Below are 128,255 nucleotides of genomic sequence, written 5' to 3' on the forward strand. Positions count from 1 at the left end.
ATTTAGGTGCGAAGTTCTGGTTTTTGTCTTGTTATAGAATGTTTTTCTCTGCTACTTTCTGGTTTACTGTCCTCTGATTCAGCGATCAGTCAATGTGAGAACTCAAACAAAAAAAAGACTTTTCGTTGTGTCTGAGCAGATCCTGTAGAGCGGATGTAGACATGAATCTAATCCCAACTTCAGTTTTGACTCCAGATTGGTTTCTCCCCAGAAAAATATCTAGTTGTTAAATCCAACTCGAGCTGGGTTCAGTCGTTTCGGTCATGAATATGTAGATCCTGTTCCACGTTTTGATACTGAACAACACAAATTAGTTTCTTCAGATTCTCGAAAGTCTGTTGCAGAGAATCCGATCATGGGGATCAGATTCATTGACCCAGATTTCTTCTTCTTCTCCTTCTTCGCATTCTCGGCTGTTTCAATCGTCCTCTTCGCCGGCGGAGTTTCATCAGATCCTCAAATAAAACTACTCAATAAAGGCTGCAGCCAGTACAACGTCACGAACCCGTCCGAATTCTTCTCCAATCTCAACGCCACCTTCTCTGACATTCGCGGCGACGTCGTGTCTTCCTCCCACTTCGCCGTCGTGGATCGAGCGCGCGCCACCGATCCTCTCTACGTCCTCTTCCAGTGCCGAAACTACCTCTCCTCCGCAGACTGCCTTTCTTGCTTCTCCGCCGCCGCAGCCCAAATCCGCAACTGCTCCGCAGCCAATGGCGCGCGTGTCATCTATGACGGCTGCTTCCTCAGGTACGAGAGCAACGTGTTCTACGACCAGACGACGCTGCCTGGCAATGGGATACTATGCGGCAACGAGACGGCGCAGGAGACCGGCAGCTTCAACGCCTCCGCTCAGGGATTGCTGCAGGATTTGGTGGCGGCGACGCCGAGGATTAATAGGTATTTCGCGGCGGTGAGGAGGGACAGCTTGTACGCCGTGGCCCAGTGCGTGGAGATGGTGACACAGAGCGGCTGCGGGGATTGTTTGAAGGTTGCTTACAGTAATATGCAGAGGTGCCTGCCCGAGAAACAGGGGATGGCATTCGACGCCGGCTGCTTTTTGAGGTACTCCAGCACGGCCTTCTTTGGGGCCAACCAGACGATCGATCTCGCGCCTTTCTTGCGGAAAGGTAGGAATCTTCAACCTTGAAGTACTGATCAAACTGCAAATTCGAGGAAAAAAAATTGAATTTTGGTTCTGAATAAAGAACCTAGTTGTATATGCAGGAGGATCAAGTAAGAAGAACGCCATTATCGGAGGTGTAGCAGGGGGAGCCGGCTTTCTTCTACTTCTTGTTTTTCTTTTCTACCTTCTCAAGCGATTAACGAGGGTGGAGAAGACGAGGAATGATAGAGGTCTGAACTTTTTGCTGCTTTCTGATTCTGAACTTTCCAAAGTGGGATTACATCCATTAACTTCTCTGTTTCTGCAATCTAATTCTCTCTTAGCAGATATATTAGGAGCGACAGAGCTCCGTGGCCCTGTAAATTTCCATTATAAGGACCTAAAATCTGCCACCAATAATTTTTCCGAAGAAAACAAACTGGGAGAAGGAGGCTTCGGAGGCGTATACATGGTTCGTTCTTCACTCTGAAAATATAGTAACGAAACGATTACAGGAAACGCATAGAAATTTTGAAACGCCCTTAATCGAATTCTCTATCAGGGTCTTCTGAAGAACGGGAATAAAGTAGCAGTGAAGAAGCTAGCAATCACTCAGGACCACAGAGTGCAGGCCAATTTCAAAAGCGAAGTGAAGCTTATAAGCAACGTTCATCATCGAAACCTGGTTCGTCTCCTCGGATGTTGCAGCAAAGGGCCAGAACTTCTGCTGGTTTACGAATTCATGGCCAACAAAAGTCTCGACAAATTCTTATTTGGTAATCCCACTCCCCGTCTCTTGTTTCAGTTGATTTAACCTCTCTCTTGATTGATAATTCATTCCGATCGATGATCATCTTCACCAGGTGATAGAAGTGGATCTCTCAACTGGAAACAGAGATTCGATATAATCGTGGGTATTGCTCGTGGACTCGCATACCTGCACGACGAATTCCATGTCTGTATCATTCATCGAGACATCAAATCCAGTAACATTCTCCTCGATGACGACCTTCAGGCCAAAATCGCAGATTTTGGGCTAGCAAGGCTTCTTCCTGAGAATCAGAGTCATCTCAGCACCAAATTCGCAGGAACATTGTAATCACAGCATAACCCAACTTTTCCTTCACCTCCTTCTTCACAGTTTATTAATTCTCAAACACTCGACTGTTGCAGAGGATACACAGCACCAGAATACGCAATCCATGGCCAGCTCTCAGAGAAGGTTGACACTTACAGCTTCGGCGTGGTCGTCCTGGAAATCATAGGCGGCCGGAAGAGCAACGACATAAAGCTCGAACCTGTCACTCAATACCTTCTTGAATGGGTGAATATATTCTCGCATGCAACTGATACAAATTCTATTAACAGATTCTTCGTTCTAATTCTAAAGACATATGGTTACTGTAATCAGGCCTGGAAATTGTACGAGACTGATTCCTTGATGAGACTGGTAGATGAAAAGCTGGACAAGAACGAGTACCGGGAAGATGAGATGAAGAAGGTGATAGAAGTAGCTCTGCTCTGCACTCAGTCGACAGTGTCTTCAAGGCCGACCATGTCTGAAGTTGTGGTGATGCTTCTGAGCAGAGAGGGGACTTCCAGGGCTCCGACCAGACCCACCTTCATCGAAGCGACGAACAGAGCTCGAGGAGACAGTTCCACCTCAACTGGGTCGTCTTCCGCTTCTAATGCTACCATCTCGATTTCTCGGTTCTCTGCTAGATGACCTCTGTCATCTCGCAATTAGTCCATAAAAAGGAAATAATTATAAACCCTTTTCTCCACCTCTACTAAGATCGTCTTCCACATTTAGTACTACAGTCTGTAATTTTCCAATAAATTGACCAAGAGGAAACAAAACTACTGTTTGGATTACAAAATAATGGCTGAATATCAGTTTGCACTCTATGAAATTGGGTTGTGAAATTTGGACTACCTAAACAAACCTGTAACCACACTTTAGTTGGGACTGTGACTAACGAGAAGAAGACGAGGAAGCAGTTATCTATTTCCTCTCTTCTTCTATAATTCGCCCAGCTTTTTGTTTTCTCTGAGTTTGTCAGTTGCAGAGAATTTGTTTATGGATAGCAGATTCAGAGACCCAACGGAGTACCATCGGTTTCTGGGATACTCAAGAAAGGCTGTAACCAGTACAACGGCACGAACCAGTACATTTTTTCTCCCATTTCAATGCCACCTTCTCTGACCTCCATGCCGCCGTCGTATCTTTCTCCCGGTTCGCGTCCGCAGAGCGAGCGCGCGCCTCCGTTCCCGTCTAAGCTCTCTTCCAGTGCTGCTACTATCTCTCCGCCGCCGACGTCCTCTCCTTCATCCCCGCCGCTGTCTCCCAAATTTAAATTAGTTTATTTTTTTAAATTTAATTGGAATTCTGTTTTTAATCAAAATATTTGATTTTTTATCTATTTAAAATTAATATATATTTTTAAACAAATTAATTTACCTGGACTGGGTTTTTATTGAGAAAATATGGGTTGTCTTTTACCAGCCCATTATGGGTTAGAAGTCCATATCCACGACAACTATTAATTTAAATAAAATGGATCATAAATAATTAAACCCAAGAGATCCACCAAAATGTTTTTGAAGCCCAAGAATAAAACCCATGATCCCAACAAGGTTGGATTGGTCTTGTTGATGTCACCAAGATTCTAAACAAATATAAAGGACACTATCCAACCCCTCAATACAAAAGCCATTAAGTCATTATCACTCTCATTTTCCTCCAAATTTTGCAGAATCCAGCCAAACCACCCTTGCCCACCCAGTCCTAATTGAATAATAATTTAGAGATGCTAGTTGAGTTTAGCTGCTGATGGCTGCAGATCTCCCAAGCAGCAACCTTAAGACTGAGGCGAATTACCAAATCTGATCCCAAATCCTGTTTTTATTAATTTTTGACATCTGTAACTGGTCCAATTTTTCTACTTTCAGAGCCCCCCGAGGAAGACGAAGACCAGGAAAATGAATAATTTTCATTCTGATCAAAATGGTACAGATCAGGCTGCATAGATCTGGTAAGAGATCTGGTAAGAATGCATAGATACGGTTTGAGATTTGAAGGGAAGACTCAATCTTTTCTTGGAAAAGATTGATTAAGATGTGTAGACTGTAGAGTATTAGATGGTCTTTAATCCTGTAATTGGTTCAGTAATGGCTTTGTCAGGTATGGCATTTGAAATTGCTTCAAAGTTAGAACAACCAATTTTGAAAAGACTAATAGGGCTTCAATCATCTCTTATTTTAGTGGTGAAGGATGCAAAGAACCCTCGAGAGATTCTTCATCATCTGGAAGATTGGAATCGGGCAGGTGTTATCATGGGGGAGAAAAACAGAAGCTTCAGGCTACCAACCAAGGAAAATAGCCAAAGGGGAGAGAGAAGACAAATGGAGGCAATCTGGACAACTAAGCTTGGGAATAAAATATTCATACCAGACATGCAAGACAGATTATAAACCTCCAAATACAGTACACGAGAAAAAATGGCAGCAACATGCATTGGGATTGTTATAGAGAGAGTTATTCTGTCCTTTCATGGGGAGTTAAGGACAGTTCTGAGTGGATGGTCCAGTCTGAGGGGGGGGAAAATGAGCAAACCCAAGAATTTAATAATGAAGAAGAAGACATGGCCAGAGTGCATTTTGGAGGAATTCTGCTTCCCATCTTACTCAGACCAAGTAAAGACATGGGTTGTCTTAGTGACAGCAGAAATGATCATTCTTCACTGTTTTTATGATTCTTATATGATATAGATTACAAGAGAAAAGCCAACACCATTCCCCAATATTGGGGTTGAAACAAACACCTTGCCTCTGAAGTGACTATAAAAACAGAGAAAGAGCAAAGAGAGAGAAGGGGGAGGGAGTAATAATCAAATGCAAGTAGAAGATAATATAAGCTATTTCAGACAGGGAAATGGGACAGGGAGGAGAGAAGAAAAAGAAAACATCACCCATGTTGATGGTGCCTTCCTCTTTGGGAGCAGCAGAGGGTTGCATGATCCAAACCAGAAGAAAATTATCAATTGTTGATGCTTCTGGAGAGACAAAGCACCCTCTTCTCATATGCATAGCTATCATCCCTTGGAAATTTTAAGCTCCCATGACTTAAAAAACTCTTTTCCCTGCCCTTATTTTCTAACTCATAATCAAATGCTACAGCCTTGCCTTTAAAGCAGGGGGCACCTTACTAAATCAACCTAAGATCTCCACCATAGTTGTTTGGCTATTGAAACCCTAACTTGAAGCTCATTTACTCTATTAAGACTCAACTGCCACAGTAAAACCCTAAGCATGAATTCCCTTTATTTTTAGTGTACCGGAGGATATACTTTGTTGTGATGAAATCCAGGTTGGTTTGCCTTGAACTGAATTTTCTAAATCGAAAAACTAGACTTTGGAGTAGTGGATACGATTCCGAACCCCTAACTCCACTAGTTCCTCCCAACTTTGGGTCAACCTGGTTAAGTGGTGTGGAGAGGAGGAATTGCCTTCAATTGTAATGTACCGGCTTGATATAGATCGGATTTTTGAAAGTCAATGAGGGTGTATTGGTTAATATTAGTCCATACTATTGAATTATGACTCGAAATTGAGAACCGACTTAATGAGTTGGAAAAATAGGAGAGGCGAGTCCAAACCCCTAACTCAAGGGAATTTTTTTGTTTTTTATAGTTTGGGAAGGGAATATGGGATTGTAGAAAGGATTTGGTTGATGAGATGAGGTTGATAATTAGTTGAGTAAGTGAGGCCAGTTGGAAGAGAAAAAGAGCAGCTTGACTTGAGTTTGGTAGAAAAGAAGAGGCAATAGAAGTGTAGGAGGTGGCTTGGACCACCATGTGAAACTTGTTTGCAATGAGTCCTCTCTGCTTTTCCAACTGAGAATCTCTGTGGACACAACAACAAAGGTTTTGGTCTCTCCAAAGCCCCTTTTTGAGCTGTGACAAGAGAATTGAAAAGGAAGTCCCCCTTCAGCATGTTTGAGGTTCCCTGTTGTCACAAGAGAAAAGGAAGTCCTTTCAGTTGTGGCTTTCTAGAGCTAGAAGAAAAGTAGAAAACCTACTTGTGGTGTCACTGTTGAGCACCTTTGCTGGTACTGTTCATGGCAGAACATGAGGACCCTCCAAAACTTTAAAATGATCCAATTAGGTGGATAATTATCAAGTAGGTGTCTTCTCAATGCTCTAAGAGATCAGATTTTGTAGTGATAAGGATGGCACCACCACCATAACCTAGTATTTTGAAGGTGGGGGCACCCTTCTTTGGTGCCGACATGTCCTATGTGAGCTACTTGGTTTTATTTTATATTTTTATTTTTTCATAATTCGTTCTACTGTCTCGACCGGGCTGATCGTATCTGTAGCAGATATCATATTGAAACCCTTAAAATATGTCGCGATATATATTTTTTTGTTTGTGCATTGGTATAATTCGGGGATTGTGTTAAGTAAAAAATAAAATAAAAAATAACAATTAAATTATTCTATTGTGAAACAAGAAATTTTTGCTATTATCCAATGTATTTGCAAATTTCAATATGATCTATTAAATCAATTTTTTTTACTCATAATAGATTGTTTTCCTACTAAGCAAATCCTTCAAAAGGATGTAAATAAATTAGCATTTAAGTAAATCTTTACAAGATAGTAGGCGGAATTAAGCGTATTTGATTTTGAGATTGAACATATTAAAGGGGAAAATAACTCCCTTCCTGGTTGAGAGGAATGAAGCCCTAATGGGGTTACTCATAATTTTGAGAACCCTATAGAAATTTACGGGTTAAAATTAAGTTATGACTATAAATAATATCATATTGCCTATATCAAAATCTCATGTGTCATTCGATACTTAAAACACTTGGCTACTCTACGAGCAGTCAAATTTGACTCTCCTCTGATCTTAAGGGAATTTTGAGTAGGGCCCTTGAATGAAACTCATTTACGTGAAAAAAGTCTATGCTGATGATAGGGCCAAGATTTGAGCCCTTTCAAGTTGTCGGGTCCGCTCCTGTTCTTTTCTCCTTTTTGGCACAATCTAACACAAGAAAAAGTTGTTACCTTGGGAAAAAGTAATTTTTGGTCTTCTTCTTCCTCATCCTTGTGGTTGCCGTTACTCTAATTCATTTCGTCTTCCTCTTATTTTGCTGTAAACAGAAGCAACTCAATCTGTTTTTTCTTTTCTTTTTTCTGCATTTCTTTTGGTCCAGTGGGTCATGCCTCTCTTTTAAGGACAATTCTTTAACCACTTTAACGTTCTTTGAGGTGTTTCTGATGGATTTGATGTACTAAAAACAATTTAAAAGCAGTTCACCAGTGTTCTTGAGCGATTGAGACCAGCTGGATTCAAGAAAAATGCTCTGGAAATCCCACTCGAATTCAATAAGAAACCCATGAAAAACATAAAACTATTTGAAAACAAAAAGAAACAAATCGAAACACTTATTTTCAACCTTGGAAAGTAAGATCGGGATGATTTGTCTTCAGGGAGCTTGACAAGTACACGATCTTCCAGTACAGCTCAAATGGATTCAGCTTTTACTGGGTGTCAATTTGAAAATATGTCCTTTGTTTTGCCTGCTCATGTTGTATGATTCAAGAATCATGGATCATGACTTGAGTTTTTGTTTTTTTCTCCTTCTTAAAAAGCAGTCTCTTTTGTTTTCTCCCCCCCCCCCCCCCCCATAAAGTTGCCCAAGTTGCTGATATGATAATTACCCAAGTTCTATGAAAATCTCTTGAAATGAAGATAATCAACATTCCATTTGAAATAAAAAGCTTAATCCAAAGGGGCCTGGCACCAGAATCTGATCATCTGGGGCTGTTATATATATTATTTCACAAATCCAAGGTTGATAGCAATGAGAAAGAGTGAAGAAATGGCAAGCATTCCAAATCCCAAGATGTATATTATATTAATACCTTCTTAATCTTAAAAAACCCAAAGACCAATGGAAATTAATTACCATCTAGGGTTATTCGGTTGCTCATCTTCCAGTTCCAGAACTTCAGGTTGAGTTAAAACTTTGAACCCCCCATCTGCTTGTCTGTATTGTACTCATGGAGATGACATCAGGGATGAGTTTGATAGTATAAAAAGTAATTCCCTACCTGGGTTTTGAAAAAATAAATCCACAAAAGGGAGCAGTTCTTTTCTGCAGATCTTGGTCTATCATGGCTAGATATATTCCATGCCATTAAATAATGGAGGAATTATGTGAAACAGGAGAAAGAAAATCTAATAAAGGGAAGATGAAAGCTCATACTCATCTTTCTGTCTGGATTGGGGTCCCCTAGGATTCGAACCGGAGCCAGAAAATTCTCTCACCCATGTCTCTATAAATACAACACAGTAGCAGCAGAAATGAGATCCATCTTTGCGGTTGCCCTGTATTCTTCTCTTCCACCTCTCTGCTTTTATCTTCGTAGATGTTTTGCTTTATTGTTATTAAAGTCTCTGTTCGTCTGTTTTTATCCGAATGAGTCTGGGAGGAGAGAAATCAGGAGTTGTATTCAAGGCAAGAAACAGAGGAAGCCATCAGAGATAATCCGGAAGGAGTAGAGGGCTCACATGGGTACTTTTTCTCCGTGACAGCTTCTCCTTTTGGGATATTAATGCTGCCTCTTCTCTCTGCCTCTCAAATTTGCAGAAAACCCATCAGAGCGTTCCGGTTTCTCTGATTTTCATTTTTTAGTTTTTTTTGTGGGCTTTTCGGTTTCTTCGAAGTCAGAGGAGTTCTCATCTGACAAGAGTTTTTTTTTTAAAAAAAAACTGCTAATCGTTCTTCCTGGTCCAACTGTTCTTGTGGTATCCTTCTGGTTCGAGTGATTTTCTTTCCCGTCTTTTTGCTAGTCGAAAGACGCACCATTTCAATCTCTCCTCTTTGATATCGGTTTTGGAGTTTCTTTCCTGGTTTTTTGTTTGTGACGACGACGAATGACCCACCTTGAACGTTTCTTGATGTTTTAGTTTTCTGTTGAACTGAGAAGGTTCGTCAATCGAGCTCTCAATGCTTCTTTGGAGGGATTTGCTGTAGTTCTCTGTAGTTGCGGAAGCTGTTCTCGTCTGCAGCGAGAAATCGCTGGAAGGATCTTTCTGCTTGTATTACTGGATTATCTTCTTCCTTGAAGCTCGAACAATAAGATAATATAAACCTCTAATGGAGTTTTCTGTTTTCTTTACTACTGTTAACGTCTTTCTTGTTCTTTTAGTCCTCTCTTCTCCCTTCAAATTCATCCAGAGCCCAACTGATTTTGGTCCCTTGAACTTCCTCCAAAGAACGAACGGGGCCTCTCAAGACTTCGGTAGGATCGTCTTCAACTCTCCTTCCGCAGTTCTCAGGCCTCGATCTCCCAGAGAAATCTCTCAACTGTTAAAGTTCCTTTCTGCTTCTTCTTTTAGCATGGTCACCGTTGCAGCAAAAGGAGAAGGCCACTCTATCCATGGCCAGGCTCAAGCTCTCAATGGCATTGTTATTGAGATGGATTCTCTTCCTTCTACGATTAAAATCCACAAAAAGGGAGCAGGGGACTCGGGTTCTTCTTACGCGGACGTGAGTGGAGGCACTCTCTGGGTGGAGCTCCTGGAAGAGAGCCTGACACATGGCCTGGCTCCAAAATCATGGACTGATTATCTTTACCTCACCATCGGTGGGACTCTCTCTAATGCCGGAATCAGTGGGCAGACTTTCAAACATGGTCCTCAGATCAGTAACGTCCTTCAGCTCGATGTCGTGACTGGTAATTCGATGGAACAGCGAATACCATTAATGAATTACCAAGCTCTGTTGTTCACAAAAAATTAACATTTTTTCTGTTTGTTCTTTTTTTTTTTTTTCAGGGAAAGGAGACCTTGTGACCTGCTCCCCCACTCAAAGCTCTGAGCTCTTTAATGCAGTTCTGGGTGGGCTTGGCCAATTCGGCATAATAACAAGTGCCAGAATCCTGCTACAAGATGCTCCTGAGAAAGTAAGCTGACTGCTGCTCTTTTTTTTGTTTCAGATTCTGTAATCTGTTTCTTTCTTTTTCCGAATTCCACACTGGGTTCTTTCCATCGAGTCTCAGGGATTTGTCGTTAATCCTTTGTTTAGGTGAAATGGGTCAGAGCCTTCTACGACGACTTCGATAATTTCACCAAAGACCAGGAGCTTCTGGTTTCAATAGCAGACAAGGTTGATTATGTAGAAGGATTTATGGTGCTGAGCGAGCAATCTCTGCACAGTTCTTTCGTAGCCTTCCCCTCCCATTTAGATTTCACTCCAGATTTCCATGCAGGGGGCAGCCCAGCTGTCTACTACTGCATTGAATTCGTAGTTCATAACCAGCCGGCAGAGGAATCCGATGCAGACCAAGTAATTGTTTGGCTCAAATCTGCTTTAATCTCGAGTGAATCATCCTTTCTTTAATGTCATCTTTAATGGGTCCCAGAATTTGAATTCCTCCTTTTCTTCTTCTCCCTCAAGGTTGTGGAAGACATAGCAAAACATCTGAATTTCATGCCTTCAAGGATCTACAGTGTCGAAGTATCCTATTTTGATTTCCTGAATAGGGTGAGAATGGAGGAGTTGAGCCTGAAGAGCAGAGGGTTATGGGATGTTTCACACCCATGGCTGAACATGTTTGTGCCGCGGTCAGGAATCAAAAGATTCACAGAGCTGCTGCTCGACACCATCTCCCCAGATACCTTCGGGGGACCAATCCTCCTATATCCCATTCTCAGAGACAAGTAAGGAAGTAAATCTCATCTCTGCCACACTGCTCCTGCTTATTTCAAGTTACAGAGAGATAAAAACTTAAAAAAGTTAAAAGGAGATCATAAATATTTTCAGCCAAAAGTTCCATCTTGGCTTTCGGTTTTGCATCTTCCACTTTGTCTCTTGATTGGGCGCATAATTGAATCTTCTTATCTAATCTGAATCAGAACATGAACTAAAAAACCCGTTTTTTACAATGGAAAGCAAAACTTCTTTTCCTTTTAAATGCATCTCTGCTTCCTCCGACCTGCCATCAGAACAGACAGTTCAACAATGTCTCATCCTTATCGCATCAGCCACAAGATCCTGCTTTTTTTCCACTTTTGTTAGCTTAGCTCCAGAGACACTCCAGAAAGGAGAATTGATTGAGGTTGACATATTGGCCTTTTCTTTGCAACCTTAAACCCGAGTGATCGAAAGCTTGCCCTAAATACAACTCAGTGGCCTGTATGTGCTTTCTTGTTTTCTCTCTCCTCATACGGAAAGGAAATAAAAGTCTGATGTAGACGAGATCTTTGTACTGGTTTGTTTCAGGAAACACTCTTCTCTAGGTGGGTTTTCTTCTTTCGCTTGATTCATCTTTTTCACCTCCGCTGCAACCTGCAGATACAAAATCTCTGCACCCCATGCTCCTTGTCGGCCTCTTCCAATTCTAATGCATAAACACACCATTAACAACTGATTCCTGCATTCTCATTTAAAAAGGAAAAAAAAAACTGATTCTTGAATCCATCGCAGGTGGAATTCAAACACGTCAGCGTTACTACCGACGACCAGGGGCCATGGGGAGAAGAAGAAAGAAAAGGAAGAAGAAGAAGGGGAGAAGGTAGTATACATAGTGGGCATGCTGAGGTCGGCAAACCCGAGCGACTGCTCGAGGGAATGCTTGGAGGAGATACTGCAGCAGAACCGGTACATAGCGGAGACGGCGGGAGGGCCGGCCATGGGAGCCAAACAGTACCTCCCCCACTACACCCAAGAGCAGCAATGGCGGGCGCACTTTGGTGGGAAATGGGATCGATTTTTGGCGCGAAAACTGGAATTCGATCCTTCGTGTATCTTGGCCCCCGGGCAAGGAATCTTCCAGAGAAAATACAGCATCAATGGTCTCACCTCCCAGTGAGTGAACAGAGAAAAAGTGGGAATCAGGAAGAAAGACAGGATTCAGTTTTCGATTTGGGGGAGAATCAACTTTAGAGAATAAGTTTTTTTTTTTTTTTTTTTGGGGGGGGGAAAGGAGGGGGTTTGTACAGGGAGAAGGGGCTCAGATGTTTTATTTTTAGAAATAAAAACAAAATCATAAATTTTAAATTTTTGATTCGTCCTCATAATTATTTTATTTTTATCATCAAATTATTTGAATTTATTTATAAATAATCATTTTATATTATTTTATTATATGCGGCTTCACCATAAAAATAAATAAATAAATTTTATTATTTGTTTATTTATTTTTAAAAATTATTTATTTTTAAAAATTATTTATTTATGAGAGTCTCGTAGGCACTTAGACAAATTGGGTGGTCCCTCCCATTTAAAAAATATTATTAAAAAAACTATTTAAAAAAGGATAGATGTGAGCATAAAGGGTGGTCTGGTGGACCACCAGACAAGGTATCGAAACTCATTAATTGGGAATGCGGGAGTGCGCCCTTAAGAGCCAGCAAAGGACCCTCTCCCCGCAATTTGCATCATCCACCCGTCCCCTTCCTGCCTGTACCTCGAGGGCTACGTTTACAACCAAGGTCCTTGCTTTTCGAGCCGGTTTCATAAGCCGGCCAGCCGGCGGGCCGGTTCGGATCTTCCTACGGAATCGTAGCCGTTGACTTGTAGATAATTGGATTCTACTCGATTAAAGAGATGGCTTTGACATTGAAAAGCACGCCGCCTTGAAGTAAACGCCGGATTTAATGACGCAATTAAATTTTGATTCCTTCATTGTTCGGCTGCTCTTATTTGCTTATTTTAATATTTTTTGGGAAATAAAAAATGGTTGACAAATTCAGATAAATATTATTTATTTTAAATATTATGGTCAAATATAAATAGTCAGCTATTATTGAGATAATAATATTTTAAAAATAATTGACTATTTGATGCAAAAGTTAGGCCCTTAAAATTTTAAGCTAATATGTCTCTGTTATGGTCTTAAGGTTAATTACATATGTCTTTAGTTCCTAACATGTTGGTCTTTTGAATAGTATTGGTTAGGTTCTTAACACTTTTTTTTTTCTTTCTATTTATCTATATATATATATATATATATAACTATTAATCGATGCGGCTATAAATCTAAGATTATATATTATAAACATCAAAAGAGTATGGTAATATTACATGGCCAAGTTCATACCCCCTGAGATTTCTCGAGTTTTTATATTAATAAAATACCGATTTAAGTCAACTTAAATGTGTATGAAAGCCCAAGTGTAAGATAATATCTAATATTATATATTATAAACATGGAAAGATTATGTTATATTACATGGCCAAGTTCATACCCCCTCAGATGTCCCGATTTAAGTCAACTTAAATGTGTATAAATGGGTGGACTTATTTCTATGATGTGGAGAACAATTAGAAAAATTCCAAAATGAGTTTATACTCCACGTATCGAATGAAATGTACTAAAAATATATTATAATTTTTTTATAAAAAAAATAGTTAATAAAAGGGATTGCCAAATATCGATATAAGTAACAGATCGGTTGACTAAACTTGAAGTGGTAACTAAATTATTCGTAATAATCGATTAATTGAATAGTAAACACTTAAGTTACATTTCATGCCAATAGTTAACTTTGATATAACATTTGTGTACAATTAGTTTTTTTATTTAAAACTTAATTATTTCTATCAATAATTATCTTATTTTAAGATTTAATATACTTGAATATAATTTAATTTATTAAAAAATAAAAATAATGTATAATAGTTATTTTCCCAACCCATTTATATATAAAAATATAAAAATTCTATAAAAATAATGGAGGCTAATTTTAATAAAATGTTAGGGACCTTTATGCAAAATTTTCAAACATAAGTGCTTAAATAATATAAAAAATATATTTATTTTCTAAGCCAAACAAGTGAAAATATTTATTTTTGACGTGAATATTATTATTATTATTATTTAACGAGAAAGTGATGCGAGTCGTCATGGATCTTCCACAATTATTACGTAATCTAACTTTTTCCTGGACCGTCGCTGTCAACCGGATCTTCCCGAATCGTTTCCACCAATAAGATTCCAGAATTTCACGTGCGTACACAACCATATTATTTTCCGCTTTTAGCCCCAGTCATCAGAATCTTTACCCGAAATTTATTGGTAATAAAAAAGAGCACCTGGGGGTATTATAGTAACACAGTGCTAATAACTCTTTAATAATTTTTAGGTGAAAAGACGCAGAAGTCTCGTTTGATGGTCCCCACCCCATGTGTAGCACGATTGGTGGTCCCGGGTAGATAAATGTACAACCTCAACTATTAAAGGTGTGTTGGTGCATTGCTGTGGTAGTGTTCACATTTTACTTGCACAACCTTGAGTTTGTCACAGGTCACACGTGTACATCTCTTATCATAATAATAAGTAACGGCCCAGAAGACTTTAAAGTCCTCCATCGGCTTATCTCGACTAATTATCCATGGGCCATCTATGGTTTATTGGGCTTATCTTTCTTCCTCATCGCATGGGTTTTTAAGGTGGAGAAAATAAAAAATAACTGTTGATTGCACAGCAGGAAACTGATATAGTTCTCCGGAGTAAGAAATTCCCAGTCAGGGTCTTCCGTCGATTCTCTCTCCGCCTGTCCCTGCAAGAAAAGTTCTCCTATGGCGTCCTCCGGTCAATCTCTCCCCCTCCTCCTCTCTCTCATGTGTCTTCTCGCCATTGGAGCCAGCGCAAGGCCATGCAAAACCCTCTTCATTTCCTACACCATCTCCTCTTTCAGGCCGTCCCTCAAATTCTCCGACTCCGCGACCCAAAACCCATCCGAGCTTTTCGTCTTCGCCGAGTTCAACGACGTTGACCCCAAGCCCTCTCGCTATTTCCCCACTAACTTCATTCCGGAGTTCCGTCAATCCGCCCGATTCCTGGACAAAACCGAGGTCGCCCGTCCTAACCCCTTAGGCTTCAGCTCTCTCCGTGATCGGACTAAGGATATTCTGAGCGTCGTCGTTGCGTTGCTCTTTGGTGTTGGGTGCGGTGCGCTCACATCGGCGGCTATGTACTTGGTCTGGTCCCTTGTGACGAACAGCCATGACGGGGAATCGGACGATGAGGATGCGGTTCAGGACGATACCGGATACGCGAAGCTTCCACCGTCCCCCGTTAAAAAAGGGTACGAGGGGAATTAGGGTTAGGTTTTTCGATTGGGGATTTTAGAAATTGTACCGTGTTCGTGGACCGAGTGGTTTATGCATTGTGGGTTGTAGGCCTGCTTTAAATATGATATTACACATTAACTTGGTGAAATTCTGTGTGTGGTTTGATGAAACTCGAGCTGGTTCGTGTCTGTTGATTTCTCAGCTTCGTGAATTTGGGATTGTTGGTTGCGACCGATTTGGGGATAGAAATATATCTGTACTTCCTTGCGAATTTATTCTGTACTGTTTCTGTATTGGGCGTTTTCTTTGCTTCGCTTCTTAATTGATCTCAAATTTGATTGTCACTTCATGCATTTGGCCTTCTTTTGGATGAAATTTTACATGAAAATTTTATTAGTCTTTGTATTATTTTTCTTTATTCTGAAGCTTTTCTTAAAAAGCTGTAATTGCAATAGCTTAATAATGGGCTATACAATTGTTCCACCTGAAAGTCTTACGCAATTCATTGAGAACCATTGGCGTTTATAGGAATTTATTTAGAGATTCCCTGGGATACAATTGTCCTTGTTCTAACTGATTAACTGAATGATAAGCTAATGTAAACTGAAAATTTGGGGATATACTTATGGGAGATCTATGTGGTGTCTATGTTGCGTTCAGTTCTTGTAAAAGGGGATTATAGTGTAAAACAGACAATGGGAAAGGCAACTCAAAATGTTGCTTGATGAGGACTGCAAGGTTGCCAAAGGAGATTATAGTGTAAAACAGACAATGGGAAAGGCAACTCAAATGTGGCTTGATGAGGAGTGCAAGGTTGCCAAAGGAGATGGAATGGATTCAAGGATGTTTTTTTTTTTTTAAGTAATTAGGGAGAGGCGTGTACTTATATGTGATTGAGGAAGATTATGGTAGAAGGTCATAATATATCGGTAGAGGGCTGTTTTTGCATGTTGGAATTGAGTGAAATGGTAAAGTCTTAGGTGAAGATGTTATTTGGAAGCATCATTATCAGCAGTCTGAACTCGGAGGGAAGAAGGGTGAAATTTCACCACTGAGATGTAAAAGATGCTAATCACTTGCATTTCAGGAGCTTCTGACCACGCTAATGGTGACCTGCAGCAAGGACGTGACCCTGTGAAGGAGCAGAGTAATTACAGAAATTCCCAAAGGAATGAATAACACATACATAAAAGAAGCACAAAACCTGTAGAAAAAATACAAGGAGCCCAAGCTGGACTTGATTATGATACTATGGCCAATTTGAAACAATGTCTTCACAAGCCTACCTACTGGACATTGATATGGAATAATGGCTAGCTTCAATTGGACCAGCTCAACCAGGTTGAACTGGTGCTTGTACTGAGATGACATCATAAACAGAATTTGTTGAGAATTACTATGAGAGGTTTGGGGTACATGATGTAATTATATTATGAAGTTAGCGACATTTTTAATCAGATAACTAGTGTTAGATATAGTTAGTTGTAGTGAATATATTATGGTAATTTGTTATAATATGTTTATTGAGAGAGGGGTCATCAGTTAAGATCTTTATTTTCTCTTTTTGGTGAAAATACACGAAGAGTGCTGGTTCTTCTTCCTCTTCTCATCTCTTATCCAAAACCTCAATTCTTTCATTGATTGTTGTCTTCAGAGGTTTAAAAACCCATAATAATTAATTTTTTATTTTTGAAAAAACATAATTAAATTTTAAAATATGTAACGCATATGGGCAGAACCTCTGCCATCTCTGCAACAAGGAAAGTTGGCCCCTTTCCCATGCATTCAAAAATTTCTTTCTGCAATGATGGAGCAGGAAGGCCCCTGCCCTCCCTCTTTTGGACAATGAAGGTGCCAGTTTAGTCCACTGGTATGGTGGTTGAACCACTCAATTGACTTCTTCAGTTGTTTTGTTATGTCACTCCACGTTTTGTAATTTCAAAATTGATGAGGGGACTACTTCTGGTTGAAGCTCATGTAACAAAACTGTTGAAGGGACTAGTTCTGGTTGAACCCCATCTAACCTCCTGGTTTGGTCTGATTTTGACGTCAATGGTTTTAACTTCAATTGAGACAATGGATGACAGTGTTAAGAGTGTAGTAAGTTGTTTACTCTTCGTGTTGAAAACTTTCTGGTCTCTCTTACTTTCAATTGTAGTGAGTTCTTAGGCCATCACTCACAAAAAGATAGTTCTCAGGTCAGGCATAGTTAACTTATAATGAAGAAATTAATAGAAGTGGTCTTTTTCAGGAACCAATGCTAACTATACTCTAAGGGATTAGATGTACTTTAGTTGTAAGAGGAAGTACAATGTGGGTGCTAATATAAGGTACTCGGGAAGATACTTTTAGTGTTTAAGCATAGGTACATAATGAGAAATACAGTTAGAAAAAGTCATGGGACTTGTAAAACTAAGAACTAAAGGGGAACTTCTCTGAAATTTTGTGAAGCAGTAAGAAATAATAATAAACATTTTTATATATGCTGTGATAAAGGATTTAAAAAAATAATTTAAGTGCTTCTCCTTCCCCTCAAATGAGGGGTTCTCAGATAGGGAGTGACATTTAAAAAAAAATATATATATATATAAGAAAAGAGGGTGCGACTTATTTTGTATAAGAAGGCTAAAATATTGGGTTTCTTTGATTAGGGCTTGCTGTCAAAGTTGTGAAGAATGAAAAGAGAAGATAAATTGGGGAGGAAATAAAGAAAATAGAGAGAACAGAGCAGAAGAAGGTTGACATACAGCCTGCTGGATGGGTGAAAAGTAGATCCCCATCAGCCTTTTATTTCTCACTTAAGTGGGTTTACAAAAAGTCTAAAAAGCCCCCTCTTAAGGGCTTAAACATAAGTATGTAAAACACCCTTCTAAAGTTACTAGATTTACACAATAACCACATCTCTTTAAACACTCTATCTGGACCCTTTTTATTAACAATTACAGATCTACCAACATGATAAATTACTAAAATACTTCTGACTTTTAAAAATAGTTTGTCTAGTGGAGTTATGTAGAGCCAGTAGAAGGAACTTTAAATGATGATTTCTCTTTTATTTTTGAATCTTGGTTTTAGAAATAACAAAAAATATATTGGTTTAATTTGCAAAACTATAGTGAAGTAGAATTGTGGTTATAAGTAAAGACATTTAAAGACATTATTTTAAAAAAATGGTGACTAGCTTTTAGCAAAGAAAGCTTAAAGTACACCATAGGGCATAACATAAAATACAGCCTGGACCAAATCAATTTAGAGGGATAAGATGGCCTACAGGAAAAGGAAACTTTGAATACACCAGCTTTAGCAAGAAGTTTAACTGCTGAATTGGCTGATCTGGGGTGCTCCAACCAATGTGCCATTCTGAACCGAGGTGTGAAATCTAATCAAGATTTTGTTACTTGTATTCATTGATTTACCTCTACTATTGGCTATTGAACTAACGAATATTCATTTCTTTAGGATTCTTTCTCTTTTTGAAGTGGGCTGTGTGTTTATCTTCTTCTGGAATTCTTATAAAATGGAAGCCATGAGATTCTTTTAAACTTTTGGAATTCTTTTAGAAGTAGGCCATATGTCTTTTTTGGATTTCTTCAACCAATTACATCAGCATGATACACATAAATTATGCCTGAGTAAAGTCAAGAATGCATCAAGAATATTCCCTGAAACTGGGGGTTGAACATGGCCACGCAAGCCATTGTATAAATTCTTCCGTTTTTGTTGTTATTGGTAAGTGGTGGAGATGGGGTTTCTGGATTTCATTAATCAGGGATAGCAATGGTGTCTTATATTATTATGTTAAAAAAAATAGTGTCTTATATTCACTATCATTCACAAATTTCAATTCTGTACTGCCAATGTTCTGTTCCCCATTTAGCACATCAGTATTGAGTGGAAAGAACAGAATGTTAGAGTTGGAGAAAACAACTTTGTTGATGCTTTACTGAGTGCTGTTTAGCCATTGGCAGTATTAGATAGAAGCAGCCCGTATTGCACATTGTATCCTTATAGCACTACTTAGCTTGGTTAATCAGTAAGAATTGGAAGAAGGATACAAGTGAATGATTTTATTTGGCATTGTGAAGCAACTAAAGGCCAGTGCCTATTGCAGGTTTTGAAGTTTTGTGCATTGTCTAATCTATGCATCTGACTTTTGATACCAATTTTCTGAATCAATGCAACTGTTTCTTACCTAACCCTACTTCGAATGATCAGGTCTAATGTTATTCTTGCCTCTTTTGTTATCTTTAGAGCCTTGTTGTCTGTGCAACCTTGTATCAACCTAAGCAGTTCTGCAGTCACAATACAGTCAAACATAGCTATGAACTTAAAAAGGAATTTCTTTGGCCAGAATTAACTTTGAGATTTTTGATTTATTAGTATGAGAGCTTTTGGCATAGAGTTAACTTAGAATTTTTTTTTGATTAGTTAGTGAGAGAGGTTTCTGCATAGAGTTAACTTTGATATTTTCGAGTAATTAGTGGGATAGGCTCTGGGACAATGTGTGTGTGTGTGTGTGAACTAATTAGTGTTTGTATTAAAGAATGAAAAAGTACTATTAGGGAGGGAGAAGCAGAGCCTTAGGCTTCAGCAGGAAGAGAACGAATTTCCCATTGTTGCAGATTGATGGAAGTATTTGTTATAATGTATGACTTTCTGGATGGAAGCTTTATCAGAGTGCCTTGTGCTTAGGTTTAAATCCTACTGGTTATGCCCCCTCCCTTATGGGTCTGTTTGGAATCCCATGGAAAAAAAAAAGAAAAAAAAAGAAAATGAGAAATTGAGTTTTATTATTTTCAAAAATAGTTAGTGAAAAGGAGAATTTATTTTTGGGCATAATTATGGTCAAATTCTCATTTTATTTTCTTTTATAAGGGTTCCAAACAGACCATATAGGCTGCGAGGTCCTGGATTTTTGAAATAATAACCATACCTTTAATAAGCTTACCTGGTGAAGGAAAGGAAGAATTTCTGTAGCAATAGAGGAAAAGGATGAATAAGAAAATAAACTTCATCGATGTAGTCATAGATGTGGACATTGCTTTTCTTATTATTTTTTTTTTTTTTTACTTCTTGGAGCCACTAGTACCTTGTTCTTAGCCATATAAACAGATTAGCTTGGTTGATTATCATTTCAATGAAGGAGAAGGACCAAAAACTTACTTCTTCTGAGACAGCTCATCTTACCTGTCAAGTCTCCACGATGACTATGCTCCATAATATCATTATTAGTATGCTGTTGGATAAATGTTAGATTCAAATAACACATGATTAGGCAAGTATAAGTAGGTAAAGATGCTTACTGACAGCAAGAAAGCTGCTGAGCATCTCAACTCCCAACTAATATCTGATAGTCTCTGGCATCTCCCTGTTGGTGTTTTGCTTTGATCATGAAGTCATGGAGCCTGGATCAGCTGCAGCAGGAAATTGAGCTGATATGAAACTAACAAAATTCAAGTGGTGTGGTCAATGGGCTGAAGCTTGGATCCCCACCAAAATGAAGATTTTCCTGGGATTGGAATTTGGAACAGCTGACTTGTCAGATATTCAAGGGAGGGATGATGGTAGTTAGGATGACAACTGAGGTTCCTCTAACCTAGACAGACTTGTTGGGTGCTTTTGACTCTCTTTTTTTTTAATTTGGTAAGGAATTGGTCTTTGATTTGAACTAGGAAAACTTATGATCAATTGACAGAAATCTCAAAAATGGATTTTGCCCAGTATGGATTCAATGCACAGAGTGGTTCAGCTGTAATACCATCACTGAATTTTCTGCTGAGAATAATGAACTCCACAAGAGCAGTCACATCGGCCCATCTGCCTTCATTATTTGCCGAGCTTTGGTGGTTCCTTTGACATTTATTACCCTGCCTATGTTTATCTTCAACATAGCAGTTAGAGTGGTGGGCCCTTTATGGGTCCCAATTAAGGTCCACTTAATTTATATATCGTATAAATCGGTATTCATTACTTTTACATTCTATTAATCGAATATTATATAAATTTATTAATTTAATTATTTTATATTATTTTACATATTATAATTGAAGTAATTAATATTATATAAATATATAATATTTGAATTTTGAGGAGTCGGCGGCAAATCGGAGGTTCCGAATTCGAATGTACTTGTGAGTGAGTGAGTGAGATCGGTTTCTGTAAAAAATATGGGATCCGAGTCTGAGAGTAGGAAATCTGAGGCAGGCATCGCTGCGACGCGAATCTTCCGGAGATGGGAGAGCTTTGGATCGCCGAACGAGCCTTCAAATTTCAATCAATTCCTCTCTGTCAGTCGGTCAGTCTCGCGTCATGGCTTCTTGTGAGTTGTGGGAATCGGGACGTAGAAACAGCTGCCGAAGCAGAAGCAGAGATGATCGCTGAATCACTGTTCCAGATTCTCCCTTTCTCTCTCATTCGTAGTCCGTATCTGCTTCCTCCCCCTTTCTTCGAGATGAGATTTCGGATTTCGATTCTCCAAACTGCAGCTACAAGATATGTTTCGCAATTTGCAAGCTGAATTTATTGATGATTATTATTATCTCGAAATAGCAGATTTGTCGTAGTAGTTAACTCTTTGTTACTAAAATTATGTAGATGTATCAAGTATTTAATTGAAGTAATCGTCATGAAGATTTCAGGTAATCTTCCGAAATGAAAAACAGAGGAGATGGCGGGAGTTGCAGAGCAGAGATAGTATCTCTACAACAAATGGGACCCAGAGCTTTTATTCTCCATGAAAATTGATAGCACGCTGTGACTCATCGTCCAAGATTGACACCCAGCTTCGATATCAGAGAGAAGATCTTCCCTTGGTACCGTGACAGCCTCTCACTTACGTCAGTCAAATCGTTGACTTTCTTCTTTTCTTTTCACTTTAAGAAGTCCCTCGCCGATTCTCTGAGCTTGCATAGAGTTGCGCGAAATTTGACAAAATCTCTGCTTTTGGGGCTTTCGACCGCCGGCCGGTATCTGGAGATCCTTCCCCCGCTGAAATATCTGTTGGCAGTATCGGGGAGATCTGGTTTCCATTTCTCGATTTTCGAGTTCGTGATCTTGGTTTTGATCCGTTCTGGGATTGCTTTAAATCCCCAGCGGATTCTTCTTACAAAGAGCCCAGTTGTCGAGGATTTCCAACTTCGCTTCTGGTCGTGGTTGTTGTGGTGGAGAGAATGTCTGCTTTGGGGTCTTCGTCTCTCCGGGTTGTTGGCGAAAATGGGTCGGGGTCGGAGCTGCTGCATGTTCTGGCTGTGGATGATAGTTCGCTTGACCGGAAGTTGATTGAGAGATTGTTGAAGAGCTCTGCTTACAGAGGTACAAACAAGCTTCTTTTTTCTTCTCTTCTCTTATTTTTTTTCCTAGTTATGATCAAACTTCTGTGAAAGATTCACTGGGGATGTCACGATTTATTTGATCAGAGAAATATTTGGTTCTGTGTAGTGACGACAGTGGATAGTGGGAAGAGAGCTCTGGAATTGTTGGGATTGGGGAATGAGAACAATTACGAGGTACAGAGTCTTCTATCTTCTTCTTTTTCTTCATAGTTTTGTAGTTTCCGGGTTGTAATTAGTTTTCTAAAAGAATTTCTAATTTTTTGTTTTGTTTTTGCAGAAGCCAGAGGTGAACATGATTATTACTGATTACTGTATGCCAGAGATGACAGGATACGATCTTCTGAAAAGAGTAAAGGTGCGTAGAATGCCTCAAAGAATAAAAAATTGTCATGTTCTAAGTCATCAAAAACCCAGTTCATAAGTATTAAAGTTTCTTTCCGCAGGAATCATCCTCCCTCCGAGAAATTCCTGTCGTGATCGTCTCCTCAGAAAATATTCCCACCAGAATCAGCAGGTAAATAAGAAACATAAAAAAAAAACCGAACCTTGGAGCCGATTATTTGTAGAAAGGAATGATTAAAAAAAACTTAACTAGCAGAAACTATGCTTTGGATGATATGCAGATGCTTGGAAGAAGGAGCAGAAGAGTTTCTTTTGAAGCCTCTGCGTGCGTCTGACGTCTCCCGATTACACAGCTGCATGATACGGATGAACACCTTCAGAAGCATCAGCTGATACCGATCGTAAAGACGACTAGAACGAAGAAGAAACTGAATTTTTGTTCTTCATCTGAGACCTTACTTCTTAATAAAAAATTAATCAGATACATTCTCTTGGATTCTATTTTTTGGTGTTCTTTCGAAATATCAGGGATTGTGTCGGAAGCTGACTATGAACTATCCATTTTTTCTTTTTTTTTTTTACTAAACGTGAGCACTGCTGCAGCGAGTAGGAATCGGTGGAAATCTCATTAAAAAATATCAGATGAAGGAGGAAGGAACAAGGAACAAGGACGGAGACTCAATTGACTTACAAAAGTCAATTTTTTTTTTTTCCTTCTGTTTCTGGCAATCGAAGTTCCTCCCCTTGATTCGAATTCCCAGTTGACGTTCACAATGACAATTTAATTCTCTCTGGGTCTCTCCTTGGTGACTTGGTCCATGCTATGTAAAGTCCTTGTAATATTTATGACCGAAAAGCTTCGGAAATCCCTGATATCCATTCCTAGTTAATGCTTAGAAAGTGGGTCAAAAGGGATTCAGGCCATTGCTCCCTTAACGAAGCCCCCGACAGATCGATGTGTTCTTCGTTTGCTTTTTCTTCTTGATCTCCAAACTTTAAAGAAAACCCTTTAAAGGGTAGCTGCATTGACAAAAAAATATTAACTAGTTTCCGACTTCGATTCAGTTCCTCAAAACCTGGATTCCTCCTCGCCAGAAGAGAATTGGTCAAGCTAAGAGGTGAGACTCGCCACTCCAATTCACAGTAGTAATTCCATGCAAATAAGTATCTCTGTATAAAGAATTCAAAGACAATTCATTTCTTAAAACTTAACAGTTGAAAATCGATTTACGATTCACCTTGTTATAATAAAAACTTATTTCCTGAATCTGTTTACAGATCAAAGACGAGCAAAATGAATCTATCATTCATCCAAAAGGGAGTTGAATAATTGAAGCCCAGAGTCGTTGGCATGATTTGTAAGTTGCAACTCTGATAACTTTGTTTAAGATCACAAAAAGATTATGTTACAACAACAGTCACATGAGCCAGCACAATCTCGCCTCCCCCCTGATAAGCGCCATTTGCTCGTCTGGGGACTCGAAGAAGAATGACGTAAAACCATTTGCTGCGAGAGATATGACATACAGTTAAAAGAGAAACTGTGGCTGCTAACAAGATTGAGATAGAGGTGGAGGAATTCATGGTGAAACTATTAACAGCACTTGAGATTGGGCTATGGCTACTGAGAAAGTTATTAGATACTGAAATTGGTAATTTCCAAGAGTAAATGTTTCGATTTACCTGAAGCAAGATGACACACAGGTTCCATTCTCAGTCATTGCCAGCAAGCAATACGAAAAGTTGCTCATCAGTGATTGCTCCAACTATCTCCATCTCCCTCTCCAGGGGAGTTTGGCCTCCAGCATCTCTAATTGTTGGACGTGCACCTCTGTGTGATCAAGCCATTAACAAATGTGAAGGACATAGAATACTAAAAAGAAAAATAAAATGAAAAAAAGAGAAATATCAGAATGATTGATTATCAAGAGTCTTTTAATGGATCAGGCCAATGCAAATCCATCAGTTTTGTATACTACAACTTTGGGCACTAGGGACATGTTCCATACCAGCCCAGTGCATTTATCCAGTTAATTTTTATTTTTTTTGTCATCCAGGCAGTAATAATTCGGTCAGAACTCAACAAATAAAACTGAAGAGTTTTCCAGTCAGAAAGCATTTGGGAACATGGATAACTTGCACTAGTAGATTACAATTTTCAGAAACCTAGAACATCAAGGTAAAAGCTGATGAATGCTTTCACTGCAGGACAGCTTCCTCACCTTCTAAGCAGATACTTGGTCAAAGACTCATTCCTCAAGGCAATACAATGGTGGACTGGAGTCCTCCCATGGAAATCCTGCTTATTTACGTCTGCACCAAATTGTAGAAGCAGTTCTACCATAACAAAATCTCCTCCATGACATGCCAAATGAAGCAAGGACCAACCTTGGAGACAGCTCGATGGATTCCCCGAATCCTTAATTCTTGAACAACTCATGGGATCATACAGCTTATCTTTGCGGCGATTATTCTGCTGATCTGGCTCTTCAGCTGGGTGAGACAAATCATCCGCATTCACCACATCATAACTTGTGTTTGGTTTTGCATCAGACATCACAAGGAGGCGATATGCAGCTCTTATATCACCAGTCCTCACTGCTTCCCAGACGGCGGTGGCATGGGAGGTAGTATCAGATTCTGGTGCTCTTTTGACAATTAGCAATTTATCCACATACTGCAAACATTGTAAATGAAAATGCTCAAAAAATAAAGAACAGGCAACTAAGAAAACAGTCACCAATCATATAAAGAAAATGTTTTTTTTTTTTTTTTTTGACAAATCTAGCAAGAAATGTGCCTAAGCAAGTACTGTACCTTGGACTGAATGTATTTTTCCTTCCTTGAGAAAGCGTCTTTTGGACCAGGTTTTATGACAGATATACTATTTGATTCATCCTTCCTGTTCAAAAATAGGAAGATGAAAAATAAAAAAATGAAAAAAATTGCATGAAGTGTAAGTCACGAATTCGACATAAATACTCAATTCACATTCTACAATGAGCACAAACCATGACAATAATATAATACTTTGCAATATGAGGCACTCTACAAGGAAGGTGCAACAATTTTATGTAGGATAAATTTTGTGCAGTGACACAAATTTCCTCAAGAGAAGTGAATGTACAAGAAGCAAAAGAGGCAACTTGTACTGGGGGGAATACATTTACATAAAAGACCACCTAAGGAAATTACAAAACAAATTGTTGCCCTGAAACTCCACTTCTTGCCATGGGAGCCGGCTTCCATAGGTGCATGGTCCAAAACAATCTGAGTTTTAACACTAACATCTACACCTCACTAATACATACAACATATCTGAAAACCCCCAGTTTCACTTTGACACCTAAGCTGCCTAAAAAAAAATCATTAGAATCAAAGATCAGAACTGGTTGAAAGCCGAGCCGAGCCGAGCCAAGCCACACCACAATGGCTGTATGGGATCCACAAGTTACAATAAAATGGATTATCTGAGACTCATACCTTTTTGTCTTAATGTTGACTAAACACACATATTAGACACTACCTGCCTGAGACTTGAACCCAAAACCCTCAGGATAGCAATCTCTACCCCCTCCGCCACAACCCCCCCACAAAAAAATAAAATAAAATGCCATTGAGCACTCATACATGTACAATATATTGAACGCAAAGAAGTGTTTGGGTAGCTCTGGAGTAAAAATAGTCTTCAAAATACTTGAGAAGCTAGATCTTCAGTATAAGAAGAACAGTTAACATAATTTAGTCCACAAGAAGACAAATTACCCTTGATCCTGAGCTTCAAGCAGGTCCTCCCACACAGAATTACAAAAGTCATTACCCAAGATACGAAACAAGTCCAAGATGGTGGGTTCCCAAACCTTGACATCTAATGTAAGAGATCTTACCTGCATTTGAAGAGGAAAATTTAGATAATATTTTGATTAGAGGTTGACAATAATGATACAAATTATTAGTGAAAATAGTTTCATATATGTGTAAGAAAATTGTCCAATGAGTTTGTACCCATTATCTATATTTTCCATGTCTCAAACCCATTAGTTCTATAAATAAGTATTAAGACAATTGTTGGTGTATCTCCTTAGTGACTAGTTATTTTGAAATGGAACCAAACCCAATCTTAACATAATTAATTAGCTATTACTTGAAATTATTACTGTTTCTGCCACCGCCACTAATATCAATATCGTGAGAATTAGAACAGTCATTGCACTGGTAGCATAGGTGGCTCAAGTTGAATCTGATTCAATTAGGTCAAAAACTGGTTGAATAGGAACAACATCCTAATATATACCAAAGGAAAGTAAGTGGAGGGAAAGGGCCTGGGGTCAAGAGAGGACAGTGCCCCCACATCCAAAGAAGGGAGGACCCACTTGAAGTGAGCCGTTCAACACTTACTGTTATTTTAAATCTCACTACCTCATTACCATTATCACTCACTGTAAGCCAACTAAGTAAATATTGATGACAGGAAGCTGTATTGAACATGTTAGATGGTAATCAAGGTGTACCTACTTTTGAGATATGAACTCCAAGATTCCGGTGCACACCAGAGCACTCAATACACATCAGAATTCCAAGATTTAATGAGGCCCAATCAGGTTCGGGAGAACTACATTCAGCGCATATATTATTTCCAGGAATTTCCCTGAGCATTCTGGAAACATTATCATGTGTTTTCCGTTGACTTTCATCCTCTGATCTCTCACTACAGTTATTACCATCAGATAGTAAAGATTCAGTGCCACCAGCTTCTGCAGACCCATTATTATCACCGTCTGCTCGCACAGTAAGCTGCTATATTATCCACCTGAACTCTTGTTAGTAAACACTTGCATTTATATGAACATTTAGATAAGTGCAATCACTCAACTTCAACAAGGGTGGCAAATAAAAGCTCAACCTGCTCTTGAAGAGGAGAAGTTATAAGGGATGCAATAACTCCAGTGATTTTATCAACCCAATCTTTCCTCTCAGCTCCATTCTCAGCCTGTAAAAATAAGATACCAAGAAAACATTCAAATATTTCCCACAGGATCCACCAAGTGAAAAATGGCCGACCTTATTGGCAAGTCAAAATGGGACATGCACCATCAGCAAGTGCCCATATATCACTTCATGCCCATGACCCATCACTATTCTGCTAATCAAGTTAGCTGTTTTTCTGTCTGGAATCATGACACATATTGCCTGGTAATGTAGGGTAAGACCCCTGAAAGAGTTTAATAGCTAGAAACAGAAATGAGTATGTCACCTGCAAAGTTATGATCTTCAGAGGGGATATTATTCTAAAACAAAACCGAAGATCACTCTGTTCTGCATCCATCTTTATTGTAGAGGTACGAAGATCAACTGTATGGCACCCAAGGGTTTCCTCACCCTGAGATGCTGCCCTGTTGTGGTTGAATCTGAATCTACCAAACATGCCACTACTATGCTCAGGTGCACCGGTCGAATGGAGAGAATTAGCTACCTAAAGAAAATTTAAAAAATACAATAACTTGTCAATAAAGAATGTTTAATTTCTCACAAAAAAAAAAAAATCCATATTCTAGTTAAAAACTAGGCCTTTTTTTTTTTTTGTTTACTCATAAATCTCCTTTTACTAGAATAGTTTACAGTCATTGTAAAATGAACAGTGTAAACAGCAAAAAATATTGTCCGATAATTTTTTATATAGTCACAAATGTCATTTGGCATATCCATTTATCCCATAAATAAGTAGAGTTACTTTCAAAATTAGTCCTCTTAGTTGTAAATAAACTTATTTATTCTAGTCCAGGTAAATTTAGTTATTAATAGTTAGGCACAATGAATTTGACCATAACCAAATCAATATAATTAGTTGTTGAGAAGAAGCAGCATGTGTGGAAGCTGACAGTTCCTTGAAATGAATATTGCAAGCAGAGAAGGACAATGGCCAATAAATTTATAAAACCAAAAATGTCATTAGGCACATTCATTTATCCACAAATATGGGGAGTTTCTTCACAATTAGTACCCTATAGTTGTAATAAGATTATTTATTGTAAGTACAGGTAAATTAAGTTATTAATTAATTGGTACAATATATTTGACAATAACCAAATGAATATGCTGTAACGAGTTATAGAGAAGAAGCAGTATGTGCAGAAGCTGATTGTATCTGCATCTTCTCACTATAAGCAGTTAAATTTTTGGCAGTATCCATGACTTCCCTCTTTACACAAACTAAATTATCTACTTGAAACAGATATATTCTTGTCACCGTTTAACAATCAGCATTTTGCATATTAATTTAAATTTAAATTATTATTAATACATCATTATAGATCATTCTTGCCACAGGCATGCTTGCAAGTCTTAAAAGAAGTACAAAAAAATTAATCATAAACTACAAAGCATACCGAAGTCTTGCTCCACTTAGTTCTATAATAGTTCAAACTGCCATGACTGTCAAGTACAAAGAACCTTCTTCTCCAATCTCCCCTCAGACCTGAAGATCTCTTCAGGAGATATCCTTCCTTGATAGTTTCAACCTTCAAAAAGATGAATTCACACATACGTAAGTAGACATTTGCAAAACAGCAATTAAAAAGTGTAACAACCTGATTGGTTTAAAGCAAGTCAATAGAAAAGTAGACACCCTTACATTTCAATAAAAAAAAAAACCTTGTATTATAAAACCTCCTAGCACAGCAGCATGAATTGCATAAGATTGGTTAGTCCATAATGCCTTTTTTTCAAAGTTTTATAAAGATTCTACCAATAAAATCTAAGCAACTAGTCTGCCAAACAAGATTTACCTTTCCATTTGCAGTAGACTGCATCAACGCTTCAATGTCTTTGTAAGAACTCATACCAACAAAATGGATACCGTCTCCACTAGTTGAAGACTCCGCAGCGCTGAATTTATTCAAATTTTCCAGCTCCACTTGGGTTCTGTACTCCTGAATTCTCTTTGCAAGTTTATCTTGCTCATCAACGGCCATCTCTTTTGATTGTTGTACAAATGTCAACACCTGACAACAGATAGACAAGTGCTGTTTAATTCAGAGAGGACATAAGACTGGTGGTAGGACTGAATGTATCCCCAAAAAGGTTTTCATTTAAATTTATAACGCAGACAAGTGGTAAGACTGAAGGTATCTCCCATAATATGCATTCAAATATTGCTGGTCTTTTCTCAGCAATAAAAAGACAACGACAATTAAAAAAAAAAACTGCTGCATGGAATTCAGAGAGGATGTATCAACCTGGTGAATGTAAGGTTCCATCTGGCTCAGCATTTCATATCCCTGAAGAGCACCATAAATAAATGAACGGACAAAAGACTATGAATGTTTTAGCCAAACAGATAAGGCAATTTTGAAACATACCAGCTTAAAATATCTCAAATGAGCATCCATGACAGCACTAATTGACTCCAAAAATAAAAATTTCTTCTTTGCTTCAATGTTTGTGAGAGAAGTAACCTGCATTCCTAAGAATCTGAGATTAAGAGTTGTAAAGACTGATAAATTTAAGTTCGCTGAAGAGACAATGAAACAACAAAGGTATAGCACATACTAAATGAAAGCGGCACCGCTCAAATGATGACTTTGAATTATGAAGATCCTGCACCAAAGAAAAAAACACCAAATAGAATAAAAATAACCTTAAAAAACACCCAAACTAAAGGCTAATATGGACCATCCTAATTGTAAAAGCAAAAAAAACAGAACAAAACCTTGCCTCTTCTAGTCCAGCAACAACTTCTGCACGTGTCCCCTTCTTTATTGACATGAATTTTTCTCGTGCCTATGCATAATGTTCTAAAGATTAAAGTTTTAAGCCTTAAAATGAATAAAAAGAAGGAAGACACACAGAAAAATGTTCACATAAATCAGAATCTACTGATGACAGCCTCTCAGAAAACATGTGATTAATTTTTTAAAAGGTTAGCAGATAACCTAATTATAACTGTTTTATTCCATAAAAGTATCTTTCTAAAGGCAAGACATCAAATGCTTACTACCATCAGATGAGATAATAGAGGATCACAGCAAAGTCATATAATTGGAAAAAAGATAATTGTGCTGTCAAATAAAAAATCTTCAACATTCCTTGTGTCCTTTCAAAGAGCAGTAAGTAGAACCTATTAAGACTACCTGATCATATGCAAGTGAAGCTTTGTCAAAGCGCCTACGCGAATCCTACAAATTTCAAAGTTAATAAGCATTTTTAGTTCAAAAATAATAAAGACATTTCTAGGTGATGAAAGATAGTAAAATAAGGGTATTTCTGTAATTAAGCTAAGAGTTTTAGTCATGCATACATGAGGGGCAGCTTAGCAATTTGTTTTCATGTTCTGTTTCATAGAGTTGTTGAGGGCATAATTGTCCATTGTTTTGCAATTAGACCGAAAGGAAGTTAGGTCGTGAGTTGACCACAACTCATGCAATTAGGGATACAAGAAGCTGCTTCTCTCATATTCTCTCTTCACATCTTCTCTCAAAATCATATTTTTATCCCTTTACATTAAGTAACTTGGGACAGCCTCCTCTTGACTTCTTTTTTTTTAAATGCTACAATGATACAGTTCGTGGTTCAGTGAAGTTTACAGAGTCCGAAAATTACATCATGGGATGTGAAAGTGGACAACTGTAAAAACACTGGTGCCATCTGAACATTTGATAATTACCGGGCAATATGGCCAGTTTGTATCTCTGTATCAGCCTGTATGGCTGATGCAGGACCGAGTCAGGACCATTGGAAACCGGTATATCTGATACATGATAAATGATGAACTTGATCATTTTGAAATTCCATACAAAAGAAAGATAGAATCACCTTTGCATCTTGTAATTCAATATTCATGAATAGTGCCAATCGATCAATTAACATATGCTCCACCTGTTATATGAGAGGCTCACATTTAGGGACCATTTAACCCTAGGTTGTGGCAGACAGACGTGAACTTCAAGGCACTTACTTGTGAACGGAGAAGTTCCTTATGAGAAGCAAGCTCACGAAATGCAGTAGTGAATTTAGACATAACAGGGCCTGATAAAAGCATATCATATAAAGTCAAACAACAGGAACAACAATAATGATAACAATAAAAACGAAGAAGAAGATAAAATTATGATAATGAGGGAGCTTTTCTGTTTATAACACATTGAGAAAGAGATTTCATTAAGAGGTAAAGCTACAACATTCTCCCACAGGAGAAACAAAAAATTAGATTTAAATCATAGAAGACAATACACTATACAATGAAACACACACACAAAAAAAAAAAAAAAAAAGCTAAGCATGCAGTAAGGTATTTTTGAAAACAAGTTGTTGATGGCCATTCCTAGCGAAGGAATCAGCCAGACAATTTGCACTTCAAAGAGATTAAAGAAAAGAGATGGAAGTGGATCTACATAGACCCACCATCTCATCAAATAAACGCAAAAGACCCTAAGCAGATTTCTTCCCAGAAACCAAACTGAAAAAAACTACAGCCTAAAACCCAATAGAAGGGCCAGAAACTCTACTTCCAGGAAGTCACACTGACCAAAGTGCAGAAAAACAAGAATAATCCTAGTAGATTCCCCTAAACATCAGCAAACAAGTATTCTCTTGTTAATATAAATACATCTTTATAAAAAAAATAAAAAAATAGATTCCCGAAAACAGCACGATTGGCAGGATTACCCTTGAAGCAGCGGGTAGCAAGTTAAACTTTGGTATTTCCTAGACTAAAACAAAAAGGGAAGAAAATGCTTTCCCCAACAAACCCACCAACTGAAGACTGAGCTTTAACCCTAAAAAAGATTACCAATTAATGTGTTTCACGCATTATTTGTGAAAAAAGGTGTTTTATCAAATAAATTATTTTTATCAGCTCTTAGTTGGGGTTAGGTCAACCCCCTCTTCCTGTGAATGCATTAGTTCATAAGCAGATCTTTAACCTCCTCTTGAATCATGTCAGAATTATCAATTTACCTTGTTTTAAACTTTTTCTTCTGAAATATAGAGAGATTATATCAATAGAGAAAGAAAGAGTACATTTACAAAACGGCAATGCACAGAAGAGAGATAGAAAGAGAGAGAGGCTGCTCAATCAAGTGAATAATTTAAAGATGTTTTCGTTTATTATCATTCTTAGAACATTGAAACTGTCATGACTCTCCAATCAATCCTGGCACACTACACACAATTATAACCAGTTATCTGGCTTTTTTCCCCTTTCAACTTTTGATTTTTCTCTATGTTTTTATTGGCCAGAAAAAGAAAACAAAATATTGATACCTATTTTCAAACACTTCAACTAGAGATGGTTCAAGCAAAGTTTGCAAAAGATACCCCAGCCCACAAGACAACACCCTGCCCCCCAAAACAAAACCCTGACCCCCACATGGTGGAATTTTAACCCTAAACCCTTCCTACACCTGCATAACAAAAAAATACCATTCCATTTGGCCCCTCTTGTTTCAACCTAATATTTTCTGAATTTTCTTTTATAAATTGATTTTTTTTTTAAATGTGATAATATTTAAAAAACATTTGGTGATAAATTTATCAAAAAAAAAGCTAGAAAAGGCTAAGAGGGTGCACAATGCTCACAATAAGGTGTTGGAGAAAAGAACCCTCTTTAGCTAAGCTATCTGCCAAGTCGTTGGCAGACAGTACATGAGTCCAAGAAATCAGAAGAAAACCACAAAGATCAAGAATCCACTCTTGTAAAGAACTAAACTGCCAGGGGACACTGCTAGTCTTTTTCCCACCACCCAATCACCAACACAGATACTACTTCAACCACAGTCGCTGCTCTTGAAATGCTACAGGAAAACCTTAATTTTCATGAGAACTTCGAGTCAACCACACTCAAAGAACCAGAGAAAGTGCCCCAGACTTCTCCCATACTGTTCCTGAACACACCTCTACAAACCCCCGGCCCAGGGCTGCCCCAAGAACTGCTGTCAGGGTTAAATTTGATTACGCCAAGAGGAGGCAGCTGTGAAGGGGCCACTCTCACATGATGAGGAAGGGAAAGGCCAGTATAATTGCCCAATCTCTTAGAATGATGGCAGGCGAGGTATCCAGAAAATCAGCTTCCATATGAAGCCCAGAGATGACATTGGAGATCATCTTTTCAACAAGATCCTTGTAGGAAGAACACTTCCTGGAGATGACTCTAGAGTCCTTTCTTTCCAAATGATCCAGAAAATGAAGAGGCAGCAAGATTTCCACATAAGCTTGTCGGGACAGGGAAGGGGAAAGGCAAGGGCTTGGGAGATGAAATCTTGAAATGCCGTGGGCATGCAAAAGCTCATAATGAATAGGCCGAGAATATAAGACCAGAGGCTAGTGGCAGTAGGATAATGCAGAAGAATGGGCTCTATGAATTCCTGGCAGTGGCCACAGAGCTTGCAAAGGGGATTCAGACTGGGCATACCTTGTCTCATCAAACCGTCCACTCTTGAAATTTTACTGCTGAGCACACTCCAGAGAAAAAATAAATCATAAAACATATTTAAGAAACAGTATGTCATTAGATAGTTAAACTCTATCAAATCATGTTGTATTAAAATTTGAAATATTTTTGAAGAGTGAGGAATATAAACGCAGCCAATACTTGATCCAGCCTCCTTTTTCTGTATATGACTTCTTTTTCCATAATTTACATGGGAAGATTTGCAAAACCATATCAGTGACCTCAAGAGAGTAAACCAGAACTTGTCACTTCTAAAAAGGATATTGTTTTCCTGCCCCATGCTATCCCTAATTTCAATTGCACTTAGCTCCAGTCGTGAAAGGACAATTTACAATTTTGAGCTACTTATCAACAAGACACAAACGTGCGTGCATGCATGAGCAACTATTGGGACCCCAAGAAGAATATAAAACAGATAAGAAGAAACGCTGAACCACCTCCTATAGACACACTGAGAGGATCCTCATGATCACTTCCAAACGCTTCCAAGGAATCTGCAAAGAAATAGTCTCCATCAAAACCCTCTCCAAGTGCTCCCCTGCATGGATGAAAGGAAAAAATGTTATAACCTTCTATAAACAACTTAAGCATTTAATGGGACAATGTTCCCCTACATGCACCAATGTCAATGAAATGTTATCATAGATTAATGAGCTTCTGAGTGGCATGAATATAAGTCAAGTTTAAGAACTTGTATGCACCGTGCTTTGAACATGGTAATAACTCTTAAGAAAATCACTCCAAGATCTGCAAATTCGGCAGCAGATGTGCTTGCCAAGCAGGGAGCGTTCCTTCAATCTCTTGTTGTTAGGGTTCTGCTGCCTCTTCCTTTGTAATTTTTCTCTTGTTAATATAATACATCTTTATCAAAAAAAAAAAAAAAATACTCCTACGAAAATCATGATGCAAACAGGTAGACAAAGTGAAACAATCAAAGCACTGCTTCATGCAATTGAAATTCAAAGATTAGACTCTTTACCTGCCATATTAGTTAAATTACAACCAAATCAAAAAAAGTATTAGATATGGCTTAAAATAATGCATAATCAAGATAAAGTTTAACAGTTGCATCTAAATTTAAAATGCACGCGACTGAAGATCCATGCAAACTTCATCCCAAATACTCAGCTAGTTATAGCAAATACTAAAGATCAAAAAGTATACAACCGAAGGCCACAACAACATCTAAAAACCAAACTAAAAGTTTCATTATCCTGTTTCTTTTCTTCCCTTTATTTTCCAAGTAAAAAAATAGTGATTGATCAACTTCTAGCAGAAACTGCAAACCCAGAAACTGTTGATTGATCGACTTCAAATGCAAATTTAAGAAACTGAAATTAGCGAATTTTTTTCTAGAATCACCGAATACAGTAAGAATGAAAGAGGTCAGACTTACATTAATTTTTTACATCCTTTGCTGAACTTTTGGCACCGTTCTTTCAATTCCTCCATGGAATGCTCTAGTGTGTATAACTGCTACATGCAATATAAAAGACATAATATTGGAACTCAAATTATGCTAATGAAATCTACATCAGCAATATCTACATAAATCCAATCAAATAAATAGAAAAGAAAACCAATCCACTTTTGTAAACCAAAATTACCACCCTCTTGTTAAAAAGGGATCAGTAAGTTCAATAAAGTAGACTGAAGCCGACCATCAATCCTTTAAAAGCAAGTGGTAAAAGGTAATTTTATTGAAGTAGTAAAAACTATTCCAACTTGTGAACTAGAGAGTGCTAGAACCAGTAAAATATACTAGGGGAGCAACACTATTTCATGCTTTACGCTAGTTACTGCAACAAAGTCCAGCCAACTTGTTGTCTTCTATCAGCATATGATAGAAAGAAAGAGCATCAGTCATACTACTGATACAGAGAAATTGACACCAGACCTGTGGGAGATTTATTTTTTTGTTGGAAAATGAACTTGTTTGTGCAATGTGTACGCAATATGAATGCTTGAAATTTTGGATACGAAAGAAAGTCAAAGACCCATAAATCTTAATGTTGGATTTCATTTTTTCTCACTGTTCATAGTGTTATCACAGTCCGCGCTTCACAACAGAATTTCCCATTTAAAATAAATTGGAAAAGCAGACAGTTCTGAAAACCACCAATCCGAGATGCTAATTACCAGTTAATGGCGTCGTCACAACTCCATAACTTTCCATCAAAATAAGCAATTTATACGTATAATGTAAAATTGGAAGTCCAAATAAACATGAACGATCAGAGCAATTTAACGTCTGAAGGTTGCAAATTCGAGAAACGAAGTAAGGGAAGACAAGGAAAGACCACGCGATTGAGTCCCCATGCTGCCACGTAGGAGCCCCAAAATGTTTTCATCGAAACGGGTCGAGGCAAACATCTCGATTTCGATTTGGGATTTTCCCACCTACCTGTTTCCGGAACATAGGCGAATCTTCGAGCTTGGCGAAGGCCGCCATTTTTGCTGTGCACAGGGGGGAAAGCGAATCTCTTTGCCAAGCCCTGTTTCCTTACTCTGAGATGACTGGGTCGCTGAAAATTAAATGCGTCGTCGCACGTAAGACTTGATGAAGCTGTTTTTAAGGGAGATCTGGAAAGGAGCAGAGGAAGGTAAAAAAGGGCAGTGGCAAGGGGCAGGGCGAAGAAGAAAAAAAACACATTCGCCTTGTCCTAATTTGAGATGGCACTAGGCGAGAGACAACCGTGCCGCAAATGACAAGGCCCCCCAGTGCGCTGCGCTGACCATCGTCTGTATTTATATTCTCCAACATTAAACCAATAACAACTGAGTAAGCCAGTTCATGAAGATATGAATAAATTATCAATCTTTCTCTTGGATTTCGTCAAGGTATCAATACTCAATGAGCAATGATAATGACCAAAAGAAAGATCAATGATAATGATATTACATCAAGAGGGCCAATAATTTGGGTGTCTAATGATGTCGCATTATTTATACGTATAGTCACCATTGACCACAGTAGAAAAAACAAAAAATGCGGTAAGAGAGATCGGAAGAAACGTCGAGAATGATAATTTGAAATTTTAGTTAGCTCTAGAAAATAATCGAAAAAGGTTTGATTTTGATTTCTAAATCCAGTTTTGAGAGAGAACACATCCGTCTTTGCATTAGAAAGTTACCATCTTTGTATATTTTAGGTGGCAGCTAGCAGGTTATGGATCGGATTTACCTTTCTGAACTAGGAAAAACCAATCCAACTCCGGCAACGTAATCAAAATTTCACAGGGGGGGTCAAGAAGTGATCATCTTGAATTACATCAGTCGTACAATACATCCAGTAATTTAGAGTTAAGCATACCACAAAATAGAGACTATAGGCATAGGCCGTCCAGTACATAAGCCAACAGATAATAAGCATTAGAGAGCAAAAGAAACTTTTACAAATTTACAGCGAGGAAGCTCTCACAAAATATTAACAAGAGGAAGAGCGACTACCAGTGCCAGGATGATCATCACTTTGAACAACCAAATGAGACTAATCAAAGGCCCCAGTCTATGGGCAAAGTCCCCATTTTCTCCAGGATCTGGTTTGTCTTTGAAAAGTGCCTGCTTCCAAAAACAACTATGAGCAGAAGGTTGGTAATATTAAGAGAAGATTCTGCATTTTAACATGCTATAACGACTGGCACAGACACTAAATTTCAGAAAAAGACTTTTAAGGTGGAAGATAAAGAGAACCAAAATAGCAAGCCTTCACTGGGCAGCTATTTGCCTGTTCTTTGTGGTCAGTGCAAAATTACAAAGAGAGACACTCAGGTAAAATAACATTGTGGCGAACCAAGGACTTCCCATCTCATAAATCTCATCGAGAAATCCTAATATACACCAAAAAGAAGCCATGGGTATTATGTGGATTGACGATAGCATAATAGTTGGTGGGAAGCTTTTTTCGCAACAGAACTTTCATAACCATCTCATTCCTTGTTCCATTGTGATCCACTATTCCTTGGTCCATTATGAACTCTTACACCTTGGTTAATTATGATCCATCAGGATTATGAGCTTTGGACAAATCAACTATAAATATTTAATGCATCAACATCAAACAAGTAAGAGAATAATCTAGCTATATCAAAAGCCAAAAACTGTATAAGCTAACAAAAATCTGGGTATCATTCTAAAAATTCCAACTAGAGAATGAAGACTGCACTGAGATGATTAAAACCACTGGATGATTCAACACATTTCCAATAACAAGGTGTGATATGGTAGGTTCAGGTTTGTCAGAAGCAGTCATTCAAGCAAAGCCGGAAGAGATCACTAAGTACAGTTTGGGTACATCGCTTGACAATTCAACGTAATAACTGATGATATTTGTATCCTAAATAAATAAAAGAGGTCCCAAATGACAAAAGCAGAGGACATGCATAAGATAAATTTGTAAGGAAATTTAGAAAGCAATGTAAATGTTAACATTCTGCAAATATTTCCTGAAAAACACAAGATCAGTAATGCACTAGGTACAAACATATTAGTTACTTCAAAATCATAAAAGCTGCAAGACAGTTATATTCTTTTGTTTTTGTTTTTTGTTTTCCCAAATTTTGATTCATATTACCAAAATATTATAAAAAAACATCAACACCAATTGGAGAAGTAAGGCTATTAAAGTGTACAAGCCTAGATTAAATCAAAGAAGAAACACTTATGAACATCACAAACCTGCACCCAAAGAAACCCCTATGTGCAGATAAACCAGAAGGATGAGCTGCTTTAAGTATGTGGTGCTTTGATTCATCAATCAACCTGCAGTTCGAGTTTTTTCTTTTAAGTAAATTCTCTGGCAAACACTGACACTGGACCTCCTATTATAGAATCATTTTCTGAATTTCTAATAGACACAACATATGAACTTACTTTGCCTTTTCTTGTGCAAAGTTACCCCACAATAAGAACACAACTCCAGTTTTCTTTTGTGAAATTGTTCGAATAGTGGCATCTGTGAACATCTCCCATCCCTTTTTAGTATGGGAATTTGGTTGATGATGTCTCACTGTAAGAGTCGAAAAGAGAAAAAATAAATAAATAAACCTTTAGATAAAGAGCATCTTCTCCTGATTAACTTGCATGAAAAGGAAGTGACACATGTTAGATTTAATAATTTGTCTGCTACTGCTACTTTTAGAAAGGCATGTGGTAGACTATACTTCATGGCTTTGGTTGCATTTGAAAAATTATCTGCCCTTACAAAAATTAGCTACATTAGAATGTTATTGGGTGGATATTGTGAAGTTGGGTCCAAGGCCCAACTTCACGTGGTATCAGAGCGGGCACTCATATGTGGACCTACACCTAAATTATCCACTTGTAGAGTCACAAAAGAAAGAGATTTCCTAAGTTGGCTAATTCTTTTGGGATATGCCTTGGACCTAATTTAACAGATACGAAATTACAGATTTAATGATTTGATTGCTACTGCTTTTAGAAAGGAATGTGATAGAATATAATTCATTCTCTAGTGACATTTGAAGAATTATCCACCGTACCAAAAATTAGCTATGTAAGAATGTTGTTGAGTATACCTGAAATTGATGTATCTCAATCTTTAACTATTTGGAGCATGAAGCATTTAATGCAAATTTATTATACAGAAGAACTAAAGTAATTATTTATACAGAAACTAAGATAACTCTTCCATAAGATTATATCGGAAAATCAATGACCCACAGCTAAATCTTTGAGTGTCATACAATGTAATAAAAGACATGCTTTGCAATTACAAAATGAGTTGCATACCAGTCAGTACCGTGTTGAGAAGAAGAACGCCCTGCACAAGGAAGAATCATATATCAAGTAATTTTGTTGAAAGTGGCTGGAAACAAGTTCGACAGAGAAACAGCTTCTACAGGGATTAGAGGCATAATCAGTTTTGATTGGAGTAAGCTTCTAACACGACAGGAGAAATCTTGAGGAGGCAAAAAACAACAAAGGACATCAAAACTATACCCCTCTGTCATAGTGGCTTCAAAGCACCAATAATAGATCGAACCGATAAATTACCTACCCTAATTCATGCATGCACTGCTGAAGTAAATTGTCATGATTAGGGAAAAGTACATAAAAAAAAAATAACAAAGTGAAGGTTGTGTAAAAACATACTATAATTATATTGCAAAAATCATGAAATTGGAATGGACACTAATAAAAGTAGCAGAAGACATTATTGTACATCAAGTCAAAGCCGTTTTCAAGCACATGGCATTACGACAGATCGGCTACATGAAATATCAGAGGCAGCTCAAGCAAAGTTGAAGACAGAGAGCAAAACGTTGGCCTTAATTTCAAAGGAAGAAAATGTAAAATGACGTGCTTCAAGCTAAAACTGGTATGTAATAAGACATTAAGGTATTATAAAAAGCTTACTCTTCCACAATGGAAGAGGACTAAAAGGATGTCACTGAACTAGAAAGAGCTCCTTAAACTAGAAGTTGTTTACTAAAAGATAGGAACTTGTCAACCAAGTTCTGAAGCACACATTTACAATCACAAATTGTGCTGAAACAAATGAGAATAAACTGTGTACAATTTAGGACCGTAATTAACTACCTGCACAGCCCACCGCTCTAAATTCCCATGAGATGGGATAGAGCAGCCCACATCCTTTTGAATCTCCTTAAATATGTTAAGCAGACTAGAAGGAATCTTGACTCCTTCTGGTACAGAGAAGGAAAGGCCCATTGCTTGACCAGGTCCATGGTACGGATCCTGTAAGAAAAGTTGATCCAACAAATGACGTTTTCACAGCAGTCGTTTCTAAATTCCCAAGTCATTATTATTATATACAATAAAAATGTAACTAGTATAGATCAGAGAAACAACAGCTTAAGTTTTGGCAGCTTAGATATACCTGACCAATAATGACCACCTTCACACTGTGGAACGGCGTCGAATTAAATGCGTTAAATATCAGAAACTGCGGCGGATAAATATTGACACTCCCATGCATCTCTCTTTCAACAAACTGGCACAGATTCCTCGCATATGACTTCTGAAGCTCCCCTGGAAGCAATTCCAACCACGTATTCTCCACTAAAAGCTCCTCCAGTTTGACATAGTTCAGTCCTTCCGCTGAGCCATCATCCACCCAAAAATTAAAAAAAAAAATAAAAAAAATCCGTTCACTCATATTCCCAAGTCCAATGCTCCAACGGGAAGAGAATAAGACATTTGATCCAAACATAACAAAAACAGAAATGCAAATAGCATAAAGACCAGGTACCTCTGGACTTCGACACCTTTTCGGTGCATATTCTGAGATTTCTCTTGGCAATAGCAAGCGTCTTATTGAACTCCGCTCTCCGTTTCTGCTCAGCGGTGATACTTGACTCGACTCCTTTGCTGTCATGGCCAGAATAGGCCGTCGAGGACCTGCGGGGAGACGGAATCAAGGGTTTCGTGCTCAAGCTTTCCGAGGCTGCAATGGATTTCAATCTCTTCGCGGGTTGGAAGAATTCGTTTAGGGTTCTCGATGAGGCCATTTTTTTGCTGGTTAAAATGCCAAAAAGTGGACAGGCGAGCGTATTTTAATACGAATCAAATGGCGCGAAGGAGGTATTAAGGCGGGGAAAAAAGACGAGCAGACAAAGCAGCAAAGCCTAACGGTGGTTTACGAAATGGCAAACAAAATTCTTGAAAATCAATATATTATGTAGCCATTGCATGGCACAGTTTTATGAACTCAACCTCTGTTCTCTTTGTGAGGTTGCTTGTACACCGAATCAAGGTTTTGCGACTCGGGATCGAGACTCAACTAGGTGTCTCCCAATCCACTCACCTGACCCATATATGCTCAGACTCTCGTCCCCCTTTCCATGTCAATGGGTGGCATCGAGTCAAGCCGAGTTTAATTTAAATATTTTAAATTTGAGCTCGAGTCCAATAATTTTAACTGAGTTCGAGCCGAGCTGGAACTTCAACAATCATTTAAAATTTTTTAAAAAATACATGTCTCGAGTTCGAGCTCTAGCATACATTTAAAACTTTTAAAAAAATACATGTCAAATAAATTGTATATAAAAATATGCATATATTTTACATAAAATTAAGCATGACCTCTACTTAAAATTGGGCATAATTGTGGCATCAAATCCAACTGAGTCTGAACCTTCCTATGTTCGAGCTCGAGTCGTCCCTAACCTCAAACCTAAAATTGTAATCGAGCCCGAGCCTAATAATTTTAATCGAGTTCGAGCTTAACCTACATTTAATATTCTTGATAAAATATATGTCAAATAAATTATATATAAAATTATGCATACATTTAAAAAAAAAGAATGATAGGGAGGTTCAGGATTGAATCTCGATAATGGATTAAAACGCACCAATATTAAGTTTTTTTACCCAAAATGTTGTTTAGCTTATTTTGTAATTTTTTTATTTGGCCATAAAATTACTATGACCTCCTTAATGCCACTAGTTGAAAATTTATATTCTAAGAAAAACTAAAAATGTTTTCTTATGTTACATATTTCCAAAAAGTCCTTTAAAATTTTATTACTATTAGTGACTTACTAGAAAATTACAAGAAATATTTTAAAATTTTCTTAGGAAAGTTAAATGGACCTCTTATTGCCTCTTTTAGGAAAATAATAAAAATTAATAATCAATATAATATATTACTATACTTATTGATAAATTTTTAATCAACTGAAACGTCAAACACAAAATTGTTATGAAAATTGTCTCATGCTAAAAGTATTACAACATCAACTGTCAAATACTTATTCAAAAAATTTCTATACGGTTTTCTAGCCCATCTTGGCAGAAAAATCTTACTTAAAAATTTATATGATTTTTTTAATAAAAATTTTCAATTAGAAAAATGTTTCCAAAAAACATGATGCACTAATAGTCTTTAGAAACATATTTCTACTAAAAATGTATTTTTAACATCTTTTGAAAAAACCCACTAATAGTCCCTAGAAAGGTATTTCTACTAAAATGTCTTTTCAATTTCTTCAAAAACCATGAGGAAGGGACAATCGGAGTTTAAGAAAGAGTATTTTTTCACTTGTTTATGATCTCGCACGTGCAAAATAATCTTCACACACGCGCACACGATGAGGTGGGGAAGAGGGGGGAGGAGATTATTTCTCCCTTTTAACTTAGGTCTCTGGTTTTTGGCTTTTTCGGCCGAGATGACGCTGAGGGAAGGGGTCTAGCGGCGTAGGACCTATCGTCGAGGATGATAGCGGTGATGAAAACAAAGGCGAAGGCAAACAAGGGGAGGAAGAAATCGAAGGAAAAAAATGGAACCAAGCGGCGAAGGCGGTTGGTGAGCAGCTGTCGACGGCGACCGCAACGGACGGAGGGGCTCGACGTTGACGAGGGGAGGAAGAATTTTCCCCCTCTCTTGCTCTCGTTCCTGAGTCCCTGATTCTCGAGCTCGTTAACAAGTTGGCTTGCGAGCTTTCGAACCGAATCATGACTCGGTCGAGCTCAACTCGTTAACACAAATGAGCTTTATCTGGATCTTGAACTCAGTTTAAGATCCAAGTATACCAAATCGAATCGAGCCGAGCTTGAACCGCTTACGAACCGGCTTGATTTGAAGCCACCCCTATCCATTACCATGACTTTTTTATGTTAGTGTAACATTATAAGTGCATATGGAATTCATTAATAAAATAATCAAGAAAATGGGTTATTCATGTTAATTATAAGTCATTATATTTATAAATTATAAATATTTATAATCAATTGATATAAATTTGGTATTGATTATTGTAGTTATAAAATAAATTTCTAATTCGATAACATAAATTTAAATCTTAAAGATAATTTAGAATTCAATTCCCATTTACGTTATTTTATTTAAAGTGATAATATGATTTTTAATTCAATAGCAATCATTTTATTTTGATTATGAATTAAATTAAAATGCATTTTAAAAATAATAATAATAAATAATCATATAATTTTAAAATAATCTATATAAAATTATAGAATAATAAAAAATATTTTAACAGATAACCATAATTTAAAATTAGATTATAATAAATTTGTATATATTTAGTACTCCCAACTTGTTACAAAATATCTCAAATTCAGTCATGCCCAAGGTTTTAGTGACGACATCGTCAATTTAATCACCCTATTGAAAAAAAGGAGTTTTTTATTTCATCTCGAACAAAATGACATTACACCTTAATGTGCTAGTCCTTACATGAAACATTGGGTTGCTAGCAATAAATATAGCGACTTGATTATCGCATTATATAGTCATCAATACATCAACCTGTAAATTCCACTGTTGTAACACCGATCTCACCCATTTCATCTCATTTACTCTATGAGCCATAACCTTGTACTCAATTTCAGCACTAGACCAGACCACTACATTTTGTTTATTGATTTTCTAGCTTACTAGGTTTCATCCTACAAATACAGTACCTAATAGTAGACTTCCTCTTTAGTTTCTAACCAACATAGTCGGCCTTTAAGAAAACTTCTATTTTCGCATCGTTGTGAGATTTAAAGAATAATGCCTTTCCAAGTGACCCCTTCAAATATATTTGTATTCTTTGAGCAACTTCTAAATGGATCTTACGTGGGTGTTTAATGAACTGACTTACGACACTAACTGATAATGATATATCTAGTCTTGTGATATTAACATAGATCAGTTTTCTAACAAATCTACAAAATACAGTTTTTGTCCTTTGAGTTTTTTACCGTGCTCATCATGAAGGTCATTTCCAACTTCCATGGGTGTCTCTACAGGTTTTGTACCTAATACACCATACTCCTATTTGTCCCAATATCGATTCAAGCATCTAAGCATCTCTCTCTCTTTCTCCATCTTTTTAACCCGTTAGTATTTTATTTATCGGTACCTAGATATTATTTCAAGGGACCCAGGATCATGGCTTATGGTCTAGATTCGAATAAATTAGGTGCACCTAAATTCTAAACCCTAAACCGTAAGTCTACTTGAATTCATAATAGGGGAGATTTTTTTGTGGGAGACAGGAAGAATTCCTTCCCTTAAATTCTGTTTCCTTCGTTCCCATAAGGACCAAACACTTTAATGCCATAAATTCCACTATTTTTTTCATCACATGAACATTTTCCATTCTTAGATTTGGTAAGATGTCGTGATTAGAGGCTTTTTCCACTGTAAATGAAACAATGACATGATTTTTCTTTCCGTTTTATGCAATTTTTCACTTGGATTTCACCCATTACATGTAAAATATATGGAATTGTGGTGTTACTGTCCATATATATATTTTTCCATGCCGGATTAAAAAAAATCCAGAAAGATGGTTGTCCCTATTCAGAATCAGGAATGCAGACGATGCTCCTGTCAGTAATTTGGGTTCTATGTGATTGTAAAAGAAGGAATAATTACGTTTCTTGGACGCAATAATGGTATGGTTCTATATTCTGAAGAAGGTACCTAGATGCTCTTGTTTTTAAATCGATCAGAAAGTTTTTGCGGAGAGTTCTGGTTCAATCGCAGAGCTTTTACTACTCTTTTAGCCCACTTCGCTGTTGTTAGAATTAAAAGAGATCAGCGACTTTCACGGGTTCTGAACTTTGATGCTAACGTTTCCTCTCTCCCCGTCAATTTTCCAACTGTCTTGTCTTCATCTTTTCCAGAAACTGCAAAAATGCTTTGATTTCAATGTAGATGCAGCTTCATCCTGTTTGTTCACAAGGGGTTTGATGGTTTCGGCTGGAGGTTTGATAATGGAGAGGGGAAACTTTTTTGCAAATCCTGGATTTATATCCAAAAGGGTTTAAAAATCTAGACAGATCACGTTCTCTTTTGCTGTAAAGTTTGCTGATTTTATTTGTTGCGCTTCGGAAGTCCCACACAGTGACAAGTTGGAATACTCCAATCTGCGATTCTGAAAATACATTCTCTGTGTTCTTAATGAACACCGTGTGTAATTTTTATCTTCTCTCTCACATGGAGAGGAAGCATCAGTCCATGTAAGTCTCCAGTCATTGAAGACAAGAACTGTGTATGTGACAAAGAACTACAAAAAGCTGTATGGAGGATTCTTGACTTTCAGGGTTTGTCAGCTACGTAGATAAATTTACATGGAAAAGCTTAGAAAAAAAGAGGAAAATGACACAGATAAAGCCAGAGAGCTGATTGGGTAAATAATCATCGATTGCCCGATCGAGGGATATATAAAAGCATTCATGTCTTGATGCCATTGGCATCAATCTGCCTCTGTCTGTGTCTCTCCCTCACACGCACGACAATGCAAGAGCCCTGTGATCTGAAAGTTCTTGTCGATGGGCAGCACACGTTTTTCGTCAATCAGGTGAACAAGACCTCCATTGCTGATATCTGATTGTTAATGGGTGTACTTTGTTCTGTTCTTTAATGGGTTTTTTGTTTTCTGGCAGATAGTTGTTTCAGCTTTCTCGGGGAGGATGAGGAAGATGATAAAACAAGAAAAGAAGACGACCCAGAATGGAGATTTGGGAATCAGGATCAATGGGTTTCCGGGTGGCTCAATTGGGTTTGAGCTGGTGGTGAGATTCTGTTACAGTAATGGGAAAATCGCGTTGAGCCCGGCGAATGTTTCGCTTCTCCATTGTGTTGCAGCTTTTCTTGAAATGACTGAAGAGATGTCGAGCTGCAACCTCCTGCATCAGACAGAGACGTTTCTTGAAGGCCTCTTCTATTGGACTTGGAACGAAATCCTAATGGCAATAAAGGCCTGTGAACCTTTCCTTGTTCATGCGGAATCGTCTGATTTGCTTCAGAAGCTCATCTTCGCTCTTCTTGATAAAATTCGTGCCAATTCTGATGTACCCCTGACGCCCTCATTGTCCTCTTCCTCGTCTTCACCTGAGACAAACTCTACCTTCCGATTCTCTTCCTCGACAAAGACGCCAGATAGCGCAAAAAGTTCGCCCATCAAAGCTTGGTGGTTTGAAGACTTGACTCTCTTTCCACCAAAGATCATCGAGAGAGTCCTAAAGACCATGGGAGCTTACGGTACACAGAACAATAGGCTCGATGTGACCAGATTTCTCCTTCTGTATCTCAAAACAACAGGCCAAAAACAAATTACTGCCATTCCAAGAGACGAATACGGCAGTCTTGCAGACACTGCTGTTCATGGAGTGATTTCAATTGGTGAAGCAGCTTTCACTTGCAGAGCTCTCTTCCAGGTCCTGATGGTGGTCTCTGGTTTCGGTCTCAGCAAAGATTGCAGGGCGCAGTTGGAGAGATTGATTGGTGTAATGCTTGATCAGGCTACCTTGGATGATTTGCTTGTCTCAGGGCATGATGGGTCTGTGTTTGATGTTAATCTGGTGCTAAGATTGTTAAGGGTGTTCGTTAATGAACTTGTCAGCATGTCTTCTCAGAGACTGAAGAAGGTTGGTAGGCTGATTGACAAATACATGGGAGAAATCTCTCCTGATCCAAGTCTCAAGGTTTCTAAGTTTCTTGCTGTAGCAGAATGCCTGCCAGATTCTGCCAGAGATTGTTGTGACGGGATCTACAGAGCCATAGACATTTATCTGGAGGTAAATATAACAAATCCCTTTTCCTTCCGATTCTTCTTTCGAGTCTTACTGGTTAAACTCTGTTCTCTATCACAGCATGAAATAGATATATAATCGATTGTTAATCAGTCCTAATGGTGTTAAACTGAACTGGTATAGAAACAGTTTATCTTTCCAAACTAGACTCTCCTCTCCGAGTTTAGACAAGATATGGAAGATGTTGGAAAAGCAGGATGAAGATGTTCACAATATTAATCTTGTTTCTCTCCATGTTTCAGTCTCACCCCCGCTTGAGTTTTGATGAAAGATCAAGGCTGTGCAGATGTCTAAACTACGAGAAGCTCACACTTGAATCCTGTAAAGATTTAGCCAAGAACCCCAGAATCCCACCCAGAATAGCCATTCAGGCGTTGGCTTCTCAGCGGTCCAAGGTCCAACCGGCCATGCCAATGCCCCATCACGCCACTGATGAAAGGGAGATGCCACAATTGAACGAAAAAGAAGAGATGAGAAAGAATTTGGAGAGGATGCAATCAAGGGTGATGGAACTGGAGAAGATGTGTAGACAGATGAAGGGCCAGATGTCCAAGATGATCAAGAACAATGTCATCAGCAGCCCTGACAATCACAAGCCCCTACCCCGCCTATGCTAGCTGATTCAATCTTCTCTTCTATACAGAAGATTGTATTTTCCTTCTTTGGAAATTTGGGATTTCTGTAATTTTTCTGGATGTAAATAGAGGCATTGATTCAGAAGATAAGAGAAGGTGAGGTTGGTGACAGAGTACTCATCACAAGAGAAAAAGCATGGATCTTCATCTCCTTCCACCTCTTAGTAGGTCTCTTAAATCTGATGGGACCAAATGTTCCCCATTAAATAATGGACAGGTAAATAACCCAGGTCAAGTAACTCATATTTCTGCTATAAAACTCCATTGTAGTACCTCAATAACTTGATTATGGCCAATGAGGAACTGGGTTCATTTCTTCACCCGACTGAAAGAAACGGTACAGCAGCATTGACCTACCCCATGTTCTTGCAGGCAGCAGTTTCCTTTTAGAGATTCATTTTGAGTTAATGTGATTGGTTAATATAATATAAACTGATTGATTCTTGTCGCAATTTGAGGGTTCAGTTCGGCTGCGATTCTCGTTTCCACTTGTGAAATATAACTGTTTGAAATTCATCAGTTCAGCCGATTCGTAATAACAGAAGCAGTAACTAAAAAGCCCGTCAGAAACAGAGGATGGAAGTTTGCTTTCTACATCTTATTCTTTTACTGCTGCAGGTTTGTGGGAGCCTCGAGCAGAAGGCTCCTCACTTTGTACGAATCGTCCCGTTCTCTACTACCCAGATGCAAAACCATCGATCATGTCAAGCAAATCGATGCCTGCTCATCACAAGGATATGCTTTCCGAGGCACTCATGGTTTTTCAAGCTTTACCTATGAAGGATGTGTTCCCCTGGACTGCCATGGGAAAGTGGCGATGTGGTTGTAGGCAACTGTCCCGGTCCATAGCTTCCCTTCTACCTCCTTCACCTCACTGACTAGTTTTATAACATTGCCATTCCGATCTTCGAGTGCCTCCAAAACCTTGCCCTTCTCGTTAAAGAGAGAGATTACTGTGTACATCTTCATTCCCGTTGTAGTCTTGCTAAAAAACTCATTCTCAGCGGCAACCTGAAGTAGATGTTTTTCATCCATGGATTGTTGGAGAGGATCTCTTGCGCAGGGGTGCGGCAGCAGTTCATAGCAACCCAAAACTGATCCCTGTCATTCGCAAAAACCCTGGCAAATTCGCAAAAACCTCCACTTCTTCAGTCCGGGGACCTTTCTAGCCAGACCCTCATAAGCCTGAACCATATTGCAAACAATGAAATCAGATGATCCATTCTGGGAATGAATAATGAATTCCAGAGTAAATAGGCCTCTCATCTGCAATTGGTGGTCTCTGTAAAGAGAAGGAACGTTTGATCTCTTGAGGGATAAACTCCATTTGCAAATGCCAAATCATCTAGAACAACATGGATAGTTCTGGAAGAAGGATCGTATCTTAGTAGTCTTCCTGTTGCTTCTCCTTCCTGCAATATAAAGAAATGATCCCTGGTGCAGAATTCCCATCAGTAAACACAAACATCTGAAGACCTCATTAACTCTAAAATGAGGAGGATGAGAAGACGAAAAATTTAAAACCTACAATCTGTTGTGCTAGTATCAGTGAAGAATATGGGGCCATTGCTATGAATGTCCAGGTCATTTGCAAAGAGTATAGGCCTGCCTCCTGCATGAGTGGCCAGGCGGGTGGCAGTTCCCCCCTTCGAACCCACCACCAAGAGACCATAGTAGGCATCTGCAATGTAAAGATCTCCTGTCGCTCTGTCGAACCCGCACTGCTGCTCTTGCTTGGATTGCTTGTACGTTGTGGAGTCAACTCCATTAGAACAGAGTGTCTCCGACCTCGCAGTTGGTAAAAACCCATCACGTTAGTTTCATTAGAAGAAGAACAGAGATGGTTTTAGCTGTTGTGAAGGATGAGGACTTTCTGAGAATCATCTCTTCTTTTCTGTTCTTTGTTGAATGTTTTTTCTTTTCTTTTTTGTCATCTGAACTTACTGTATTAACTCACCAGTTAGCAGTGACAATGGCGAACGTCTCCCATCCGATACTCTCACCCATCCATCTCACAACACGTCCGTCAGCCATCCCTGTGTATGGTCCTCTTCCTTCGAGATCAAACTCGATTGACTCTGGTCCAAAGACCTCATCAACAAACTCCAGATTCCCCATCTTCAACCGACTCTGTATGGTCCATGAAGACGAGACACAGAACCAGCACGAACAGAAACGGAATTCTGTTCTGCTGTATTTGGCCGTCCCTCCTGAGGCTGTCATTCTCCATGTGGCGTTAGAGCATGCAAGAGACTGAGGCGAGGAAGGAGAAGATTCGCTTCTCGCTCGTCCATATTTTTACTCCTATAAACTAACACTGACATACGGTTCGTGTTATGGAGTGCTGGTAAGAGTTGGTTCACTTCTAGTTTGGCTGCGATTCTGGTATTCTTGAACAACAGAAACGCCACTTCCATTAAAAGACAAGGAAAATCAGTTACCTCTTCCATTCTACCCAGAGGGAGAGTTGCCATCAAGCGAAACCTCCGTAAACAGGAAAAGTAAGTTTGATGAAGCTTTTCTCGACACCCAACAAAACCCAAATTCCAAACCATTTTCCAAAACGAAGAAAAGACTCCCACAATTCCACCCAACATGTGGTGCAGAAGCGATTCCCATCTGACACGGTTAAGCCACAGCCAAGCAACTCCATCCGACCAAGAAATTCCTTCAAAAATACTTCTAAAAAACCCGAAGAAATTAATGATCACGCGGGACAACAGAAAGATCCCAGAATGACTCGAGAGAATCAAAGCCGTGCGGAGCAGAGAGATCCGGCGAGGACAACGGTCAACCGAACCGTCTCGAAACCGGATCTTTTTTCCTTAAAAAGACGGGTTGGTCGGATCAGTTAGAAAAAATGTCTCCTTATTTTGCCGTAAAACGATGTGGACCCTTGCGATATTTCGTGCAGTCTGGCTTTCTTATGCGGCCCGGTTCATACATTAACAACGACCGGTTTCCAGACCGGAACAGACGTGTTATTGAAGGAAGTATAAAGCGACAAAAAACAACCCTTGTACAGAAGACAAGCGTGAGGACTATACGATTCTCTTGCCCCGAGTTATCTTCTACCCGTCTTTTTAGCCTTTATTTACCAAACTACCACTATTTTCCGGTGGTATAACCGTAATAAAATGAATAAAAAGATACTTTTGATGACGAACGCATCATCATCATCGTCAGTTGTTTTGCCGTTACACGCCATTTCCATCTCTGTTTCCTCCTTTAAATCCATGCACACGCTTATCCTCCTCCTTCCGTACTAGCCGTTTCAGAGTTCACACGCAGAGAGCCATCTTTCTCCTCCGATGTTGCGCACCGAAGCTTCCCATTTCACTCCTCTCTCGGTCTTCAGATCCGTCGGAAAGAAGAAGTCCCCCTCGTCTCGTAAGGCCTTCTCTCTCCTCTCCCGCTCTTTCGAGGACAATCTTCTCCGGCGGCTTAAAACGCTCAATCCGCCCTCCTTCTCCTTCTTGTGGTTCTCTCGCGCCGTTCATTTACTCGCCGAGACCCAAGCCGACGCGGTGGAGCTGATTGGCAACCAGTTAAGAGTGCTTCCCGGGTCGGAGAAATCCCAGGCTTGGTATCTCGACGGCAGCGTCAAGGTGTTGGACGTCTGCAACTCCGTCTTTTCCGATATTGAGAACTTGATGCAGGGTCGTCTTTTGGTTCATTTCGTTATCCGGGTACTCGAGGGAAGTCGGTTCCACTCGCCGGAGGATCTCCGCCGGGCGAGGGAGTGTATTGTCGACTGCAGAGAGTGCTTCGTCGGCCGGAGCGAGAAGAGGACGAGGCAAGCAAACGCGGCGGGATTGGTTTGTGAGCTGACACGTGGCCTCGACAACCCCTCCAGTGGGAAGATCACGTCGGTGGAGAAAGTCGTCCGGCGGACGTTGTACGCGGTTCAGGCTGTGACCGTGTTCTTGCTGGGAGTTATTGTGGCAGTTCTAGAGGGGTTGCCCAACCAGGTGGCGGCACCGGTTCCTAAGGATTGCTTCTTGTGGGCGGCAGAATTTAATAGTTTGCAGTCAGCAGTTCAGGGTGAGATCCAGAGGCGGCTCGCCGGCGATAAAAGGCTGTTTCTTGATGAAATGGAGGCGCTGGAAGACAGTTTAAGGTCGGTTTCCGATGAACTTGTCAGGGAAGACGACGGTGGAGTGGTGGCTGAGAGAGCACGTGACGCCGTCAGGGAGCTGGAGCGGACGACGGAGGAGTTGTCCGACGGGCTTGATCGATTGTTGCACGAAGTCAACGGATTCTTCCGGCGCGTGTTATCGACGAGAAGCGTCTTGTTGGAGCGAATTCGGGAAGAATGATGACATGAAAATTGACTCTTCTTTGAAATTTTATGGAAATCAATTTCTACAAGAAAGTTGTGGAAAATTCTTTCTACACTGAAGTCCTGACCCAACCCGTTATAAGAAAACCCAATTTTCAACCTGTGTAAGAAACGGGTTTGGTTTGGGTTTTCTTAAAAAACCACTTATTTACCTTTTTTTTTTTTTTGCCAATATAAATAGTGAAAAGGTTCAAAACCGGTAGAATCCTCTTGAGCCCTCATTAGGGATGGAATTGCAAACGAAGAAACTCGTCAAAATAGAAAGTCTTTTCCCAATTAATAAGCAAAAGATCTTTCTTATTATCAATCTATGTGCGAGTATAGTTCATAATATGCTCATTCAAAGTGCGAACCCTCATTTTATGGCTCATATTATACATCTACTGCTCTGATACTATGTTAAAGTTGGATGCAATTCTATCCCAAAAATCATTATCGTGGATCTACGAACTATTCTTAACAATATGAGAATGAGTTTGCCATTTCACCCTTCAGAGTCAAAATGATTAGGGCGAAATAGATTGAGCCTAGAAAATCTACTTAGGGTTAGGTTGCGGACATAGTCGATTTGTCCACAGTTAATTATACGATTAAGAAGTCGTGTCAATGGCTAATTGAAGAAGATAAAGATAGAGGTGGAATAGGGAATGATAGTTTGTCTCCCTCATACATGTGACTCCAAATAATGAAAATAAAGTAACATTTAATCCCTATAATCAAAATTAAAAAAACAACAATTAGCTAATAAAGCTGAAATTACAACTAAATACATATCAAATGTATCAAACATTAGGGTGAAGCATATATTTGGGTTTTCAGTTACACCCATCATATATATTTTGTTCAATACAATAGGTTTTCATACATAAAATTGGAAAGAAAAGATAAAGTGTGAGTATTTAGGGAATTTCGGTTTTTGCCCTAAATTAGTGAAATATTATTTTTAAGCACTCAATTAGATAAGCTATGTAAACTAACCATGAATTTCTAATTACCGCATGAAATTCATTGAATAAAATTTAAACCGAATCCCAAAATCTTACCTCCCTCCATACGATCAGATTCCGTAAAATTCACCCGCGATATTTGATCATTCTCAGTGATGGTGTAAGCTGAAGGTTTGAATGAGTAAACGAGATTAGGGACCAAACACTGTATTTATAAGCCAAACTTTTATCGGCTTCGTGCAACTTCGGATGAGTGGGATGTGGGTCATAATTTCCGAAACAGTTCCACATTCTCCATGAGAGAAGCTGGACCATTGCTTCCGAAACTGAAACGAAGTTGGACCAACCAGTACTTCCGAACTGAAAGAAGCAGCCGTTAACAAGCTCAACAATGGCAGAGAAGATCTTTTCTAAGCAAAAATGGTGCGAAAATCGTCTTCTAAATAGGAGCCATTTTTAGACAAAATCGTCAGCGTGGAGTCTTAATTGGCAAAATTTAAATGAGTTCTCCTTCGGCTCCATTAAAGCTCTGATTTGCAGCTAATCTTACCTCTGTTGTCAATAGATGCCTCTGAATCTCCAACAAAATGCCTTCATTACAATTACTATTTCTTTGCTGGCTTCGCCCATCAGTTATCTATATAAGGATAGCCACTCCACCTGCTTAAACATAAGTTCTAAGTTTCCATCTTCTCTGTTCACTCGGCGCCCCAAAATATTTCTCCATTCTTCTCTCAGGTGATCCTCTCTTTTCATAATTTAGTGGGAAACACGATAGTTATGGGTGATATGATCGCTCCTGCTCTTTTCTTTTCTTTTCATCGATGAAAACATCCATTAGAGTCATTAGATAAGTGTTTTTCCTTGGCCGTTGGTAGAAAGTTTCCTTGAACTGTTCATGACCATTTTGTGAAGAGTTTCCTGGAACAGTCCTGTCCGCCATTGAAGATGATCAGTTACCATGAAATAGTATTTTGTTCGTAACAGATTCATGCTGTAAATTTCGATTCTATCTCGTAGGTTCATTTTCGTTATCATTAACTGTTTTGAATTTTTTATCTCTGTGCGTCTCTTGCATTCATTCAATTTTTCTCGGATTAATCTCGCCGAGTTTTTTTAGATAGCAATGGGGCACATCGATCAACTCGGCGACGACATGACGAAGAGCATCCTCTCCACACTTCAACTCGAACTTTTGATCAAATGCAAGTGCGTTTCGAAGAGATGGAAGGATCTGGTCACAGAGATCATCAAAGAGAAGAAAGAGAAGATGAAGGGAGTGATTCTCGTAAACTTTGTCCATACCGACCTTCCTGGCATGTATATTCCTCAATATTCATACGCATCGCCGCACGCAAACGTCTACAATCTGGACTTGGCTATGGATTATCTCCCTTTCCGTCATTTCACCGTCCGTGACAGCTGCAACGGAAACCTCCTCTGCATCGGAGGCAATGAGCCCGGTGGGAGTTACTATATCTGCAACCCCGTCACAAGGAAATGGGTTGTTTTACCTGATTCACCGCCCACGACTCCTAACCAGCACGACGTGCTGGCCTTTGATCCCTCCTCCCCTCACTACAAGGTCCTCCGATGGTTCCAGCCTAATTCACCGAGGTATCAGTTTGCAGAACTGGACGTGTACAGTTCCAGAACTCGAACCTGGTCGCGCATTGGGATCCCCAACCTTCGGAGGATCAACACTTACCCGAGAGATGACATGTGGACTTCTTCAGTCTTCATCAAAGGGGTCGTCTTCATCCTCGCAGACCCGAATGTCGTCGTCGCCCTCCTCGTCTCCGAAGACGTGTTCCCTCCCTCGCCGGTGATCAAACTTCCATACCAGGACTTGGATGAAACAATTCACAGACGTCTGGGGAAGTGGGGGGGCTTGCTCTGCTACATGGATTACAACAAGACGAGGATCAAGATATGGGTTCTGGAGGACTTATCGAGGAGGAAATGGGTATTGAAGCAGGTGATAAGCGTGCAGACGCTGCTGAATTTGATCCCTGAGGCTTCCAGGATCGACCACCCTTTTCTTCCGGTGGCGTTTCACGCGGAGAAGGAAGAGATCATTCTGGAGGTACCAGAAGGCGTTGTCTGCTACGGACTGACAACGTCCAAGTTCGTGGGGATGTACTCCATCAATTACCTGCAACGTGGAAATATTCCTTTCCGCGACGTGACCGTATACCCGTTCTCCGCCAGTTTCCATTGTCCTTGAAAAAATGGTTTTGAGCGGAAGAAAGATGAAAAATGATGGAACGATCCTTTTTAACCTTTTAAAATCGTTATGGTCTCATCTCTATAAAATTAGGTTCAAAGTCGATTCTCAAATATAAATGGAATTTTACTATATTACCCCTTTTTTTTTAATGTCTAATTTTACCAAAATATCCGTTTGAAAAAACTTATTTATGAAAATAACAACAATCTCAACTTATTTACAAAACTACCAAACTTTGACCGCTCCACTATACGTGTGGACATTCAAAGGTGACAACATAGGCTTTGACCACTTACGTGTTAAACACATAGGCTGCCAAGTCATTACATGATAAAATTTTAAATAAATTTTAAAAAATAAATACACTTTGTATTACCTTATATCTAAACTAATAAATTATTTAAAATTTTTAATAAACAATTAAAAAATTAACTCTTACTTATTTAATACCATTTAATATCAATTAAATTATTTATTAATTAAAAAATTATCGTTACACTTTTTATTTTTTTATATTAATAAAATAAAATAAAATAAGTAAATTAATTAGATTTAAAATATTTATAAAATGAAAAAATACAAAAAAAATATTTCAGAGTTTAAAAATACAATTTATTTGTATACTTTTTATCACCTTATTTACAAAATAATAATATTTACAAATTTTAAATATTTATAAATAGAAAAAATCTAACTCTTACCCATTTATTATGGATTTAAAATATTTAAAAATTTAAAAAATATTACTCTTAAGTCTTACCCATATATTATCGATTTAAATTTTTAAAAATTTAAAAAAATATACAAAAAAGTTATTTGAGTTTAAAAATAAAATTTATTTGTATAATTTTTATCACCTTATTTACAAAATAATAATATTTATAAATTTAAAATATTTATAAATAGAAATAATCTAACTCTTACCCATTTACTATGGATTTAAAATATTTATAAATTAAAAAAATATACAAAAAAGTTGTTTTAGTGATTAAAAATATAATTTATTTGTATACTTTTTATCACCTTATTTACAAAATAATAAATTATTAAAAAATATATTATTTAATTAACAATCTTACAAAACTTTACAATAATTTTAATTTGGCAGAAATTTCATTAACATAAAAATAGAAATTAAAAAAGTAAATCACAAAAAAATCAATACAATAATTAAATACCTAAATTCAAATCAACATTATAATTAAATACAATAATTAGATTCAACTAACAAAAACCCTAAAAAATCACCCTCCTAAATCTAAATCGGCTTCTGAAATTCAAATTTGGGTTTGGAGGGTAAGTAGGGTGGGGGGGGGGAATCTTTTTTTTTTATTATTGAAGCGTGTTTATTCATAAGGGAAGGGGCGGCGAGAGGATGAATAAAGGGGAACGGAGAAGAAGAACGAGAGATGAAGCTAAGACGAAGAGAGCGGTTGAAAGGGGGGCGTCGAGGGTGAGGCCAAGCGACAGCAGCCGTGGCCGAGTGGCGGCAGCAGGAGCGAGGGCGAGAGGAGAGGAAAGGTGAGGAGAAAGAACAAGGAAAAAACATTAGAACGAAAAAAATATAACGGATGGCTTACGTGGAGTGAGTTGACGTGGCAAGAGATGACAGGGCAAAGAAGGAAATTGATAATGACGTGTCTGATGAAGTGTAATGCTGCCCATGTGTTCAACTACCATACCGCACTGATGAGGTGTCAACACGTAAGCGATCAAAACTTACGTATCTTCGTTGTTTTAATAAATAAGTTTTTTTAAACTTGTATTTTGGTAAAATTCCCTTTTTTTAAATGTGTAATTTAATAAAATTCCCAACATTCAAACGATTAATTAGGTAAGTGTTTATCCTATTGTAAGATTTGAGTTTATCTAAAATCCTAGTTTTTTGTTTTTAAAATTTGATCACCCGTTCATATCGTTTAGATTGCAACTGTTGCGCGCAATGGAGGGTGGCAGTAACCAGTAAGTTTCTGATACCAATGGCGGCCATCGATCAACTCGGCGACGACGTGACGAACAGCATCCTCTCCACGCTTCAACTCGAAGTTTTGATCAAATGTAAGTGCGTTTCGAAGAGATGGAAGGATCTGGTCACAAAGATCATCCAGGAGAGGGAAGAGAAGACGAAGGGAGTGATTCTCTTAAACTACGACCAATTCGACTTTCGTGGCATGTATTTGCCTCGATATTCATACGCATCACCGCACGCGGACGTTTACAATCTCGACTTGTCTCTGGATTACCTCCCTTGCCGTCATTTCACCCTCCGTGATTGCTGCAACGGAAACCTCCTCTGCGTTAATCCGGTGGGGAATTACTATATCTGCAACCCCGTCACAAGGAAATGGGTTGTTTTGCCTGATTCACCGCCGATGCATCCCGACCAGCACGACGTGCTGGCCTTTGATCCCTCCTCCCCTCACTACAAGGTCCTCCGATGGTTCCGGCCCAGTTTGCGGAGGCAGCAGTACGCAGAACTGGACTTGTACAGTTCCAGAACTCGAACCTGGTCGCGCAGGCAGATCCCCCACCTTCCGAGGAATATCACTTACCCGAGAGCAGTCTTCTCGATTTCTTCAGCCTTCATCAAAGGGGTCGTCTTCCGCCTCGCAGACCCAAATGTCGTCGTCGCCCTCGACGTCTCCGACCACATCATCCCTCCCGCGCAGGTGATCAAACTTCCATACCAGGACTCTGATAAACCAACTCACAGATGTCTCGGGAAGTGGGGGGACTTGCTCTGCTACATGGATTACAACAGGACGAGGATCATGATATGGGTTCTGGACTTACCGAGAAGGAAATGGGTATTGAAGCAGGTGATAAGCGTGCAGAGGCTGCTTAATTTGATCCCTCGGGCTTCCAGGATCGACAACCCTTTTCTTCCAATGGCGTTTCACACGGAAAAGGAAGAGATCATTCTGGAGGTACCTGAAGGCGTTGTCTGCTACGGACTGAAAACGTCGATGTTCGTGGGGATATATTCCGTCGATTACCTGCAGAGCAGAGATTTTCCTTTCTGCGACGTTATCGTATACCCGTTCTCAGCCAGTTTCCATTGTCCGTGAAATAATCGTTTGACGAAGAAGGAAAGACTTCCGAACTGGGGTAAGATTGTGCCCCCCTCCCCCTGCCTATTTTGAATAATTTACTGCAAAATCCTCGCCTGAAATATCGAAAATACAAGAAGTAATTTTTAGAAGAAAAAGACCTTCATCAGATACATCAAATTTTTACACCACATGAACCAATTAGAAATTTCTAATCGGTCAGAGAAAACCAAAAGTTCAGTATAATAATGCATTATTTACAGTGAAATCTATTCTAATACAGTATGTATTCTACACGGAGTACCCGGCTACCCTCCATCAGCCTTGTTTTGCGCGTGATCGTGCCCTGACCTATGCGTGTGCTATTGTCGAAAATTCCGCAGAAACGCGTTTCTCGTCGACAAAACCGAGTGGAAAAATTCGTTAACGCCGTTTAATAAATGGTCCGATTTGTCGGAAAAGTGTTCCGTTACCGTTTCCAACGTGTTAACGGCGTCAACGAATTTCCGTGAGTTAACGGTGAACTCCTCCGATGCCGCATCAATTACGTCACTGACTGACCGTAGGCCTTTCTCCATCACCTCCGCCTCATCGGCCGATCGCCGCGTTTGGCCGCCGAGCGCAGTGCTTAATCTGTTCAGAATCTCCACCCATGGGTAGTCGCCGTGGACCTCCGCAGTGGAGATCGGTCCTGGCGATGCGTCCAGAACGGCTAAGGTAGCTCTGAGGACGAAGATCGTCACGGTACCGACAGCATAGAGGGTGCGGCGCAGGAGCTTCTCCTCCGAGGAGATCTTCCCTTTGGGAGGAGATTCGAGCCCCAGCGCCAGATCACGGACCACGACCTCCGATTTCTCGAAACTGCCTCTGTTTCCGTTCCCCGCGCGGGATGTCCAATACTCAGCGATCGAATCACGAGCCCGGGCAAGATCCGCGTCCGCCTCGCCGGATCTCCTCAGGAGATGAACCACGAAATTAACCAAAAGCCGACCCTGTCGAAGCCTCTCGATCTCCGCCGAGACAGAGTTACACACGTCCAACACCTTCACGCTGTCATCCAAATAAGCCGCAAGGGACTTCTCCGACCCGACCAGCTTCAGATCGGAAATCAGAGCCTCCGCATCAGCGACGGTCGAAACAAGCACATCCAAGGCTCTGACAAGCCAAGCGAAGGAGACGGCAGGCGGATCGAGCGTTTTGAGACGGCGGAGGAGATTGTCATCGAAGGAGCGAAGGAGGACGGCGAGGGCTTTGGAAGACGCCGGGGAACGCTTCCTAGCGGGAAGAAACACCGACGGAGGAACAAGGAAGGGCGACTGTGTCCGAAACATTGCAGATGAAACCTGTCGGAAAGGTAGAAGAAAAAGATAAGCTTGCTTGTTTCTGATTCTCCTGTGGAAGGGACTGGAAATGTACAACGAAGAGTGCACGGAGAGGGGACAATATATTGAACGGAGGAGGAAAAGGCAAGGAAGCAGCCAAACGGGATTTCGTCTTCTAGAAACGCCGTTCGCTATTCTCGAATATTTACGGAAGTGACAGGAGAAATTTCAACCCAGCCCATAAGATTTGACCAGAAAAGCAGTGAATTGCAATCTGTGGATCGCTGATTACACGCAATATGCTTGGTAGAGACTCAACTCAACACCATTGTTACAACTCGGATCAGGGACTCAGTCCACGTTTGGTAAGACCCGTACTCAACGCTACAATGTTACAACTCGGAAGCCGGATTCAATCCAGTCTCACATTCCCACTGATTTGACCAGACCGCGGAAGGGTCCAATCCACGCGCCAAGGGTTTTTCTGCTGTTTTTTTCACTAAACTCGTGTTACGATCAAATTAACGCTTTACGGATGTGGAGGAATATACCCCAAATGGCCAAAATAGATGAGATGAGTTTATAAACAAAATACCCCTTAAATATTTACGACCAAATTAACTAGATTAGCAAAACGACCCAAGACTGGCCCACATGCTTCCTCTCCTGTCACTACCCGCCACTTACACTAGCTTCCACTCTTGCTTGGGCCCACACGGAACCAACAAATCGGCCCTTCGGATCCGGACCCACCACCTGGACATCCTCCATCCTCTCTCCTTCGCCTTCGATGCTGCTTCCTTCAGCTTCGCGTTCTCCGTCTTGAGCTTCTCCACCTCGGAGAAGAACTCCCTCGCCACCTCTTTCTTCTCCTCCTCTCTCCTCGCCATCTGCTCGTAGCAGTCCCTGTTCCTCTTCTCCAATCCGTGGATCTGCCCCTGCAGGTCCTCGATCTTCCTGCTCAGCAAACAGACTCGGTGATCGTCCCGCATCTTCACAACGCACCGCGCCAGCTCTGTCGCCTTCCGCTTCATGAACGCCGCCTCCGACGCCAGACCTTTGTTCTCCTCTGCCAGAGCCGCGGCTCGGAAACCCAATCGCGCGTTCTCGCTCAGTAGCACCATCCGTTCCGACTCCAGGACCTCGAGTAAGCTCTGCTGCAGGTCGGTCTTTTTGCAGGACTCGGTCACCTGCCGACCCAGGATCTCGATCTCGTTCAGGAGGAGGTCGTTCTCGACGCTGCGAGAGACGAGCTCGGCGACGACGGAGTCGGAGGAAAGATGGAAAGAAGGCTTGGGGTGGAGGAGGGACGAGAGCTGTTGGTAGGAGAGGGAGCTCTCGGCGTCAGAGTCTTGATCGCGGCTTTCGTCATCGGCATAGGAGACGATGGTTGGGATGTGTGAGACGGAGTGTTGTTTGTGGAGGGTTTGGCCGTAGCGGTCGGCCAAGGAGAGGTAGCTATTGTAGAGATCCTGCAGGAGAGCGTGTAGCTGGGGGCGCTTTTGGTAGTAGATTTCGGCGCGCTCGGCGAAGGTGTCTGAGTTGTCTTCTTCAGGGTCGCTGACAGAAAGCGCTTGAATCCTGTGCTCGAGATCTGCATCGTGGGAGGGAGATAAAGAGATAAACCATATTCTATTAGAATAACAAAGCATTCTGTTTGCCATATTTTGTACAGAACATCTGAATTTAAGAAAGAGGTCGGATCCCGTATTATGAATTAAACAAAACCAACGGCAAGAACGGTCCTTTTTTCAGTTCATCACTCAAGAACTAACGATAAACAAGAAGCATTTTAATTAGGGAAACGCAGTAATAACAACAATGTAAATCCGCAAATAGTTCGAGATTACAGCTTCCGAGAACTACCAGACAAATGAAGCCACCCCATTGAAGCAGACATCATAAAGGCATAAACCAATCAATTATCCTCCCTCCTACATCCGGTAAACTTCCATTAAAAGGTGCAACTAGTGTAGTCTATTACAAGGAGAAGCTGCGGAAACGTTGAAGAACGTGGTGGTTGCTAGTGTACCACAGAGGTGACGACAGGTTACTAACACAATGGAGCACCATTTTCAATGCTCTGTTCAGCTACTCTGTACAATAATTACTATGTAAGACCAAGAAAGAGAACCAGACAGAGGCATAGAGACTAATTCCAACGGCCTCTGCTTCCCATTGAAGTACAATAATGGTTCCATTCGTCCTCTCGCAATGTCACAAGGACGACTGATTCTCCACGGGAGTCAAAAAAATAAAAAAAATCGCCGATAAATGAGACTTCCAGTAAATTCGACCAGATAAAAAAGATTTTTTGACGAAAGGAAATGGGCTTGCTTCGTTGATTCTGAGACAGCCGTTCCGTCTCTCTCCGTCTCACCAGAGCCTCTTTCCAGGTTTGAATAAAAAACCAACGGAGATTGAGCTCCCCGATAAAAAAAACTGCTGCGCACACGTCTCTGGTCTTTTGGCTATACACGTATTTGAATTTCAAAATTCAAAATAGCAAAAAAAAGAGGACCAGGAAAACAACTGACAGAAGCCCAAGTAGCTTTCCGTCGTCTTTCCAAAAGCGCAAAATTACAGATTGTACAAAGACAAAACGGATGCGGAATCGGATAGAGCTCCTCTGAAGTCTGAATCGCTGTCATGGCTCTTTTTACAAATATCGACTGTTAACAAACATACGGAACAAAAAATGGCGAAGAAATACGGAGCGTAGCCCCAGATTTTGAGTCACCGGCAATGGTTGGATGATCATTAATGGAGATGACAGGAGAGAAACAAGCGGGGTAGAGTGGAGAGATAAAAGAGTCTAGCATCATAAATGAGGAGATTTAATTCACCTGCAAGCGTAGCTTGGAGCCAGGACGGCCTGCTGCCAGAAGGTCGACATGACTGAATTCCCGTCATTCTGAGCTGCTCTGAAACGCGCAGAGATATTACCAGGTTAAATCAGAAGAGCAAATGACATATACAGTCAAAATTTTACATTCATTCCGTAAAGCGCGTACAAGACGCGAAATTTTACACTGGAAAGCTCCGATCTCGAGGAATGTGTCAGACAGGCGTCAAGAACACGACATTACAGGCATTAAATTCCAAATAATAATATTTTTTTCACGCAAAAAAGATTCGGATAAAATTTTCGAAGAAGTCGACCGACGATTTGCATCACAGTCATACGCGAAGACTACGGAATCAATTTCGGACTGGATGGAATGCACAATGACTACTTGAGCATCTCCTTTTTTAAATTCTAACAAGACAGTTTCAGATTTCTCCACGAAATCCCCAGAAAGTGATCACTACGGATTTGAGTTTTGGATGCCGAAGAATATGGAAGTATATTCATCGATTTGTCTTTAATCTTAAAGAGGATTGCTTTCAAAGAGTTCGCTAACGAAAACGCCCTTGCAACCACCGCTTCTTACATTCGCCATTACGGAGCTCACGGCTTTGCTGTATGCAACCAAAACTACAAGACATTACGCAGTGACTGCAAATTTTCTCGGAGACTACGGAGGACATCAATAGATTCCAGTTTCTCCATTCAACCAGAGCACTTAATAATTAGATGTGATAATAGACAATGATGTGCCGTCTAAGAAGCAGACTAAAATCTCCAAGTTTACTCAACCATTACACACCATCTGAAGAATCGAAAAGGCCTAATGGACCAGTTTACTCGACCAGACTCCCACTAATCCGAAATCTTAACCAAAAACGAAAAAAAAAAAAAAACTGCGCAAACCTCACGACGGAGAAAGATGATAAATTAACAACATTTCACAATTTCAACAACAGATAGGAAAAGCTGAAAATCCGCCATAGTAGTAGCAGACAACAGTACCAGAAAACAAAAAAAAATAGAAAACTACTAACCTCGCCTTTCAAAGACGAACAATCCTTCTCCTACTTCAAAAACCTGGCTCGTCGATATCTCTCTTCTGCACCGCCGGGAAATTCCCCGGTGACGGACTGGTGTCGAGGAACGAAATAGAGATGGAAGTAATTTTAATAGCCTTATATGGACCTCCGGAGTTAATTTCGTTGTACGAATCACTGAGCCCAATGCGGATATGACACGTCATTTTCTCGTTTCAAATGCCGTCAGAGTTTAGTACGAATCGTTCAGAGATTTACGGAGCTGCCATCGCAATCCGACGTGGAAAGGGTGGGGATGTGGCGGTGGGACCATGCTCATTTAAACAGATAGAACGGCCACGATTTAGATTAAGGTTAACACGATCATGATCGCAATGCAAGTGACAATAATAAGACCATTGGATTGACCAAGCAATAAATGGTCACCACACCTGATATATGTATCATGGACACATTTTGTTTACTAAAGTGACAATTAATCTTATGAGAAAGTAATGGGAAAACTTTAAAAATCTATAAAAAATATTAAAATGATTAATAAAAATTCAAATGCAATAAATAATTAAAATATATATTTTATGCCATTTTTAAAGGGGATTTTTATCATGTTTAAAATGAACCATTTTGTAAATGAATTGGTATATAATTTTTGTATAATTGATTTAGCCTTATTTATTACATGGTGAATTAATCTAATCCAATACGAAGTTTATTTGGAGCTTTTATTTTTTTATTTAAATTAATTATTATTTAAAAATTGTACGAAATGAAATAAAAACGATGAAAATCAATAATATAGAGAACCGACTCACAAAAATCATAATTTAATTTGTTTTATTGATAAATAAAATATTTCACTGCACTTAATTTTGGGTGAAATAAATTAATAATTATTGATAAATGATTTATTTTTTAAAGTGATTTTTAATAGATCAAATTTAGGGTAGGATAAATTAATCAAATATTTTTAATATAACCCTTTTATGAACAAGATTATTTGGATAAATTATTTTCCAATAAGGTCAAAAATTAAATGCAACCTTTGTGAATTCGATAGAATAAAATTATATATATATATATTTAAATATTTTTGTGATCATACTCGTTAATCATAAATTAATATTTAAAAATAGTGCGTAATATATATTTTTATTAAATAATGCTAAATTTAAAAATGTCGTAATTTAATTCCTGATTTTTTTAAATTTTTTTTGTGTACGTAATTTTATCGTCTCAGGTGAAACGGAGACACTCGGGGCTCTGCAACTACAGCTTCTTTCTCCCATTTCTATAAATATTTTGTCTCCTCCAAAACCTTTAAACCCTAAACTCGTATTCCTCTAAATTCGCGGGTTCGCTTCAGTTTTCGCAATTAAAGCGCGATTCCCTGCCTTGTTTCACTCGCAAAATTTTGGGAAATTTCTAAATACTCCATGCTTTCAATGGTCTTTGTTTTTAATTCTTTTTAATGGTTGCCCGCGTTGGAACTCTCTGAGCTCCATATTGTTGAAGCTCCATATCCCCTCGAAATCGTAGATGCGAGTGAGATATTGCTGAGCATGATTGGGAACCGGTGTTTTGATGGAAAATTTCTCTCGGAGTCATAATTTCCTGCATTCTGAAGCTCGTACCCTTGTTCAAGCGTTGGAAGGGGAAGAATCAGAGTTTGAGAATGATTGATGATTGGGTTCGGGATGCAGATGTCTGCCATGGCTCCTACTCCCTTAACGGCGCCCCCGTCGAATCCACCTCCGTCTTCGTCGTCCATGCGTTCCCCGCCTACTCCGTTTCAGTCTCTGTCACTGGGCCTGCTTTCTCTTCCTCCGTCGTCTTCAGCCGCTGCTCATCGTGCTTCTCAACCAGTGGATCATCACGGGGCGGCAACCGAGCCAATTGCTTCTGCACAGCCTATTGTAGATCCCGTGGTGGCGAGAGTGCGGCTGTCCGACATTGCGCCTTATGATGGCGCCCCTTGTGGAGCCTATGCGAGGGCAGTGGAGGCACTTTCGGGATCGTTGACGAGGCATAATGCGGTGGTTATTGAGCTCGGGAGTGACGACTCTGCGCTTATAAGGTGTGCATTTGAGGCCACCAAGATGTATTTTAAGACGAGGGCGCAGGGAAATGGCGGGAGTTTGGGAAAATCGGGCAGAGGAATTTATATTTACCGGGCTGGAAGGTAGGAGCTGAAGACTTAAAATTTCCCCACTTAGTGTAAAGGATTCCTTGTTTTCTTGTTTTGGCTGCTAGAGTCCACTATTATAGTGCACTGGATCCAACTAGAACGGAATGTCGCAGAGTCATGGCGTTGTTTATTTAATTTTTTTCCCCCTTCAGAATTTAGTGAAGAATCCGTTAAAGTGCACAATAGTCACTTAACAAGTGAAAAAGAACAGTTGGGGCGTTACTGTTAGCTGTTGTCTTACTCAGCTGGTTAGTTCTATTAATCAATTTATTGTTTCATTTCTTCACATTTCACTGATTGTGAGCATCGAAAGGAATGGCTCAACACAAGGGTGAGTAGTAGATGTGGCTTTTGAACTTGGGAGCGTCGTGCAAATGGTGATACGTGAATGATGGTTTATTACAAGTGACAGGCAATTTAAATGTGATACTCAAGTAGGAGTAGAACATTGAGTGGGCATTTCCTCTTCTTCTCTCCAAAAGCATGTATATATCATTTTAGTGGGTTTCTTGGTAGTTGTGAACTTGCAGCAAGTAGGGTGTAAATTTAGCTCTTTAGAAACTGAAGTTTTTGGCAGCAAACTATGACAAAGCCATTTGCTTGTATGGAGCAATTTTGTGACAAAAAACATGGGCTTTTTCTTCAGCAGTGACTGAATTGTCTGTATCTGTCATTCTTATCTGGAGGCATTCGTTTTTACCTCTGTTGGCATGTGTCCTGTCAATACCTTATTGATTAGACACCTCAATGGTTTTGCTTAAAATTTTCTTGAATCTAACCATAATTCTTTATATGTAGGCCTTTGGATGATGATTCATCACCTCCATGCATGAGTGATGCTTTTAGATGTTTGGGGAAGGCTGCCCGTGCTGCATTGTTTGCAATAGCGAGGCATCTTCGGCTTCGCAGCGAGTAAACTTTGATATTGCCTACTAATTTTTGTTCAAATAAGTATTTCTAAACCTGATGATGACCTTCCTTTTCTGTATTTTGTTCATAAATCTTCATTGACAGTGTTTTCAACCATTTGCTCGATGATCATCCACTACCCATGAATGAAGTGTCTTCATCAGTGCTTGTTGCTTCTTATTCTCTTCCATTTCTACAGAATGGAAAAACTTCCATTGCAGGAGGAAAATCAGTAATGAACAGTGAAATTGAAAAGGGATTGCTAACAGTAATTGCTTCTGATTATCCTGGGATACAGGTGTTTTTCCTGTGCATTTTTTCTATCAACAATCTCTTCTGCTCCCTGTCAATGTATTTGCAATAGCAAAATAATTTTGTTCTTTGTTTATGGTCTTTGTCGGTGGATCTGAAAGTTGATTAGTTTGATCTTCAAATCATGCTTTTCAGTTGTTTCTTGAATAGGTTTGTGACCCAAATGGTCGTTGGTACCTAGCAGACATTGGGTCTGGTCCTGGTGATCTTTTGCTGCTTACAGGCAAGGCACTCAGCCATGCAACTGCTGGCCTTCGTCCTGCGCCATCATATAGACTAGCTTCTGACTATTCTTCAGGTGCTATTTCTGGTGGAAGGTCTGTGATTTTGTCCTATCTGTTTTCCCTTTGTATTCTACAGTTAATACTGTAAATTATGGAACTTGTGGTCTGGTGTGCCATTGGTATTGCTGGAGTTTGCCATTCAGTTAAAACAAAATTGATTGGAGCTGTCTTTGTTGTTATAGGACATCTTTTGCATTTAGGCTCATTCCACAGGGCAATGCCATATTAGACTGTTCCCCCATTGCAGCAGCTGGTCATGTCATTCCCCAGAGTTATGTGCCTATATCTGTTAGCCAATTTATGGATGACCTTTCTACTGAGGAGGATGCAGTTTGCAACCGTTCTGATAGTACTTATGTGAGTTTTTTCTCCTTTATTTTTTTATTTTCTTTTGTTCGTTGCACTACATGAGGCAAACTCATTCACTGATGAATGCAACTATGCCTTTTTTTTTAATAGTTTTTTTTTTTTTTTTTTGAAATTGAACTATGCCTTTTTTTTAATAGAAAGAAAAAAACATAGTCCACATTCTTTAGTGATGCAATTATGCTTGTCATACTTCTTTTCTTTTGAATATTTAAGTGACCATGGTTACAGTAAGTCTGGATAACGGTATGGTAAATTTCTTTTTCTGCTTCTTTCCGTCATCCTAAATTTATGCTTGTCAGTGAAAAACATCTAGTTTGACTAGAAAATCCATTTTGCAAAAAAGCTTGGACAGCTACAAATCTTCTTTCTTGTTTTTTTTTTTTTTGTTTCTCTTTGTTTCTTTATTTTTTTAAATGATGAGGGTTTTAGTACTTCTAAGACTGTTTACAGAGTAGAGGAACTGTGAGGAATTATAAAGGGGACGAAATTACCTTAAAACAAGAAGTCAACAACGAGCAGAATCCAAGCTAAAAAAATCATTTGGGTAGGTGGATGAGCGGGGGTGAATCCAAATCATAATTGGAAGTAGAACATCTTGGAGGCAGAATTTCAAAACTTTCCAAAGATTGTACACTCTGGGAGGATGTAATCAGCTAATTTATCTTTTTCATGTAAAGTGTACTCATGGTTGCCATGTTTGGCATTCCTTTCCTGCACAGCAAAGTAAAGTTTTTTTTCTGTTGAAATGAATTTGATTCAGATTCAGATAGGTAAAATCAATTTGAGTGGTCCAAATCAGATTCTATGGAACTTTTAAACATCTCTTAATTTTTTGCTGTTGGAATTAATCCTAGATGCGTCTGTCAGTTATTGCCCCTTGAATTCTCCCCCAGCATCAGTAATTATGCATTTTTTATCCAGGAACCTCGAAACAGTTTCAAGAAAGAACCATCATTGAGAAGTGTCCTGTCAGACTCCATATCGTAAGTTTGAAGTGTACTTGATTTCATATTACTGTTTTTATTTTTGTTCTACTTTTCTTGTTAGTTAATTTATGTGTTTATGAATGGATTGAAAAGGGAAATCTGTGTCCTGAATGAGACAGACCTTTAACCAGTTATAATTTAAATTTTTATTGATCTGCAGTGGAACATTCCTTGAAGATGCTGTGGTTGTGTCTTGTGGACATTCTTTTGGTGGTCTTATGCTACGAAAAGTACTTGAAATGGTATGGCAGATTATCTCATTAGCATTTATAGCTTTTGCTGAACTGTCTAGCTTATTTTGGGTTTCTACTTATCCAAACAAAATGAAAAAAATCTCTCCATGCTTTATTGTCTACTACTTATTTAGTTTTAAGCTTGTCTGGCACCATGTCTTTAGAAACTTGCTTTATTAGGCATCTTCATTGAGTATAGTAGATTCTAATATTAGAATATTGTCCTTCCAACACCAAGAATGGTGTAGCTTCCAAGGTAACAAAAAAGAAAGCACAAAGGTAAAACCCTTTCAGAGATATGCAAGTTTACAGTAAGAGAAAACTCAATTTATAAGGAAACTCTGATTCACTATCTTGTATTGTTTGGAGCCATCCTAAGACACGGTAGTTTCTATCCCAAAAGATAATTTATGTTTCTGAAGATGATATATTAAAATAATATGTAACATATCTATGCCTGCATCATATATCTTTTCCAAATGGGAGCTGTTGATTTTAGTAACAATGAAAAAAAAAACTGCTACTTAGATGAAGCAACTACCTATTTCAGTCTGCTAAGTCAACTATCTCACTTCATGTTCACGGAAAAGAGAACTTTAGTGAAGGGGTATCATTCTGTGATGTAATGTGCTTTGCAGCATCCACACCTAGTTTGTCATTTTCTTGGTTCTGTTTAAACCATTTTAGTGGTTTATGTATGATAAGAGAAAAAACTGAGCTCGATGTTTTTCAATTGCTACAGTTAAGATGCACCCTATGCAATGCTGAGATTCAGTCAGGGAATTTAATCCCTAATCATGGTATATGCTGTTACTTGCTATTATGATTCTGTTATTTTGGAAAGATGGCTTGGTTTATGAAGTTTTTTATTGATATTCTCTGTTCAGCTTTGAGGGCTGCAGCTACAGCTATAAAGCAGGAAGATGATCGAAGACTGTTCCACAATGCAGCTTTGAGGAAGCGAAGGAAAGAAGTTGGCGAACAGATAGATGCAGTTAAGAGGTTAAATAAGGTATCTACAAGAACTTGTGACAATAAAAATAGGCAAATATACATTAGATTTACTTATTCTCTATCTACAAGAACTTGTGTTGTTAAATGTATTTGCTGCTCAACCTATAACGCACCTTCTGTGTGGTGTTTCCATCTGTTATTTTAAGTTTAGTCATCTTAGGGGTGCCTGTTGAAAGTATCTATGAATATTGAAAACCAATCGAATGAGAGAGGAGTGGGTGAATTGGCTTGATCTGTGTATGGGGGTTTTGTCGCAAAAAAGAGTAAAATTCCTTATATATCAAAGTATTTGGATTTCCTGGATGTCCACTACTTTGTGTTTTGTTGAAGGCACTATGTTTAACTGAATAGGTGCTCTGTTCACATCAATAATGCTTGCCGAACTCCTACATAAACATTTTGTCACATTTTCAGGAAAATGGAGATGTGGCTGCTGATGGTGACAGTCCAAGGCAACAAAAGGGGGTTCAGTATCCATTTGCAGTGAACGAGAAAGTTGTGATTAAAGTAAGTCATGAATGCATCTTACTGACCACTTCCTTGACAGGAGACTAATGTAGATGCTATGATCAAATGAACCATATCTCAAGAGGAAAAATGATTTGTGCAGGGAAACCGGAGGACTCCTGACAAATTTGTTGGAAGGCAGGCTGTTATTACTTCTCAGTGCCTCAATGGCTGGTAACTTTCTTCTCCTTGTCTGCAGACAAAGTTTGTGAAAAACGGAAGTGGGAAACTCTAGCTCTCTCTTAGTTACTATTAACTGTTTCCTTACAAGTAAATAGAGTATGTTGGGTTTCTTCAGTGTGTGTAGGTCTTGCACTCGTATGCCTCCTCTCTGCCCAAATTAATATTGTACATTTTGCAGGTATCTTCTCAAAATTCTCGACACCGGCGAAAGTGTCCGCCTGCAATACCGATCACTACAGAAGATCTCAAGTTCACAGTCAGACGATAGGCTTCAAGCGCAGCCAATGATCCAGAACAGCAGTTAATAAAACAAGAAATAATGTAGAAACAGAAAATGTAACTTAAGCAACATATCTCCCATCACTGCGGGCAGCCTGAAGGGCACAGGCTCATTGGTTTCCAGGCTGGTTCTCGGACTGAAGCAAGAGTATTTTGGAGATTTCAGGCGAGTTTCATTCTTGCATGTAAATTATTTTGACTGATAAAAAAAGGAGAGCTGTGCGGGCCGAACTACAGTTGCTAGAAGTTTGTAAAGAAGACGATAAGGATTTTTTTTAAGAAACTTAGGAATAGATACCCGTCAGGCTGTGGTACTGCTCTCTGTCAGGTCAGTTCTGCCCTTGTAATTTGTAGTTTTATGCAAAGGTGTCTGTGGATTGCCATGCACCTAGTGGAAAACTAGGTAATTTGTAATTTAACCTGTCATGTTTACTCTGTATCTTTACAATTTCTTATTGGCCATGGTGTCCAGTGTTATTTGGTTGTATTTCAGGGTGTTGTGGAAAGTGAAAATCATACGAACAACATGCAAATGAAAAATTTTTCTTTAGTTTTCTGTGCAGGTTTAATGGATCGGGAGATTTTTATCGTAGACAAGGGAAGAAATGAGTTCCCTACTTACAAAAGACAGAAAAATAAAGGAAGAAGACATAAATTACCTTGCAATGAAAAAATAGCTCAAAGAAAAACTAATTTTTCTGCAAAAACTAGGGCTGTAGTTACAACTTTTGTAATATAAAACTACTGGTATTGTTTATAAAACTTGTAGTAAAGCATAATGTTTTCGACTTTTTATTAGTGAGATTCTTGTAAAATCACATGCAAGTTTCTTGGATGTGAACGGTTGACAATCAAAGAAGCCGACTCCGGTTGAGTGGTAGAACTGTTTTTATCCATAATGCTATATGTCTCAATAACCCTTAATTATTGAGATTCTCATAGGAAGCCAGAAGATCATCCGACAAAAGATAAGATTTTTCTGCAGGTCCTGGAAAGTCCAAAATAAGTCGCGATCGATCAAGGGAAGTGGTAGAACTGGGTTTATCCAGAAGACAATGGTCCTATCTAGATTGGCCTTAAGTGGAGCCACAAACGCCACGAGGGGTTCCATCGAGGCGTTTTTGTTGACTGTGTTCTGTCTGCAGCTAGAGCTTCTTAATACTGACGACCCCCTCTTGCGGCAGTGTCGAAAATCAAGACTGACATTATGCAGAGCAGTGCAGTGGGGAGATGCAGCTTCACCCCTTCTGGGGGAAGACGTGTTTGTGGGGAGATAAATGTCGGGCGGCGTTTGATATCTGTGAAAGCGAGCCAAGCAACTGTTCATCCCCGGCGGAGGCGACCGCAAAATGTGGAGGGGGAGTTCTTTGTTGGTAAAATTAATTGCCCCTGTTTTCATTTCAAGATTCTCGTACCCATGATTCATGGAGTTCATTTTTTTTATTAAGATTATCAGTGGATTCTGGCTTTCCGTTCATTTAATATTATTAATTCTACTCTTGCAGATCATACATGCATAGATTGTGATACGTGCCGTTGGATGGCTCCGGTTATTGCTCTCGATTAACCTCTAATCTCAATACTGTTTCTGGAACTAGGAAATTTGAAGAGCTTCATTTGTATTGAATCTTTCAGTTTCTTTTCTGCAACTGAGAGAGAGAGAGAGAGTCACAATTTCAACTCTTTCTAGCTGGTTTTTGTTTCTTAAATTTACACTGTAACAAGATAAGAGTCTGCTGTAATGGAGATTTGAGCTGTTTATTCATATTTCGACTATGTTTCTGCAGCAAACCTTTACAAGGGTCGGCGAGCAATCTGCAGTTTTCAATCAGCCGAGTTGTGAGGAAGAAAGGCTGAAGGCTCTTCAGGTAGTCTCTTCCCTGTCTCAAACTACTCTGTTTTCTTGTTAAATGGGGTCACCAGTATACCAAAGAACAGGCAATTAACTGATCTTGATTGCGCCTGCAGGCCCTGCTTAGCTGCCCAACAGCTTCAATCCGCACAGAGAAGCCTCCCCGTGATATTCTGGAAGTTCAGAAATCCTTCCCTCTTCCCATTGATGAGCAGAGAATTCCGGTATCTCACCAGTCTCTTCATTTCTTTTCTGCAGATTTTGTTTTTTAGTTCATAGACAATAGTGTAGATACAAATGTTAAAGTCCTAGGCCGGAACCACTCTGACACCCATCCCGCCCATTCTGGAGCCGCTTCTCACGGGATACAAACGCGGGCCGTGGCGTACCTAGCTCTAATACCATGTTAAAGTCCTAGGCAAGAGTACTTCCCAGGAGGTCACCCATCCTAGAATTACTCTTGCCCAAGTTCGCTTAACTTCGGAGTTCTGAGTCAGATACCTAGCCAATACAACCCGAAAAGACTTGCCGTTTAAGGTGCGGAAAACCAAGTACCTAACTCAAACCACAAACTCTAACAAGAGTGAACGGAAACCTGATCTATACTATCGATTAAACATGTATCCCACCCTCATATTGCATATGAATTATTTGCAGCTTTTACCCTCAAAGATTACTGCTGTTTCTCTCTTCATTTTGACATTTATATCCGAGATGACCCTTGCAAAGACCTAAAAATTTCCAGCCTTAATTACACATTCTTCTGTACCCAGTCAAATACTGTAGCCAAATGTTATCAATTCACTACTTTTCTCTTTGTGGGAATCTAAAGATAAATTCTAGGATTTGACTAAGTTGGAAATTTGGAGCACTTATCTAACTGAATTCATCATATCTCAATGAGCTTCATGGTGAACAAGTTCTGGTGCCTATTTCTGTGCTTATGTGCTTCTTAGCTGACAATCTCCAGGGTGTCTATCACTGTGGTTATCATTCTAAGAAATCATTTGGAGCAACTTCGTATTTAATTGTTCATCAAGAAGGAAATATACTTGTTGACAGGTAATGAAGCATATACTGTTCGCTAAAGTTTCTTCAATGACTACATACTGCAGTTTCTTGACTGAAAATATGCTTAACAAGTGCTTGGTATCTCTTGCTCAGTCCAAGTTACAAAGAAACTCTGGCTCAGAGAATTGAGATGCTTGGAGGAGCACGCTATATGTTTCTCACCCACAGGTACGAGAAATCCAACCCACAAATTCCTCCATAGCTCTTCTGTAAATTTGTATTCTTAATTAAGAGTACAGGCAAGGAAATGAACAAAATGCATGTCTTTATTGTCAGGGATGATGTTGCGGATCATGACAGATGGTCTAAGAGGTTGAACTGTGACAGAATTCTTCACTCAGAGGAAGTGAGAATGCTCCTCTAAATCTATATTTTTCATTCTTAGTGCATTTTTCTTGATTCTGTATTGATGACAACCATCATGTTTGAGTTTCAGCTTTCCCAGATGATATGACCCTAGCATATTCTTTTCTTTCAGTGTTTGTGTGTGTATTTTCGAACAGTTAAATTTTTTCTTGAATTTATCAGGTGGAGAAGGCCACTTCTCTTGTGGAGATGCAGCTCCATGGCGAAGGGCCGTGGAGTCTTGGTGCTGACTTTGAGCTCATATTCACTCCAGGCCACACCGAGGTGAGAGATGAAAAGTTATTCCTTAGTGTTAACTACTCCATAGGCACAAAGTTACCGACAAACCAGCCTCAAAAACTAGTGTGGGTCAAGGATTAGGCCTCACTATTTTGAATTTGCAGGGATGTGTGTGTTTGCTCTACAAACCACTAAAGGTTCTCTTTTCTGGTGACCACTTTGCAAAGTCAAGTAAAAATGAACTGACAATGTTTGAGGACTACAACTGGTATTCAGGTTAGAAACCTTTCAGTTAGGCACTCTTCTGATCAACTAGTTTTTCCTCATCAAAGACAAACTATTGAATCTGTCGATAAATTGTGGCAGTTCCTAAACAAATTGAGAGCCTGAGGAAGCTGTTGGACTATGAATTTGAGTGGATTTTACCTGGTTTGTATCCTCAGTCCTCAATATCAAGTTCTCTCACTTGTTTCTTTACTGGGTACTGTGGTATTCATTCACTGGTGCATGACTGTTTTACAGGTCATGGAAGGAGAGCTGAATTTAGAGATACCCAAGAGAAGAATTCTGCTGTGAAAGCTCTCTTGGCCCGTAAAGAAGAGGCTCTTCTTCAGTTAGTGTAATTACAGTATGAAAAAAAGGATAAATTTTTATTACTGCTTGTATATTACTGTAGAAAGAACAGAAATATTGAAGTGAAGGTACTCACAAATTATATCATCACTGTATAATGGTAACATACTGATTTGCGTCATGAAAGGTTATCAGGCTGTCCTCAAGATATTTTCATGGATGATCTCGATGCTTGGGGCATCGTCTTGTTCTGTTATTGCAGTTCATTTATTTATCTCTTTAGGCAATAAACAATTATTCTTTTCAAACATATAAAATGGAACCAAGGAATCATCCATTTCCATGTACTGGTGTTAGTGGAGTGAACGCAGTCAAGACGATTACTGGCCATTGCAAAAAAAAAAATTCTTTTTTCTTTTGGGTTGTTGTTGTTCGCAGCCGGCAATGGCGACGGTGTGGAGAGTTTAAACAAAATCGAAGAGAGGATTCCAATAAAAACAGTCGTTGAGACTAGAGTCGTAATGGGTCTCTTGCATTTTGAGTTGCAGAAAGTTTTGTCGTCTTCTTCGATTGACGGAAAAATCGTCGAGAAAGTCTTCGGACAAGTCCCTCAAGAATGATCTTAAAGCTCCGAAGACTCTATCCTTTCTTCGTGGCTTTCGGAGAGTAGGACTCGATCTTGATCACGCAGCGCAATTTTTTACCAAATCCAAAATTCTACGCAACGTAATGGCGAGGGACGCTTTCATCACGAAGCCTGGAAGTCCATTCCAGCTCGGAAAAATCTTCAGAGAAGCAAAGAAGGGAAGGAATTTCGTCTCTGTGCTAGCAGGCGAAACGATCACAAAACATAGAGGGAAAATGGAGACTTGATGCAAAGCTTTTTCGACCCAGAAGAATTTCCAGCTGAAAAAACGTCAATTTTTCATTTCGCCTATTGCTAATTGTTTCGCAATTTACAACAAGAACAGTTCATCTCGTTCAGAAGCACATGAGTGGGATGTTTGAGCCCTTCTCCACATCGACAAACCATCAAAACATATCCCACCAATTACTTATAAATCCATTCGTCAGAGCGTCCTCCAGTTTCATCCATGTCAATGAAGATACTAACAGCCTGTGATAAAATGGAACAGAAAGCATAATATTCTTGTCAATTCAAAGAAATGTCTGGTAATAGCTAGACTGAACCACTGTAAACTTCTGGAATGACGATGATGCTTCTTGATGGATCTTTACCTTCCCTATTCGGGGTCTCTCCTTCAGTTTGGCGAGGCTGTTACGAATATGCGAGACTGCTCCCCAACATTTCAGAGTGTTTGCAACATCGTCAAGCCTCAGCAGGTACTCCTCTTCAGTCAGTGGAAAAGATCTCTGAGGAAAATAAGAAGCTCAAAACTGAGTTGAGATGGATCATAAATGTGTTGAACATAACAAGTTTGATTTAGACTTGGTTACAGAAACAAAAGATGGGTTCTACGATGATTACCTGCTCTCTGTACTTCCACATTACATTCATGGCCAGAAGGCTTCTTCCCAGGAACTCCTACAGAACATAAGTGTAGTTAACTAATGGGCGTTCTGATTTTGATGTAGTTACCTGATCAGCGTTTTCAGATTAATCCAAAATTAAAAGAATGAATTGAAGTTGATTTCCAACTAATGTCATAACCACTGAATCTCCAGAAGCTAAAATACCTTCTTTATAAGCAGCACATCATAAGACCTTCCATATTTGTTCCTAATGAGAGCTGCAAGGTCCATTCCAGTGAATGATGAATCATCTTTGCCTACAATCCTTTCCAAATCTTTCCGGAACATCTCACTACTTCCCTGCAATGATTCAGAGACCCAAAACCATCTAAGTGTTTCTTTATAACTTCGATCCAGAGAAAAAAAAAAAAAAAAAAAAAAAAGAAGAAGAAGCCAATGTTCAGTCTGAAAATTCATCAAGGCCTCTGCTGTTCTTCTCTGAGCGAACAGGAATACAGAAAGAGATTGCAGACTTTATAAGATAGTTCAACCAGAATTATTTTCCAACCTCATCAGAACTGCGAGGAGTTTTCCCCTCTTCGTTATCCTTGTTTTCATCAGCCGGACCCAGATCATCTGCCAAAGCTTTGGATAACCATCGAGCAGACCTTTTATTCCTTCCATGAAAGCCGACAAGATACTTCCCTCGGTCTGATAATTTCTCTCGAGAAAGTAAATTTACATCTAAAGATCCTAAACAATGAACCCTGTCAAATCTGTTTGTACATGAATCGTCTTGAATTCGAAAAGACCAACTACACGCCCGAGTTGACAGAACATTCGTCATCTCCTGCAATTATCTCTCTCTAAAACATGAATGAACTTCAAAAGCTGAGAAACCCAGAAAAAAACATGAACAAATTTTCATTTCAAACGCAGAATTTTCGATAATCAAAACTTCAAAATTGTAGGAGTAGTAAAGCAGAAACGGAAACCCAATAATGAAAAAACAGGAGACAAAGGAAAACGACTTACTTGTTCCAGAGCATAAACTGAAAACAGAAAGCAGAATCAGAAAAATTATTCTAGTAGAAAATCCATAGATAGAACAGCTTGCAAATAGTAGATAAAAGATAAACGACCTTGCTTTTCTTCTGCAAGAAATCGGCAGCTGCGAACAGGGTGGGAAAATACGCCAAGCAAATTCCCACCATACGCCAGTGGCATTCGTGTCGACATCTTTGCGGGTCATGGTGTTGAAAATTAATCCACGCTAAGATTTTTTTTTTTTTTTTCTTTTCGGTTGAATTGATCGGAGTTTGTTCAATTACTTTCGTGGCCACAAATGGAGATGTTTCAAATTCACCCACAAAAGAAAAAGTAAAATTACGAGTTTTCTGTGAAATAGAAATACTTGTTACTTGCGTTCAAACAAAGAAATTATTGAAACTCTGAGGAGAGTTGTCTTTCGGGAGGCAGGAAAATGGTAGGTTGCAAGAGAATTGTAGCTTAACTTTGATGAATATATGGACTGCATGCTCCAGTAATTAGCCCTATCATCAAATTTCTACAAGACCCTTTGAAAACTGATCCTACAAATCCTTATCGATAATGGTATTTTGGTCATAAGAAAACACCAGTTACTCAGAAATGTAAGAGAGAACCAGTTTTGAATTCCACTGAAAGGATCTTTCTGAGGAGTGTGAGCACTTTGGGAGATTCAAACGAGTAGCAGAAAACAAAAACAGTTAGAAAGTCTTCCACGGAGATGTCTTTATCTGAAGAAAAGCTTTCCAGTCCAAGTTGCTTGTAAGAGAATTGGAGCGTTAATCTGCACGTTTCAGAAAACATCAAATTTGACCCATACGAAGCTTGTCTGACTGAGAATACCTTCAGAGTCTAAATAATGTCTGCCCAGTTGAGTTTCAGCTTTCTTCATAGACATCAAAATTATATTTCCAACAAAGAAAAGAACGTGGAAAGCAGAGCACAGAACACAACAGGATTAGGAGATGAAAGACATGGCATCATATCTTTCCAATGGGTTCATCACATTATCAAATGCCATACAGTAACCCTCTATATCTGTGAAAAAATAATTGATGAACAAAAATGCTACCATGACAACAAAGATGCATAAACCCAAGGATCCCAAAACACAGAGATGGTTCCCTCCATCGTCAGGACTAGTCTCCTTACATGGTTCTGATAAAAAAAAAAAGGCTGTGAGCCTAAACATAATAGTGACATAAATAATAAGATTAAAAGGTCAATGGCAACAGACATTGCAGCACCAGTAACATGTTAGCAGCACGATGTTGGTTACCAGCCACTTCTCCTTTGAAGAACTTTTGCTTTTCAAGCTCTCAGGCGGCTGGAGGTCGCAGCTTGTGATCTTGGGAGGTGTCTACCACAGCAGGAGGTATCCACTGCCACATGGCCATGCCTGGGAATCCAGGGTATGCAGCTGATTTGTTGGTTGCTGCCTGGCCTTGTGCAGTAAATGCAGCTGCTGGATGGAGTGCAGGCATGTGAGGTATGAAGCCAGCGGGGGGCATGCTCAGGGCTCTCACTTGCTGCTCTAGCCTTTCCTTGTCTGTCTTCAGCTTTGTCTTTTCATCCCGAAGCTCATTTTTCTCTGCCTGTACATGTGAAAATAAATGTCATAAAGCACCAGAAGGATAAGTTTTTCAAAGTAGACTTTGTTGGAAGTTTGCATGATCTACAAACATAGGTTCTTTTTTAGCAAACTAAGACACTTCATTCCCCTGCACAGGGAGAGAACAAGACAAGATATCATGAATAAGTTGGAACTCAAGATGAATTGTCATCAAAATTAAACTGTTAACAACCTTGTACACCAGAATCCCCCCCCACACCCCCAAGAGTTAGTCACTATTATAAGCTTTCGTACCATTTTCACCAGCCAATTCATCTTGCTTAGATTTATTAATGCTACCTTATCACATGTAAATATTATCAGCCATTTCAAGCCTCAAGAGCAATGTTCTAGATAGGGAAACAGCGTATGTTTGCTTCATGAAAAAGATAGTATAGTGTCAAAAGGTAAACCTTCAAATCTTTGATTGAGTCCTGAAGTTTTTCATTTGCATCCTTAAGCTGTTGTGCCTCATTTCTCAACTGTACCAGCACACGAGCAGCATCACTTAAAATCATAGCCTTATCAGACTTGGGAGGTCTTCCTGGTTCGATAATTGAACTTAATTCCAAGAACCTGAAATGGATCTAAGATTTAGATAAAGCAGGAGAGAGAGAGAGAGAGAGAGAGAGAGAGAGAGAGAGAGAGTGCCTGTCATTCAATCTTTCCCTCCGCATTTTCTCACGGCAAGCTTTTGACTTAGGTCCTGCACCTGAACCATCTCTTGCCCTGCAGAACATATTCGCTTAAGATTATCATGACAAGAATCAAACTCCATTGTCTTAGGTCCTTAAGCAAAAAGTTGTTGCTCTAAATTCTTAGGTAGGTAAGTAGGGCTTGAACCAGAGACCTCAAGGTTCATTGCGGAGGTTTTACAAGACCAATAAATGAATTGCATATACAAATTGGCAGTTTAAGCAAGAGGTCCATTAATAGTCCCTAAATAGTGATGCAACTTGTAAAGCTATGGTGAACAACTCAGACATCTTCAGCATTCATCAGCAGCTATATTTGCATTGATATCTAGAAAAAAAAAAAAAAGCCTTTTTGTTCACTTAACGATGCATGTAATTTTTTCCTTGCTTTTAGACAAAGAATTTTACTAACACACCAGAAAAAGGAAAGATGTCAGCCAGGCACAAGACGCTTTCACACAATGAGGTCGGTGGGTGAATACACAGTTCCAGAGGTCCACATGAAACAGGCTTAACTTTCACAAATATAAGTGCTGCATAACAAAAAACAGAAGAATGTCGAATTCGCTTGCAACTTCCTACATTTCCAGAGGAAGACATCTAGTCCCCGTCTTCCTCCTACCTTAGATGCCATTTGAAGTGAACGATGCACTCATAGATCATGTCCAAGCCATGTGGCACAATCCATGCAAGCGGAAGCATGAATCAGCTTCGAAAACATCTAGCTAAAACCTTAAAGTTTAGAATCCAAAGTTTTGAAGACAAGAAGATATTAGAATGATCTCCACAGGTCATAATACGGACCAAACATGGGGCTTTTGTTGCCACCATGGTATATCAAGTTGCGCTACTATAGTCATCAGGCCTTTTGAGTATGAAGACCGGTAAGAACCCTATCCTATCAGCTTAAGCTTCCAGTAACTAGTCCACCAACATATAGTTTAAAATAATAAAAAATTCTCAAAAAAAGCCGTCCGTCTAAAAGCTTTAATAACCAGAAGATGACATTACCTTCCAACAGCGAACGAGAGAGAGAGAGAGAGTACAAAAGATACTACGAGAATCAAAAGCAAAAAATAAAACAAACCACACAAAGTCTCTACCTTTTCCTAGCGCTGCTCTGTTCCCGATCGCCACAACTAATATTTTTGTAAGAACCATCAACCTCCACACTATCATTAACATCGAAGCCCAGTATCAGAACCGACTTAAGTAAAAACATCAAATTAATGAAGTCAAACATAAAAAATCTACTAACCAAGCATTCGGCAGGTCACTGAAACCATCGAGCGTCCACCGGAAATCATCCGAATCTCCAACATCGTTGATCCAATCGTAATCCGACATCAAGTTCGAACCCATGACGTCCTCGACTCGCCCCTTCCCTCTCCAACCTAAAAACACAATATATTCACGACAAAACGCAATTTTTACCACCAACGGGGACTAATTCGGTTCCCCCCAAATATTTCCACAAAGAACAGCTACAAAGTCGACAAAATGGAGAAGAAGCAAGCGCACCGGGGACTGGAAATCTAGGATTAGGGAGATGGGGAAGAGGGAGAATCGATGGAGAGAAGAACAAACGGTTTGCAACGAGGTCGGAGGCGATTGTCAGAAAGAAATACGCAGAGCCACCGAGGCATTTTATATGGGCGCACTTCGTCCCCTCCGGAATCCTACTGTGGAGGAAGCCGTTTCTCTGCTCCTGAGCATATGACTACCTTGAGCTCGGAGCGCAGTACGCATCCGTTTCAACTTTTGTTGCTAAGATGCCTCGCACGTTCGCTCGAACGCTTTTCTTTTTCTCTGCCTTGGCTTTTTATGCCTCGAAGGGACGATTACCAAGAGACGCGGAATATTAATTTAAATTTTAAATAATAATAATAATAATAAATATATTTTTTTACATAAAAAGGGCTCAATTATTTTCTATTTTTAACATAAAAATAATAAAAATAATTAGATAAATACAGCCTCAAAGAGCATCCAATTTTAAATAATGCAGAGAAAACCATCGAAAATATATAACCATTGAAAATAATATATGTGATAATAATAGGAACATAAGCACACAAAATGATGATAAATAAAATTATTTTTCATTTAAATTTAAATTTATCTAAATAATAATATATTATTATTATTAATTACCTTATAATGTGAATTTAATAAATTTACTATAAAATGATATTTCTTAATTATATTACCAATTAGTTAATGGGTGATATTGATTTGATAGACTCCAATTAGGCTGAACCTACGCACCATGCGCACTTTAGCCCGGTGGAGGCTTCTGGTACTCTTTCTGTCTTTCCTCTGTAGTCACTCCCATGACGGCTTTTACGCACCCATGTTCTGAGGTCACCAGTGAAGCTCTCAAAACTCCCTCCAACGTCAAGATCAAAAGAACCAACACCGCCCCTTCCCGTCTATCTTCCACCCGGTGCGAACGATCCTTACTTTGCGCACCCCAGATTTTTTTCAGCCATGGCTTACTGGAACCAGGCACGGAGAATCTCGAAAGCTGAAAAACGTTTTCAGCAACAGAAAAACCTCGTAAAGAGTACCGATGGGTCCCAGGAAAAAGATAGGAGATTGGGGGGGAGAGAGAAACGAGTGATGAAGAGACGGTCATGGAGGGAATCTGATCCAGACGAATGGAAGCGACTGTTTTTTCATTATTTTTCTTGTATGCGGAGAACATGAAAGAGAGAGAGAGAGAGAGAGAGAGAGAGAGAGAGAGAGAGAGAACCCAGAATCTCAAAAGCTGAAAACTGTTTTCAGCAACTGCAAAAACGGGTAATGAGTTATGCAATGGGTCCCAGAATAAAAAAAGGAATGACAGAGAAACGAGTGATGCAGAGACGAGCGTGTAGAGAGAATCTGATCCAGACGAGTGGAGGCAATGATTGCTCTTTCATTTATTTTCCTTGTATGCTGAAAACATGAGAGAGGGAAAGAGAGGACGAGAATGCGAACGAAGGGTAGAGACGTAGAAGGTTGATCACCTGCGCAGCAGGGATCCGGTCCTCGGAGAGTTCAACGGCGGCTACGGCGTTCGGGTCCGCTAGGGGATTTGATGAACACCGTGAAAATCGACGAGAGAGCTCTCGGGTAGGTGATCCTCCGCTGGTGGGGGACCTGCCTGCGCGATCAGGTTCGAGTTCTGGAACTGTACAAATCCTGTTCTGCATACTGCTACCTCGGCGTCGTTGGCCGGAACCATCGGAGGACCTTTTAGTGAGGGGAAGAGGGAGGCCAACACGTCGTGCTGGTCGAGACAACTCCGACAACTCCGACAAGAAAAGACTAATATAATAGGCTTCAAAACCAATGAGGCAGAAAAGAAAACATCTCAGAATCATTTTGCTCTACCACTCCCCTTAATGCAAGCTATCTATCCTACTTCTTTTCTTCTTTCTCTGCTTCAGCAGCTCTCTTCAACCTGGAAGCATAGTGACGCTCGTTCGTCCTTTCAATGCGGAGCTTCCTGTATGCCTTGAAGGCCTTCATCTCGGCTGTGACATTAACGAACTCTAGCTGTGGCTCCTCTACGGAGATAGGCAAGTATTCACCTTGGACCTGAGTGGCAGAAGCAAGTTCTTCCCGACTTGAATCTCCATTCTGGTAATCAAAATCAAAATTGTCAGTTTGGCTTGAAATTGAATACTCAATCAAACAAAATACGCCAATGAGACTTTAAGCTTCCACCTTGAATTTGCCAGATCGTCTTGGGAAGATAACCAATTTCGCCTTGTATGTCTTCAACCTTTGGACGTTAGCCTGATAACTCTCCAATGATCGGTTTTTACGTCGGTGATCCACAGCCATGCCAATAGTTGGAGCCAATTTCTTTGGAATACCAGCAGCCTAGAAGACAAAAACTGTCTAAAACTCACAACAATATCATAAATAAGATAACGACATCCTTTTTTCTTTTTAAACAATGAGTATATCTTGAAATTCATCACAGAAAATTGAATAGGGACCAAATTAATGCAGTTAGATAAATGCTAATGAACAGAACTCTTTGTCAAGAGATGTACTTTTCCAAGAAAAAAAATAAAAAAATCTAATAACATAAATTGGACAAAAACTGCATAAGCCTATAGAAAGGATGACAGCCAAAATAAGCTTAACACCAAGACAGAAGAGCCTTGGTAACAGAACTGCAATTGAAGAAACAGAATACATTTTATTTATTAGTGCATGAAACAGAATCTATTTACTTCTCCTGCATTTCTGACAATTCTATGAGATAAGAAGATACATTTGTTTCTCATTAGCTTTCTTGATTTTTTAGAAGGTTGCTTCTAATCCAAGAAGCCACAAGAACAAATTATACATGTATGAACTATATCAAAAGCAAAACCAGTGAAACAAATTAACCACCCAAGTTTTATCATTTTTTTTCCCACATGAACTACCCTCTAACAAATTATGAAAAACATATATTGTCATTCAATAGCCATTGCCACACATTATTTGGTGAAGTTCCTAAGTAATTATCATAAAAAAGCTGAGAGAATCGAACTAGGATGATGTTATAAGAAAATGAAGAGGTCATTCTCAAGACAGTGGGAGAAGAATACATGCCAATGAAAACACTGAACAAGAATACCCCAATCTAATAATGTAAATGGAATAAGGGCATTTGACCTATATACATTAGACAATGACAAGGTAGGTTGTATTAAATTCAATCTTCCACATCTGGAAGGTACTTCCACTAATGCTTTGAAGAAACACCTGGCCCATGCAAGATAGGGGATCCAAAAACTTGTCAAGAAAGTAACTTTCACTTTCCAGTTAAGAAAAATCACATCATAAGAAAAAGGGTCAGAGAATAAATGACTCGTTTGAGATAGAAACCTTGAGCTCTTCAAGAGAGAAACCTCTGCCTGCCCTGATTTTCATATTATACTTCAAAGTTTGGCAATGAACCACAGGGAGGAGTGATCCAGCTGTCGGCCTTGGGAAAATCTTAACAGCCTTCTTCTGACGAGCTGAGAGACATCATATAGCAAATTAACAAATAATCTAATATCAGCTGTACTAATAACAGGTTCAAGTAAATGGTCGCAGTTCATTATATAGAACAGAAAGGTTTCTCACCAATGCGTCTCCTTTGCTTCCTTGCTGGCTGATCAAACCATGTTTTCACATACTTTTGCCAATGTTTCTTAAAGTGCCCATCAGGCACAACATTGTTATGCTTCACCATTCCTTATCTAACACACCAAAGAAGCAGATATTAGAAGATTTAATATCCAGAACCATCATGAATAGCACACCTCGTTCTTTTCACTCTAATATCAGCAACGAAAAAAGCTAACAACTCGTCGGAAATTGAACCAATCTAGTAATCTCCATGGATACCAAAGACAACCCACTGCTCGAGACTGTTCAACTTCTCCCACAAAATAAATCAAAAAGATGAAATGAATTTCCGAGAAAAGAAAAATAATCACTCTCCAGTTCAGGAACATTGAAGATAAGGACCCTTCCCACTATACAACATACTAAAAATTTGCCTACAAGTATCACATCATCACATCAAGCACGACGCCAAGTTAAAAGCCGAAAAAGAAGCGCATTCATACACCAACAGAAGAGAAACAAAGCTGCACTCTTTGAGTAATTTTAAATTGTAAAACCCTAAACCATTAAGCTATTTAATCCAGAAAATCTCGGCATACGTGAATGAACCAGGGGAGCGATTTCAATTACAGACATAAACAAAAAAAAAACGGAAGTTCAGGGGAAAAAGAGCTTAGAGGTACCTCCGCCGATGACCGGGAAAGAATTACAAATGGCCGCCAAAACGCAGTAACTCCGCCTAGTGCGAGATTATATAGCAAGATTTTAAATCGCGAAGTTAGCCCTAGCAACTGTATAAATTACACTTGTGTCACGCGGGTGGCCTGGTTGTTGATAGTTAAGGCACAACCGGGAGTAGTAAAAGCCCTGGCCCTAAATGAAGGCACCCCGACTTATAACAATTAGCTACTCAGAAAGCACCAAGGGAGCGAAGCAGAAGAAAGACAGCTTCACCATGGGATATTAATGATGCTGAGCTCTTGTAATTCAAATCTGGTTTAAAAATCAAGACGTCAAATGGTACAACAAAAAAGACCTAATATGCAATCTGCAGACTACATCACAAATGAAACACCCTTATTAGAAAAAGGGTTAACCATTCATTGTAGGAAAAGAAAAAGAAGAAGAAAACTGAGCCTGCCCAATTTTGGCAGTTGAAATCATTGACATCTCTGTTGTAGTATCTTTTATACATCTGAAGAATGGTCTGTCCGACAATATTACACTGTTGTAACGCAAAACTTGATTAAAGAATTGACTCCAAAGAATTAGAGGTAACTGATAGAATCACAAAACAAGTGAAAGGACTATTTACAGGGGATTATTACCACAGTTGCCTTTTTTCCCTGATTGAAGCACAGGTGCCTCCATTATAAACTTTCTTCAAGTTTGCTGGTTACGCAAATCATCAACATCATCTGAGCTTCCCGGCTGCCGAAAATCAGACCTCTGCAGATGAGTGGAGGGCAATCTTTTTGAATGAGGTTTGAAGTCGGTTCGGGTACTCTTGGATGAAAAACAAAGGCGGAGGGAAACGCGGTGAATCTTAATCTCTGGTGACAAACAACCAGTGATTTTCACCATTAATATGATTTCCTTATCTCCAGTTTCTTCACACAACCAATCTTGACGCATTCCATCAATGAACTCTTCAAGAGTGTGGAACTCCTGGTGATGTAGTGCTATTTCTGCTGTTTGGCATGGTTTGATAATGCCCGTTGCTGGACTGACCTGGTAAAGAGAAAAAGAAAATTAATCGAGTTGCACATTTCAAAATAGACACAAAGGCCCATAAATGAGACAAGACAAGCAAATAATTTATTAAAACTTTTCTGTGCCAGTTACTCGTCCTTTATTGAGGTTTTCAAATTCACCACCCTATGAACTTCAGTCTGATGTAGACGTGTCTTTTTATTTTTTTCATTTTTCCTTTTTCCACTCTGAGCAGAAAACAGAAGAGAGCTTTCCAGGATGGCCCTTTACAGTTCCGGTAGAAACAAGCATTCTAGTACCTCCAACACCACCTCCGGAAATTTGATACTAAATATGATTAATATTCTCTTTCTAAACACATTCATGCCTAGCTTTAGTCCATTTTAACAGATATAATTCATATAATTGGCAGGTCACATGAAAAAACCACCTGAATTATGAGAAGGAAAACGTATAGAGGATAACATTTTGACATGAAAAACTAATGTTATCTTCATTGCTTGACCTACTATGCTTGCCACTTACCTCAAGCCAGCGAGGAAAGCCATAACCACCACGTGCCTGACGATCAGATATGACTCCATCATCCTTGAAGTTAGTTTGTCCTTCACAAACGACTTCAAACATCGCTTTGTCCTTGGTACACTTATTAGTAATCCGGAGAATGAATGTATCTTGGTTTTGAAGGATTATGGTGTTTGTACTCACAATAGTTTCAGGAACAGTGTTCAGTTCGTCAAGCAAAGACCTGATCTTCTCATTTGATACCATAATTTCTCCAAGTTCTTTTCTTCTTATTGCTTCATCAACATGTGCTATAGCCGCAGTAAAAATGCATCTAACTGGCTTGTGGTCACTGTCTGTCACATCCATACAAGCCTCATACCTGATAAAAGCAAAAAAGATGCCAAATTTCATAACTACAAGAAGATGACATAATTTCTTATCTTTTATGTAAAATTTTGTTTGTATCAAAATACTTACTGCAATATCGAAGTAATTACTGGACAATCTAATGCGCACTTAGCCACTGGAGTAGCCCGACTGTCCCGATAGAGTATTCTATCACACCAGGCAGGAATCCGCTTCTTCTCACCAGAATCATACCCTACAAGATTAAAGATACCATCATTTGGCTTCAAATGCTTAGGAGAATCCTATGTAGCAAATTGCTCAGAGACTCTAGATATGCTCTTTCTAAGGTTACCTAATAAAACACTGACACTGTATAAATTAAAGAGAAGAAGTTTAAAGGCACAAGGATAGTGTGCCTAACTATTCTCTTGTAAAAAAATATTAACATCAAATTTTTATTAGCATTATAGCCAAATCCAAAGTATCATTAATGTGTTCCTGTTCCTAGTATACTTCATGCTTTCTCACCTATGCTATATTTTTTCTTTTCCAATAACGACAAATTTCCAAAGAAGCTTGACATGAATAGCCAAGAGAGACATATTGAAAAACAACCTCCCAGCCCAGCTTGATGCCTTTCAAACTTGTATGTTGGAGGGAAACTTATAAGACCTTCACGCATCCCCTGAAAGACTTTGCCAGCTTTCATTTCTGCTCTCAGCTGATCCTTATCTCTAAGCCAGTCAAAACATCTCTGAGAAACAAAGTCTCTTGCTTCATCATAAGAAATACCATGCAGCCGATAGTTGAAATCACCAAGAAATACGACCATATCTGCTTCTGCTAGCTCAGGTCGTCCATCTTCCGATTGCATCCCTGCTGCCTACAACAGAGCAATCATAATTGTTTCACTTAAGCAGAACAAAAATAATCAAATAACTGAGTACATTATTGAGATTATCAAAGATAAGCTACATTTGAGCGGCATTACCAGTCACATGCAATAACAGCCAGTAACAGCCCTTCTACAGCCCCACAATGAAGGGCTAGGGGGCAAAAGTTCTGTATTCAAATGCTCATACAAGGCATGCTTTTTTTATTTTCTGAATGGCCCATAAATGGCATGCTTATTCCCTTCCATGTAGAAAAGGTGTAAGATGAAGTTTCTCACACTTCCCAAGTTCAATTCTATATGGAATAAAAAATACAGAGAAAAAAATTAAAAGTTCCGATTACTCAGACAAATCACCTACATTTACCCCACGAAGTAATTGAACAGCAGAAGAGACACCACCAGCTGCCACAAGAGAAATTGCATTGCATCAGAGTAACTAAACAGTCGAATGATAATTATCAGGACAAAGGCAAAAAAGCCAGTCTATGAACCCATACCAGCTGCAACATTAAGTAAATTTGATGGACGGCTGAAAATCATGGTTCGATAAACATGATCAAAATCTGCATTACGTCGATTTACTGCTTCCAAATGTGCAGCATAATGGCAGTTCACAAAGCAAATTATGCGATCATAGACTCTCATCCTCAATCCAACAGCTCCCTGCTTGAACAGACATAGCCTCATGAATCATATCAATAACAAAATCACTGGAAAAGAGAATAACTAAAAATGAATATGTTTTTTGAAAGAAAAAATTCTGTACAAAATCCTAAATATTATCCAAGGAAATATATCGTTACAACCCATAGGGAAAGGGCAACAATGTAAGACTTATTATCTGATATGAATTCTTTCAGAATCGTACGAAGCTCAATAAACATGATTATTACTATAAAAAAAATTCCCGAGAGTAAACCATAGAAAAATATTCTCAATGTATTTGAAAATTTTGACCCAAAAGCTTCATGATTAATTTCTAAAAGTGTCATTTTATCCGAAGAAGAAATTGTACAGGAAGTAACCAGAAGCCACAATATAAAGATAACCCTAATAGAGTGTTGAAGGTTTTTTGTCACATTTTCCTTTTCAAGCAGTTAAAGAATATATAAACCACAGAATAAAAGAACAACAAAGAGCTGGTTTGCCACACAAAGGGGGAAGCATGGCACTGATATGGCTCTTGGCCAGATATGCACTCATGCCTAACCATTAGGTCTAACTCCGGTTGTCAGGAACTAAAATTCTGGATGTCGTGAATTATGGACAGCTCACATGTCCGAGTATGCTAGAAGTGAAAGGAAAGCTCAACCAGGAAGGTGTCACAAATCCAAGTTAGTGACTGGATCACACATGCAAGCTGGTTGTCTGTAGCACCAGAGCTGAACATGTTACTAGTGTCCAGACCACTGGTATTTGAATAATCCGTGGGTAAAGGTAGCTTTGATGAGTCATCCAGAGCTGCAGGTAGCCCCATATATTAAGAAGATAGATTCAGCTGATTATGGGTATTAATATAGCCTCCATTTTTGTTTTTGAATTAAATTTACCACCATTTTGTACCTGTAGCTATGCTCCATATATCAAGCTAGTTGCTTGTGAGTAAGAAAGGTTGTTATAAGAGAATAGTCCCACACTGGAAAGATCCCAATTTCACCTAATCATTTGCAAAGAAACTAACACAACATCAACATGGAATCAGAGTGAATTCAAGCACTTCTGTTTCTGTTTTTATTTATAGTCCCATATGTGTTGTTCACTTAGGCCTGAATGTAGGAGTGAGTATCAGTAGATCAACACTACACTCATTTCCCCTAGTGAGACTTGAACCCAAGATCTCACCCTAGAAACTCTCCATATGACCATTGAGCCAAACGCCTTATCCACCAGCCAAAAGCTATATATGCTCCAAAGTTTCTAAGATAGTTAGTTGTCTAGGAGTATGAGAAGTTACCCTGAGTGCACAACCCAATATAGCTTCAAGTTTGGAAAAAGCCTGTGTTTTTTGGCTGGAAAGAGCAATCCAACCTTCAACTAGTTATTTCAGAGGCATTAATACAAATTCAATTATGTTAAATGGATCATTTTTAAAAAACTCAATGTTAAATTGATAAACAATACAAAGGCATCAATATGTGAGATTTCACCAGAAGAAACGTGGCAACACCCAATAACAACCTTTATCGTCATGTACAATTGAAAGGCCACCCCCTTGGTCAGCTACTGATTGCAGGGGGTCAGCATTGAGATTTCCCCTAAGGTCAAATAACAAAAGAAGGCTCAGAGCCATCACCTACTACCCTATGTTATGCTTCTCAGTATTGCTTCTGCACCAATACCTCCTGTACAAGTTTTTGGTTGCCTTACTGTACAACAGTTCATCCAGTTCACACACGGGTATTGCACCCTCAGTCAAGATAATGTACCTTGTTACCTATAGCACGTCCAAACCCACAAGGTACAGCTGCAGCATCCACGTCTCCAATGTTTGGTCTAAGGTGCTTTCTCGCCCTGAAGAGAATTATTTAAGCTGTTATATTAGAGTTAAGTAATCTAACAAGGAATAAAAACACCACGAGCAAGAAAAGGAAAGAAGTTCTAAGTTGGCAGGATTGAAGCAAACAGATGGGCCTTGATAGATGCCATAAAATTGGAGCAAAAGCAAGCAGTAATCAAGGTGCCTTTTTTTCTTGCCATAAGATAGATTGGACATTATTATTGTGCTACAAGCATTTGCTAAATTTTCAAAAATTGAAAGAGAAGCTGAAGATTTTCTGGCAATATTAGGTGAAAGAATAAATACCACACAGCAATAAGCAAGCCTGCCAGCTGTCTAGATCCTACACGTTCAAAAGTGTTTCCTTCATCTAAGGTCTTCCCTATAGCATCCAGCCACCATTGCCCATTAGCACTCCCCTCAAGTCCTACCTAAAAAAAAAAAAAACATGTGTCCTCAGATACATAAATTTTCTTTATTTTGATTAGCTGCCAAGCACTAAAGAAACCATTTATAAGAGATCCACAACCGCTTTCAGACAAGAAAATCAAAGGAAAAAATTGGAGTGGTGGGGATGTCAAAGTCGCACTTGTATAAAAGATTTCATTCTTGCAAAGTAGCATTACACAGCAGCTTTGACCATACCAAAAACCAAAATATTATTGAAGAATGTGCAAACCTCAAGCTTTTAGAAGAATCTTACAGTTTCTTTAGCTGCTGCCATTGCAAGAAATCCAGCACCCATTTCCACTTCTTGAAGCCCAGCTACAACCACTCCTACCTCTGATGCAGCAGAACCTAGCCATGATATAAGTGAGTCAGTTGAGGCCCTTTCTTGCCCCACATTCCACGTTCCTGTCAATATCTTGATATTTTCATATTTTGTGTATAGCTGCTCCCTGCTTGACAACTCTGTGCACAAAATGTTATCAATTGGTCCTGGTGACGACATGCTCCATCCACGAATCCCTCCATGATTAGCCAGAGTGAAAACATAACCAGCTCCAAAAGCCATCTTTATAACGGGCCCCCTGTGTGCAACCCATCCTCCAACAAGGGTACCGTCCAACTCCAAGATCTGGATAGTCCCACTAATGTAACCAACCCACAATCGGGTTCCGTAAGTACAGAAACACTGAACGGAGTATTTATGATGGTGGAACTCCTGTATTCGACTCCCATTGCCATCCCATTGGACAACTGAACCATTAGCACATCCAGTCCATATTGTTCCATCCATTGTCACAATCAAAGCTTCAGTTCTGCGATTATCCTCCCCAAATGCACTTTTAGCAGCAACTCTACGGACTGCATCCGCAGCCCCCATGAGAGCATTACGTGATCGTTGAAAGAAACTCATGGAGCCCTGTGATTTCTCCTTCTTTGATGTAGAAACGAATTTTACCTTCATCTCATCTTCTGGATAAGTTTCCCCACCCCCTGATGACAATTCCACACGATTCTCAATCTGACCATCTACTCCAAATACTTTCAGAAGCTCCTTTGTACGAGCATCCCTGCAAGTAACTCGAAAATTCAAGATTCTTGACAGTTTGAATCAGCAAACACGTAAACAAATTAGTCTGAATTAATCCCAACAAATTAAGGTGCTCCTATCCATAAATACCATGAGAACCGTCAGTCCAATAATTTAAGAGCCAGCGAGTACCAAAAGATGAAAGAGGTTGACATACCACAATGCAAAAGAAAGGTAGCTAGCACTCCACACCTTTCTCCTCGAATTGTCCGCTAATAAAAACTTAATGTCGCCAGCAGATATAGAACAAACACCATTGATCGTCACCTGACTCCTAAGATCAACGAATGATCTCTCCACAAGTAAAGCTGCCATATGCCTTTCCTCCACAGACAAAGAGAGAGATTTATCCACAGATTCCCAAGGCCAAATTTTAACAACACCACCTTCTGAACCCGACCAAATGTCCCCTGATTTCGCCAAGAAACAAAATAATAATAACAATAAATAAAAAATAAAAGACTCATTCTTGAGAATCACCTGGAAATGAAATCCGGCAGAACAAAACAATAAACAGTCGCGGGTAAGAGAGTAAACTCACCATATGCAGTCATTACCATCGAGAGAACAGGCCCACGGTGCGCCTGCCAAGTAAGGCCTTCCCGGAAAGTGCTGCCGTCCAGCGGCTGGTTCATCTTCCACGACCGAATTTTCCCGTCTTTGTGACCGGTCCAAATCAGCTTATTAGCAGCGTCCCACGTCATACATATAGTAGGCGACGTATGGGACGACTCAAAGAACGGTGCAGCCTCGTCGTCACCCTTGGACCGCCCGCTGCTGGCAGCAAACTTATCTTCAAAATTCCAAAACCGCACACCGCTCTCCTGGCCAGCCCAGAGCTGCGTATCGGTGCAAACAATCGTCCTCAAGAAAATCCCGGTCTGCGTCTCGCGGAGAGGATGCGGACGCAGCTCAAGCGCCGGCGGTCGACCCGGATGCATCGCCGCACGAACCGGAACCTTAAAAATCCCGGTACCCCCACCGGTACCAACGAATTCCGGCAGCGTCAGCTGGTCATCAAGGCGATGCTCCGCGGACGGCTGTCGATGCAAGAACTGGCTCATGTATTCCGTCGCAGCGCCAGACGTACCTCCTCCCTCCTCGTCCGAGGATGACGAATCGCAGAATGGATCAAGATTCCGCGGGATCCGCACCTCGTCGAGGCTGTGCTTCCGCATGGCACCGCGGCGGCGCGTGCTGCCAACGACGGTGAGCTGCTGGCTGTAGGAATGGACTTTGCGCGGGCGAGGCGGCTGCTGAAGGGCGGTAACGCGGTCGCCGTCCTCGTCTGAAATGCGCTCTGTGTCGGACTCCTCCATTGCCACCGCTGTTTTACCCGACTCTCAGGAATTTTTTTCCCTTTCTTTCCCTGCTCGGTTCGTTTCGGCATCAACGAGAAAGCCCGATAAAGAATCCGAACTGCGCGCCGAATTCCGCGCTGAGGCCAATCCAAGATCCGATAAGCCGGATCCGAACCACCCCGCTGCGAGTACCGTCAAATCGTACTCGCGGCCTCGTGGTTGTTGCGTTTCACGTCTGCCATTGAACAAGGCGGGGGCCATGCTTCCCGACACCGGTGGGCCGCAACTTGGCAGGCCAGACCGGTTCTGTTTTTGGTCGGCGAGAATAATCACGACCGGGAATAAGGACCCGCCACGTGGCCGAAAGGGTCCAGTGCGTCGTTTTCCTCTATCCGATACTGGAGAGAGAAATTGACCCGGTTCAGCCTGCAGAGTAGGTGGTTCAGTTGTGAGTGTTAAATATGGACGGTTTAGATGGTACAGATGGAAGTGGGGGCCATCACATTAATTAGACATTGATGATAGTTACATGGGCGAGAAGAAGGGCCCCTTTTTCTTTTTGACTTCACCTCCAATATTTTCCCATTTCTCGATCTCTTGGTGGTCTCATCAGCTCTATTATCCTCCCTCTTGGTGCAGTCTTCATCTTCTAAACTGCTTATCAGGCCTCCTTACAGCATTTCACTAGAAGATTCAGACATTCAGACTGTTGTCAAGAAGCTCAGAGACAGAGAGATTAGGAGAGAGTGCAAATGTATTTCTTTAAATGTCCAAACTGCTTCAATGTAGTGAAGATTTATAAGGAAGCAACAATACAACATTTTCTCAATCCAAAGTTAATTTCCATTTCCACTACAAGAAGTGCCTAGTGCATCAAGATCTGGATTGTTTCTCCAAGTAACAGCATCCAAAACCTTTTGTTCTTGCTGGTGCAAAACAACATTTGTAGTTTTTATAAGCAATAACCTTTAATGGGAGAAGATGTTTTAAACACCAAAGAAGAAGAGAGAACACAATGGCAGAGAATGATTTTTTATGTGACAACTTTGCCACTGATATTTATGCAAGAAAATGGAAGTAAGCATATAAATTTTAAGCATAGAGAACAGAATGATATAGCTCAAAAAGAATTCCTGCCCATATAGTTATCAACACAGTCAAAATACCTTGTCATGAATTGCATCGTGTAAGCTATTATTCTCAATGAAATCAAGCATCTCTGGCTTCATCAGCTGATATAGAAAAGCAAGAGAAACAACGTAATACTGTTAGAAAACGAATTTAACCACCTCTTTCAGCACATCTGTCATAGAGGAAGTGTTTAGATGCAGCTCAATAGCAGAGATAACAGGCAGTCCATTGTATATAAAAGGTGGCTAGGATTTGATGATTGATAAAAGATTCTTGTGGAATGCAGGATTGGTTGCTAATGCTGCAAGAGCTAATAAGAAAAAAATACTTTCAGAATCACAAAGTAAGTGGAATTTAACTAAGCAAACATCAAGAGACAAGTTTGTTGACCTCATAAGCTGTATCATGAAACCTTGGGTTCTGCGTTGGTATTTATTGAACCAATACAGGAAGCTGGAGGAGATGTGCAAAGTGGAAAACCCATCTGCAGTAGAAGGAAACAGTGCAAGAAAAAAACACATTCGGACTTGATGTATAATAATAAAAAAAATTAAAGGAAAGAAAATGTCTACCTTTCCCATGCTGAAGCCGCCTCTTGGAGCAACTTTGGGCTCAAATGATCAAGGTATCTCGATCATACCTATCAGTGGAAGAAAAAATACAGAGAGTCAAGATGTTTGGCCACAGTTACACTTCTAAAATTTCCCTCCCCCGCTGACTGCTTATGGATCTATTGAAATATCTTTTGTTCTCAGCGCAATTAAAATACTAAACCTTTCTTGGGTGTTAAAGTTGGACCTAGATCCATCCCAAATAACTATCCTAAGTTAGGTCTTTTCCCAGCCAATAACTGCTAGAGTTTTCCTCTTATAACCAATGTGAGATTATTCTCAGTAACAATACTCCCCCACCCCCAACCCCAGCCAAAGACATGGATGTACTACATTAATCCGGCGTGAATACCCACAGCCTGGGACAACAGGCCCAAGAGATGGACAGAACAAAAGAAGTACAAATGAAACCAGGCATAAACTACACTCAACAAAATAGATGTCCTACTTTAATACCAAAATGAATATGAACAATGCCATCGTGGTCCCTAGCGCGATCATCCGCTCAGCCACAGAGATACAGGAAGCTGCGTCGTTAGAAAGTAAAGATGGAATGCTTCCTCCCATTCTCTGGTATTTCAGCCTCGGTTCATCCTCTTCTTCTTCCTCCTCTTCCTCTTTTGCTTCCCCTTCCTCTTCTTCCCGTTCGTCTTCACCATCAACAACATTCTCTGCCTGACTACGACCCATCTTCCTTACTCTGTCTGGTTCTCACCTTCTTCTTTCCCTGCTCATGCCTGCTCTTCTCTGTGCAGATCGCCGAGAGCGGCTAAATTTCGCGCGAAGAATGGGCGAAGGACTTTGAATTCTACCCTGACCCGCGTGAGCCACGGTGCTGGAACCACTTCTAGTGGGTCCACTACAAAAGACGACCCCCTACAAAAGTTCATTAAAAATAATCAAATATCCCATTTTTTAATTTCATATCTTATATAATGTTAATTATTAACTTAAGCTTAATATTTACTCTTAATTAATAATAAAAATAGGCCTAACCATAAGTATCTTCAATGTTAAATTGAGTCTAAGGCCTATCCCAAAATGACTAGCCACCTTAAAAAACCTTTCTCCAACTAATAAAATCAAGATTTTTATATTCATTAATCCACTCGATTTTAAAGACAACGTCGTTTCCCTCATAAGTTTCTCCAAGCAACATTTACCAAAATGCCTTGCGAGTAGTCTGTAGAAGTCTGTAGAGACTCATGGGATAAAAAAACCAGTACAACCACCATGGACACTGTTTATTGAGAATGCAGTATTGACTAATAATAAAAAACTGTTACAGAGAGTTCTACATACAAGATCAAAGCCATGAAAACTGTATTATGACTCTATATGAACAAAGAACAATATACAAAAGATCAAAACTCTGCCTCAAGGACTACATTCCTCTGCCAATTTCATGAATATACAGTTTTAGGCACGATTCTTTCCGGCCCTGAAAAATTTTATAAAAAAAAAACTAGAAAATGGTCACCTTGCTCTTAGAAGCAGATGCATTGCAAACCTGAAGAAAGCATGGGTTGACATGAGATCGGTTTTTTTTTTGTTTTTTTTTTTTGCTTCAAGTTATTGAAGGATTCAGATTTTAAAACAGCAAAAATAATTTCGTAATCTTCGAAAAAATAAGAATGTGATGGTTTATGTTATTGCTTGATTCAACTGGAGCATCTGATTTTGGCCTTCCATTGGTACTGTACCTGCAATTCAGGGATTAAAAAAACTTGATCCACCAATGTTGATTGAAATCAAAACAGCTATGCCTGTAACAACACCGAGCCAAAATAACGGTGACCCTGCAAAAAAAGGATTTTGCAATTACTTAAAATTCAATACACTGTATCCAGGTCTAGTTCATAGATCATAATGACCACTGAGAATAAGGAAACCACCAACAGACCAATACCTCCAAAACCTTCTGAACCGCGCCCAGATTCAAGAGGCACAAACTCTGGACTTCGACCACCTGAGATTATTATTGTTGATGGACCGTTTGTTACCTCAACTGAAACCTTTGAGTTTCCAGTTTCAGATTGTACTATGCCTTGAAATTCCTCACTGACAAGCAAAGCTGCTAATACGTTTATCAAAGATTCTTTCTCTGTTTCACCAGCAGATTCATCTTGACTCTTTGTGTATGACTCTTCAGGTTCATCTGTATCCAGACCCTCCTCGTCATCAGACAAGTCACCATGTAAGGGAGTTGCCGCTGTAACATCATCTTCTTCATCTTCTACATATGCTTTATATGTAAGACGGAGTAGGATTTCTCCTGAAGAGCCCCTCCTAAACAGCCCCCAACCTCCTTGCAAGGCTATTATTCTATCAGTTGGTACTGTATCTTGGAGAGAGCCCAGCTCAACCTGTGAAAGGAACAGGAGAACTAAGAAAAAATGCAGTAGCTAGGTGCTCATCAATGTTCAAGATGTCTCACTCTCATGAAAGAAGAGATCATGATGCCTAAAAATGGAATAACTAACAGCTAATTATTTAATATGGCATTTTTTTACGATACTGTATTGTGCATCAATTATTAACACGAAAGTTGTATATCAAGCTTTGTTATAAGAAAGCATCATTGCGCAACTATGAAGGTCTCCCTGATATCCACTTCACTTTAATCATATAGTGAATAGCCTAGTCCACAATGATCAAGTACAATATAGTTTTGTAACCAACCTCAGCTGTCCCAATTGTGAAATCTGTAAAACCAAGAGAATCTTTTACTTGGATGGCTAACTTCTGTTTTCTAGGATTTGCAACGAGCATATGAAAATCCTGCATTCAGAAGAATAAACATGAGAATTCATAATGATTTAAGCCCAACTGGGATCGTGGGTCTAAGGAGGGTCCAAGGTCTCTCAGTGCATTACTTCCAAAAAAGTCGGATCCGATGCATCGCAAGAAAATAAGACGAACTAGGTAGGAATTGGAGGGAGAAGCTTTACTTGATTCCATATAGGCTCACCGGGAGGCCCAATAACCGTTGTCTGGCTGTTCCTTTTACTCCGAATAACTTGATCGCCCAAGCTTAAAACAACATATGGATCTGTTTTCCCTGAGAAATCCCAATAAAACAAATCAGAGGATAGAAACACAGCATAAGCAAGATACATAGCCCAAAAATAATGGGTGAAGGGGATTCACTAACTGAGGTCTTATGCTAAAGATTACATCAGAATACCATAAATTGGACCTAGTTCTTAACAGAAGCTCCTTAGTATTTGCAGTTCACAACTTAGGCAGTGGTTGTAATGGATGTCAAGTTGGCTGTTCACTCATAGATTATGCAAAACAACCTGACTGAAGAAGGATAATGAATCCAGACGGTTCAACAGATATCAGAATGTAATGATATAAACAGAGTAGATACCATAGATATAGGCCAACTTCTGAGCATCTACAAGAGTCACAGACAATTCACCAACAAAATCTTTATTTTTTTCCTGTGATGCACCAGTTCTAGGATCAGCTGGGACAGGACCAACCGCTTTGCCCTTTTGGAAATCAAGAACAATCTTCTTTGGACGAACAAAGAGTCGAGGGAGATCCTCAGTAAGTAGTTTTGTCAAGAACCTGTAAACATATAAACAAAAGCTGGTGCTTTAGGACGAAGCAACCAATCAAAACAGGACCTGAAGATGAATTTTTCATTTTGGAAAATTTACAACTCTAATAGAACAATCAATATTTGAATAAGATAGTTCTCCAATCAGACCAAATCTGGGAGACCAACGGAATCACAAACAACATTAAAGTTATCATAATTACAAAAACTTTTGCACATGTTATAGAATATACTGCATCAATATGCAAAAAAACACAAATAAATAAATAAATTCAGAACCATGACAGTTACCAGAGCATGGTTTTAACTACTAAAAATGAAACTTCCCCCAAAAAGTAGATAAATGCATAACTTCCATTTATCGGAGAGGTTTCCAGATGGATTCCAATATCCTCTAAGACTGATGAAGTATTTTTTTTTTCTTTGAAATGATACTGATGAAGTATAGTCAACACTTCATAGTTCCAACAACTCAGGATGAATATTCTGAGCCACAGAAATCAGATACTTCAGATAACCATTCAAAAGTTCTCACGAAATTTTGCTTAGGGCAAATTAGGTAGATTTCCAGATCTTTTGCAATAATTTGTTTCTTTGATTTCAGGATGAAATTAGAAAGTAGATACAAACTAGCAAAACTTCATCCACAAATTTTCTTTTGAATGGCAATACAATGTTATCAAAAAATGGAACTTAAAGCAGCTAAGGGAGGTTAACATTCACAGCAAGATATAAAAGAAAGAAACCTTCTTCCAATTGCAATTATCTTTTGAATGCCAAAGTCTTTTAAAAACAACCATATTGTAAAGATCTTTAATTTTAGGATTAAAATTGGAAAAGGAACTAGCCTATTTTACTGCATAATATTTTTTATAAGAGAAAGAAATTTAAATTTCATAAAATGATAACTTAACAGCATAGAAACCAGTCATCATCTCCTAGTAAAAATCTTTCTTGGCCCAAATCTGACTTAGGAGTGTTCCATTCAAGACCTTCAGCATCCAGATGTACACTTTGACTCATAACTCAGTTAAAAACTGCTGGGATTTATTTTTTTTTTATTTTTTTTTGGAATCATTAAAACAACATTGAGGTAGAATGCATGAAACAAAGGAAGAAATAAATCTGAATAACAAGAAAATCAACATTGAGAGAATTGCTTATCGACGTTTGACATACAAACAGATTCAGGCTTTGCCAGCATCTCAGATAATACAAGACATGGATCTTATAGTCTGTTGCTGCTTGTATCCATAAAGAGGAATCAAATGCTATAGGTATTAGATACAAACAAAGAAGAACATTTTTACATGAATGTCATCACAAAAACAAGATATTGGAAGAAGGTAACAAGTCCTTCAAAGGGTAATTCTTTAACTAACGAAAGAAGCGATGCACTTACATTGAGAGAACAGGAATTGCTGATCAGTCGAAGTCCATAACATGCAAAACAAATACAGCAATCATAGTAAGACTAGCAACATTGACTCAAGATAATAATCAAGGTAGCATGCCAAAAATAATCACAATACTGTCCTTATTGATACATTAACAAAACATTGCACAGATGTTAGTATTAGTCAAATACGTTGCTGGCACACATGAAGTAATTCTTCTGGACAGACTAAGAGAAGAGTAGTCATGGTAGAAGGTCCAATATTGGAGAATAAATAGCTGTTCCACAAGGATATCTAATTGATACATACCCATGAGGTTGAAGAAACGGAAAGGTGATAGCTCAAACTTGATCTTTGGAAGGGAAACAAAAGCCAATTGTACAGCCCCTACCCAAGGCTCTGATGGTACTAATCTCAACTTCACCCATAGCTCCCCATCAATATCAAAATCTCGGACACCAACAGGTACAGAAATTGGAATAATTCCAAATTTCAGTGAGAGGGATAGTAGCATACGAGCACCACCAGTATAGCGAAGGCCTATTTGGTACCTACATAAAGATACTAACTCAGTAAAGTAATGGTAAAAGTCTTATTTCAATATATTACCAAATAACCAATTTCAAGTGTCCACTTTTCTACACTGCTGGTACAAGAAGAACAAAAAAACAAAAACAAAAAACAACAACGGAAACGAAAACTAAAAAACCAAAAAACCAAAAAAAGAAGAAAAGCCTCGTGACACGGGCAAAATGGTTTCAAGACTATTGGTTCAGAGAAGTAGGTTTGGCAAAAGGATAATGCTCCATATTAGGAACACCGACAAGCTCCAGACAATAACATGAATAGATAAAAACAAAGTTACTACAGCAGGTCTATTAATGAAATGATTCGCAAGACTCACTGCAAATCATTTACGCGGCGTGAAGTCCTCCGCTCAACATTCCTTACTGACAGAGGTTCTTCTCCCAATGAAAATTGCTTTATTTCAACACGCTGAACATAATCAGGTTTTTTAAGATTGTCGATGACAGGCTGAAGTAACCCTGTGATCCAATTTTCTAATTCAGACCTGTACACCTTCCATAATTTTTCCAAAACCATGTTCACCCATTCCACCGATTCTTTCCTTTGTAGATCTTTCTCAAGAAACAAGGAAAAACTTGTAGGCACTTGCGGCCATTGACCTGGCTGTGAATTACGGCCAGACTTCTTTTTCTTCCTTGATGTCCAAAGCTTATCAAAGCCTACCCCAACAAAGAAAAAGAATACAAACAAGCCCACAACACTTCGGTTAATGGGTGGTGAGGGGATGGGGTGAATCACCCCCAGCTGAGTTCTCAACTTATCTACCAGAGGATCCTCTTGGAAATTAGTGAAGTTAGATGACAAACGAATTGGCTTTTGAGGTGAATCGCCTGATTCGCCATAGTCAAATTCATGAGCTATCTGTCGCGCTACTAACAATTTCTGGGCATTCAAACTTCTCCTGGCCGAATCAGAAAACTCTAGATTTAAATTGTGATTTCCGCCGTCAGTGGGAAGCACACAAGCAGTACATTTCCACCTCCTTCGATATTTATGAGTTGAGATCATTCCAACAAACACCCTGCCAAAGTTACCATCTATGAGATAATTTCTCCCACGGCCATTTTTATTCTTCTTGTACAAGAACACAATAGGAGACTCCCTGCTAGCTTGTGAGACCGTCCAGCTCACAGAGCTCGGTTGCAAAAACATTTAAAAAACGAATACCAGGAGCCCGGGTTCCAAGTTGACCTGAAAAAATCTAATCCTGGTGATTCGATAAACATAGGAGAGGAACCAGATTGGCCGTTTACATAACCGTTTAGGAAAACCAGGTGAAGACCACCAAGCTCCTCTCCAGCTTCGCGAACAACAGGCCAAGGCTCCTCAGAAACCACCAATCGTTAAAGAAACATTCCCGTGACAATCATAAAACTGAGATAACTCACGGATGCGATGCCTCCTACTAACAGAATTCCACAAATTCAAAAGGCAACAACACCCAAACAGCAGACAAAGACTTCAGTCTAAGGTATACCGGTTTGCACAACAAAATAACCCGAATATCCATCAATACGACCGTCTTCGATCCCAACAATCAACAATAGACAACTTATCACGGAACTCATCCAACTTCCAAAGCCAACAGCAAAATCCCACTCCCCCTCCGAATTCCTAAAAACCCAGTCAAGACCAAACCAATGGAACCAAACGAGCAGTAGAAGAAATACTCCACCCCGCTCTTTATCCTCCAGAATAACAAATTTCCACACCGTTTTCAACGCGGAAAACACTCAAATTGTTCCCCAGCAATAGCCAGTAAAAAGAAAAGTTAAAATCGGAATTTTAACGAAGAGTCGGCGAAGAAAGCGAAACGAAGGCCTCTCCGCGGAAGCAGCGAGGGTAGGAAACGAATGGGGGGAGGTCGTGCAGTGCGGTGGGAGTTGAAAATGAGGTGTGCCAGGCGCCCGTAAAAAGATTTGGTGAACGGCGAACAGAGAAATACCATTCGCGCGTTTTCGATCGCGGCTATGGCTCGGGCCTCTAGTACGCGTTGGATAGAAAAATTTGGACAGACGCGCACGTGGGACGGTCAAGCAATGTTCGTGTCACGTGAGCAGGACCTCCAACCCATAGAATAAACCCATAGACACGAATTTGCTACTAGGATCAGATTTGAGTTCCTTTTGGCCACTCCTAGGTGGGAGAGAGGGAGAGACACTTATCCCTCAAAGTCAATTAGGGTAGGTGCCCCAACACGATCTTTCATTTGACCACTCAAAACCCACGTTGCACATATGGTAAAATGATGGAATGGGCACTTTTTTAATAGAGTTGGGTTAGGTCAAGTTAGTCTCGACCTAAGTCGGAAAACCTCGAGGTGAAAATATGTTTCTTTGTATACAGTCCTAGTTCCCTCGATATAATAATAATTTGGTTTAATTATAGACTTGATTAAATAAGCTAATTTTACTTATTTTTTCATGTATTGATTTGTTTTTAAATATTTTAAATCATTGATTAAAAATAATAAATATTTATTTTAAAATATTATTATTTCCTCCTCTAGTTCCATGTACCCAATATCAATTTTATTTTAATGTCTATTTATAAAATTAAATCAAATAAGTAATACAAACTAATAAAATAAATATTCAATAACAACAATGGCTAATAATAATAATAATAATAATAATTAACTATATTAGTATTAATTTTAATAATAAGACTAATTTCAATTATTATTTTACTATTAGTAATAACACCATACTTGAAAATTTAATGACATTAACAACAATAGTAACTCAATAATTAATAACAATTATATTAATACAAAATATTAATAAGTAAATTGATTAATAATAATTAATTATCATTTATATTAGTAATAACAAAAAATATAAAAAAAACTAATAATTAAGAATGGAGCATGACAATATACCCAAAACCCCCTTCTGTATTATCAATATATAATCTTCTAATACGTATCTATCGTTCCAACATAAGGGTGGTTTATACGATTTCATGTTTAAACGTCTTACAAGTTACATTTTTGGATATTCGATAGATTCTGATCGCCGTCGGGATTCATTGTTTAGTGCATTGAGTTTTAATTAATTTAAAATTTGAAGCATTTTGAGAGGTAATTTGTTTTATAATTAAAGTCTAGTAATATCTGACAAATATTACATATCAACCATTAGCATTTTTTAGAAGCTATTTTTGGTAAAATTTTAATATTTTTTTAAAACATAATTAAACCAATTTATATGAAGTTTATGAAGATGGAATTAGACCCTATCCTTGTAATTAGCTGCATTATGCCCTTTAGTAATAAACCGTTTCTTCTGTAAAAACTGAAGATTTAAATGAATTGAAAGGGAGGATTATTATTTTTATAATATTAGAATAATTCTGCGAAAACTTGACCGATTGAATAGAGAAAAAAACGGAAAACTGGACCGAACCCGGCGACCATTCGGCCGGATTCGATCCACCCTCAACATCCGAACACGTTACAGGCTTGTAGTGACGGTTGGGCAAGTAAACAAGTGAAGAACGTACATGCTCTCGTTCTAGCCGCCAGATCAGCTCCGGGGCGCAGGACGAACACTCGTCACTATCGCATGCAGGGCTTGCAAACTGTTGCCGGGCAGCGACGGAAATTTATCCGCGTATTTGAGTAGAAAACGCCTATTCCTTCACAACAATCAGGTAAATCTTCCCCTGTTAGGGCTTTCGTCTAGGTCAGCTTGTTAGATATGCCTTCTAGTTCATTTTGATCTAGGAGGCTAAATATTTATAGTGTTCCTGCCTTTCGCTCAGTTTTGTTTGTGGGTTAGCCGGTTGTAGTCACGATTCTGTTCTGCTTTTGGATACGTGCTTGTTTCGTGATTTTATGGGGGTGAAATTGTAAAATTATAGGGTTCGAGATGGAGAAGGATAAAGTACGGAGATACTGAAAACCCAACGAAAGAGGGGAAAACTTGCTTTTTGTTCGTTTATTTGGTATGTGCTTGTAGTTTTGGAATTGGGACTTCAGAATTTACGAACGTGAAAAAAGCGAATGCCACTGATCACCCATACTCATTTTTAGTATAAGTGACCTTCGTTAAGGTTATCTGTTGCTGTTCGCAACTACATCTATGCGAATGCTCTTAGGGAAGGTGATTCCTGTGTCAGATATCAATGCGTTAGAACTAAAAGTTCTACCGAGAAGCTTATGGTTGCAATTCCGTTTCTGCTCTGAAAGGAAATTGTGGGCAGTAACATTTCCCAATCAGCTTAAAACTTGCTGTTGATATTTTTTTTTTTTTAGGTCACTGTCAATGTTCGAGTGCTTCGTTTGAAACTCATGCTTTTTATTCACTGACGATATTTTTTTGTTCCAAAGTCACTGGCGATATTGGAGTGCTTCTTTTGAAACTTATGCTTTTGATTGTCTGGCTTGTAGTTGGTCTTGATCGTGTTCTTGTAATCCTTGTATTAATTCTCTCTTCTTAATCAATTTTTTCCTATTTAAACAAATCTTGAGGAGGCCATTTTCATATTGCCTGTAAATGTTTTTCCACATATGTAATTCAAAAGAGTATTAAAATTGGGTACCTTTCAAATTGTTATATGGTTATTAAAAAAATTTATATAGTTCTTAAATCTGTTCAACGTTCACCGTCTTTTTTTTTTAAAGAATTTATTTTTAAAACTTTAATTTTATGCAGGTGGTTGACAATGTCATCGCCAAGAGAGGCACATACTACAGCTTCTAATTTAACTTCTCAAACACCTGTCTCAGCACCGGCATTGAGTTCTCCAATGCCTCTCTTGGACTTGCAAGCTCCCAGTCATCTAGGTGGTCCTTCAAGCGATCAATCTCAAGAGTCCATGAAAATGAAATTTGTTAAGTCCCCTGGTTATGTTGTCCACGCACCTTCCTTCTCATACAATGCCGGTTCTCGCAATCCTCCAGAACCCTCTACCGTGGTATTTCCAACTATTTATGTGATGTCCAGATACAGAGAAAATTATTTTTTGTTCCGTTTTTTTTTTAAATGGCATGATTTGAATTAAAAAAGAGGGATGTACGACTGTCACCCCCTACAGTTCCCTGATTCAGGATGAACAATTAAGGACAAGATGAACTCAACTCATGGAAAGATTTTTGTCTGGATTTTGTTAATTTGGTTGAGTGCTGATGTCAGGTGCAGACTTTACCTCCACCAGCCTCTGTGGAAGCCCTTCAACCTCCATCTAGCGGTCAATCTCCTGCGGCTGGATCGACTTTTTCTTACAATATAGTTTCACAAGCTAATATTACATCTTCAAGTGAACAGCAACCTCAGTCTAGTGCTGTAAGCCCAATGCATTCCCCAAGATAATGATTTGTATTTGTGTTGTGTTTTGTTTCTTGGCAGTCAAAAGAGGAAAAAATAGGCTTGAAATACTTCTATATTAATTATTATAAGTAGATTTTGGGGGGTTCAACATGTAATTTTTGCTCCTTAGTTACACTAAGTTCATGTGATTGGTACATATGTTTAGTTCAAACTATGTTAACTTGCTGTAGGTTGGCCTTTTGCATCTCTAGATTCCACTGAGCAGTGAAGGTCATGTATATTTTATGTGGGCCCTTGTACTATCAGAGGAGAAATTTCTCTGTCTTTCTCTCTCTAGTATAGTATACACCTATGTATGCATGTTATTGGGTGTGCCATTTCGGTCTCTTAAATCCTTTTTAATTTTTTTTTTCTTTTGTTTTCTTTTCTTTCGAAAGGCAGTGGTTTGAGTCTTGAAACACATGCTTAGCCTGTATACAGACTGCTGTTCACCAGCAACAGTGAGTGGCTATTGGAGGCTATTATACTGTTGGACTTGAACATTCTGTTTCTACTATGAACCACTAAGCTGTTTGTTTGAAAAATGTGATGTTTTCTGTTGGTTCACATGTCTCCACTCATGTCTGATTTTTTTAAAGGAAGCACTGACCCGTGAAAAGAATGGACATTGACATCCTTTTCCCTATATGTATAATCTGACTAATACCATTTTTTTTTTTTTGGCATTTCAGGCTGCTGTTCCAGGTAACATGCAAGGTAGTAAGATTACTCCACCCACTAAAATGGTATCTCAACTTCCCATTCCTGGGCAGTTAGGATTGTCCAATCCACATGGTCCAGGTATCGGGCCATCCAACTTGGCAGCTCCAATGCAATCAATTTTCTCTGCTTCAAAAGGGCCGCCAGTTTCTGTAGGGTTTCCAATCAGTGCAAGCTCCCAATCTGCTGTTGCCTTAGAAGCTGCTCAGAAAAATCTACCTATCAGTGTTGTATGTTATCTTGCTCTGGAGTTCTTCATAAATATGGTTGAATTTTCCAGCTCCTGTCATTGATTTTATTTCATGTTTGATTGCAGACCACTGCCCATGAATCTGGCAATGTTCCTACATTTCCATGGCCTCCACCTATGATGCCAGGAAATGCTGGACCACCAACAGTACTTCCATTGCCATCATTATCCTCTACAGCCATTGGTAGGCCAATGACAATGGATCCTTCTTCGGCATCATTAAGACCAATGTATCCTCCACCACCTGCTATGGTTCCACCTTCTCAGGCACCTTGGTTTCATCCTCCTCAAGTGAGTGGTTTGCAGCGACCTCCATTTGTACCTTATCCTGGGGTGATCCCTGGTTCTTTTCAAATACCAATGCGTGGCACGTCTATTCCATCATTGCCTTTACCCGATTCACAGCCACCGGGTGTGCCCCCTGTAGGACCTCCTGGAGGAACTTCTACCGAGCCTTTTGGACCCGTTCAGCCAGCCAACAGCTTTGGCACTCAGTTACCTCCTCCAGGGACTGGTATGCTTGATTGTGTAGTCAACCAGGCTAGTTTCCTGATAGCTTGTGCAATAATTAACTCATTGCTAGAATAAATTTCAGGTCAGGATAAACAAGTTAATGATCTCACTGGAAAGGATGACATGAACTCAAAAAAAGATGATCTGGATGCATGGACAGCACACAAGACTGAATCTGGAGTTGTGTATTATTATAATGCTCTGACAGGAGAATCAACGTATGAGAGACCCTCCAGTTTCAAGGGGGAGGTTGGTTTATTTGTTTTCCTTTGCCCAATCTCTTGTATATGAAGAAGGCAATTTGAGAATTCCTAGTTTTGTTGACTTTAAGCAGCTGTGATATTTTGCAATGTTTTCCTGATATATATTATGCTGTGTTATTTTTCAGCCCGATAAAGTCACAGCTCAGCCAACTCCAGTTTCATGGTATGTCTTCTGATCTTGTGTTATGACACCCTAATCCCTTGGTGTTCTCTTAGCTCTTCCAGTTCTGTCTTGATGCTTATCCACTCCACATTCTCATCTCAACCTCTTATTTAGATGCTGCTTCCACTGCCTAAAGCTTCACCGAATGACACATACCTGGTCTAATAAAACTACTATTAAGTCAAATAACATGACATAGATCTGTTAAATATGTGATTCTCCACAGGTTTCTCACTTATCCAGTAATACTGACTATTTGCAGAAATAGATAAAAAACAATTTTTTTTATGAATGGTAACCTTGTTAGTTTTAACATCCTTAAGTGATGAATTATTGGGTGATTGCAGCCATTTCTGTGCTTTCATACCATTGAGGGCTGTAGTGAAATTTGATGAATGTAATTGCAATTCTGTAATTTAGAAAGTCATTTGAGTTGTGTCATACATTGTCCTAGTGTGTTTTTAGATTTGGCCTGAGTCTTTAGGGGATTCAGGACCATAGAAAAGAAAATGTTGATAAATTTTCTTTGGACCTAAACTACATGCAGATGTAATTCAATTGATTGGCAATATGGTAAGGTGTTATGCCACATATTCCACTAATAATGTCTGAAGATGTAATTACTATCTTCTGTCCATTATTATTATCCTTTTAAAATATTGCTTGGAATCGATCAAATGCTGTGTTTTCATTCTTCTGTCTTTTATTTAAACTCTGATTGATTTGCTTTTTCTCTTTCAGTGAGAAGCTGGCTGGTACTGACTGGTCGCTTGTCACCACAAATGATGCCAAAAAGTATTACTACAACAGCAAAACAAAGGTATCACTTTAAACAGTCATGGTTTCACAAAAGGATGAGTGGCTAAGCATGTGATTGAGTATGCAATGAAATGTGTCCTGATGGACTTCAAAAGGACTTCTAAACTTTGTAAAGAAAAAGGACTTCTAAAAATATTGATTAACACAGAACATGCAATTAGTTACTTGCTGGTATTTCAAACTTTATGCTCCCTCTTTGCTAAGTTAATAAAGATACATAAGAGCTTTCTCAAAAAAAAAAAAAAAAAATACATAATAGGCCTCCAGCATCTATTTGAAATGGTGGTCCTATCATGCTGATGAGAGAGGATTTTAGGGTTGTACCCTTAGTCCAATGGCCATGTCCTAGTTGTAGTATGGGTTCAAATCTTCTAAAAGCGCAATAAAGGTAGTTTAAAAAGCGACGGAGCCCAATTGTTATTCTTGTTGGGAAAATTCCTTTAAAAGTAGTTTTATGAGGTGGTAAACCGAAATATAGAAAAATAGAGTGAATTTTAAAATCAACTCTTTGATGCTATTCAGCTGGGCCTTTCCTTTCAAGCTCAAGCTTCTTAAGACCAACATTAAAGCCTGGTCCTCAAAACATCGATCTGCTAATCGTGTTGAGAAGCTCTCCCTCCTATTTCAAATTGCTAATCTCGACAGTACTGAAGAGCAAAGGTTCCTTACATTGAATTCTCTACTTTACAAGTTTCAATCAGTTTCACTTTACAAGCGCATACATTAGAAACAACATACTCGATTTAGGTGACTGGCCGAGGGAGAAGGAAACACCAGGTTCTTTCACTTAATTGCCTCAACCAGACGGAGGACTAATCGAGTTATTTCGTTGTGCAATACTAACGAAGTAACCTCGAATAGAGCCTCCGTTATTGATGTTATTGTAAGTTTCTTCATAGATTTATACTTTGAGGAGTGTGTTGACCAACCCATGCTCCAGCATGTCCAGCTCTCAAAGATAACCACTCACACTGCTGCCCTACTGGAGTTGCCTCTCCCCCCTCAAAAAATTGAAGCTACTTCTCTTGGTATGTCCTTGGACCTGATGGCTACAATGAACATCTATATAAACTGCTGGTTGATCCTCAAAGATGACCTCACTGCAATGGTACACAACTTCCACCAAAATGGTATCACATATTGAGCCATGGGGGCATTTTTTATTGCCCTCGTCCCCAAAAAGGCCAATGTGGGAGAACCCCCAAGACTTTCAACCGATTATCCTCGTCTCCAATCCATACAAAGTCATTTCCCGATTCCTTGCGCATAGATTCAAATCTGTGCTGCCTTTGATCATTCATCAGGGTCAAAGTGCCTTCATGAGGGGAAGGATATTTTGGACTCGGCAATAGCAGCCCATGAAATGCTTGACCACTTCAAACGATCCAAAATCCCTAGAATCGCTTTCAAGCTTGATCTCAAGAAGGCGTTTGATAGAGTCAATTAGCAGTTGATCAATGATCTCCTCATGTGCATGGGCTTTGGTAATTGTTGGAGGTTCTGGATTTGAAGCTACATATCTTCGGCTTCCTACTTCATATTACTCAATGGTGCATCTTGTAGTTACTTTCATTGCTCTCGGGGTATTCGATAGGGAAATGTCTTCTCCCTGTTCCTCTTCAATTTTGGTTGCAGGATACTTGCCGGCCATGATATGTTTTGCTAAGAGATCTGGGTGGCTTAATCCCATATCCAAACAGGCCAACCTCGACTTTCTACTACTCCAGTTTGTAGAGGACACCATTTACTTTGGGGAAGGTACATTTGATCAAATTAGAAAAATGAAAGCTCTCCGCGGCCTATTGGAATTATCCTCGGGGCAAAAAGTAAACTGGCGAAAGACAATACTTGTGGTATACAATATCTGTGCCAATGATCTCAGCTCCATGGCTGCCTATTTGGGAGGCTCCTAGCCACCTTGCCATGCTTATACCTTGGGGAATCCCTTGTTAGACAGCAGACCATACAAAAATGTTTGGAGTCCGGTGATTGAGAGGCTTGAAAGATGTCTTGCTACTTGGCGGGGAAGACTCCTATCCAAAGTTGGTAAACTCGTGCTTCTAAAATCATGTTTGGCTAGCATTCTGAATTGCTTCCTTTCCCTAATCCCCTGCCCAGCCTCCATCTGTCACCAAATAGAAATCATGAAAAAAAGATTCCTGTGGAGGGGGCCAGGTAGCGAGTTCAAATACCATGTTTGTTGGCTGGACGTCTGCAAGCCAATTGCATTGGGAGGTCTCGCCATTTGACTCATGAAAGATATGAACTCTGCACTCCTATTAAAGTAGATTTGGAAATTCTATATGCTGCTTAAATCGATTTGGAGACCAATGATTGCAGCAAAACTGAATTCATCATGCCATACCTGTAGTGGGTGTCTCACTATTACCTAATGTGTAACATCCAATATGTCTCGGTTTTGGGGGATAAGTTATGTTACACCCTCAAGTTTAATATGGTGTTACAGACCATGTAATGGACTTTACTCAATGCACAACTTTCGTTCTGTTTTGGATTTTGGGCAGTCTGATATGGATATCCAAAATGCTACCCCTGTTCACTACTTTATTGACTTTATTTGAATTTTTGGTGGTGAAGATGAGATGTGTGACTTCTCATGCTTCATGTGAATGTTGGATGCCTAGAACAATCTTAAAGTCCTGTCCAGTTGGGATCTCAGTTCCTGAAGGACTGCCTGTTACAAAATCTTTTGTAAATGGACTGCAAGATGATGGTTTTATGGATTTGTAAATGACCTTCTATGAAAGGATACCATGTAAATAGCAACAGCAGGATACATGCCTCGCAAAAAAAAAAAAACATTGACAACAACAAAAAACAACAACAACAACAACAAACAATTTTTCTCAAAAAAAAAACAACAAAAACAAAAAACAACAACGACAACAACAAACAATTTTTCTCAAAAAAAAAACAACAAAAACAAACAATGATTGTTATATTAACAACATAATAAAAAATGTTGTCAGGCTAATTCTTAATATCGATGAAGTGCTAAAAAAGTCATTAAAGAGAGAGAGAGTTCTTTTTTATTCAGAAGCTGGCTAGATCACTACTAATTCCTTGGATCCTTTATTAAGTTGGACTCAAGGTCTCAAGCACTCCTGTTTGTTGGATTCAAATTCAGATGTTGACATATCAGGGCCAAATCTTATTTTATCCTATTCCTTTATCCTTTTAGAAGAACTCAAATGTGTGGCGTTCACCAAACTAACTGATACTATAAGTGGTTTTTGCTAAATGTGGAATATCATATGAAAATTCAAAGTGGTTCTCCCTCTCTCTTCTCTCTCTCTGTACACCTCCCCCCGAAACAGTGATCTACTGGGATAAATAAGCAAGAGACATTTCAAAGCAAACAAAAATATGCAAGTCTCTCACAGAATTTGAAGGTGTCACAAGATCTGAATAAGACGGGGTATCTTGTTTCTCTGAACATATTGGAGAAAATTTTCTTTAAAAAAAATGGAAGAAATTCTACTCGATGCACCTTGTCTCTGTCAGACCTAAGTTTTTCTTCTTTTCAGATAAGTGGTTGGCAAGTCCCTCAGGAGGTTACAGAATTGAGGAAGAAGCAGGAAGCTGATTCTGCTAATGCAAATGCAACAACTGTACAAAATCCTACTGTATTAGTAGATAAAGGATCTGCACCTGTTGGTTTAAGTGCTCCAGCAGTTACTACTGGTGGTCGTGATGCTACTTCCCTAAAACCTTCAGTCATTCCTGTGTCTTCATCTGCATTGGATTTGGTAAAGAAGAAGCTACAGGATCCTGGTACCATGCCTGTTTCCTCACCACATCAAGTCTCTTCTTCACCTGTCACATCAGATGTAAATGGTCTACATGCTGCTGAGATTTCAATAAAGGGGCAGCAGAGTGAAAATAGCAAAGATAAAGTCAAAGATGCTAATGGTGACGGGAATATGTCAGATTCATCATGTGATTCAGATGATGGGGACAACGGACCCACTAAGGAGGAGTGCATTAAGCAGTTTAAGGTATACCTCTTACTTGATCTTGAGTTTTAATTTATTAAATTGTCAAATTTTTGGGTCTTGGCTGTTTTTTTTTTTTGAAAGTTGTGTTGGCTGTTGGTGAGAGATTCTGTATGTACTCTTCTTTTTCTCATTCTCATTTATTTAATGGTTCTGTAGGAGATGCTTAAAGAACGAGGAGTTGCACCATTCTCAAAATGGGAGAAAGAACTGCCGAAGATATTATTTGATCCCCGTTTTAAGGTTTGTTGAGTCTAAAGGTTATGAATTACTTTGTACGGGAATTTTGGGCCTTTCCAACAGCTGGAAGTCCATAAATCAGGTTTGTTGGACCGTATATGTTTGATTAACTAATGATTGGGTAGATTTGTTTTTGCATTCTTTAACTTTTTCCATTCCACATTTATTTGGCTCTACTCCCACCTTTTCCGAGGGTGTTTAAAAATGTTATCATGAATACATTTCAAATGTTTGGAGATTTCATCTCTTTGAAATACTTAGAAGGTCATTTAAAAAAAATATTTGGAAGGGAAGGTCATGATATTTTGCTAATTTTTTTATAACATTGAGAAGGATGGGGACACATTAAGAAGGCTCCAAATGGAGAGAAGGCCATGATGCATACAGCATAATTTATGTAATTTTTGTTTAAAAAAAAAGTAATGCATCCTAGTGTGTACAAGTATATGGATGTAGCATGTGTACAGTAACCTAATCAAACTTGACATCTTATGTAACATTTGCCTTTAGATTGCAATGAACCTTTGTTTGAAAATTTATTTTAATATACTTTTGCTGCACAGGCTATTCCAAGTTACAGTGCACGGAGAGCTATATTTGAGCATTATGTTCGAACTCGAGCTGAAGAGGAGCGGAAGGAAAAAAGAGCAGCTCAAAGGGCTGCTGTAGATGGTTTCAAACAATTACTTGAAGAAGCTTCAGAGGTTTCGTTATGGCCTTGTGTTAGATTTTCATACCATTTTCAGCTGTTCTGCTGACAACAATACCTTATAAAAAGTGTGAATTTAGATATTACAAATTTTTGTATATTTTATTTCTTGAAGGAAATTTCATGTGACTGACCATTTGCTTGTACAGGATATTGATCACAGAACTGACTACCAAACATTTAAAAGGAAATGGGGCAATGATCCACGTTTTGAAGCTTTGGATCGTAAAGAAAGGGAACTTTTATTAAATGAGAAGTATGTCCAAATAGTAAAACCGGATGCCTGATGTTGTCTTATTTTCTGCTGCGGAAACTGCTGTTGAACAATTTAAAAATATGGGTTTGATTGAGACTTGGTCATATATGCTAAGATGAAATCTAATTGCACTATTTTTTCTCTGATAGCTGTATGCTTTACGCAATTGAGTTTTTTATTCATTTGTGTCTGTTTATCCTGTAATATGATTCATGGATTTGAATGTCAGGGTTCTCCCTTTGAAAAAAGCTGCCGAAGAGAGACGAGCAGCTGCAGCTTCCAGCTTCAAATCCATGCTTCGAGAGAAAGTAGATTTAAGTACAACTAGCCGTTGGTCAAGAGTGGGTCCTTTTCTTTTTTCATCTGTGCATTGGAAATGTTGAACCCCACCTTTAATTGGAAAACTTGCATTTGTTAATTAATAGAAAAGTGACTGAAGTATTCGGATGTTTTGAAATCAATCTTATGTACTTTTCCCTTAATATGAGATTTGTGGAATTCTGATGGTGTTTCAGGTGAAGGATGGCCTGAGAAATGATCCGAGGTACAGAACTGTGAAGCATGAGGATAGGGAGGTTTTATTTAACGAGTATATTACTGAACTAAAAGCTGCCGAGGAGGAAGCTGAAAGAGCTTTAAAAGCCAAAAGAAATGAACAAGTGAGTATAATGGTCTCCTGTAATTGTATGTGCCTGTAGGTTACATGTTTATTGAAATTTGAAACTGAGACTTCCTTGCTTCTATATCTCTGGTTTCTTATTTTGTGTGGAGAGGAAAAGGTTTGTGTTTGATGGGACTTTAATTGATGTTTTTTATCTACGGGATTAGTGCAAAAAGTATTGTGTCATTCGTTTGCTCGAGGTTTGTCATAATGCACATTGTATATTGTATTTGTAGTTCAAGCTTTTGCTGCTTTATGGTGATTTTCTTATGTTAGTTGTTGGCTGTTAAGCCATCTCCGTTGGGTGCCAAAAAGTATTATGTATCATTCATTTGCTCGAGGGTTGGCATAATACACATTGTATATTGTATTTGTAGTTCAAGCTTTTGCTGCTTTATGGTGATCTTCTGCTGTTGGTTGTTGGCCGTTAAGCCATCTCCATTGGGTGCCATTTGTATTCTCCTCTTTTTGGAATGAAATCCCTCTTACATTACATAAACAAGTTGATGGCAAATCTTGTCATTTGAATTCTAATTGTATTGGTGTAGATGTATCATCGAGTTGTTAAATTTCTTTTTCCAGGAGAAACTGAAAGAAAGAGAGCGTGAGATGCGCAAACGCAAAGAAAGAGAAGAGCAAGAAATGGAGAGAGTACGGGTGAAGGTTCGCAGGAAGGAAGCTGTGGCTTCACTTCAGGCTTTACTCATGGAAAAAATAAAAGACCATAAGGTTAGCTTAGTTGGAGATTGACCATACGAGGTTCTGAATTTAACCTCACAATTAGTTCTGAATTTTATTTCCTTAGGCATCTTGGACTGAATCTAAGCCTAAGTTGGAGAAGGATCCCCAAGGGCGTGCCACTAACCTTGACCTTGACAAAGGTGATATAGAGAAGTTATTTCGGGAGCATGTGAAGATTTTATATGAGGTATCTTTGAAACTCTGAAGTTATCATATGTTGCATACTCTTCGTCTTTAGATCTTGCATCAAGGAACTTGATATGTTTGAATGGCCACCTTTTTCATGTCAAGGATTGCAGTAAATGAATACTCAGGCTTAAGACCTAGTAATGCACTCAATTCTGGCATGGGAATACGTTTTAACATCAAGAGGCATCCCTTTTGATTTGTTGTGGAATTTTATCCAATGTGAGAAAACTCATCAACTCTATAGGTTTCCACTGTAGTCAGTGCAAAATTAGAAATTAAAATCTCCTAGTTATTTCATTGGCATAAGAAACCAGTATTTAAAAGAACCACAGTTAAGAAGCACTTAATCTATTGGGGTCTTGGAATGAGTTGGATAAACTAGGGAGTCTCAAGCTGGGCTAACTTATTAACAATATTTAGGTTTCTAAGTCTACACACTTAATATCTTGTTTATTCTTGAAATCTTTCCTAATGTCTTAAATAAACGAAACATCATTTTGAAGTGAACTACAAGCAATCCCATTATCTCCTTTCTCCTTGACACTCGACAACATGCATATATTCCTGTCTTAAAATTCTTATTGATTCTGTGGACCATTTTTTATCTCTCAGCGCTGTGTAAGAGACTTTCGGGGGCTTCTATCAGAGGTCATAACTGCAGAAGCAGCGGCCAAAGTGATGGAAGATGGGAGAACCGTTCTTTCTTCCTGGTCTGTGGCCAAACAACTCCTAAAATCTGACCCCAGATACTCAAAATTGCCTAGCAAAGATAGAGAGTCACTCTGGCGTCGATACTCCGAGGAAGTACAGCGGAAGCTGAAGTCAACATCTGAACCAAATGAAGAGAAGCAAAATATGGAGGGGAGAAACAGATCTGTTTCTGACTCGCAGAACTCCTCGCAAGCAGCGAGAAGAATCCATGGGCAAAGATAGCTTCTAAGCTGAGATAGAGTTCTATCCTTTTTAACTTCATCTTTGCTTTTCTATGTATTCTTTGTCTCACTCGTTTTCTTCTGTTGAAGGACAGATCTATCATTACCATTGTAGTTTAATTGAGGCAAATGCAACTCTTATTTGGAACTAACCTGGAGGTGAATCATCTTTATCTTTTGAAATATTGTAGTCTTGATCACAAGATTCTGGCCTTTCTGATCTGATCGATTATATCTGCTTACATTAGGAACATAACTTTGTTATTTAAGATTTAGTTGCAGGAAAGAAATTGGCCTCCCTTTCATCAATCACGAACTGACTGTGATGTTTCCCTAAAATTTGCTATTTCGTATCGTGCCAGAATTTTGTGTTTAATCAAATAATTTTTTTTTGAGTCCAGGGCATGGTCGAAACTGTTTTTGGAAATGGGAGAGTTGAGTCCAGGGGTTGGACTCGCCCCATGTATTTGCCGCAAGTCCCATAGAATCGTTTCAGAACTACGGAAGAGGCGACAAGACTCGTCTTTGAGTTTCCCATTCTTCGTCCATTCCGCCAACAAAAATGGCATCTTTCTCGTTACCCTCCGCTGGCCGCCGTCTTCTCCACCAATACCGATTGTTTTGTACCTCTCCGGCGATCTCCGCAGCCGACGCCAGTTCTGACAAAGCTTCGGCCATCTTGTCCCCCACTTCCGACCGCGTTTCCCCTTCCTTCTCCTCGAAGAAAGGCCTCGAATACACGGTCAAGCGTCTTGCCAAGTCTCGTCGCTTTTCGGAGATTGAAACCCTTGTTGAGTCCCAGAAAAACAGCCCCAACGTCATCCATGAGCCCTACCTCGCTTCTCTCGTTCACGCTTACGGCTGCGCTGGGATGCTCGACCATGCCCTCCGGACGTTCGAGCAAATGGAAGATTTGGGTGCGTATCGTTCCAGCGTCTCATTCAACTCTCTCCTCTCTGCTTGCAACAAGTCGCAGAATTTTGCTCAGGTACCTAAGCTCTTCTCTGAGCTATCAGACAAATACCAAATCAAGCCTAATAAATTCTCGTACGGGATTTTAATCAAATCGCTTTGTGAGTCGGGTTCGCCTGAATCTGCCTTCCCCATACTCGAAGAAATGAAAAGCAAGAACGTGGAGATCACTGGAGTTACTTATACTACACTGTTGGATGCTTTTTACAAGAAAGGAAAGGTCGACGAAGCTCAGACAATCTGGGAAGAAATGGAGAAGAATGGATGCTCCACGGATGTAGCTGTTTATAACGTTAAGATAAAGCATGCGTGCAATGGCTCTGACGGGAAACCTGAGGAAGTACTGAAACTGCTCGATGAAATGACGGCTCTGGGATTGACTCCCGATACAATCAGTTATAATTACCTTATGACTAGTTACTCTATGAACAACCAGGTGGAGGATGCAATGAAAGTTTATGAGGATGCGCAGGCCAAAGGGTGCTTGGGAAATGCAGCTACTTTCAGGACTCTTTTGTTTTATCTCTGCAAGAGTGGGGACTACGAGCAGGCATTGAAGGTGTTCCAGGCGAGTTCTAAGAGGAATAAAGTTCCTGACTTTGGGACGGTGAAGCGATTGGTGGAGGGATTGGCCAAGGAATCCAAGTTGAAGGAGGCAAAAGACGTGATCAAGGTTGCAAAGAAGAAGTTGCCGGAAAAGTTTGTGATTGCGTGGAAGGAAGTTGAAGCTAGTCTTGGCTTGAACAAGAGTTCTATAGCGAACTGCAAGCAGCAAGCAGTGACTGCTTGAGTTGGGTAGTAAAATTCTCTCTGTAATGAGCAGTTTTTGGCCATGGCATGATGATTTAATTTAGCTCTTCTCTATCACTATGAGATTTTAGTGGAAGTAAACTCTGGGGTAACTGGTGAGAGGGAAAGAAAGGCTGCAATGGGCAGGTAACTGATTTTAAGAGGAAGTAGAACACTCGTGAGTTTATGAATGTGAACTGCAAAAACAACCACAATTTCTCAGTTCAGAGATGATGAGACGAACTCGGTGGTCGGGAAGAGCTTCTTCATCCCCTTTTCCCTCTCGTTTTAACTGGGGACATGGTCAACTTCCATATGGTTTTTCTTTGTTGCAGCAACCACCTTAACTCCATAGTTCAGTTTCAGAACCGACTGCTCACATTTGAGTAAGAAGAAGCTTTATTCCCAGCAGTTCTTCTGAAGAATTTTGATTAAAATTAGTTAATTACTGTTCTTTGAACCTTTTTCCATTCATATGTTGTTTCTACTTCGGTTCTCCATTCATTTGCCGCTTCCACTTCCTCAGATAAATCAACAGTAGTTTCTACCTCTACCAACCAGAGAGACCTATTAAAAAGTTTCCTAGTGAAACAAGACCTGGAAGTTCACAGGAATACTTTACAGAAACTATCTAACCCTACTGCCACAGGGCATCTAACCTCTACCAACCAGGGAGACCTAATAAAAAGTTTCCTTGTGAAACAAGATTATGGCCTGCAAGTCCACATGAATATTTTATAGAAACTCTCTAGCCCTGCTACCTCTGGGCATGAAACTACCATAACCTTCTTTGCTTGAAACTCTGTGAATGAGTTGCAGAAAACTAATATCTGATCCAAAACACTACTTTTTGTCTCATTAGTATTTTTTCTTCTTCTTTCCTCAGCCTAGCGCTATCCAGCAAACAAATCAAGTGATGAAACCAAAGTATCATCTGTGTCTGAAGATGTTGTAATCTCATTTCCATTTCTTAGCTGTTCTACCAAAAAAAACAGCTATATGAATAATAAATCTCATCTCCCCCACTAGAAGAGAAAAGACAACCAACCCAGAATCTGGACAAGGCCTGCAATCCCATATCCAGGAATCAAAAGCAAGCTACAGTCCAAAGAGAAGAACCTTTGTTAGCGTTGAGGGAGAGGAAAGTGGCTGCCGAAACCCACTTATATAATACTGTCAACTTGGAGGAATTTGATTCCCATCAACCAGGGGAAATAATGCCTTTCACAGTAGTCCTCAACAACTTATTTTATGTGCCTATGGATAAAGTGACCTTTGATTTTGTAACTTTATGGGCATATGGCAATGATTCATCAAAATCAGATCAAACGGGCGGATCAAACAATGATCTTCATTTGGAACTGGTAAAACAATGACCAACCAATTTGTTTTTGTGCATTTTCCTGCCTTCTCTTGGATGGGTTCTTCTACCTATTTCAAATAAAATTACCATTTAGAAGTATAATTTCTTAACATGGGATGACACTATAGAAACATGTCTTGAATCAAATCTAGTAATTTTTCTAATTCTTCATACAAATAACCATTTTTTAGTATGAAAAAAAATTCGATTTCAAATCTTGGTCAAAACCTGCCTGGCCGGGTGTCTCAGTTTGATTAGATATCTGAAAAGTAATATTCTATAACATCACTTTATAAAAGGGAAGCAAGCTTTCACTTTCCTTTTTCTGTGGCCAGCCCTAACCCAGACTCTGACGGAGTAGCGTGGCCCTCGAACCACGTACTTTGTAATAGTTTGAAATATGAGGTTACCTTCTCTCTTCCGTGAAGTTTCGTGGAAATCCCCAGCGTCTTGAAAATGTCAGGAATTTTGAACCGATTGATCCTTCCAGGCATCTACTCACCTCTCCTATTAATCTTTATAAAGGGGATCGGATCTAACCACATTCCAGACTCTTCACGCTTGTTCCCAGTCTCAATCCAGATTACTTTCCCTTCAACTGACCGCTCTCCAGCTATGGATGTAAAGCTCAAAGTAGTCGCAACTACTCCGGAACCCGATCTAGTGACTTCTTCCTACTCCAGCATCGCAGCGCTGGTGTTCTTGACCGTAAACATTATCGCCTCTCTCGTGCGATCCCGCCACGATCTGCCGATGGCCGCCTTCATCATCTCCGTTTACCTCATCCTCATGCTCCTGTTTTGGTGTCTCCATGTCGTGGAGAAGATGCCGGAGAACTCGTCGAAGCGGGAACAGTTCAAGCTGCCGGTCTGGGCGCTGGCGACGACGCTCAATTTCTTGTTCGCGTACAGGGTGTCGGCGCTTTTACCGGTAGCGTTGGTGTGGGTGGTCTGGGTGCTAGCCGGGTCCTGCTGCGCGGCGACGTTTTATGTGTTGCTCGTCCATGAGGACAAATCTAGTACTAAGATCAAAGCTTGCAGTTTTGAGCCTTTGCCTGTGGCTGAGGTCTAAAGCTGCCAATCTTTCATTCATGGTTTTTTTGAAAGGGTTTTCTTGTTAAGCCTTTTTTTAATTTAAATATATAATGTAATTTGCACCTTATTATATGTAATTTGTAAGGAAAGGAGGCTAGAATCAAGTCTTAATCTATTTATAAAATATTATTTATTTTATTATATTTATCAAATTATCTTTATCTCTAATATCAAAATAACATCAAGAATATATTGGTTAATAAATAAATTTTGAATAAGTTCAATTCAATTTAGATTATATGAATAAAAATTAAGGTACTTCAAATGGACTTAGGTTAATACTCATTATAAATTTCATCTATTTCATAAGATAAAAATAAATGTAGAATTAACTTCTCTTTTGTTGTGGTCCCCAGGTGTTTAACATTTGGTATCAGAGCAGGCGTTACGTCATGAGTTAGAATCCCCGACTCTTAAAGAGTTTTGGGAGTGCATGAGTCTTGGGTGAAGGGGGCGACCTAACAGAAACTAGAGTAGGACGTTGCTAGAGTGGGCTATCGCCAGTGTGAGGCCACCCCAGTGTGGATCGCCGTGGGCATCGGCATGTGACAATGGGTGTATTATTGTGGTCCTGGATTAGTACTTATGCCTTCCGCTCCTAACAGGACGGTCTTTTGGATAGTATTGGCTAGGTGTTTAACATTTTTTTTTAAGCTCTACAAACAATGTAATCATCTTTCACCAAGGCATTTTGATCGATGATATAAAGATCATTAGTAGCTATCCTCCAATCAAAAGATGTTTATCTTCATCGAAGAGATTTTGCCCTTGACAAAGGTAAGCCAATTCTATCTTCTACCCTTTAACGTGTTAGTTTTACTTTGGTCTTGTTATATCAATGATAGAATTAGTCAGTCTTCGAATAGTTTGTGTGAGACACATGTAACAATTAATCTTTTTAAGTGACTCACAGTCTTAACTAAGTATATGCATCCTTGTCTTTATTTTTAAGTGAGTGAAACTCGCTAAGAAGGATAGATATTAATAAATGTGTTCTCTTGTGAAAGTCTTTCACTAAAGTATCCTAGTCTTTCCTAATTAGGGGCTATTGTTGATAGTATTTTGTTAGTGTCATTCATAATAATATATAAAATAATTCATTGTCTATCTTCTTTAGAATCCCCTAACTCGAATCGAAACCTACACATTACTCCTACGACCCCAAAAAAACTTCTCCTACCCAAGCCTAGAACTGAGATCCTGGAAGGCGGAAGGAACTCCAATTCCTTCATGACTTGGGCATAACCCTCCAAGAAGTTATCTTTCCCTCCTTATTCACTTACCCCCACAACTCAAGGCCTCTCACCAGCCTACAGAATATGAAATCTATCACGTTATCATCCTTAAAAGAAGTTAAAAGAAGTATATTTCATCTCTTGGATGAAAGATTTTCAAGTCTAGTTTAAGATACGACAAGTTTCATATCGATGATGGTTTCTCTTAAGGAGATGTCCTCATTGGAGTTGGAAAGACTCGTGTTGCATAATGAAGCTAATCGAACCTTAAAAAAAGATTTAAGTTTAGAACTTTGTGTATCAAATTAATACTCTTTGAATCTATTTTTTTAAACAACAAGCCATTTATAATTCAAAACTATATTTCGAGAAATATATGTATCTAAAGCAGTAAAGGTCAATTCTATCAAATTTCTTTCGATTTTTCCTCGACCCTTATTCCTAAATCTCTTCTCATCTCCCCCATTCCAAAAATATCAATTTCCCTTTTCCTTAAGTTTCCCATAACATTTCCCTCACCCAAAACATATTTTCCCTTTTTTTAATCTCATCTCTTCTTCTATACCATCCCCATTGAAAGATAGTCATGCCAAGGTAAAGGCCGGGTTGAGGGAGCATGGCCAGTTGCTAACAAGCAACCCTCACAACTACCATAGGAGCTTAAAAATGTCAATAATTATTTTACTACTTAACTTTAAAAAAGATTTGGTTTCTCTTCCTCAAAATTTGGCCATATATGAAAATGATAACGATAAGTGTCAGAACTAAGTGGTTTCAGTTCGCCTGCGTTAGGTTTTGTACACCCCTGGTCTATTAATGGGTTAGTTACTTTATGCTTAGCAATGCAACACTAGGAAAAGCTAACACACAGGGCATGTTTTTTATTGTGGTCGGAACAAGACTTTCCGTACTTAACATACCGATCTTTTTAATTATAATTTTTATTTAAAAATCATCCGACCCGGCTCATAGTAAATATCTTTTTACGGCTCCCTGCTATTTCCGGTGGATAAATGGAGTTGGTTCGAGTTTCCGGTTCCGTGGCGTTCCTTAACCGAGATCCCGAAGTCCGATGAAGAGAGGACTGCATTTGGTGTAGCCCTCGAGCTACGCTCCCTAAATATCTTTAAAAGCTCTTGTGCCCCTTCGCTCGTCTTTCCCACGGTGAGTCTGCAGATCAACTTTCCCCTTCGACACATCTCCAGCAATGGGCGCAACGACTCCCAAATCCGCTCTAGTGACTACCGCCTGGTCAACCATCGCAGCGCTGATCTTCTGTAGTATATTCACTTTTGTCTCCATCGTTCAAGCTCGCCGCGATCTGCTGACGATCGGCTACATCGTCTCCCTTTACCTGTGCTACGTAGCCCTATACGGGGGTACACACTTTATGGAAAAGATGCCGATGGACTCGCCGAAACGGAGACGGTTCAAGGTACCGGCCTGGTTGCTGGTAACGACGATGAATTTCTTGGCTGCGTATGGGACGACGAAGGGGATCTCGTTTTCGCCGGCTGCGTTGGTGTGGGGGATTTGGGGATTTGTAGGGTTGGCAAGCGCGGGGTTGTTTTGGATCTTGATTTTGCGTGATGACAACACTGGTGGTGGTAAATCCGGCTCTGAGATCTAGAGCCTGCGAATCTTGCTTAATGGGTTTTTTGTTGCTGGAAGAAAGGGGTTTGAAGTTTTACTTGTTTTGGGTTTTGTTGCTAACGACGCAGCAAACATGTATGGTTTATGGTTATGGTTTAGTATTTCAGTATATGTGTAGTTGTGTACATCGGGTGTAAGTTTTACTACACTTGGATTAGTAGAAGAAAAGAACCTTGGTACCTGTTATTTGTACCTTTTCTCTTCTATTATGTTCAATGGCTCCGACAAATAAAAATGGTGGGAGACCGCCGGCGAGTTTGTGTAGATTTTCTCTGAGTTGATAACGACGCAGCAAACTTTTCTTTCTCCTCCGCGTATTTGGATGATAAAGTCATCTTCTTTAGCACGATTTCCCCTCTCGAATTTCCCTGTTGACTTCTCCCTCACTCTATCCAGAATATTGGTCTCTTCGTTTGTTTATTAAAACACAGTGCATCCACCATTCAAAGCTTCTTCCGTGTTTTGAGTGGTATCATAAACTAGAAAGAGGGTCTTACACGGCATTGGAATTTAATCCTTGCTATCGCTTTTGGGGAAGTTGGAATAAAATTTACTTGACAAAATCGTATCAGGGAATAGGGAATGTTGGGGTAGAATTCACATCACCAAGAGAAATCGAATTGGAATCCAAAATTTCACCTTGGGAAGTTAAATCCATTTTCCATAGCATGATTTCATCTCCCCTTGGTTCTTCCCTCCTTTTTCTTCGTCTTTCTTCCAGCTTGCTCTATTCCTGGAAAAGGCATTAAGTGCTGATTATTTTCGTAAAGTTAGAGAGCTAGGTGGTGCTCTCTGGAAGGAAATACCAGAGGCAGTTTTTGGAGGGACGCACAATCTGTTGGCTTTCTCTTTTCTTTAGGTGTCTTAATGCAACAAACTCCTTTTCAGCTGTCGAAGTTAAATTGGGTCTAACCCACCCACCCATCCCAAAATGACTAACATAATAGGAAACTCTTCCGCATACTAATATATTCAAGATCTTTTGTCTTATTAATCCATGTGGGTGTGTGTTACATGGATAAGTTGGGTAAAATGCCCACATACTAAGTTGCTATGGTTTGTCTAATGCGCATTTTACAATGACTAGTTACTTAGGAAGCAAAATAATAAATTCAAAATCTTTTATCTTACTAATCCTTCATATGTAGGCACGTGGATAATTTGGGTAAAAGTCCTCACGTGTAGTACGTGGATAATTTGGATGTAATATCCACATACTGATTGGTTGCTCTAATACTATGATAAATTGGGTCCAAGGTCCATCTCAAAATGACTAGCCTTTTTAAGAAACCTCTTATGCAAACTAATAAACTCAAAATCTTTTATCTCACTAATCCATGTGGAACTTTTCCTCACGTGTGGATAATTTGGGTGAAATATCCACATACTGACTGGTTGCTCTGATACCATGTTAAATTGGATCCAAGGCCCATCCCAAAATGATTAGCCTCTTAGGAAACCTTATATACAAACTAATAAACTCAAGATTTTTTATCTCACTAATCCATGTGGGACTATTCCTTAATAGAAGCCACATAAATCATAATTTTTTTAAGGACAAATTTATATATTTTTATATTTACGATGATTATGAGAGAAATATTATAATAAGTTTAAGTTATATGCTTCAGTTGAGGAGAAGCGTTGGAAGATTTAATTACGTTTACTTTATTTTTCTAGAATTGTTCTTGTAAAAAAGTACTTTACCAGATATTACGAGTAAAACATTAAATGTATTTTTTATATTATTTACGAGTAAAAAAACATAAATGTGAAAATATTATTCAAATGAACGGAATCCCTTCCCCCCTCCCCAACCTACCCAAATGTATGGAAAAAAACCTCAACATTATTTCGGTCACATCCTTTATCCGACCGATATTAGTTGCACCCAACTTTTAAAAAATCATGTTACTTAAAATAATATAATTTATTTATTTAACCTAAAAGTTAAATAAAACAAAAAACAAAAAAAAACTTCAGTTATAAATAAAATGGGATAATACATACAAAGTTTTAATTATTTTATGGTTAAATTAAAATTTAGATGTGATAATGAAAAATAAGAACGAACACGACAAATTTAGGTGGTTTGGCCTAGCCTACGTCCATGAGAACGATAAAGATAATTCTTCACTCATAATAATTAGGGTTACATAATCCTTATATAGTATTAAACCCATGAAGTATTTATGTTGAAAAATCACAAATATCCCTGTACAATTATACCCCAAACCTTAAAGCCTGTATTTTGTGTTATTGTTCATTAATTATTTTAATTATTTTATGTTGTTTTTACATGGTGTAAAATAGCAACGAACCTGTCAAAAGCCGAGTGGGATAAAGCTTCGTTTGTTTGGAAGCCTGTATCGTGCCTTTTAGAGTGTCTGGCAGCCGTACAGGTACTATCTTCTTCCGCGAGCAATTCAAACCGAATATCGTTCATTTTCCCTCCACGCAATCACCATTCCTTTTACACGTAGCACGAATTGCCGTAGTGGTTATCTGGTTTCTTCATCGCTGTGTGGGGGGAGGTGAGCAGTGGCTAAGAGTTTGTCTCATAAATCGTCGATTATTGGTTTGTAGATTCGAACTATGCACATTCTTTTTTTTTTTTTTCTAGCAGCAAGGCTACAGATGTTGGCATCTGGTTTTCCATTTCTTGTAGCTTGATATTTGCTCAACTCCTGTCTGTTTTACATCCGATATTTCTTCTGGAATACTTACGGTAATTAAGAGCGTAAAGCCGTTTTAATTCTATGTATGTTATGTGTAACTGCTTTGCTGGTTCGGTGTTCCTCGACTAAGACGGCGGTCTCAGGTCTCGGAAAATGTCGACTGAAGCCGGATTTCATTTACTAATTAAATATTAGAATGGCCTCGATTTCTATTAATTGCAGTCTATTCCAATCGACTGTATGGAAGGAATCTCTACAACTCTTTCTTTTATTTTCCCCCGTAATCCGAGCAGCTGGAGCCCAAAAAAAATTCGGCTTTTCCGTTGCTCTCGAAAACCTTATTCTAAGGACAATTGTGTGCTTATTTGAATATTATCTACTTTAATTCCATTAATCTAGCGTTTGCAGCTACCTGTGTCTTCAGCACCCAGAGTTTCCCTGCAGCACAAGAGAAAGAAAGAACGGAGAATTTTTTAATATCTGCAATTGGGTTTCACCTCAAAACTCCTTAAATCTTCATGGTTTGGTTTGAAGCATGTTATGTTCTGTGGATTGTCATATTAGTCTGATGGATTGGATGAGTAGATATCAAATGAGATCTGCTATGAACTTTTAGCTAAGGAACATTAGCTGAAGGGAAGACTTCTGCTCTTGATTTTTTCAAATTTGGGGAGTCGTGAATAGGAGAATTCTCCTCTTGATTTTTCAATGATGTGAGTGAAAGACTCTGGTTTTGATGCTTCAAAATTCATAGTTGATCCAAGCTTAGATAACAAATAACAGAGCTTGTTTGTGGGTGTGCGGTTCTATAATGGTTGAATGTGAAACTTCTGACTTCTCTTGCCAATCAATAAGATACTAAAGATTTTCTATTCCGTTCTTTTTTGGTATATTGCAGAGCGTATCTATTCAATCCCTTTTGAGCATGCCAGTCTATATTGGCTGAGTTCTAGAAATTCTTCCAGGGCATGGACTTTATGTGACTGTGTTTATATCATCTGTTATATTTCTCATTTGTACTCTCATTGATCTGTTTATGCTGCTGGTGGCACATAA

The 128,255-nt window shown here is 39.2% G+C and overlaps 21 protein-coding genes and 1 pseudogene across 30 annotated transcripts; 12 read left to right on the forward strand and 10 right to left on the reverse strand.

The window, feature by feature from the left end:
* The first annotated feature begins 279 nt into the window (after positions 1 to 279).
* On the forward strand, positions 280 to 2,980 carry LOC137944515 (cysteine-rich receptor-like protein kinase 2). The gene is made up of 7 exons (XM_068790200.1): positions 280 to 1,130; positions 1,228 to 1,356; positions 1,453 to 1,577; positions 1,668 to 1,881; positions 1,969 to 2,200; positions 2,279 to 2,429; positions 2,517 to 2,980. Exons 1-7 carry the CDS (start codon positions 356 to 358, stop codon positions 2,829 to 2,831), a joined length of 1,941 nt encoding a protein of 646 aa, XP_068646301.1. The 5' UTR covers positions 280 to 355; the 3' UTR covers positions 2,832 to 2,980.
* A 5,988-nt stretch (positions 2,981 to 8,968) lies between these two features.
* Positions 8,969 to 12,064, forward strand: LOC137944196 (cytokinin dehydrogenase 3-like). The gene is made up of 5 exons (XM_068789773.1): positions 8,969 to 9,858; positions 9,959 to 10,086; positions 10,209 to 10,469; positions 10,581 to 10,843; positions 11,610 to 12,064. The coding sequence occupies exons 1-5, from the start codon at positions 9,279 to 9,281 to the stop codon at positions 11,992 to 11,994; spliced, it is 1,617 nt and encodes a 538-aa protein (XP_068645874.1). The 5' UTR covers positions 8,969 to 9,278; the 3' UTR covers positions 11,995 to 12,064.
* A 2,641-nt stretch (positions 12,065 to 14,705) lies between these two features.
* On the forward strand, positions 14,706 to 15,230 carry LOC137943855 (uncharacterized). The gene has a single exon (XM_068789283.1). It carries the CDS (start codon positions 14,706 to 14,708, stop codon positions 15,228 to 15,230), a length of 525 nt encoding a protein of 174 aa, XP_068645384.1.
* A 6,317-nt stretch (positions 15,231 to 21,547) lies between these two features.
* On the forward strand, positions 21,548 to 23,739 carry LOC137944993 (two-component response regulator ORR3-like). The gene is made up of 5 exons (XM_068790836.1): positions 21,548 to 22,511; positions 22,638 to 22,705; positions 22,809 to 22,886; positions 22,975 to 23,045; positions 23,155 to 23,739. The coding sequence occupies exons 1-5, from the start codon at positions 22,370 to 22,372 to the stop codon at positions 23,264 to 23,266; spliced, it is 471 nt and encodes a 156-aa protein (XP_068646937.1). The 5' UTR covers positions 21,548 to 22,369; the 3' UTR covers positions 23,267 to 23,739.
* A 351-nt stretch (positions 23,740 to 24,090) lies between these two features.
* On the reverse strand, positions 24,091 to 37,001 carry LOC137944992 (ADP-ribosylation factor GTPase-activating protein AGD2-like). Of its 2 annotated transcripts, XM_068790833.1 has the most exons (20): positions 36,724 to 37,001; positions 35,716 to 35,792; positions 34,757 to 34,857; positions 31,827 to 31,897; positions 31,685 to 31,747; positions 31,003 to 31,047; positions 30,587 to 30,652; positions 30,422 to 30,469; positions 30,232 to 30,327; positions 30,109 to 30,150; positions 29,659 to 29,874; positions 29,260 to 29,391; positions 28,128 to 28,346; positions 27,777 to 27,863; positions 27,389 to 27,667; positions 26,639 to 26,760; positions 25,691 to 25,775; positions 25,096 to 25,550; positions 24,557 to 24,704; positions 24,091 to 24,380 (listed from the first exon to the last, which is right to left on the reverse strand). In XM_068790833.1, exons 1-19 carry the CDS (start codon positions 36,769 to 36,771, stop codon positions 24,587 to 24,589), a joined length of 2,370 nt encoding a protein of 789 aa, XP_068646934.1. In that variant the 5' UTR covers positions 36,772 to 37,001; the 3' UTR covers positions 24,091 to 24,380; positions 24,557 to 24,586. The 2 variants fall into 2 exon arrangements, with proteins under 2 accessions (XP_068646934.1, XP_068646936.1); XM_068790835.1 differs by lacking the exons at positions 31,685 to 31,747; positions 31,827 to 31,897; positions 34,757 to 34,857; positions 35,716 to 35,792; positions 36,724 to 37,001 and having other exon boundaries at positions 30,587 to 30,666; positions 31,003 to 31,026.
* A 564-nt stretch (positions 37,002 to 37,565) lies between these two features.
* LOC137944377 (uracil-DNA glycosylase, mitochondrial) lies at positions 37,566 to 41,963 on the reverse strand. Its single transcript, XM_068790041.1, has 7 exons — positions 41,554 to 41,963; positions 41,182 to 41,402; positions 40,881 to 41,039; positions 40,071 to 40,101; positions 39,192 to 39,327; positions 38,997 to 39,080; positions 37,566 to 37,880 (listed from the first exon to the last, which is right to left on the reverse strand). Exons 1-7 carry the CDS (start codon positions 41,810 to 41,812, stop codon positions 37,814 to 37,816), a joined length of 957 nt encoding a protein of 318 aa, XP_068646142.1. The 5' UTR covers positions 41,813 to 41,963; the 3' UTR covers positions 37,566 to 37,813.
* Positions 41,964 to 46,503: 4,540 nt separating this feature from the next.
* LOC137944153 (BTB/POZ domain-containing protein At3g19850) lies at positions 46,504 to 48,595 on the forward strand. 2 transcript variants are annotated; one of them, XM_068789710.1, is made up of 3 exons: positions 46,504 to 46,615; positions 46,701 to 47,834; positions 48,092 to 48,595. In XM_068789710.1, exons 1-3 carry the CDS (start codon positions 46,553 to 46,555, stop codon positions 48,464 to 48,466), a joined length of 1,572 nt encoding a protein of 523 aa, XP_068645811.1. In that variant the 5' UTR covers positions 46,504 to 46,552; the 3' UTR covers positions 48,467 to 48,595. The 2 variants fall into 2 exon arrangements, with proteins under 2 accessions (XP_068645811.1, XP_068645812.1); XM_068789711.1 differs by having other exon boundaries at positions 46,705 to 47,834.
* Positions 48,596 to 49,258: 663 nt separating this feature from the next.
* On the reverse strand, positions 49,259 to 50,707 carry LOC137943856 (protein STRICTOSIDINE SYNTHASE-LIKE 13-like; annotated as a pseudogene).
* Positions 50,708 to 51,795: 1,088 nt separating this feature from the next.
* Positions 51,796 to 52,803, forward strand: LOC137943857 (protein BPS1, chloroplastic-like). The gene has a single exon (XM_068789285.1). It carries the CDS (start codon positions 51,796 to 51,798, stop codon positions 52,801 to 52,803), a length of 1,008 nt encoding a protein of 335 aa, XP_068645386.1.
* Positions 52,804 to 54,899: 2,096 nt separating this feature from the next.
* LOC137943858 (F-box protein At5g18160-like) lies at positions 54,900 to 56,000 on the forward strand. The gene has a single exon (XM_068789286.1). It carries the CDS (start codon positions 54,900 to 54,902, stop codon positions 55,998 to 56,000), a length of 1,101 nt encoding a protein of 366 aa, XP_068645387.1.
* A 1,982-nt stretch (positions 56,001 to 57,982) lies between these two features.
* Positions 57,983 to 59,071, forward strand: LOC137943859 (F-box protein At5g07610-like). The gene has a single exon (XM_068789287.1). It carries the CDS (start codon positions 57,983 to 57,985, stop codon positions 59,069 to 59,071), a length of 1,089 nt encoding a protein of 362 aa, XP_068645388.1.
* Positions 59,072 to 59,193: 122 nt separating this feature from the next.
* LOC137944996 (UPF0496 protein 4-like) lies at positions 59,194 to 60,811 on the reverse strand. The gene has a single exon (XM_068790840.1). It carries the CDS (start codon positions 60,382 to 60,384, stop codon positions 59,416 to 59,418), a length of 969 nt encoding a protein of 322 aa, XP_068646941.1. The 5' UTR covers positions 60,385 to 60,811; the 3' UTR covers positions 59,194 to 59,415.
* Positions 60,812 to 60,978: 167 nt separating this feature from the next.
* LOC137944994 (kinase-interacting family protein-like) lies at positions 60,979 to 64,371 on the reverse strand. Of its 3 annotated transcripts, none has more exons than XM_068790838.1 (3): positions 64,261 to 64,371; positions 63,222 to 63,294; positions 60,979 to 61,969 (listed from the first exon to the last, which is right to left on the reverse strand). In XM_068790838.1, exons 2-3 carry the CDS (start codon positions 63,286 to 63,288, stop codon positions 61,059 to 61,061), a joined length of 978 nt encoding a protein of 325 aa, XP_068646939.1. In that variant the 5' UTR covers positions 63,289 to 63,294; positions 64,261 to 64,371; the 3' UTR covers positions 60,979 to 61,058. The 3 variants fall into 3 exon arrangements, with proteins under 3 accessions (XP_068646939.1, XP_068646938.1, XP_068646940.1); XM_068790837.1 differs by having other exon boundaries at positions 63,222 to 63,299; XM_068790839.1 differs by lacking the exons at positions 63,222 to 63,294; positions 64,261 to 64,371 and adding an exon at positions 62,242 to 62,954.
* A 1,194-nt stretch (positions 64,372 to 65,565) lies between these two features.
* On the forward strand, positions 65,566 to 72,035 carry LOC137944143 (uncharacterized). Its single transcript, XM_068789692.1, has 12 exons — positions 65,566 to 66,442; positions 67,247 to 67,360; positions 67,463 to 67,655; positions 67,820 to 67,986; positions 68,136 to 68,310; positions 69,244 to 69,305; positions 69,469 to 69,550; positions 70,284 to 70,341; positions 70,429 to 70,553; positions 70,970 to 71,062; positions 71,166 to 71,236; positions 71,424 to 72,035. Exons 1-12 carry the CDS (start codon positions 65,943 to 65,945, stop codon positions 71,548 to 71,550), a joined length of 1,767 nt encoding a protein of 588 aa, XP_068645793.1. The 5' UTR covers positions 65,566 to 65,942; the 3' UTR covers positions 71,551 to 72,035.
* A 683-nt stretch (positions 72,036 to 72,718) lies between these two features.
* Positions 72,719 to 75,803, forward strand: LOC137944762 (uncharacterized). The gene is made up of 11 exons (XM_068790504.1): positions 72,719 to 72,897; positions 73,030 to 73,073; positions 73,312 to 73,392; positions 73,493 to 73,600; positions 74,347 to 74,438; positions 74,541 to 74,615; positions 74,724 to 74,793; positions 74,976 to 75,077; positions 75,197 to 75,308; positions 75,399 to 75,461; positions 75,555 to 75,803. The coding sequence occupies exons 1-11, from the start codon at positions 72,732 to 72,734 to the stop codon at positions 75,653 to 75,655; spliced, it is 1,014 nt and encodes a 337-aa protein (XP_068646605.1). The 5' UTR covers positions 72,719 to 72,731; the 3' UTR covers positions 75,656 to 75,803.
* Positions 75,804 to 76,517: 714 nt separating this feature from the next.
* On the reverse strand, positions 76,518 to 78,334 carry LOC137944719 (uncharacterized). 3 transcript variants are annotated; one of them, XM_068790441.1, is made up of 7 exons: positions 78,221 to 78,334; positions 78,114 to 78,130; positions 77,647 to 77,928; positions 77,304 to 77,438; positions 77,095 to 77,151; positions 76,845 to 76,979; positions 76,518 to 76,722 (listed from the first exon to the last, which is right to left on the reverse strand). In XM_068790441.1, exons 1-7 carry the CDS (start codon positions 78,315 to 78,317, stop codon positions 76,657 to 76,659), a joined length of 789 nt encoding a protein of 262 aa, XP_068646542.1. In that variant the 5' UTR covers positions 78,318 to 78,334; the 3' UTR covers positions 76,518 to 76,656. The 3 variants fall into 3 exon arrangements, with proteins under 3 accessions (XP_068646542.1, XP_068646543.1, XP_068646544.1); XM_068790442.1 differs by having other exon boundaries at positions 77,647 to 77,969; positions 78,221 to 78,288; XM_068790443.1 differs by having other exon boundaries at positions 77,647 to 77,944; positions 78,221 to 78,270.
* Positions 78,335 to 79,194: 860 nt separating this feature from the next.
* On the reverse strand, positions 79,195 to 82,152 carry LOC137944066 (transcription factor ILR3-like). The gene is made up of 6 exons (XM_068789577.1): positions 81,954 to 82,152; positions 81,691 to 81,826; positions 81,536 to 81,604; positions 80,389 to 80,466; positions 80,151 to 80,313; positions 79,195 to 79,720 (listed from the first exon to the last, which is right to left on the reverse strand). The coding sequence occupies exons 2-6, from the start codon at positions 81,792 to 81,794 to the stop codon at positions 79,445 to 79,447; spliced, it is 690 nt and encodes a 229-aa protein (XP_068645678.1). The 5' UTR covers positions 81,795 to 81,826; positions 81,954 to 82,152; the 3' UTR covers positions 79,195 to 79,444.
* Positions 82,153 to 83,729: 1,577 nt separating this feature from the next.
* LOC137944067 (large ribosomal subunit protein eL13z-like) lies at positions 83,730 to 86,359 on the reverse strand. The gene is made up of 5 exons (XM_068789579.1): positions 86,219 to 86,359; positions 85,551 to 85,666; positions 85,308 to 85,441; positions 84,147 to 84,305; positions 83,730 to 84,059 (listed from the first exon to the last, which is right to left on the reverse strand). The coding sequence occupies exons 2-5, from the start codon at positions 85,657 to 85,659 to the stop codon at positions 83,838 to 83,840; spliced, it is 624 nt and encodes a 207-aa protein (XP_068645680.1). The 5' UTR covers positions 85,660 to 85,666; positions 86,219 to 86,359; the 3' UTR covers positions 83,730 to 83,837.
* A 296-nt stretch (positions 86,360 to 86,655) lies between these two features.
* Positions 86,656 to 94,683, reverse strand: LOC137944997 (type I inositol polyphosphate 5-phosphatase 12-like). Its single transcript, XM_068790841.1, has 11 exons — positions 93,574 to 94,683; positions 93,190 to 93,442; positions 92,199 to 93,012; positions 91,802 to 91,926; positions 91,425 to 91,509; positions 89,496 to 89,661; positions 89,357 to 89,400; positions 88,719 to 88,986; positions 88,233 to 88,356; positions 87,774 to 88,134; positions 86,656 to 87,266 (listed from the first exon to the last, which is right to left on the reverse strand). Exons 1-11 carry the CDS (start codon positions 94,349 to 94,351, stop codon positions 86,919 to 86,921), a joined length of 3,366 nt encoding a protein of 1,121 aa, XP_068646942.1. The 5' UTR covers positions 94,352 to 94,683; the 3' UTR covers positions 86,656 to 86,918.
* A 2,192-nt stretch (positions 94,684 to 96,875) lies between these two features.
* On the reverse strand, positions 96,876 to 103,518 carry LOC137944999 (synaptotagmin-2). Of its 3 annotated transcripts, none has more exons than XM_068790846.1 (9): positions 101,948 to 103,518; positions 101,353 to 101,594; positions 101,049 to 101,067; positions 99,452 to 99,654; positions 99,027 to 99,136; positions 98,758 to 98,856; positions 97,985 to 98,441; positions 97,779 to 97,874; positions 96,876 to 96,951 (listed from the first exon to the last, which is right to left on the reverse strand). In XM_068790846.1, exons 1-8 carry the CDS (start codon positions 102,781 to 102,783, stop codon positions 97,786 to 97,788), a joined length of 2,055 nt encoding a protein of 684 aa, XP_068646947.1. In that variant the 5' UTR covers positions 102,784 to 103,518; the 3' UTR covers positions 96,876 to 96,951; positions 97,779 to 97,785. The 3 variants fall into 3 exon arrangements, with proteins under 3 accessions (XP_068646947.1, XP_068646948.1, XP_068646946.1); XM_068790847.1 differs by lacking the exon at positions 96,876 to 96,951 and adding an exon at positions 97,330 to 97,585; XM_068790845.1 differs by lacking the exon at positions 96,876 to 96,951 and having other exon boundaries at positions 97,330 to 97,874; positions 101,948 to 103,517.
* A 1,601-nt stretch (positions 103,519 to 105,119) lies between these two features.
* LOC137944998 (pre-mRNA-processing protein 40C-like) lies at positions 105,120 to 117,598 on the forward strand. Of its 2 annotated transcripts, none has more exons than XM_068790842.1 (17): positions 105,120 to 105,285; positions 106,290 to 106,551; positions 106,770 to 106,919; positions 107,636 to 107,893; positions 107,980 to 108,427; positions 108,509 to 108,675; positions 108,815 to 108,852; positions 109,594 to 109,672; positions 113,220 to 113,690; positions 113,847 to 113,930; positions 114,491 to 114,631; positions 114,786 to 114,892; positions 115,122 to 115,233; positions 115,408 to 115,551; positions 116,136 to 116,282; positions 116,359 to 116,481; positions 117,096 to 117,598. In XM_068790842.1, the coding sequence occupies exons 2-17, from the start codon at positions 106,300 to 106,302 to the stop codon at positions 117,414 to 117,416; spliced, it is 3,042 nt and encodes a 1,013-aa protein (XP_068646943.1). In that variant the 5' UTR covers positions 105,120 to 105,285; positions 106,290 to 106,299; the 3' UTR covers positions 117,417 to 117,598. The 2 variants fall into 2 exon arrangements, with proteins under 2 accessions (XP_068646943.1, XP_068646945.1); XM_068790844.1 differs by having other exon boundaries at positions 106,776 to 106,919.
* On the forward strand, positions 117,517 to 119,656 carry LOC137945000 (small ribosomal subunit protein mL103 (rPPR7)-like). The gene is made up of 2 exons (XM_068790848.1): positions 117,517 to 117,574; positions 117,817 to 119,656. The coding sequence occupies exon 2, from the start codon at positions 117,978 to 117,980 to the stop codon at positions 119,175 to 119,177; it is 1,200 nt and encodes a 399-aa protein (XP_068646949.1). The 5' UTR covers positions 117,517 to 117,574; positions 117,817 to 117,977; the 3' UTR covers positions 119,178 to 119,656.
* Positions 119,657 to 128,255: the final 8,599 nt, after the last annotated feature.

This window comes from Aristolochia californica, unplaced genomic scaffold, assembly GCF_029961685.1.
Source record: "Aristolochia californica isolate CCGP_79_NKW_82.1479 unplaced genomic scaffold, dmAriCali1.0.hap1 SCAF_11, whole genome shotgun sequence".
In the NCBI taxonomy this organism is placed as follows: Eukaryota; Viridiplantae; Streptophyta; class Magnoliopsida; order Piperales; family Aristolochiaceae; genus Aristolochia; species Aristolochia californica.

Coding starts and splice junctions, on each gene's coding strand:
- LOC137944515 (XM_068790200.1), top strand. CDS start 356: ATGGGGATCAGATTCATTGACCCAGATTTCTTCTTCTTCTCCTTCTTC. Junction 1,357..1,452: donor GAAGACGAGGAATGATAGAG/GTCTGAACTTTT, acceptor CTCTCTTAGCAG/ATATATTAGGAGCGACAGAG. Junction 1,882..1,968: donor TCTCGACAAATTCTTATTTG/GTAATCCCACTC, acceptor CATCTTCACCAG/GTGATAGAAGTGGATCTCTC.
- LOC137944196 (XM_068789773.1), top strand. CDS start 9,279: ATGGAGTTTTCTGTTTTCTTTACTACTGTTAACGTCTTTCTTGTTCTT. Junction 9,859..9,958: donor TCAGCTCGATGTCGTGACTG/GTAATTCGATGG, acceptor TTTTTTTTTCAG/GGAAAGGAGACCTTGTGACC. Junction 10,470..10,580: donor AGGAATCCGATGCAGACCAA/GTAATTGTTTGG, acceptor TTCTCCCTCAAG/GTTGTGGAAGACATAGCAAA.
- LOC137943855 (XM_068789283.1), top strand. CDS start 14,706: ATGGCGTCCTCCGGTCAATCTCTCCCCCTCCTCCTCTCTCTCATGTGT.
- LOC137944993 (XM_068790836.1), top strand. CDS start 22,370: ATGTCTGCTTTGGGGTCTTCGTCTCTCCGGGTTGTTGGCGAAAATGGG. Junction 22,706..22,808: donor GGAATGAGAACAATTACGAG/GTACAGAGTCTT, acceptor TTGTTTTTGCAG/AAGCCAGAGGTGAACATGAT. Junction 22,887..22,974: donor ATCTTCTGAAAAGAGTAAAG/GTGCGTAGAATG, acceptor TTCTTTCCGCAG/GAATCATCCTCCCTCCGAGA.
- LOC137944992 (XM_068790833.1), bottom strand. CDS start 36,771: ATGGCGGCCTTCGCCAAGCTCGAAGATTCGCCTATGTTCCGGAAACAG. Junction 35,793..36,723: donor CGCCTATGTTCCGGAAACAG/GTAGGTGGGAAA, acceptor TGCATGTAGCAG/TTATACACACTAGAGCATTC. Junction 31,748..31,826: donor AGGAACTTCTCCGTTCACAA/GTAAGTGCCTTG, acceptor CTCATATAACAG/GTGGAGCATATGTTAATTGA.
- LOC137944377 (XM_068790041.1), bottom strand. CDS start 41,812: ATGGCCTCATCGAGAACCCTAAACGAATTCTTCCAACCCGCGAAGAGA. Junction 40,102..40,880: donor TAGAGCGGTGGGCTGTGCAG/GTAGTTAATTAC, acceptor TTCCTTGTGCAG/GGCGTTCTTCTTCTCAACAC. Junction 37,881..38,996: donor AGGGGTTTCTTTGGGTGCAG/GTTTGTGATGTT, acceptor TTTTGGAAGCAG/GCACTTTTCAAAGACAAACC.
- LOC137944153 (XM_068789710.1), top strand. CDS start 46,553: ATGCAAGAGCCCTGTGATCTGAAAGTTCTTGTCGATGGGCAGCACACG. Junction 46,616..46,700: donor ACACGTTTTTCGTCAATCAG/GTGAACAAGACC, acceptor GTTTTCTGGCAG/ATAGTTGTTTCAGCTTTCTC. Junction 47,835..48,091: donor CCATAGACATTTATCTGGAG/GTAAATATAACA, acceptor TCCATGTTTCAG/TCTCACCCCCGCTTGAGTTT.
- LOC137943857 (XM_068789285.1), top strand. CDS start 51,796: ATGTTGCGCACCGAAGCTTCCCATTTCACTCCTCTCTCGGTCTTCAGA.
- LOC137943858 (XM_068789286.1), top strand. CDS start 54,900: ATGGGGCACATCGATCAACTCGGCGACGACATGACGAAGAGCATCCTC.
- LOC137943859 (XM_068789287.1), top strand. CDS start 57,983: ATGGCGGCCATCGATCAACTCGGCGACGACGTGACGAACAGCATCCTC.
- LOC137944996 (XM_068790840.1), bottom strand. CDS start 60,384: ATGTTTCGGACACAGTCGCCCTTCCTTGTTCCTCCGTCGGTGTTTCTT.
- LOC137944994 (XM_068790838.1), bottom strand. CDS start 63,288: ATGACGGGAATTCAGTCATGTCGACCTTCTGGCAGCAGGCCGTCCTGG. Junction 61,970..63,221: donor GCTCCAAGCTACGCTTGCAG/GTGAATTAAATC, acceptor CCCACGATGCAG/ATCTCGAGCACAGGATTCAA.
- LOC137944143 (XM_068789692.1), top strand. CDS start 65,943: ATGATTGGGTTCGGGATGCAGATGTCTGCCATGGCTCCTACTCCCTTA. Junction 67,656..67,819: donor CTGATTATCCTGGGATACAG/GTGTTTTTCCTG, acceptor TTTCTTGAATAG/GTTTGTGACCCAAATGGTCG. Junction 69,306..69,468: donor GTCCTGTCAGACTCCATATC/GTAAGTTTGAAG, acceptor ATTGATCTGCAG/TGGAACATTCCTTGAAGATG.
- LOC137944762 (XM_068790504.1), top strand. CDS start 72,732: ATGCAGAGCAGTGCAGTGGGGAGATGCAGCTTCACCCCTTCTGGGGGA. Junction 74,439..74,540: donor GGAAATATACTTGTTGACAG/GTAATGAAGCAT, acceptor TCTCTTGCTCAG/TCCAAGTTACAAAGAAACTC. Junction 75,462..75,554: donor ATTTGAGTGGATTTTACCTG/GTTTGTATCCTC, acceptor ACTGTTTTACAG/GTCATGGAAGGAGAGCTGAA.
- LOC137944719 (XM_068790441.1), bottom strand. CDS start 78,317: ATGTCGACACGAATGCCACTGGCGTATGGTGGGAATTTGCTTGGCGTA. Junction 77,152..77,303: donor ATGTGCTGCTTATAAAGAAG/GTATTTTAGCTT, acceptor TATGTTCTGTAG/GAGTTCCTGGGAAGAAGCCT. Junction 76,980..77,094: donor TGTGGAAGTACAGAGAGCAG/GTAATCATCGTA, acceptor TATTTTCCTCAG/AGATCTTTTCCACTGACTGA.
- LOC137944066 (XM_068789577.1), bottom strand. CDS start 81,794: ATGGGTTCGAACTTGATGTCGGATTACGATTGGATCAACGATGTTGGA. Junction 80,467..81,535: donor CAGAGCAGCGCTAGGAAAAG/GTAGAGACTTTG, acceptor TATGTTCTGCAG/GGCAAGAGATGGTTCAGGTG. Junction 79,721..80,150: donor ACTCAATCAAAGATTTGAAG/GTTTACCTTTTG, acceptor TCACATGTACAG/GCAGAGAAAAATGAGCTTCG.
- LOC137944067 (XM_068789579.1), bottom strand. CDS start 85,659: ATGGTGAAGCATAACAATGTTGTGCCTGATGGGCACTTTAAGAAACAT. Junction 85,442..85,550: donor GAAGCAAAGGAGACGCATTG/GTGAGAAACCTT, acceptor GATGTCTCTCAG/CTCGTCAGAAGAAGGCTGTT. Junction 84,060..84,146: donor GACGATCTGGCAAATTCAAG/GTGGAAGCTTAA, acceptor TTTGATTACCAG/AATGGAGATTCAAGTCGGGA.
- LOC137944997 (XM_068790841.1), bottom strand. CDS start 94,351: ATGGAGGAGTCCGACACAGAGCGCATTTCAGACGAGGACGGCGACCGC. Junction 89,662..91,424: donor GACGTGCTATAGGTAACAAG/GTACATTATCTT, acceptor CTGTTCAAGCAG/GGAGCTGTTGGATTGAGGAT. Junction 88,987..89,356: donor AATTACTTCGTGGGGTAAAT/GTAGGTGATTTG, acceptor GCTCTGTTGTAG/GCAGCAGGGATGCAATCGGA.
- LOC137944999 (XM_068790846.1), bottom strand. CDS start 102,783: ATGTTTTTGCAACCGAGCTCTGTGAGCTGGACGGTCTCACAAGCTAGC. Junction 99,137..99,451: donor GAAGTTGGCCTATATCTATG/GTATCTACTCTG, acceptor GGGATTTCTCAG/GGAAAACAGATCCATATGTT. Junction 98,442..98,757: donor TCACAATTGGGACAGCTGAG/GTTGGTTACAAA, acceptor TTCCTTTCACAG/GTTGAGCTGGGCTCTCTCCA.
- LOC137944998 (XM_068790842.1), top strand. CDS start 106,300: ATGTCATCGCCAAGAGAGGCACATACTACAGCTTCTAATTTAACTTCT. Junction 108,428..108,508: donor GTTACCTCCTCCAGGGACTG/GTATGCTTGATT, acceptor AATAAATTTCAG/GTCAGGATAAACAAGTTAAT. Junction 114,632..114,785: donor TACTTGAAGAAGCTTCAGAG/GTTTCGTTATGG, acceptor TTGCTTGTACAG/GATATTGATCACAGAACTGA.
- LOC137945000 (XM_068790848.1), top strand. CDS start 117,978: ATGGCATCTTTCTCGTTACCCTCCGCTGGCCGCCGTCTTCTCCACCAA.